The 138,217-nt window shown below is 32.6% G+C and overlaps 7 protein-coding genes and 1 non-coding gene across 8 annotated transcripts; 4 read left to right on the plus strand and 4 right to left on the minus strand.

Moving 5' to 3' along the window:
* The first annotated feature begins 5,476 nt into the window (after positions 1 to 5,476).
* Positions 5,477 to 21,289, plus strand: LOC132730778 (uncharacterized). Its single transcript, XM_060716782.1, is given in 7 exon segments — positions 5,477 to 5,739; positions 7,368 to 12,597; positions 12,600 to 15,719; positions 16,078 to 16,125; positions 17,689 to 17,797; positions 18,314 to 19,345; positions 19,706 to 21,289. Coding segments are annotated over 6 exon segments (8,907 nt in total). The 5' UTR covers positions 5,477 to 5,645; the 3' UTR covers positions 18,620 to 19,345; positions 19,706 to 21,289.
* Positions 21,290 to 22,619: 1,330 nt separating this feature from the next.
* LOC132730782 (probable tubulin polyglutamylase ttll-15) lies at positions 22,620 to 55,847 on the minus strand. The gene is made up of 16 exons (XM_060716788.1): positions 55,600 to 55,847; positions 48,344 to 48,392; positions 45,006 to 45,248; positions 44,131 to 44,286; positions 42,694 to 42,813; positions 41,249 to 41,324; positions 40,723 to 40,792; positions 40,187 to 40,270; positions 38,402 to 38,486; positions 37,904 to 37,982; positions 37,173 to 37,281; positions 36,733 to 36,799; positions 36,141 to 36,268; positions 35,566 to 35,665; positions 31,662 to 31,775; positions 22,620 to 30,427 (listed from the first exon to the last, which is right to left on the minus strand). Exons 2-16 carry the CDS (start codon positions 48,371 to 48,373, stop codon positions 30,296 to 30,298), a joined length of 1,593 nt encoding a protein of 530 aa, XP_060572771.1. The 5' UTR covers positions 48,374 to 48,392; positions 55,600 to 55,847; the 3' UTR covers positions 22,620 to 30,295.
* A 4,408-nt stretch (positions 55,848 to 60,255) lies between these two features.
* On the plus strand, positions 60,256 to 65,760 carry LOC132730780 (trans-L-3-hydroxyproline dehydratase-like). The gene is made up of 4 exons (XM_060716785.1): positions 60,256 to 60,925; positions 62,340 to 62,492; positions 64,256 to 64,389; positions 65,155 to 65,760. The coding sequence occupies exons 1-4, from the start codon at positions 60,475 to 60,477 to the stop codon at positions 65,413 to 65,415; spliced, it is 999 nt and encodes a 332-aa protein (XP_060572768.1). The 5' UTR covers positions 60,256 to 60,474; the 3' UTR covers positions 65,416 to 65,760.
* Positions 65,761 to 66,270: 510 nt separating this feature from the next.
* Positions 66,271 to 69,365, minus strand: LOC132730779 (uncharacterized). Its single transcript, XM_060716784.1, has 3 exons — positions 69,215 to 69,365; positions 67,936 to 68,616; positions 66,271 to 67,381 (listed from the first exon to the last, which is right to left on the minus strand). The coding sequence occupies exons 2-3, from the start codon at positions 68,612 to 68,614 to the stop codon at positions 66,918 to 66,920; spliced, it is 1,143 nt and encodes a 380-aa protein (XP_060572767.1). The 5' UTR covers positions 68,615 to 68,616; positions 69,215 to 69,365; the 3' UTR covers positions 66,271 to 66,917.
* Positions 69,366 to 75,708: 6,343 nt separating this feature from the next.
* Positions 75,709 to 88,271, plus strand: LOC132730781 (serine-arginine protein 55-like). The gene is made up of 8 exons (XM_060716786.1): positions 75,709 to 75,844; positions 79,054 to 79,183; positions 79,669 to 79,739; positions 79,869 to 79,949; positions 80,525 to 80,606; positions 83,592 to 83,668; positions 85,910 to 86,050; positions 86,684 to 88,271. The coding sequence occupies exons 2-8, from the start codon at positions 79,055 to 79,057 to the stop codon at positions 86,811 to 86,813; spliced, it is 711 nt and encodes a 236-aa protein (XP_060572769.1). The 5' UTR covers positions 75,709 to 75,844; position 79,054; the 3' UTR covers positions 86,814 to 88,271.
* Positions 88,272 to 91,556: 3,285 nt separating this feature from the next.
* On the minus strand, positions 91,557 to 98,223 carry LOC132730777 (serine/arginine-rich splicing factor 6-like). The gene is made up of 7 exons (XM_060716781.1): positions 98,095 to 98,223; positions 97,545 to 97,615; positions 97,101 to 97,229; positions 96,449 to 96,518; positions 94,674 to 94,747; positions 93,279 to 93,395; positions 91,557 to 92,619 (listed from the first exon to the last, which is right to left on the minus strand). The coding sequence occupies exons 1-7, from the start codon at positions 98,119 to 98,121 to the stop codon at positions 92,325 to 92,327; spliced, it is 783 nt and encodes a 260-aa protein (XP_060572764.1). The 5' UTR covers positions 98,122 to 98,223; the 3' UTR covers positions 91,557 to 92,324.
* Positions 93,486 to 93,548, minus strand: LOC132730783 (small nucleolar RNA SNORD2). Its single transcript, XR_009625797.1, has one exon. It is a non-coding gene; the product is annotated as a small nucleolar RNA SNORD2 (small nucleolar RNA).
* A 3,372-nt stretch (positions 98,224 to 101,595) lies between the features above and the next one.
* On the plus strand, positions 101,596 to 130,524 carry LOC132730776 (chromatin-remodeling ATPase INO80-like; the record flags this gene model as incomplete). The annotated part of the gene is given in 24 exon segments (XM_060716780.1): positions 101,596 to 101,924; positions 106,698 to 106,957; positions 108,027 to 108,166; positions 108,770 to 108,902; positions 109,325 to 109,380; positions 111,832 to 111,993; positions 112,648 to 112,701; positions 113,239 to 113,442; positions 113,617 to 113,803; positions 114,310 to 114,377; positions 114,636 to 114,660; positions 115,218 to 115,309; positions 115,872 to 116,081; positions 117,925 to 118,127; positions 118,500 to 118,584; positions 118,854 to 118,971; positions 119,693 to 119,778; positions 121,592 to 121,601; positions 122,120 to 122,230; positions 122,715 to 122,808; positions 124,940 to 125,020; positions 125,532 to 125,793; positions 129,975 to 130,094; positions 130,296 to 130,524. Coding segments are annotated over 23 exon segments (2,956 nt in total), but the record flags the coding sequence as incomplete, so codon positions are not given.
* Positions 130,525 to 138,217: the final 7,693 nt, after the last annotated feature.

Below are 138,217 nucleotides of genomic sequence, written 5' to 3' on the forward strand. Positions count from 1 at the left end.
AAAATAAATGCATTTAGGTACTTTTTGCATGGTCTTTAGACATAAAATTTAAGGCTGATTTTGATCATTGTTCTGAATAATATCATGTCAGACTTTGTTAACATTTACCCTGCTGGAACGGAAAGGGATAATCATGTGCAACCAGTATATACCAAGGTCAGCATAATCATACCTCTATCTGAAGTTCATGTATTTGGTTCAATATCTACCTTTATTTACAAAAGAAATGTCCTTCTAAATTAGTATATCAGAGATTGCAATCAATCAATGAGGCGGCAATTTCAGTTAATTTCAACTTATGTGTACTGAACAATTTGATGGAAGAGAAAGTATTTTTCCTGGATTTCAATGGTCAAAGATTGAGAAGATTTATGGGGGAAAGGTTTTTGCAAACTTCAAACAGAAAATTACTGGTTTTAAGTACAATACTGATTACATAGAGATAAGTCAATACCATTCCTAGTACAATAAAATATGTTTGAAAGGAGAACTGGCACTGAACCCAAACAAACAAGTTTATAGCAGATAAAACTTTCGAACATTCCAAATGTACAAATCTATTTTTGGATATTTGATTTCAGGCATTGTAATGAAATCAATATTTTAAGGTTTTGGTTATAGCTCCCTAACCCTTATAACTGGCTGAATTTGTGAAATGGATTTGCCCAGCTTTGAATTCAGAACAGTCCATTCATTTAATCTTAGACATTTTATGTTTAATTACAATTTTTACCAGCTAAGGATGTTGGATATAGCACCTTGATAAATGACATTAAAAATCATAAAAATTCAATTGCCTATGCATCTAGGCAGTATACAGCCAGTTTGAACAGTCTTTTCATAATTATTGAGTGTTTAATTTTTAGCTCTCTAGGACCAAATTCAAAACAGGGCAAGGCCATTACACAAATTTGATAGGCATGTTTAAAGTTGAACATCATAAATACCTGGTCTAGCCATATTCAATGTTTTGATCAGTCTGGCATAGATGAAAGTACTTTATACATTACTACAAAACAATCTGTAAAAGGAACATGTTCCCAATTGTTTGATATTCATATTTTTGCAAAAATTATGTCTGAACTACTAAAAAATTCTCAATTTGGCAGTTAACTATTTTTTTTCAATTTAAAAATTTTATATTGGTATAAACATGGACTGATATACACTTTAATTAATAAAGTATCATTTTAAAGTTTGACTTGAGACCTGCCAATTTTTCCAAACAAATTGAAAAATAATTCTGCCAGTCTGTATTCAGCATTGAAGTTATGCACTGTATTGAACTTACATGACATTTCATTGATAACATGATGTCATACAGTTTATATTGGGAATTGACTTGGGATATGAATTACATTGTAATGTATTGGAAATTTAAAAATTAGTTTGAATATTGTATAATTATTTCTAATCATTGGCTTGTGTTTTTTTAATTGTTTCACTAAATTAACTTAAGATAACATTATATGAGAATCATGTGGAATTGTTTTTCTCTCGCGCTTTTCTGTAATACTAGTGCTTTTAGTGTTTGTATGGAGTCTATATTGAAAATTATCAAATTGTTTCGAAACAGAAATTTAAAGAGGAGAGAATATTTAATGATTGAAAATTTTTGAATTTTGTTATTATTGAAATATTGAATGATTAGGGGCATACTTAATTGATTGAAATCCTGATTTTTTAATGTTGAATAAGGGGCATACTTGGCCATGTGGTTGTTAAATGCAGATCACTTGCCATTCACAACTATCTCTATAAATTCTCATAGGGACTAACTTTTCATGTGAAGAATCTATTAGTTTAGCTTTTGGGAGATGGGTGTTTGTTTCTAGCATGTCCAAAGATCAACACCATTAATAATGCTACAAAGACACTTGATGATGCATGGTTTTATTAATAAATCATTTGTTTAATTGATAACACAAACTATTTTTATGCTAATCAAATTTCACGCAAAAAAACCATACTAATGTAAAGGTTCTTTTAAAACCTGATTTCTTATGTTGGAAAGGCAACAAAAGTTGAAGAAGATTCAAAGTTAATTACAGCAGATGATTTTTAGCAAAAGATAAATTTTCATTTATATTTCTGTCTCAGTTTTGAAGGGGAAACAATCTTTCTACTTTTAAATTTTTTACATCCACATAAGATGTATTATCTCCCTTACACATTTATCATCACTATCAGAGATGAACTTTAACCCCTTTGAATAGTTGTTAAAATATTATTGACTTGTTTGTGCCACCCATTTTGTCCCTGCAGGCCAATATGCACATTCATGCAGTCTTGGTAGGGCCAATAATGTTGGCTTCTTGGATCTAAGTATACAGTCCAGCCTTGAATATTCTAATTGCCTGGGACTGAAAATTTACTACGAATAATTGATGGGTTCGAATAAACAGTGATAGACTAATAATATCTCGGCAAGCCTCGTTACCGCCCAATGGGCGGGTCCCCTCGGGACGGATATTCCGGTCCGAACCGCAAACATATGTCAGATATTTTTTCTTGCATATTATGTCATATTATTTCATATTTAAAATGGTTAACCTCAATATGATATATGTTCATGGAAATTAAAGTCATTTCATCCCTAACTATTTTCTTAAAATAGCGTATGAACTTACAACTTTAATAACAACGGCGAAATGACGTCATCCTAAGCACATATTTCCCTTCTAAAACGACATCATTTTACCGCGGTTCATTCATAAACTGCGCTAAAATGACGATGTTGTTTGGCACGCGACTCATCTGGCACCCCCCATGCCAGATGAAATTTCCGGCATGGGTAAAACTCACGGAAACGCCTGTCTGCTATGCAAGAAAACAATTTCTCACATTTGATCTACTTCAGATAATGCCAGGTATTCAAATTAAGGGTTGTCCAATAACCAGGGTTGGAGGTTTATTTCAACCTCCCTCACTTTAACAGTCTATTCCAAATTCAAAACAGGATAAATTCATTATAAACATTGGATAGGACATAGGTTAAGAAAGCTAAGAGGTACCAACTTAAACCAAACAGCAAACAAAATGCTTATGATTTAAATTTATATTGCATCACGTCAGTGTTAAGTTGTTGTTATTGAATACTGTATAGCAAGAAGCCGATACTGTAGTCTTGATCTCAGATCTTTTTTAAACGTCATTTTAATCTCTAAAATATACAACATATACAATGAAAAATGGCTCCAAATTTCACCTCAAAAGAATCAAGTATTTTTATAAGACCATAATGGGACTTGTTGGCAATTTTACATTGTTTATTTTCTTTTTTCCATTCTTTAAGATCTGTCCTTGGTAAATGGACATAAATCATACAGACAAAGTATTAATAAAGTTTAGGCCAGGGCTATTTTTATCTGTGCTTAGTGTTGAAATATTTTATCAGCTTTAGTGCATATGTATAAATAATGTATTAAATACATAATCAGAAAAATGCTGTCAGTAAACTCCATGTGAAACAAAGACCCACAAGATCAATAAATAAATAAATGACCAATTAGATCTAAATATGTCTTCTTTAATATAAACGTACAACATGTATTCACTTCGAGACTATTTATCTTGTACAATATTCCGACTTAAAGAATAACATGATTTGATTGGAAATTCATATTTATCTTAAGGTATACCTTATCTTTTAATTTCTATAAATTAATAAAAATGATACTAAGATTTCTTTTATTTTAATTGTTTCATAATAATATATACATGTATTTGTATCTATAGTAAGTATCTAACTTTTATGAAACTAGTCACAAGTGGAGGTGTGCATTTCATTTGCATATTTTGTTTCATAATATTTCCGTTTTTTGTTTGAAACAATAACATTGAATAATATTGTATCAATTTTCCAAGGCAAAAGGGGAATTCAATAAATTTTGGAGGGGGAAAAGTTGGTGAATAGTGGCTGAAAAGCTATATTAAATGTAAGGTCTATTTTTATTTTGGTTATGCTAATTAAGAAAAATGCCATGCTCCTGTGAAACAAAGGTAAAGAAACTTGGCCTTAAACAAATATTAGCATGATAACTCCCATGAAGAATGTCACCTTTATAAATTTTTCGTTTTCGGGTGTTAGTGAAGGAGGGGAATTTAAAGTGTTTAAACTTAATGAAATATTTTATTTGGTAGTAAAGTGGGTTGTTTTTACTGATGCCAAACTTGGAATATGAAAGGAAAGATTGTGCTCACAGGGTGATGTCATTTCATAAAGATCTTGGAAAAAATGATGTTGTTCAATTTAGATAATGGGATGTATTGAAAATGCAAAGGAAAGTTGTTTATAAATGGTGTATATGTTTATGCAACAGAGAAATTGATTGATAAAGGATAGGGAAAGTTTATGAATATTGTGCAATAGGATATTGATTGATTGATAAATGATAGAAGTTCATGAATACTGCAGAGACTTGTGAAAGGAAATCGAGATGTTTTGTATAACATCAACAAGCCTAGTTATATTAAATTGCATTTGCTAGATAAGAAATCTCGAAACCATTGATTAGTTTAAAAGCATTTCTGAATCATTATAGTTTTTCGTGTGTGTGACACTCCTACATATATCACTGAAAGCTTGACTGAACTTTCTGTTTATCTGAAGGACGATTAAAAATACTGTGAATAATATATGAAATATGGAATTTTACATAGATTACTAGTGTTTATAAAGTGCATATTGTTAGTAACAGCTGATTCAACAGAAAAGGAAATTCAATAAACTTTGCTTGCATGAAAAGATTTAAATCTCAATGTTCAATTGAAACATATACTCTCATATAGATAATAGCAAACATTTTTTCCAGTTTTGTTTATTTTGTAAATTTTTTGATAAGAATAAACAAATTTAGACTTTTACATGCTTCGGTACAATCAATTGTTAAAATCACACTATCTTATGCAATCAATTATACAGTTGATTAACAAGCCAGAATTAAGTTACTGTTTTTGATTGACATGATTTTAGTGAGGTTAAATCTGGCACTGTAATTAAGTGATTAGATTAATTGACAATACAGGATTTGATTAGGGCTAAATAAATAAATTAATCAAAAGTTTATTCTATATTAAGGGAATACAAGCTGTGTACAGTTATTTTCGTTATTTTCGTCAATGTCGTTTTAGCATAAAGAATAGGATAACAAGCGTTTTTTTTCTCTCTTTATAAATACAGAAAGGTTTCAAATAACTCTCTGCATAGGAAAAGTTAATACCAATATGGACAATTAAATGGCTGTGACAGTACCCATTGTTGATAGGGATTCTAGAATTTATTGAGACATTTTAATGTGGTGCATATAGTAACTGAAAAATTTCTATAGTTATTATTACTATCATTTTATTGGATGACTTAAAAAGGAAATGAATTATCGTGTTTTGATAATTATGTGGTAAAAAGTTGCTATAGTTCATATATGTCCAGAGGTGTTCAGAGTGGAGAATTGAAAATAAAACATCTATCACAAGACATTAATATTATAGACATGTGTCGCAAAATGATACACAAAATATCTGTCATTACAAAAATGCTTACGAACAATCTAGACATTAATGCAAAATATGCACGAATATTGCATATTGTGCGTATAAATAGAAATAATAGTTTCTTACAAGGGGGATAGGATTATTTGACAGAAATGAAGCAACAACACTTGTTTTTATTGGGCATCACTGCAGTAGGTGTCTGTGCTGTCTTGTTATACTACCATCACAGACGTATGAAATGTAAAGGTAAAGATGTCCGAAATTTAAAATAATTCATGTCTAAAAATGGAAATAAAAAAAAAACAATATATTTAAACAGAGATATACCGATAGATACTATGCTTGGTAGAAAGTACAAAACACTTTATATCTGAAATAAAAAAAAAGATATGTTTTTTGTATAAAGTACAAAATTATTTATGACAAAAGACGTGCATGCTTGTATATATGCATGCAAATGTAAATTCCTTATATAAGTTTAAATTGAGATCAATGTGATACTTGGAAATATCTGTGCCATTGATATTTATTGTGTCGCCTTGAAAAGGTGACATATAGGGGTTACTTTTGTCGGCGGTGTCGGCGGCGTCTGTGTCGGCGTCGTTGTCGGCGTCCGCTAAAGCTTGTCCGGAGCATAACTCAGTCACTATAAGTCTGATTGACCTCAAACTTGGTATGCATGCTTCTTTCAATAACCCGAAGTGCAGTGCACAAGGACCGGTACTCTGCAGTTCTTATTTTTTGAGTTATTGCCCTTTGTTAATTTTCATACTTTAATTTTGTCCGGGCCATTTCTCTTCAACTAAAAAAGCTATAGACTTGAAACTTCATAGGATGATAGATCTCATTAAGAAGAAATGCAGTGCACAAGAACCAGTACTCTGCACTTCCTAATTTTTGAGTTATTGCCCTTTGTTTATTTTAATACTTTATTTTTGTCCGGGCTATTTCTCCTAATGTATAAAAGCCATGGACTTGAAACTTCATAGGATGATAGGTCTCATTAAGAAGAAGTGCAGTGCACAAGAACTGGTACTCTGCATTTCTTATTTTTTGAGTTATTGCCCTTTTTTAATTTTCATACTTTATTTTTGTCCGGGCCATTTCTCCTAATGTATAAAAGCCATGGACTTGAAACTTCATAGGATGATAGGTCTCATTAAGAAGAAGTGCAGTGCACAAGAACTGGTACTCTGCATTTCTTATTTTTTGAGTTATTGCCCTTTGTTTATTTTCATTTTTTAATTTTGTCCGGGCCATTTCTCCTTAAGTATAAAAGCTATGGACTTGAAACTTCATAGGATGATAGATCTCATTATTAAGAAGTGCAGTGCACAAGAATCGGTACTTTGTATTTCTTAATTTTTGAGTTATGGCCCTTTGTTAATTTTCATACTTAATTTTTGTCCAGGCCATTTCTCCGAAAGTATAAAAGTTATGGACTTGAAACTTCATAGGATGATAGATCTCATTAAAAAGAAGTGCAGTGCATAAGAACTGATACTCTGCATTTCTTATTTTTGAGTAATTGCCCTTTGTTGATTTTCTTACTTTATTTTTGTCCTGGTCATTTCTCCTCAAGTATGAAAGCTATGGACTTGAAACATTATAGAATGATAGATCTTATTGATAAGAAGTGCAGTATACAGAAATGCTGCTCTGCACATATTATTTTTTTAGTTATTGCCCTTTGTTATTTTTCATATTTCATTTTTGTCCTGGCCATTTACCCTAAACTACATTGTTCACAAGGCGACACATCCGACTCGCGGAGTTCTAGTTGTACATAAGTTATAACTCATAATTCTATATTTGTCTTTCTTTCAGATACAGCTGTTTGGAAATTAAATTTTGTTTTAACTATATATTTTCAGGAACACAAACAAAAAATTCCAATCGCCCAAGTTCTGGATCTCGTAGACGAAAACGTCCATCAAATAAATCTGTAGACAAGACAAGCAAGCACTTTAAGGACCAGTCATCAGATGATTATGATAGTTCAGAAAATGATAGTTTATATTCTGAGGATTCAGTGGATGCTTTTAAACCAGTGAACAATCAAAACGGAGATGCTCATGATGAAAGTGATCTAACCTATGATTCTAATGATGGCCTAGATTTTGCAGGAAGAAGTGATAGAGCAAACATGCCTACAGGATCAAAACACAAACGTAGACGCCATCTTTCACCTGGCCCTTCACATCAACAGCCAGATTATACAGAGATTATAGATGGTCCAGATGGGAGAAGGACCATTGGAATTCAGACCCATGTCCCTTGTCAGAGGAACAGGTCCTCTAGTAGCACTAGAACTGACTACTCTGATTATGATGGTAGTTTTACAAGTGAAGGAAGAGGTATGGTAATGTCTCCTCTAAGTCTCTGGAATTCTAATGAGCGGTCAGATAGAGAATCTCATAGTGATTGCCATTCAATATCATCAGCTGGTTATGTTAAAAATCTAAATGATTGTGAAAGGGATATGACACCTAGATTAAGCACAAATGCTAGTTTGTCTTCAGAAAGAAGTAATCTTACACAAGGACTTACTGAGGTATGGTCATCAAGTTCTTCAGAGTTACGACCCCTAGCAAGTTTTCGAGATGATCTTTCATATACATTTGAAACAGAAGCAATGCATCCTGGAACTTTACCATTAGATTATGCAGATGATTCCAAAAGTCATCATTCCTCAGTATATATAAGATCACCTAGAGAAGGTGGACGGCTGATTCCAAGACCAGACTGTAGTACACCAACCAACTCTGGAAGGGTAGTAAATATTTCTTTCCCAGAATCTCAGCTGCAGCAAGCAGCTAATCTTGACACTGAAACACCTGTAAAGTTTGAAGTGACTGTTCATGAAAATACTACCAATATTGAGTATAATGTTGAAAAGACTGAGTATAAAACATATACACTAAGAAATCAAAATGAGCCAAATATTATTCCAGATAGGATACTTATAAATATGACTGAAAATGTAAATTCTCAAACTGAAGAAAATCAAACCATTCAACATAGAGAAGAAATTACAATGCATCAGCCAGATAATATACAACCACAAGAAGATAGTTTAGTTTTAGGTAAATCTTACCGCACATCCACTTCTTCAGAGAAAGAAACTGAAATAGAGGATGGTGCAGTGAAAAGAGAGGAATCAAAAGAAATTAAAAAAGAAACAACTGAAAACTCATATTATCGCTTGCCTTCAAAAGTTGTGGCTAGTAAGAAAAAGATGAAACTTCAAAATTCAGAAATAGAAAACACGAATTATCCAAGTACTTCTCTAGGGGAAGATATTGTGAGTGCCCCAGAATATTCAAAAGAAGGAACCAGTTTGAATGAATCTGATTATACATCAGACTATGGAACTATAACTTCAGTAGATGGCAGGTATGGATATTTAACTTCAACATCTGATTCAGAGGGTAGTGATTCTGCTCCTGTTTCACCAAGGCCTTCAGAGACAAAGTCAGCTTCTTATAGTCAGGGCAAACCTCAGCATTTATCTCTACAAAATGAGGTGACAGAAACAGATCCGAGTGCTATGATTATTCCAGATATGAGCCAGAATTTGTGTACATCCTCTGTTCAAAGTCCTACATTAAATATTGCTGGAACACAGGTTGTTCAATGTGGTTCTGCTGAAAATCAGCCAGAAGATGGAGATGCTATTGACAATAAATTAGATAACTCTGACTTTTTACATGAAGATGGACCAGTTACTGATCTAGGTTATGAAAGTATGAGACCAGAAAGTTCAGATGAACACAAAGAAGATCAAAACGAAGATTATACCATGGAAACCGATAGTGGTAGTATGGAAACGGTGAGGCCAGCAAGAGCTTGTGAAAATGACAATTTAACTTCTCAAGAAACATTAGCAAATCTCACAGGCAGCAATGAAAATGTTGAAAAAGATAACTCAGAAAGATCTGAACGTCTTGATGCTGAAGTTCCAAAACTAAATTTATCACAGTCCTCAGTGAGTTCTCCACAAAGGCAACATAGGCTATCTATTAGTTCAGCAGATGAACCATTTCTATCTCTAGAACAATCCGAAAGCAATACTTCTACTTGTTCCTCGGATTACAAAACTCCTATGCAATCTCCAAGAGAAAACGTTGGAATAGAATTAAATAGTGAAATAGTACCTGCAGAAGTTGATGATGTAATAATTCCAGACTATTATGATGAAAAGCAATCTACTCCAAGGCAAAGCCCACATGACTTTTCTCTGGATCAAGCTCCAATTTTAACATCGTCTCCAAAACAATCAAATGATGTAAGGACTGCTTCTGTAAACACAGAATCAGTGCCAACTGCATTACAATCTACTTCTCCTGCAATCTCAACAATAAGACTTCTTGCAGACTCAAAGGATCCTGTTCATACAGAAGCTTTGAGAAAAAATATAGAACAGAAAATTGCTAAATTGACACGTCATGTTAGAAGCTTAAGTGACTCTGCCATAAGTTCAGATTTCACTGATGGGGATTCTTCCTCAATGTCCCCACGTGGTAGTCGTGTGTATGATGACAAATCATTCCTGGGAGAGAAAAAGCTTCTACAAGCACTCCGACTTACACAGTCGCCTATAAGAGTTAGAGGAACTCTGAATTTTGAGGGATCACATCCAACAAAGGTACCATTTAAGGACTCAGGGAATGTGTTTGATGATGACAGCCCTGCTCAAGTTGAGAGACCTAAAAACCACAGAGCATTTGATACCAGTCCTTCTCGGGAACATTTTCTCCCTTTGGCTACACCTGTTGGTACATTTCCCGAAAGGCTAATTCATTCTTTGCTTGCCATAAGACCTCAGCATTTACATAGATCTCATTCTCTGGACAGCTTGTCATCAATTATTAATCTTAAACCACATTTAGCAAGAGCTGTTCGGCAAGTTCAATCCATTGAAAATATCCCTGGAGCAATATCACCATCTGACAACACTGTCAGTGATAGTAATTGGAAAGGTAATAATGCTTTGATGTCCACAGATGGTGCTAGATCACTGTCACCTGGCGAAATTGATATTGATCAGGATATGTTGGATGATATTAACGACATTGAAAATATGATTCAAGTTGATGCTAGTCAGAATAGAAAAATATGTGAGAAGTCTACTTCTATGTCAATTTTAGAAGATAATGCTCCACAAAGAGAATATCATCGATCTCTTTCAGAAGGGAATATAGATGACTTTGAGGATGAAATGGATAATTCTAATACATCAAATGATAGTATTACATTTGTTTTTATCAAAGATGACCGTGCCAAGCCAGGTGATTCTGAAAAAGGTAAAAGCGAACAGACAGAGAATACCAGTGTGTCCGATCCTTTTGGAAGTCGTGAACTCTGTGATTCAGAAAATGAGCTTTTTGATAGTATACAGTTGTCAAATCATGGTGAACATTCTAATGAATTAGCAAATATTAGTGGTAGAGGGCCTATAGATTCAAAAAGTGAGGATAGAATATCTGATGTACTCAGTATTAGTGGGTCTGAAGATTCTGTAATTGAGTATAATCAGAGCATGGGAGATGCTGAAGAAGACAGGATATCAACCCATTCTGCCAGTGAAGAAATAGAAGAAATAATAGACAGTGTTGAAAACCAAGAACAGATGCATGGAAGAAGAGAAATGGACATTGTTTTTCAGAATGATTCCCCACCTACATATACTGATACATCTGAAAGTTTTGTTCAAAGCAGAGGAAAGTATTATGAAGAAGATTCAGAGCCGCTGAGGCATAAATTTGGCATTGATGAATCTGTGTTACCTATTCCAGAACGGTCAATGTCTGCTGACAATATTCCAAAACATTTAAAGCCACAGAATGATTTAATGAGGTCAAGATCAACAGGAATGCTTGATGTTGGCGTAATTGATGAACCGGAATCAGAAAGTGGAATTTTCCCACCTGCATTAAGAACTGATACTGATCAAACAGAACCTTCTATTTCGCTTCATACCATGTCAGAAGGGGGACTTGATCACACTTCCCAAAGAACTTTTTCAGATATAGATGCTTCACTTTCAAATAGGACATCAGGTGATGTGGACTCTGAGAATTGTAATAGTGGTGAGAATTCTTCAGCAATAGTAAGATCAATTTGTAGTAAATCCTCCTCGGTATCAAGTTTGGAAGAAGAATTTATCATAGACTATAAAACTAACTGGGGTAAGCATAAACATAAGCATGGGCAAGAAACAAATCACTCTGGTGATTCTGAAGATGATGATAGGGTTATTGATGAAGAGCAACAAATAAGAAGGGTATTAGAAACTGTTCAAAGACTTATTTGTCCTAAGCCACGTTCAGTTGATAGAGGCATGACTACTGAAAATGAGAAAGATCTAAACAGTGTTTCCATTGGTGTTCAGACCAATAATTCAGAAACAAGCCCTGAGGCTACTAGTAATTTGCCAACTTTAGTTAATGCTGACCAGATAATACTGCCTGCTCTTGCAGCTCCATTTAGAGCACAATCAATGGACAGTTTTGGATTAGGTGCTACTGGCCAAGGACTTGAATTATCTGAAGAGTCAAGAAATTGGTGTACTCTTGGTGAACTTATGGTTGAAACAACACATTTACTGAGAAGAATAAATGACAGATTACCAGAACAAACTAGAAAAGGATCTATCAGCTCTTCAGAAGATAGTCAAGTCAGTCAAGTTATTTTAAAGAAATGGCAAGAAATCAGCATCCAGACTGGTCGCTCATTGGAAGATCTAACCACTGTAGGCTCACAAACTGATGGAGATTATATGTTAGTTGAAAAGGAAGGTAAGACTAATCGAACAGATTCTACTCGTGATAAACAAAGTCTGAAACATTTAGACATGGCAGATACAATAACACATGATATATTACAAGTACCTTCTGAGTCATGCCTTTGTGAGATGTCTGTTCAAACTGATGAGAGTTTTGATGAGTTTTCAGTCATTGAAACAAGGGTCAGTACTGATCTTACAGATGCCATTCATAATGCCAATATGCCATCACAACACGATATAGACACATCTTTTGATGAAATATTTACCAATGAGACTAACAGTAATACAGAGCAAATATGTGCCCAGGCTGCGCTCCTGTTTCGTTTTCACCGAAGGAGCAACAGCAGAATAATGAATCATTTGAAAAGAAAGATGCTAAGCAGTTGCATAAAGCTAAATATATCCCACAGTTAAAAGCTGAACTGGGGCTTGATCAAGTAAAGAGTGATGAAGAATCTCCAGTGATGAAAACTGAATCTCCTAGAAGACAAGAAGTTGTTAAGTCACCAAACAAAATGTTACCAGGATTTACTTTACCTGATACACCTGAAATAGTTGAATTGCGAAAGGAACATGCTAAACTAATGGAAAATTTAAGGAAGGCATCAGATGAAAGAAGAAATAGAAAAGAAAAACTTCAAGCACGAAAAATGCCATTAGATGCAGATGAAATTTCAAAACAAATCTCTTCATCAGAGGCTAAAGACAAAAACAAAGCAGATTCAAGGAACAGTTCTCAAATTAAAAGTGACTCTAAAATCTTTAAATTTAACAAGAATGACCCTGAAACAGAAACTTCATCTTCTAATTCTAGTATGGTTGAAAACAACGTTATATCTGATGATGAAGATAGGGAAAACAAATACGAGGAAAATGAAGTGAAAGATGTTGTAAGATCAGATGGGGAAGACAAAGTTACTTCTAAAGAATTTATAGAGGATATAGTAAGATCTGATGGTGATGATCAAGAATGTGTAGATAATGTGAGATCAGATATTGATGATAAAGAGTCTTTGGAAAATGTTAGATCAGATGATGAAGATGCAAAACAAATAAGTGAAATTGATGCAAGTTTGGAATCACTGAGTCCAATGAGCACTCAGGAATTTGTACAGATAAATATCCAGGTAGATCCAAGTTCAGGGGTGACTGTAAAGAACAAAACAGTCAGGGAACCCAGTCCAAAAAGGAAGGCTTTGACTCATGAGACAGATAAAAAGGGAAACATTAAAGAAGAACATAAGTGGGAAATTGCTGGAGATGAGTTTAGAACAGTTTGGGAAAGAAGAACTGAATCAAGATCTAGATCAGAAAGTAATGCATCGGAGGATACTGTAGGTAATACTTTCATTATTGAAGAATTTCCAGCTGATCCTGCAGTTGTTGAAGCTATGAAATTAGATGAGCTCTATCCTATGAACAAGAGTGATGAAAACTTAAGTCGTGAAATAATTGAGGATGTCCTTGAAAATAATCCTACCTCAAGTAAAAAGGACATGACAAGTGATATGATTCCAGGCACAAAAGAATTAAATAAAGAGGTTTCAGATAGTGATGGTAGAGATTCACCAGCATCTATTATTGAAGATATTGTTCAGCCAGAGTCTTGCAAGAGAGAGCAGCATGTACCAAATTTTATTGAACAAATGACACAAAACAAGAAAAATGATGGAAATTTAGAGACACAACACACAGCATCTCAAGAACCAAGTCTGTTGGAAGAAACAATTATTCCACAGGTGTACAAACGAGACCACAGTCTTCCACCATCATTTAGATCTAGATTTGGTGAATCTTCACCAAAATTAGTACAGGAGTCTGAGCCTGAAGAAGATTCAAGAAAACATGGTAAAAAGGTTCCACAGCAGATATTTAAAAGTGAGACAAGTCCAAAGTACAGAGCTCAGATCCTCAGAGATCAGCAAAGACAGGGAACTAGCCCTGACTTTATGGAGTCTACTACAATACTTCCAGAAAGTATGTTTCCACATCAGCATTCTACTAATACACTACCTCAAGAGACTAAGGGACCAAAGGAAAATGAAATTCCTTTGGTGAATAATGTTAACAAAGCTGTATCAAAACCACCTAGGTTTGCTGATGATTCCACTCAAATGAGTCTTGCATTTTCTGATGACTGTACACAAACAGACCCAGATATACTGCCTGAAAACACTCAATCTCTAGATTATGTTGATCAAATAAGTCCTAAATATGAAAATGCTACCCATACCCAAACAAGAGTTAAAGGTCAAAAACCAGGTAATGTTAAAGCAAAAACTCAGGAAGCAAAGACATCTGAAGAATTCAGGGAAGAATTGGAAAGTTTACAGCATGAGAGACAACATATAATGGATCTCCTTGGTTTATCCTACTTACCAAACAGTCTAACAGTAGAGCTTCTTGAAGCTAAATTGAACTATTGTATTGGACAGACAGATCTTCTCTTAGATAGTCTTGAAGACACTACTGAAGCTGAACATTTTACACCAAAAGTTTTGACAGACCAAAGGCATACAAAAGATTTTATATCAAAATACAGAGCAGATTTGAAAAAGTCAAAAAATGATATCAAGGAATGCAGAGAACAGCTAAATAAAGGAAGAGGCAGAGGAAGACCAGCTGTTAGGGGCAGACCACGCTTTAGAAGGGGTGATATCATAAATCAACAGAGACAAGCAGAAATAGATGCATTTAAGTTAGAAAGATTGAGAGAGCAACAGGATTATTCAAGGGCATCCAGACATGGCACACCATTGAAAGGTAACACCCCACTTAGAGGGAATACTCCTCTCCATGGAAACAGTCCTGTGGTAACACCAAGATCTGAACATTCCAGAAGTGCTAGTCCAAGCTATTCTCCAGGTTACATGAATCCACGTGAACACAAAGCTCATTTGGTGGATTTGAGGCGACAGCTGATAAAGGATGTAGTTGAGGAGGAGATACGGCACAGTCGGTCTTGTTCTCCCTCATTTCATACCAGTCCACCACCACTTCACTTTCATACCAGCCCACCACCATTACATAAACAAAGGAATGCAAGCGAACATTCTCTTGGTTTTTCTCCAAAGGTGTCAGTATCTTTATCAGATATTCCAGGTAGCCCATTATCATCACCTCCATCATCAGGTGGTAGTAAAACATACATAGTGGCTCCAGGATCAACTTCGCTCAGCCCGGTAAGAAAGCAACCTTCATATGAATCTGTAAACCCATATGGAAGCTACCAGAGTTCTCCTGACAGGGCTTATCAGAGGAGACGTACCTCACCTTTGTCCTTAGATCTAGAGACGACTGCTGAAAGCATCTTTTCTCCTCAAGAATCAGAGCAGATACTCAAGGAGATTGAAGAGCTGAAAAAACGTGCCCAAATATCTGCACCAATTGAAGAGATGCTTAGAAGATCTTCATATTCTTCCTCAAGTAGTCAGAGGTAAGCAATATTTATATAATTCCCTTGATAGACAAAAGTAGTCAAACTTTAAATATAACTTCATAATGTAAAAATTGTGTATTTGTTAAAAACTATTTTCCAAGAAGCAAGTAAGAATGTTCAGAAATAAGCATTTTTTTAGATGCTTAATGGATTTTACTAACAAGATGTTATTTGTGGCTGTAGAATTTTATCTTCTGAAATATGTACATTTAAAAATAATAAGATGCATGACAATTTGAATATGAAAAATGATATTGTAATGTTAACATGGAATATAGGACGGCTAGATAGAATATTTCAGTTTGAGAATTATGTAGTGAGGAATTAAAGTTTATTTTGCATGACATTATTTCAGGACTTTGTTGCGATATATGACATTATTCAGTTCAACTTTTAGAAAGAGGTATCAATATACACAAAATGAATGTTGCTTTAAACTCTATCATATGCAGTATCATATATACAATATGTATCATGGCTTTTTTGCAGCAGCAAACATACACTGCCTTCCAAAAATATTGTTGGTAGTTGACAAGCTTTTACCATATCATTTTTAGTGGATTATAGTAATTGCTTAAATTTGAAATTCAACTCTTAAATTAGATTCTAGCATTTAAAATGTACACACTGAGTTGAATTTAGTTGGTTTAAGAGCTATAGATTGCTGGAATTAGAATTTGGAAATTATAATAACCTATAGCTATACAAAAAATAATTAGATTTTATTATAAACTTAAATGTTTTCTGGTGAAAATACAGTTTTTTAGACTGAAGAAATAAAAAAATCTGTTTTCAATTTTTTGTATTCATCAACTAGCCTGTGTCAAACATACATATTTCTGAGAATACAACTTTACATAATCAACTTAAGTGATACTTTTTTGGTTACTAATTTTTCGACATTTTTGAGTGATTCAGGAAAATTCAAACATTTGTTATGAAGGAGAGATATGTAATGGACAACTTGACCTCTGTTTACAAGATTTTAGAATTTTATTACTTGTCAGTGAGCACACCAATAGATTTAGCTCATTATCTATAAGGTACTAATAAATAAAAATTTACTCATTCACATTACATTTCACTACCTTAGTCTGTATAGAAAATCACAATTTAAGACTTAAATGTAGGCCACAATGCAATATTTTGGAATGCAGTGTTGTAGTTAATGTTATTTATTTATCTTAAGCAATGTTTTCTTGTTACATTTGCTTTTAATGACTTGATGAATCATAGAAGAAAACAAGACCATAACAGAAATATGTAATCTTGAAAAAAAGGTCATTTTACACCCATATATTCTAGTTTTGTGCTAAATTTATCGTAGAATTACAAAATTTTCTCATTCTGTAAAAATGTGTAGTAATACATGTACATGTATGTACTAGAATTTTAGATGAAATTAGACATGTATTCACTTTTATTTTCCTCCATTTTAAAATATATTGCTTATTTTGATAGTTGTACCGATATATTATTTATATAGTAATGTTGTCCGAAATTTTTTTGAACATTAATGGAAGTACTCCCCTGCCACTGAATCCGGAAAGTTGCCTTATAAAGACAATATAAAGACTAAATACAGTGTTTACATGACTAAAAACCCATAAAAATTCAGTTCCTTATTACACATATGAGAATTATATATCACAGCACATCATTCTGTGACAGGGCATTAGTAATGTGTTTGAATCAAGACTTTTTTGTAGTTAAAGAATTTCTTTTGTTTGATGTTTGTTCTGTCAGCTGAAGGGGTTTTGGACCACTAAAATCTTTATTACTCTTTGTGTTTATTTTTGCATGAATACAATTTAAAGTGTTGTTGTGTGTATGTGTTTGATTTTTGTTGGTTGCACGAAATAAATGAACTGTTAATCAGACTATAGGATAGATATTTAATTTAGTCTTTTATTTAATGAAAGCAATAAATTTTTTGTAACCTGCAATACTGATTGATGTTTTATAGGAGCAGTTCATCCAGACCAGATGTTCCAGGGATATCTCCAAGGTCACATTCTGACCCTAGGTTACCACGGAGAACCAGTCCTTCACCTGTTTCTAGGCAATTTGACAATGTAAGTACGGGCATATATATGCTGATTTTAATGAGGTTACAAAAATGACAGAAAAAATGGTTTAAGGCAATGTAACAGCAAAATTCATTCGAAGAAGATGTAATTTTTTTTTAAGTTGAAATTAATTTTTTGATTTTATATTTTGTTTGAGTTCTGCAATGGCTGATACTGGTAAATAAATACATTTGTAAATGATTGATTTTATGCAAATAAATGAAATACATGAATGACCTGATCGGTTAAGTACATGCTGTATTCATATTACTCAAAAGTAATAGATTTTTATAAGAATTGCTTAAAACAGAATTATGTAGTTGTGATTTAAAAGTTACTGTCAACTGGTTGAACCCAAACTGCATGGTTATGAAACCAATGGATCAAGCTGAAAATCAAATCTGCATTTACATGTGACTGTTTGTTCCTAATAAAAACATAAACTTATGACTACAAGAATATGTTTAAATGAACATCATATTGGGAATGTTTTATATAAATTGATTTTTCACAATATTTCAGCCTCTATCTTTAAACCTGGACTGTCTGCAGGATGATGAGACTGGACCGTACAGTCCGTACTCCGCGTATGCCCGTGAACATATAATTCCTAATCAACGATCGCCACCAGGGGGCTTATTACGAGGAACCTATGAACTGTATCATGATAGGTCAGACACGTCTTCTGTGTTGTCATATGACTCAGACACTTTCGTTGATCATGGTCATACGCCGAGACATAATACACTAGACGAGGATACGATTAAAAGACTTCGGCCGATACGGGCAGAAGATATCAAAGCAAGGATTAATCGTCATAAACGATGACAGAGTTTAAAAGTGCTTAATGGGATCATAACTTAATATTGTGTTCATTATATATACAAAAAAGGTTCATATATGGCTGCTGTGTGGTGTTTTATTGACGTCTGGGTGATTATGTCAGTTTTGAATTTACTGATAAAGATGTTGATAAACAAATATGTTTACATAGACAACAAGGCTGAAAGTTTCAGCATGACCAAAATGACAGAGAAAAAATCACCAAAAAGAAAAGAAAAAATAATGACAGTAAATATCCATGATTTACCCATAAAAAAAATCATGTAAACCGACAGATTATGTACATGTACATGAAGGATTCCAATTGTCATAAATCATGTAAAGTTACATTAGTTGTATTATGACACAAATAGACTTGACAAAAGGTGTTATCCATGCACCTTAAGTAGATTAACTATAGGTAATAGATGACCTGGAAACTAATTATTTCGTCCTGAGATCGTGATGACTAATCTGAATTATTCAGCAGAGGTAAACTATTGTCGTCTGCAAATAATGACTGTGATAATTGTTGGTGCCAAATTATATAAAACATTGTGATATTAGATATAGATTTTAGTTTTTAGATGATATATTGCACTAGATGACCTTGGGTTTTGCCAGTGGATGACCTTATTTCGTTATTTAAGGAGACTCAAGTACGTGATGACCTAATTCATCAGACGCTCGGCCTCGTTCTGCAGAGTGGAGAGATGGCTGCAGAAATCTCATGTAACTACATTATTGAAGTTAAACTGGTTGAAATAATTTAATTTATTAAGATTCAACAGTTTTGTTAATATGTTATTGGTTGATTTAAAACGTCTTAACAAATGTACTTAAAAGCTTAATGCTTTGCTAATAAATTTAGCGATATAGATAATCCTGTAATGTAAAAGTCTTATTTTCATAAAAGGAAAAATAATCCAGCGTAAAGTATTAAGGATGGTTTAAATCAACATAATTTAAAGTCAATTTTCATAATTTACAACAAAGTTATTTATTTTGTATACATTGTATTACATTGTACTTTTAACAAAACTGTGTTCAGCAAAACATTGTATCAACTAGAATGATGTTTGTACATTTCAGGTCTCGACAAGGTTCTACAACATTCTGCCATTGACATCTGTGATATGATTGGTTATTCCTGATGACATCATTTGAAAAAGGACCAATAGCAGACTTTCTTTCTTAGTCCAAGTCTATAACACTTAATGTGATTTAAATTGTAATGTATTTTGAAATTGACCAATAGAGGTTTTTCCTTCGGGTCGTCACAAATTTTTTTAGTCTATCGAAAGGGACTTCCCTGTAATTTTCAATTTTTTTTTATCCGCAAGTTAAAAATCATGTATTAATCAGATTCCTTTATGTACTTTATTTGCAACTTTACTAAACATAAACAGAATGAGTTTTGTTCAGGAATTATTGTGAGTAAATTAATATAACATTCAGTATTCAATAACAAAATATGCAATATTATACTTCATGAAATTGCTGCACAATTCTTTGTGAAGTGTTAAAAAAAATAGTAGTTTATGCAGGGGTTGTATTTTTGCAAATATTTAAACAGTATTTAAGTTATTGTTGTTACATTTAGAAGACTTTGTGTTGATTATCTTATCTGACACAATATTTAGTTGTCTTATTACTACTGTTAGCTGGTTTTCTATACTTCTTTGTTTTTGTTTTTTTGTTAAAGACACTACCAAGTCCCATTTTGTTTGTTTGTGTCATGGCTTATATTTTATTTTATTTATTGCATGCATTGAAGTCATATATGCTCACAGGAGTAATCTCCCTTCATAGTTCAAAAAATGTATAGGGATCTTTTTTTTAAGATTTGTTTATTTTGTTATTCCGTCCATTATTCACTAAATTATGTTGACTTTCTGCAAAATGGTTTCATCTCTTTTCTTGTATTATTTGAGTTACAACCATTTTGTACCAAGTCATAAGGATGATACAAGCTTCAGGTGCAGTTATTCCTAATTTTCAGGAGTTTTATTATTATTATTTTACCATAAATCCAGTCATTGACATGCATTTTTTGTGTTTATAATTCTATTTTCCAGTGAATTCCATAGTATAATAAAATATTCTGTATGATATATTTATGTAATGAAATCTGAATAAATTAGTACAAAATTAGTACATAAAGAATATTAGGCATTATGACTGTGTATAATCAAATACTGAATAAATTTTGTGTGTAATAAATTATACATATATATGTGTATATAATGTTCCTCACAGAATTATTATATAAAACCTATCAAGTGTTAGTTATTTTGAGTTTTGTTTGCTCATCCATTTTTAATGTGAGTGTAATACAAAAATAGCTGTTATACTTTTAAAGTCCAAGTACATGTACCATGATTCTTGGGCAGCCATTTTATATTTATTTATTTATTTTTGTTAACACTGCTTTGACAATTTATATAACGCATGTAAATTAATTTGTAAATATTATTTGGGATGTATTTTTGATGAATTGCTAATATTGTTTTTGAATTTGTTAAGGAAGCTTAACTTGATATTTTGTTGCACGATTTCATTTTCTTACGATTTTTTTTAGCATGCTAATTAAGTTCTGTTATGTGTTTTATTTAAAATTGATGATATTTTATATAATTTATGTATTAATTTTATAATAAAATCTTAAAAGATGTTTGTATACCTTCCTTTATATTTATTTCACTACAATTACGGGTTTGAATCTTGCTCAAGAATTTGGAGACTTTGCCCCCTTAGCTCAATTAGGGAGAGCAAAGGATTTGTAATTCCAGGAGGCACTGGTTAGATGCTCGGGCAACGTTAAGTTTCTCCATGACAATTTATGTTTGACATTGAGAATAATGGTCATTTGTCTCTAACTGCTTATTCATAAATCATGTTTAACATGGATAAGTAGTTCATCACTTGTAGAGAGATAGGTAATTACTGGTTAAGTTATCCAGGAAAGTTAATCAGGTGGACTGACTGCCGAGATATGACCAGAGATTGTGTAAAAATTGGCGTTAAAACTAACAAACAATCCAGTATTTGCTATATCTCCACCTAGTTTGGATAAATTCAGAGTTTGTATGTTTGAGTCTGAATTGATGCATGCAGGGGTCTTCATTACGGCTGTTTTTATAAAAGTGAGTGTTGTGCTAGTATTCCACACTAGTCAGAAATCAGCAAGTGTTTAGGTGTAATAACTAAAATTTGCTTTCATGCAATACTGTTTATTGAAATCATTCATTACAAGTCTCTGGTAGAGAAGTTGAAAGTTTCATGTGTAGATGAAGTTAGTATTGATTCAAATTTACCAATCACTTTACTTGTAATACATCAAGTAAAATTAAATGTACATCAATGATGGTTGATGTGAACTTAAGAGAGAAACCAAACAGAAATCTAAATTGACTGGGTTCAAGCTGACTGGAGTTAACCTTGATGCAAATGTGTAATGTACAAAGTACTTGACCTGTTTTTGAATTGTTTTGAAAGTGTCCATTGTGACCTTAAGAAATTTTGGTATCAAAATATGAAAACTTTTTAATATAGGGATTGGTAATGTTAAGCTCATCAGATACTGTACAAGTGGCATGAACGGTTGCACTCTATAGGATTCAGAAGTTTCATACTTCTTAAAGGAACTCCACTGATGTCCAAAGGCTTTAAATCTTAGAAATATTAAGTAAAACACTTCAAATGGAAAAATCTGCAAAGGATAGCAAAGAATTATACTCCGAGTTAAACTAAAAATCAATTTTTTATCCTACTCTTGGCTGGATTTGATGCAACGCTTTTAATTTTTGGGTCATTTTGTACAGTAAAAAAGGTGCAAACACTGTAAAACAAGGTGAGGGAATGACCTGAACATTTGCACAGAAGTTACTGGTTCAGACCTAGATCAATTGGTTTTCAATTCTCAGGACAAATTTCCAGTGCCGTCGCTTAAAAAATTACCTCGGTGGTGTCCTTTTAAGAGGTTACAAAAATAATAGAAAAATACTGAGTATTTAACTTTTTCCTTTATTCTGTGATTCTATGACATATAATGGACATGCTAAAAACTTTTTGAATGTCTGCCATTCTTAACAATGTGATTAACATTAACAATTATAACAATCAAAATTATTGAAATATAAATACTATAAATTAAATTATTGCCGAGGTGAATAAAAGACAAATAGTCATATAAATATAAGGAGTATATAAATTTAATAATTATAGCAAGTAAAAATTTCAGCAGAACTTAAAATTGAGATAATATAAATTATAATGATAAAAAGCGTTCAGATCTGGAAAACATTTCTGTATTGTGACATTGGCCTAAAAATATTCCATTATTAAAGAAAAATCCTCATATCTAACACTTCAAAGCCATCTCAATTGATGAAAATAGCAAAACACATTTCTTGAATAATATGAGACTGTACTGGTGTGCGAGCAGTTCCCGTACAGAAGCTGTATCCATATTTTTCCGATTAAACGCTTGGTTATTACTTGCATTCATCAAAAATTGATATCAAATCAAGCAGATGTATTAACAAGACAAAATCTAAGTGTCAGTTCCCCAGTACATATAAAAGGTTTTCATTTTAAATCACTTTCACCTGTTCTTTGTCAAAAAGTTACCTTGTAAATGTTGGGGGATTCCATCCTTGCGCAAAAATACTTACATATGAGGCCTGTTAAAGAGTTTTCCACTAATACCACCTGTGTACAGATAAGTGGGTAATGTGATGAAAACCTGTTTAATTATAAGAATTTTTACCTATATTACTATATTTAGTAAGAGAGCGTAATAAAAAATAATTTTTAAGTAACTACGATTTTTGTACAGGAACTGCTCGCATGCCAGTATACATTGAACATTACCACTTACCAATTAAAAGCAAGCATCAAATTGGATGTAAAATTACGCATCTCAAATTTCACATTCCTCTACCATCTAACAATTAATAAGCAACCCTTTCCACATTATATCAGTAACTTTTCTTCTCAATGGATGTTGATGAAGTACAATACAAAACATGAGAGGAAAAAATCATATGCTCTTTAAAAATAGAAGCATTAGAAAACAGTAAACTTTTGATTAACAATCTCTAGGTAACAAAGAATAAAAAATTTGGAAAAATTGCAATTAATCTTAGTAGACACAACAAAAACAGACATTGAAAATAACATTATTCTCAGACAAGAATTTTAAGAAACCATTTAAATACAAAAAGCTGTTTAAAGCACCAAAACTGGTCTTTACCCCATCCTGATTTTTAATTAACGTGGGATTTAAATTTTGAACTATCCATTAATTAATTAATTTCAAAAAATTTAAACATCAAAATTCTACTATTCACTACTTATGACATAGTGAGATCATTGTAGCTGTCATTTACCAGAATATAGAAAATCAGATTCTAATATGCTTCACACTATTCCCCTATCAAACATAAAGGACAATCTAGTGCATTAAAAAGGAATGCTTACACGTCCTGTGACATCAGATATGACATCAATAAACCAAATGACATCTGGGAAAATTACTTCTACGCTCCATGTAGTTCAGCATATTTTTTGTCAATTCTCTTTTTTATTAGAATGTTAGAATGGAAATAGATATTTATTTTTCTTGCATTATAGTGTAATAATGCATGGTTTATCTTTCAAATGCTTTGTAATTAATCACTCAAACTCATTTGAACTCAAACCGTGCATTATTCTACAACAATGCACTCAAAATTAATATAAAATACAAGAAAATTTGTATGATGTGTGTTGTTGTTTTTTTTTATACATAATATTCACATATTATTGGAAATAAAAGCAAAACAATGCAGCTTAATTTATGATCTAATGATCAAATTCAAAATAAGGAAATAACAATAAACAGATAGTAAATATAACATTATAACATTTTACAATGATCAAATAAGATACATGTAGATAGAGGTATGTAATGAAACAATAATAGGCATCATACATTTTGTAATTTATAGATAATAACAATTATATATTATATCTTATATTTAATCATCTTATTACATGCATTACACAAACATAGCTTTTTGTCTATGATAGAATTATATTGAATCAACTTTACTACATACATTATATAAACATAGTTAGTGAAGACAATAAAAGCATAATTTTAAAATGGAAGTTAACATAAAGGCAAGAAGAGGTATAAAAATTATGTAAATGCACTGTATATTTTAACTATTTTGATAAAAACAGGTAAACAGGAACATGTTCTACAAACATTAAAGCAATAGTTAGCATGGACTTTGCTGTTTGCATAAATTCATGTAGATGAAACAAAATAGGAATGTAAGAAAAAAGTACAACAAAGCAGGGTATAAGCAGTGCTGGTGTAAACAGTTATATTTTACAGTATTTTAATTTTAAATACATTTTCAAAATGTTCATGAAAATTAGCATGAATCTGAAGGCATGCTGCTTTAAAATGTTTTAAAAGGGGACATTGATTTATCAACACCACTTAAACAACCCATGATATGGATATTGACCCATGACCTACTGAATTTCTTTCATGGATTTCCTCGAAATTTGGAACAGTCTATTTGAAGTTTAGGTGTTATCAATATCAAAAGCTACTGCCAGTACAGAACCTGGTTAGACTGCAAGGATATGTGACAAACTGGCCTATGTGCTGGTGGTAAAAGGCTAATCACTTTCTGTCCCAGCAGGGTCAGGGGTTAAAGCCTCACACTTCTTAATTATTCTTAACTGCCTTGTTGTTATGTAACAATTTATTACATACATGATTTTGAACATTGAAATTTAGATATTTTAACAAATTTCCAACACAATTCTCTAGTCTGAACATTGAAATTTAGATAATTTACAAACTTCCAACACAAATTTCTAGTCTGAACATTGAAATTTAGATATTTTACAAACTTCCAACACAATTTTCTAGTCTGAACATTGAAATTTAGATATTTTACAAACTTCCAACACAATTTTCTAGTCTGAACATTGAAATTTAGATATTTTACAAACTTCCAACACAATTCTCTAGTCTGAACATTGAAATTTAGATATTTTACAAACTTCCAACACAATTCTCTAGTCTGAACATTGAAATTTAGATATTTTACAAACTTCCAACACAATTCTCTAGTTTGAACATTGAAATTTAGATATTTTACAAACTTCCAACACAATTCTCTAGTTTGAACATTGAAATTTAGATAATTCTATAATAATATGTATAGAAAAAACCCTGAATGAAATAAGACATGAAATTTAAAGCAATAAAATCATAAACAAAGTTTGAGATAGAAGCATATAGCATATGATATGTGATACACATGAGGTATGATAAGGTATATATTATATAAGGTTATATATGATGATATATAAAACATTAAGATATATCAGGACATGATATATCAGGTTTAATATTATAATTGATGAAAGCATATATGAATTATCATGGTATAAATTATGATATATCAGGGAAAATATATTGACAAAATCATCACCTTAGTACAGAAACAGAAACAACTCCTATTAAATTGAATAGGTTGTTATACCTTGTTAACCTGTTACTGTACTCAGTTGATAAAATCAGGATATACTGCAATATATAAGGCAATATACCGCAATAAATCAGGGGATATATCACAATATATCAGTGGATATATCACAATATAGTGCAATATATCAGTGGATATATTACAATATATCAGTGGATATATCATGATATACTGCATTATATCACTGGATATATCATGATATACTGTAATATATCAGTGGATATATAGAGGATATTTGTTTGTTTGTGTGTAAGATGAAATTTTATTTCATCGAGTGGGCTTTAAAAACAGTATTCTCACAAGCGGCGTAGCCACGAGTGAGAATACTGTTCTTAAAGTTCACAAGATGAAATAAAATTACATCTTACACAACAAACAAACAAATTTTCTTTTTATTTTATGCTAAAAAACAAGTAAAAACGAAATTTCCATAATATTAACGTAAATATTAAAATCTGTTTTCCCCATTGAGAGCCCCATTTAGTCGGAATTTCTCATTAAAAACAAGAAGTCTTGAGCTGAAAAATAAGTCCGACAATCAACGTTAAATGACAGTGATATTATTTATTTTGTTCAAAAAATATGAATGATTGCTTGTTTTAATAATAAAAATAAACAATTCTTGTAGGAGAAAATTCCAGCCATCCATCCATATTTCTGTTACTTACTGCGAATTTATATTAGACCTGGCTTTGTTAAATGTAAGCGGCAGCCATTTTTTTAAAGTTGTGTATTTCACGGGAGGAAAATAATTGTGTTTGATTCAGAGGGGTATCATTTGGATTTATTAGTCATACACCTTTTAAAAAGAAAGAAAACATATTTGAGGATTGAAACAGACATAAAATAAGTGTTGACAGATGTGAAAACATGAAAAAAGCAGCTATGAAAATGGAAAACTTGGAACTTGCTTGGAACGCTGGGCGGTTTACTTGTTCTACGAGCTGATAGCTGTCTATGCTTTTCAATTTTTCATGAAGCATACGGCAGTTATTGCTCGTAGGATACTTTAATATGCCCAAATGTCATCAAGAGCAGTTTGCATGTGGAAGGAATGTATTTTTCAGACTGTAAAAATGAAACAAAAAATTAGAGACGAAATTTGGTTAATAGAAGTAAGTTTTCTTCTTTTTATTACTTTTGACATTTAAGTTATTTATCAATTTCAGCTTTGCATTTCCTTTAAACAGCCTGACATTGTCAGAATTGTTAGCAAAAATAAAATTGAGGTACCACATGGGAAAAATCTTAAAAAAGTAGTTTCGTCATTGAAAAGTGTGAAATTATATTTTGATAATTTTCACAGTGAAATTATCAAATATAATTTTCACGGATAAATCAGTAATCCACTGAAAAGCATAAAATAAATCATGATATACTGTAATATATCAGTGGATATATCATGATATACTACATTAATCAGTGGATATATACCATGATATTCTGCATTATATCAGTGGATATATACCATGATATTCTGCATTATATCAGTGGATATATACCATGATATACTGCAATATATCAGCAAATATATCAGGATATAGAGTAATATATCAGTGGATATATATCATGATATATCATAAACATAATATCATCACTAGCATCATGAGATTCATTTAAGTATAGAAGAGACAAGAGTGAAATGGGAGCTTTGGTGTAATTTGTATTAATAAATAAGAATAACAAATATTTACTGTAGTTAGATGGGACATACTATTATGCATGGTTTAAAAATTTTAAAATATGTTTATGATTAAAAATTTGATTCTTGGGTAAAAACCAATTTGATTCTTATGTAAAAGCTATTTGAACAGATTTCCTTTAGCTCTTACCATAATAAATATTATAAAGGGACTTGTTCATCTTTCAATCTGGACAAAAACCATTCATTATTTTAAGGGAATACTTCAAAATATGTACTGACTAAATACCGTATAGTGCAGACCATGATCAGAAGGCAAGGCTGGTTGATCCCGGTCCGCACTGGTTGCATGAGTAGAACATGCTGCCACCAGCAGGCTTAGAGTTAATAAGCTGATATAGATACATTTTAACTGAACATGGTTCTATGTACGTTTAACAATGTAATAATAAATTCATAATAAGTTATAAGTTACATACAAAATTGAATTACATATTAATAGAAATCAAACTGAATAAAAAAGGTTGGCATATATCTTACAAAATGGCATAAAAAATGTAAAATAATAATTTAGATAAAAAAAAAATACTTTAAGTAAAAAAGAAAATAAATTGTAGTTTAATACAAATTTATGACCTTGAAAATATCAAGTCATGTAGGGGCCAAGGCCATATTTTATTATCTTTAAATAGAGCTCACATTTAGATGTATGTTATGTCCAAGTATTAAAAATTTTGTAAATATAGTTAAAATGTTACAGCCTCTGATAATATTGTCAGCAAAGAAACAGACTGAGTGACATGACATAAAAAACAATTTAACCGCTACATATATTTATGTGGTAGGCATAAAAACTTACAGGTTAAAAATTCTAAACTATAAAATTATAAAATACAATTATATAAAACGTTACAAAATAATGCTTCAAAAAATGGTAAAGAAAGCTCTTTCAAAGAGAAAAAATAATAATAATACATGTAAAATATTAAAAAAATCTTGTTACTACATCTAAAAGTATATAAATGATTCCATGCCCCTTGGAAGGGCATTTCCTTTGATGAATAAAAAATTAAATGAAAACAACTAAAGCTTAATCAATAATTCTTTAAAACAAGATATAAAAACAGGGTAAACAATATAAAAGCACTTTGTGTTCTAAATATCTATGACCAAATGTCTAAACATAAAAGGTTAACAAAGACAAGTCTAACTTCTTGTGTCAATTAATCTATTGCAAACAAACTCTCACACTAAAAATACACGAATTTAAATTAATATTTAAACCCCCTTCCACCCCTATTCCCAAGCAATTCAATATTATTTATCTTTTTATCTACATACATGTATTAAGAATAAGGACCATAAAGACACTTGTGACATGGAATGTATAGGTAAAGATAAAAGTAAGAAATCTTTGTTAAGACCATACAACTATTCCAACTATTGTGTTTATCAGGCTATGATAAGTAATACAAAGGAAAGATCTTATTTAAAAAATTATACAATTTAAGTCCAAAATCAAGAAAAATATAGATCAACCTACCATTAGCACTCAACAATGATATCTATGTATTTTAGTTGCTCTTTCAACCCTTGACCTTTCAGAAGAATAAATATTCTGTGTCAATGTCATAGTGGGTTAACCTTAACCTATTTAAAACATATAAATGTTTGTCTTTTCACTGACTGTATGGTCCACTTTAAGAAGTAAAATGGTAAACAATAAAGTAATTGTCTACTGTCAGCACCATGACCATTACATGTTAACAATAGGACCTTTATGAAAAAGATTTGATTTACTGAAACGAGGACCTATGAGGTATAATGACTTATGATTTAAAGTTCAAAAGGTCAAACCATTCTAGGTTAAAGACCAAACCTATGTTCCTTCCAATGATAAAATGTTTTAAAGTATTTGTTTTCTGTTTTGTTACCATACATACAGGCCTATATATATTACCCAGTCAGAAGTCTAAGTATCCACCAACTGACTAGAATAAAATCAAATTTCCATCAAAAGAAATGACACTTATGAGTTTTAACATGCAACTCAAAGATCGTTCAAGAAGAATATATCCAATATAAGACTTTGGTGAATTTAGGAAATCAATTTTCATAATATCAGAATCAAGGCTTACAGCTTTAACACTTGAATTTATAAAAACCTCTTTAAAAACTTAAATGAATGCTCTGACTAGGGGCATTTAATATTTAACAATCAAAATGCAGTCATAACTCTACATTCAACCTGGTCAATATTAACAGATAACTACAGTATAAGAGCTGGAGCAAATCAGAGTTACACCCATTTTACATCAAGCCTTCAATATCAGACAAGGCTAATATCTCAAGTATTTATATGGATGAAATTGCGCTGTTTTCTCTTGAGTATATATTGACAATAAATGCCGTCGTTTGAGACTGGTTTCCAAGGAAGTCTTGTTTGTCCAAGCTAGTGGTTTCCCTAGATACCTCACGCCCCTAGGTGCAGAATAATGGATCCTTCCGGCACATTCCAATATACCAGGTAAACATAGTTCTCGTTTTATCATTATATTCGTTTAGTTTAAATTTATCTGTTTTTGGCGTCCATTTTAATGCATCTTCTCTTTTCTGAAAATCAATATAAAATTATTAATAAAGATAAGATTTATGTTTACCGTGAATAATATTTACACAATGCACTTGCTTCAAGTTCAATCAGACCAGACTAAAAATTGATTTTTTGTTTATTTTGCAGAAACTTTTTGCTTACTTTCAAAGAATATTAAATTCTTATTTACCAGTACTGTATGAAAATATGATCCTATGCTTACTACAATTATATTTGTTTGTTTGTCTTTTTCATGTCAATTTAAACTTATTTTTGTTCATATTTCAGCAGTTAGTCCACTAAACCGGTCATCCTGGTTAACTAACCCGTAATTACCATTTAATCTGCAAGTTACAGACTACTAATCCCAATGATTTCTGAATCAGCCATAAGAGACAAATCACCATATGATTCAACATGTGAGATTAATAGCTACTTAGAAATTTCGCCTCTAATAAGGATCAACCTAGCATCCCTAGGATTACAAATCTGATACTCTCCCTATTGTGCTATTTGGGTGGACATACAATTATGCAGTTTTAATTGTTGTCTTATCATAGCGCAAAATTTTTTTCAGTGAAACACAGAAATTACTTATTAGCTATCCCTATTGTACACAATCTCACCCAAGTAGAATCATCAACCTTCCAAGAAAAACATACTCTATGCTGAAAATCAAACTTGAAGTTGTGAAATGGAAATGATTTAAAGTCTGTTAAATAAATCAACCGAAGGCACTCCCTGTGATTTACAGGATTTTCCTTATTAACAGATTAAGGATCAATATCAATGGTTAAAATGCTGAACAATTTTTTTTGTTTTTTAAGTCTGAAGATCAGAATATCCCCCTTGATCTCTAGGCTAAATAAGTTGTTTTAGTTAGCACATCTGTTGCCTCAGATTAAAATGAAAACCCTTGATTACAGATGCTAGATTTTTAGGTTTATTCATTGGATATCAAATCTTTGGTGGAGAAAACATTTTTTTTCAATATAAGAAACAAATATGAGTCAGGGGCAAGTCATTATTGTCTTGAGCAAGTAACTTTACACTCATTGCTCAATACTGGCGTTGGTCCCATGAAACAGATTTCCAAAACTGTTGTCTAAAGCTTAAGCTAGCACAGAGCTTTCTCACCCTCCTCCTTTTCTTCCTATCACCCAATCAAACTAAAACAAATTCTGTATAAACCAAAAATGAGGAACAATGTTTAATTAAAGTCAGCTAGGAATAGATAAGAGCAGGACAACATACTATCTCTGGAGGGAACATTCGTCTACAACCACCTCTGTTTATATGCTCCAGGTAGGCACTTTTAAAATCATTCCTCTGTGCTGATGATAAACAATGATTGCATAAAGAACATTTCTGTAATAAACAGAAAAGAAAAATGCTGAAAAGTATAAAATTCTTAATACAAATACCTTTCCAATATATATAAACATGATAACCATGTTAAATCAATAATAAACAAGATTGCATTTGAGGAAAATGCTATGCCACCGCATTAATACAACAATAAATAGTAGTGTAGGAACATATTTTTTTGTTTCTATACAATAAAGATTGTCATAATGCATAGATCCCTGACCTATCTAATTCTTATTATCAGATTAGTGGTTAAATCTATTGTTAATCAAATAAAAGATCAGAGTAGAAATATATCAATGCACTTGAGTCTAGTGAATTTGGTGGTTAAGATCATATTTCACACAGCCTAAATTTCATGACTACATCAAAGGACAACACAGTAAGACACTTTGTCAAAATCTAGGTCAGCTGATTCAAAGTTCACTAAATACATCTTAATCGGTGCACATGTTCAAATTTTCATAGCTGTAGATCAAAGCACAAGAAAGTAGGTCACATCATCAAAATCTAGGTCACCTGATATCAAAGTTCAATTTTACAACTAAAACTGTGCACATGGTCAAAAAATTTCATTGCTGTACATCAAGGACAAGAAAGTAGGTCACTATCCCCTTGGACAAGGCAAAATTTTTGACCCAAGGGTTTAATTCAAAACAATCTTGATACAGGTCCACCAAACAACATTTCAAGTCAAATATCTAAGCTGAAGCTTCTCCCATTCAGAAAACATTTTTTTATTTTCTGTTTTTTACTATGTGTAAATAATGAGAATCATGCACCACGGGCAGGGCCAGTTTTGACACCAGGGGAAAAATTTGAAATAACTTTGGTAGAGGACCTATAGTATGATATTACATGTATATTGCAAACATCAAAGCTCTATGCCTTGTACCTTCAGACAAAAATATTTTTTTATTTTTTTACTAGATGTACATAATGAAAATCAATGACCCCGGGGCGAACTAATTTTGACCCCAGGGCTATATAATTTGAACAATCTTGGTAGAGGTTCACTTTGCAAAGTCTCATGCCATATATTTAAACTCTAGCCTTTGTCAATTCAGAGAAGAAGATTTTTCAATTTTTTTACTTTATACATATAAGGAAAACTAGTGCCTCTGGGGGTAGGGCAATTTCAACACTAGGGCATAATTAAAACAACTTTAGTAGAGGACCCATAGATGATATTATATACCAAATATCAAAGCTCTAAGCCTTGTACCTTCAGACAAGAAGATTTTTTAATTTTATTACTATATGTTCATAGTGAAAATCAATGACCCCTAGGGGTGGGGGCCAATTTTGACCCCAGGACTATAGATTTTGTACAATCTTGCTAGAGGTTCACTACACAATGTTTTCATGCAAAATAATCTTAAATCTAGCCTTTGTCAATTTAGAGAAGATGTTTTTTTAAGTTTTTATTATATACATATAAGGAAAACCTATGGCCCCCGGGGTGGGGCTAATTTTGACACTAAGAGCAAAATTTGAACAACTTTTGGTAGAGAGTACCTATAGATGATTATCAATTTAATACACAATATTTAAAGCTCTAACCTTGTAGGTACCTTCAGACAATAAAGATTTTTTTTGATTTTTTACTATATGTAATATTTGAAAATCAATGACCAACAAAGCGGGGGCAATTTTGGGACCCCAGGGCTATAAATCTGAACAATCTTGCTAGAGGTTCACTACACAATGTTTCAAGCAAAATATCTTACCTCTAGCATTTGTCAATTACTAGAAGATTTTTTTTTAAAGTTTTTACTGTAAGTTTTTACTATATACATATAAGGAAAACCAATGACCCCCGGGGCGGGTCGATTTTGACCCCAGGGCTATAATTTAACAATTTGGTAGAGGTCTACCAGACAATGCCTTATGGCAAAATATCTAAGCTCTAGCCTTTTGGGTCTTTACAAGAGTATTTTAAGTTTTTTACTATATGTACATATAGTGAAATCAATGACCCCGGTGCGGGGCTGATTTTGACCCAGGGCTATAATTTGAACAACCTTTTGGTAAGGTCTACAAGACAATGCCTTGTGCAAAATATCTAAGCTCTAAGCCTTTTGGGTCTTTACAAGAAGATATTTTTAGTTTTTACTATATGTACATATAAGCGAAAATCAATGACCCCCGGGGGGCCGATTTTTGACCCCAGGGCTATAATTTGAAAATCTTGGTAGAACTGTCTTCCAGAATGCCTTATGCAAAATATCTAAGCTCTAGGCCTTTTTGGCGTCTTTTACAAGAAGATATTTTTAGTTTTTACTATTTTGAAACATATAGTGAAAATCAATGACCCCCGGGCGGGGCTGATTTTGACCCCAGGGCTATAATTTGAACAATCTTGGTAGAGGTCTCTACCAGACAATGCCCCTTATGCAAAATATCTAAGCTCTAGGCCTTTTGGGTCTTTACAAGAAGATTTTTTAATTTTATTCTTATAATTCCTTTTGGGTTGCCATGGCAACCAGATTTCTGCATGGAATGAAATTCTTTGAACAACGTTTGGAAGCCCTTCACCCAAGGATCAATCCTGCCAAGTTTTGGTTGAAATTGGACTAGTGGTTTTTCACAGAGAAGATTTTTTAAGTTCACTATATAATCTATATAACACACACACACACAAACAAACAAACAAACGCACACACACACACACACACACACAGGTGAATCGCTATATGCCACCGCATCGCAGATGCTGCGGTGGCATAAAAACCTTTAAATACAAAAATAAATACAAAAAGTTAATATAGACTTTGGAATTTCAAGATAACTTTGTTGTTTAATTTGGAAATTACAATATTACAATATAAGAATTTGATTACGAAACAGTCTATAATAACCTTATTATGTACTTATAAAACCTTATTCTGAAATTATAGACATACTCTATCATAATATTATTAACAAGGGCTGTCAGTGAGACAGCGTGCTCGGCAATTCTCAGTACAGTCTACTTGATAATAAAACAATGGCCTTGATAATGCTGACTTTTCCAAGTTCAAAAAGGACCTTAACTCTGTCAAGAGTTATATGCTTTGGATAGTGATCTCCTATAATGGTTTAAGGTGTGTGAAGTTTCAACCTATACCCTTCAGTCATTTTGGAGAAAACAACTTGCATGCAAAAACTTACGGTAACCAAAGTGTGATGCCTTCTCCTGGCTGAGTACAATAGCTCTCCCTATTCTTTGAATAGTCGGGCAAAAATGTATTCTAGGTTTTACAATGATATTTTTACCTTGGATTAATATATAAAACATATCAAATACAGATATAATTTTCTTAAGAAATAGCTCAAAATTCAGTTCAAAATAACTGAAAGATATCTTAACAATGAATACTTACCTAAGTATTAACTTCAAAAAATATTTTTGTATAAAATTTTAACAAATTAAACTGCTTAATTAAAAGTTGATATACCGCCTAATGGGCGGGTCCCCCCCCCCGGACAGATATTTCAATTTGAACCTCAAACATATGTCAGATATTTTTCTTGCATATTCTACCATATTCCATCATATTTTAAATGCTTTACCTAAATAAAAACAATTTTCCATGGAATTTTATTTCATTACACCCATAACTATTTCCTTTCAACACCATTTGAAGTTACAACTTCATTCATAACGGCGAAATTACTTTATCCTAAGCGTGCCGTTGTTTACTCCCCATGCTAGATGAAATTTCAGGCATGGGTAAAACTTACAGAAACACCAGTCTGATATGCAAGAATATATTTCATAAGAAAGTGCTAGTACATGACTATATACCTGATTATCACAGTGACCTATACATTCTTGCTGGGTACACCAGTCTGAAAACACCGCTATATCCCTGTCTGATACCAACATTTCATCTAGATGTTTATCACTAAAAATATAAACATACATTTATTACTGCTAGCTTTTTATATTTAACTATCATAGATTTTTATATGAAATCCATTTCAATATTGTTGATTCTTGTTTATAATATAGAAATATAGACTTATTTTGTTCAATTTATTTCTGGTATGTGAAATTCCTGACACATTTCATTTAAATTACCATGTAAAACATATGTAAAAACACTTTATATATAGCTTAATTCTCAAACTGAAAAAGGTTTGTTTGCTGGGTCTTTAGTATGGTGGATTCAAAATATCAAGGACACAGAAATCTGTAATTCATCTTTCCATAACCACTATATTATTTTTTATGTCATCTGCCACATTTCAATTTTACCTTTATCAAAGTCAGTTTTTCATTTTTATGTAAAAATAACAGAAAATCAATGAATACAAAATACATATTGACAATAAGTACATGTAAACAAGGATCAAAGGTAGAAAGAAGAAGCTACCTACCTAGTATGAAACTGGTTCTCTATCATAGAAGCTACACCCGACACCCTCAGTACATTATATATAACATGTTCATACAGTCTTCTGTTACCAATGAAATGTCCTGTTGCTAGGTTAGGTGACATGTTCACCTGAAAAATAATTCATTCTATTATGTACATACCATAATCAGTAATGATATATGAAAGGGTTACACATTCTTACTAAGTAGGAAAACTAACACTCTAAAAATCACCCAGGGAAATTCCCACAGATGATACTGCTTCTAAATTATCACATCTTAGTTATTGCAAGCAAAAAGATTTGAAAAACCAATTTGGACCAAAACATATTGCATAAAATAAAATTGAGCCGCGCCATGACAAAACCAACATAATGCGCATCTGTGCAGTCTGATCAGGATCCATGCTGTTCACTTACAAACCCTATAACAAGTAGAGAAACTGACAGCAAACAGCATGGATCCTGATCAGACTACTAGCGCAGGCTGGTCTGGATTCATGCTGGTCGCAAATGCACTATCTTGGTTTTGTCATGGCTCGGCTCATTAATATTCATTGATGACTTCATCACCAGTATTTTCAAAAGTTCTTACCTCCATTAAGTATACTTTCAGTTTTTCATCCAACACAAAATCAAACCTCACTAGCTCGAAGAAATTCCTGCAATTAGATGAAATTTCCAGTTTACATACAGAAATATACTATATGTAGTTAAAGCGGGAATGTCAAAACTTAACACAGAGTATGGATGCATAGCTTGTTTGCAAATGTTTATCAATTACTAAATAATTGTATTCTATCCACAACACACTGCCTTAAATTATGAAAACATAATTAAATATATTTAAAATTAAAATATGATCATTCACGATTCACTAAGTTTCCATTTTGATAATAAAAAAAACAAAAAACAAAAAAACAATGCAAATTGCATCAAGCAAAACCAGAAAACATTTTTTTTTTAATAATTACATTCAAAGAACAATTCCTCACCTCTTTATACAATGATTTTGATAATAATAGATTGACATACCTAGTAGTTTTATATTTAGCTCCTGCTGACATTAAAGTACTTTGTTTCTGTAAGTATACTGCTCTAATTGTTTCATGTATATCCCTCCAAACCTTTGTTATATTCTTCCCTGAAACAAAATTGTAGTATTCATAATCAGTTTCTGTTGTTTCCACACAAACCAGTTCTCAACAATTGGTCATTTTTATAGAGCTACCAATGAATTATGTAACCATTCTTTAAATAAACTTTCAGAGTTTATTAAAAGTCATTAACATTTTAACAAAAATGAGTTTCTGAGAATTAAGGACAGGCCACTTAGCAGTACCAAACATCAGTGCCTTAAGTGCTTTGATTTGAAAATTCAAATACAAACGTAATAAAGTTAATCTTAAACTGACATGTCCATCTTTTAATCTGGACTAAGACATTTGAAGGAAAAATTTCAAAATAAGTACTGACATAAAAAATGAACAGTGCACACAGTTTAAACAGCAAGAGTTTACAGGCTGATCTTGATGGTTGCTGCCATCTGGCAAAGAGTTAACATGTCAAAGCAAATAAGGATTGAAAATAAAATGAAATCAGTGTGTGACCTGCCATATTTAAAATGGCTTCATGCACTGATTTTACACTCCAATGATGACTTCCTCAAATTAAATATGACAGGTGTGTAATATGGAGAAATTAGAATGGTTATATTACATTTAAAACAATCAACATCATGGGATACATGTATATGTATATCTTACCTTTGCTTATCATATGTCTGTTAAAAGATTCCATAAAAGTATATTTCTGGTTTGTATACAGATCTTTTAGTGATGGCATCTGAAATCACAAATTTACAGAAGTTATGTTTTAACTTGTATAAAAAATAAATTACTGCATTATATCAGAAAGATCAGTGACAGAAAATTCCCTTTTTTGCAACAATATTGGGGGGGGGGGGAAATTTGTTGATATGGCAATCATAAATTACTAAATGCACAATTTTCACATTGCAACATAAGAACAAATTTGGAGGAACAACTTTTATCTCACAAGTATAACTTTTCACTACTAATAATAGACTCGCATTGCTTTTAAATAGTGTCTGTCAATTGTTAATATGAGAACTTTGATATCAAAATGTTGAAATTAGGCAGTCAATAGTATAGACCCAGATAGGAATGCACAGATATCCAGTTGGGGCTAGCTCTTTACTAATGATTGATGTAGTCATTGTGGTGTCCAAGATTTAATATTACCTCCCACATTGGTGTGTAAGCATCATGTACAACATATTTGTCGACATCAGCGGCATCAAATGGGTAGTAACTCTTTGAACAAAACCTTAAATAACATAATACATAAAATATATTACATTAGCACATAAATATTCTTACATTATACAGTGAAATTTGAGAAAACCGGACGCTGAGAAAATCGGAACTCTCTAAATACCGGACGAATAATTCAGTCCCAAATTTTCCCTTCTTTAAACTATTGTATTAAACATTGACAATACCGGAATCTGTAAAAACCAAATATCGGACGGTTGATTGGGGACTACAAAGTCAATTATATAGACAATTACCCTGACAATACCGGACGCCGAATGTGTGAATAACCTTGTGTACTATCAGTTGGTTGTGTCTAATACGCTAACTGGTCGGTAACGGAACAATTATTGTCTTATTGGTTGATAATGTCTCTTTTCACAGTTTGATTTATTGTAAGGTATAGATATTACCATTTTATATAAATGCCAAAATGCACGAGGAATTGATCAGTTAAAATCAGTATGAATAAAAAATTGAGTATTTTTCTACTGTGTTGCTTTTTGTATATTCATTTCCTAAAATGACAACGCAACGGAAATTATCGGCGCTAAGTTCTATTCCATGACCGAAAGGAATTCGACGAGAGCTGTCTACAAGTGACAAAGTTAAATAAATTAAAGACAGTGAAACTTTGCCGAGACCTACATTAAAAATCTGACCAATATGTTATTATTATCAACAAACAAAGTAAACTATGTTCGTTAAATCATTATCCATTACCCAAATGTAAACATATGTGAATGTACTCGGACTTGATCGTTATGAGGTAATTGCTGTTCATTTAAATCCAAACCTTTATTGTATTTATATGCAATAATGGGACAAAAACAATTAAAACCTATTTTCTTGTATTTTAATCATTTCTTTATTTAGCAATATATGTACACATGATCATGAAAATGCAAATATACAGCATCCTTTGTAAGTCATTGCTCGGTTATAATATAAGATCCTGAACAGCTGAAGGGCACATTGAGAATACCGGACATCTGAGAAAACCGGACAAAACCCTCAGTCCGAAAGCCGTCCGGTTTTCTCAACTTTCACTGTATTCATTTATGAATGATAAAAAAAAAAAAACAAGTGAATATTCAGGTATTTTAGAATTTAAGACTGACAATACATCATGCATTAGAATACAAACATGGTTACATTTTAATGGCAGGCAAACTACTGTAACTGATTTGTATAATGATACATTGAAATATTTTTCTTCAAATCAAGCAATACTAAGACACAAATAGCCTTCTTATAATCAGAATAAAACATATTTTCTTTGCTGATACTTTAAATTAAAAGAACTGCACCGCTTTGGGTACAAATTCAGGCAGAGACTTTCAATTCTTTCATGTCTGAAAGCTAGCTTATGGAAGGTTGGTGGTTCTACACAGGTGCCAACTGGTGCCGGAAATAATGCACAACAGGGCACCTGAGGTTTGTCTCCCCCAGTAAAGCTTGAAAGTAACCATATATCCTTTACTTTGTGAGTGTGACATAAAGCCTTTAAACTTTTATTTCTAAAGCTGGTCCTACCTGGAATTTGAAACTTATTCATTTCAAGGAATGTTTTTTCTAGTATATTACCGGTATTAAATGTAAAGACAACAATATACAGTCTGGTCCGACTGTGTGGTATTGCAGATTGATCTAAAATGTAGCTTTGACACAACATTAGTATTGCAAAAACGTCATTGAACTAATCAAACTAACCTGATAAGAGCTTCATCGTTGATAATATACACTCTTAGAGGGTTCAATGATGCTAAAATGGCATATACTCCAATATCAAATTTCCTGAAAGAAAAATATAAAGGAGAAGTTTTGTTTATTTGAATGTAAATGTAATATAGTTTAATAACATGCTGTTCATGTACAAGTAAATTTGTTTAAATAAATGTGAGCTATAATATGTAAGTTATGTGTATCACAAAACCAATTGCTTGTTCAGTAGAATGTCAAGGGAGGTAACTAGAGTCAAAATTTATCACATATGCAATGAACTCAATTGTAGAAAATGCAATAAAATTAAAAGAATTCTAATTTTGCCTCAAATTTCAATCTCAAATCAACATTCAAATCTAATATCTTCCACATCCTTTGGCAGAGATACATTTAAAGATTTTATATTCATCTGCAGCATTGAGCAAACAAAAAAAACAAAAACAATATCAATATTTTCACAGGTTTTCCTTCAATAAATGTACAGAAACATTATGAACAAAACAAAATATTCTATAGTAACCTACCTGTCATCAATTAGGAATGGTTTGTCGACAAACTGTTGTACAAATGACCCATTTGAATCAAAGTCAATCTCTGGAAATATAAACACACATTATGATAATTTCATCTTAAAGACACATATCCAAACAGGCAACAATTATACTACTAAGTCGTTAGATACACTAATTGTTGTCTATCTAAATTTACCTGGTACATATGAGCTAATTCTTAAGCATATTTGACAGGATTATCTACTGTTTACAATGGTGCTTAAAAAAACCTGTCTTACACTTGGCAGAGCCTCTTTATCCCCTTTAACAGTTACCTTGAGCTAGATATTCCAGTCTGTACCGACAACCAGTGTAACATCTCTATACTCTGGTTTTCAGCATTCAAAATAGGGGATATAAACATTATTATGGTAATGCAGAATAATTATACTTCTTATTATATCTTTTATGGTACTATAACTTAAATGCCTTATATGAAGATCTAAGCTTGATATGGAAGGCTTATTCATTCAATACTGGAGCATGTCAAATATCTTACCTCCAATTTGTTTGATTTTTATTCCTCTATGGTTATTATTCTTTTGTACCCACATTGTCTGTGGATTTTCTTTAGCCTGTAAGCATTACAAATATTGAAATTTTATCAAAATCTAGTTTTGTACATAAGAAAATGTTCTTGGGATAAGTCTTAAATTGAAATAATGTACTTCAATATTTAATTGGCCAAGTAATTATGTCCTTTCAATTTACAGGTACAAAATATATACATGTAATAAAATTGTTTTGATGTCTTGCATAGAACAGCTGCTGTTCTGTAGAAAATTATGTTGAAAAGAGAATATGAAATGAAATAGTAGTGGCACACTTGAATATTGATTGAAGTTCTGAACATGTCTATAAAATATGGATGTATGTCTCTTTATAAGAACTGTATGAATCAGGTAAGATTTGTGGCAGGAAATAGTGACTGGTTTAACTCATACAGACTTTGTTTAAGTCATACATGTATATTAATTGTACAGCTACATTGTATTATAGGATAAATTCTTTGTTTCCTGAGGTTTTCGAAAAAATATTTACATATACATTCAACTAAGTTAATTCAAACATAGCAAACATATTACTATAAGCAAAAAACACAATTCATTATTTACAAGAGCTGTCGGTAGGACAGCAACGCTCGACAATTCTTAGTGCTTGATAGTAAAAAAAATGATTGATACAGTTACCTCCTCCTGTTTACAGATTGGGGTCATGATGGTGAACAAGTGTGCAAAGTTTCAAAGCCATATGCCAATGGACTTTGAAAATATTTGAACTATTACAAAAACTTTAACGTAAATTCTAAGTCGAAAAAGGGGCATAATTCTGTCAAAATGCTTGATAGAGTTACCTCCTCCTGTTTACAGGTTGGGGTCATGATGTTGAACAAGTGTGCAAAGTTTCAAAGCCATATGTCAATGGACTTTGAAAATATTTGAACTATTACAAAAACTTTAACGTAAATTCTAAGTCGAAAAAGGGGCATAATTCTGTCAAAATGCTTGATAGAGTTTCCTCCTCCTGTTTACAGGTTGGGGTCATGATGTTGAACAAGTGTGCAAAGTTTCAAAGCCATATGTCTATGGACTTTGAAAATATTTGAACTATTACAAAAACTTTAACGTAAATTCTAAGTCGAAAAAGGGGCATAATTCTGTCAAAATGCTTGATAGAGTTACCTCCTCCTGTCTACAGGTTGGGGTCATGATGGTGAACAAGTGTGCAAAGTTTCAAAGCCATATGTCAATGGACTTTGAAAATATTTGAACTATTACAAAAACTTTAACATAAGTGGTTACGCCGACGCCGACGCTCGGGTGACTGCAATAGCTCTACTTATTCTTATCGAATAGTCGAGCTAAAAATCAATAATATGTCTTAAGAAAGTATATAACTTTTATACAGCTGGAGAATAAATATCAAATACTTTTGAAATCTTACATATCTAAGAAGCTTCTCCTTGTCCTTTGGTACTCTGAAAGCTCTAGGAAAGGCATCTAGTTGTAATGTTGCTAAACTGCCCTTGTTGGTGATGTAACCTGAACCTGGGAAATGATTCACCTAAAATAACAACAAACACCTATATACAGTAAAAACTTCCAAAAAGTCAATAAAAAAATCTAAATTTATTCATCACACATGAAGAGTACATTACAAACTTCATGGTCATACAGTTAACCTAGCTTTAACAACCAATCATAATAAATTGGAGAAAAATATCTTTAATTGGAAAATAATGTTCTCTGAAATCATGTAATTTTTAGGTAAAGTTTAGACTAGAAAAATAAAAATGCTTGTCTTAAGTGTTAGGTATTCTTATAAACTAAGGAGGTCTTTAGAACAGGTTTAACTGTTACTGATAACAAAACACTGACGTAATTTGAAGTGGTTTACTTATACATGTTCTGTCAATAAGGAAAACTTACCATATTTATATATGTACATCTACTTTGGTTACAAAACAACACGTTATGATTATAAATAATGCAGAAACTTCTTCCCTGAATAATTATCATGTTTTCAAGGAAGCATATAAATGTCAGGAACTTCAATAAGGGATAATTATTATATATCTAATTGAATGCAATTTAGAAAAGCTATTATATAAGCTGATGATATTTGGTGCATTTTTTCCCACATACACAACAACTATATAATTGAACCATGTCATGACAAAACCAACGTAATGGGTTTGAGACCAGCATGGATCCAGACCAGCCTGCGCATCCACGCAGTCTAATCAGGATCCATGCTGTTCACTTTCAGTTTCTCTACTTGTTATAGGGTTTGTAAACGAACAGCATGGATCCTGATCAGACTGCGCGGATGCGCAGGCTGGTCTGGATCCATGCTGGTCTCAAACCCATTATGTTGGTTTTGTCATGGCGCGGCTCATATAATGCCTATTAAAAATTTAACACTTGGTATTCTAGCAACTAGAAATATTTAACATTCACCTTGACCCAAATAAAGAACAGGAAGTCTAAGAAATGTTCCTTAAGCTTCGACTAGCCTTATAGTTCAGGAGATTTTCTTAATTTCTGTATTTGTCTTATCTTGAATCTAGAAATAATCCATGTTAATTTGAGAGATTACAATATATAAATGCTAAAAGTCAATTTAATCTAGTCATACAGCACACAAATACTGATTGACATAGCTCTTTACTGGTGACATAGGTAATTAGTTAATCAAATCTTTGTAAAAAAGACGATGTACATATGTATAAGTCTGTAAATAAAATTCTGTTCTGTTCATTAATGTAAAATTGAAATGAATTGTCACAGCTTGAGAAAGATGTTATTATTATATACAAATGCCAAAGGCACTTAAGGCTTACAACTCATAAATAACCTAATGATAAAAATTTATACATACCCTCTGGTAAGGCTTCAGTTTTGTCATATGTTTTGCCATGTTGATAAAAGGGTAATCATGTACCCATAAAACATCCCAGTCATCTTCGCCATTGGTCACAAAAAATCCTAGCCTCTCAAACACGGCCTTCACATGATCTAAATAGCCTGTCTCCAACTGTAAATAATTATAGAAATATTTCCTTTCAATGATTCACATATCATGTTCATTTTGTAAGATTTCACAAGAAGTTGATTTATTTCACACAAGCTTTATAATCAATATAAAACAAATCCTATATGAACGTTTAATGTCCTTAGATAAATATATAATATGATTGGTATATTTTTTGTTGTGTTTTTAACTGGGCACCAACACAGTATAGGTCATATGGCGACTTTTCAGCTTTACTGGTGGAGAAAGACCTCAGGTGCCCTTTGGTGCATTGTCTAAAGGATTGGTACATGTACCTCAACAAAACAAGAGCCACCATATTTTTTTGTTGGGTTTTTACCTTGCACCAACACAGTATAGGTCATATGGCGACTTTCAGCTTTACTGGTGGAGAAAGACCTCAGGTGCCCATCCGTGCATTATATAAAGGATCGGTATAGGTACCTCAACTTAACAAACACATGGTTAAAGATAAATAAATAAAGTCTTTAATTACAAAACTGTGGCCTTGTGGTTGAGGTGACTGACGCTAAACCAAAGGATCACAGGTTCGAGTTGTACTGGTTAATTAAAAGAACTTGTTTCACATAGCTACACTGTAGCATAAACCATTTGTCAAAAAGGCTCAATTTAACTAGTCCTGCAACAATTTCAATTAAGGCTGTATTTAACAACCTTGAAGGCCTACACATTTTACGCTTTTAAGCAATTAACCCTCTTACATGTTTTCCAGAGATCCACACTACAGGTGATGTTTTGGTAGCCTTTCCAGCACTGCCCTCAGCCATAGAACTAATGTGCCCCCTGGTATGATAGGAATGTTCCTCCTTTAACTGATGAAGCTGGTATATATTCAACACTGTAATCAGTAATCCTACCCCTATCACAGTTCCAACCAGAATATTCATCTTGGTTGCACGGACACCTTTCGTTTTAGGCTTGAACATCATATCCCCAGGATAGTTCTTAAAAAATAAAAATTATGACATTATACATAAAGGATAGTCATGAATAATAAAATTGATATTATATCTAAAGGATGGTTCTTCAAAATGAAATAAATATCATAGCTCCAGGATTGTTCTCAAAAAAATAAAAGAGATGAGCATTTAACCAAATAAAGCATGACTATCACTAAAGCAGTTCAAAAGTTAGAAAGGAAAAGAAATTACAGACTTGAACCTTTCACCTGTAACTGTGACCTTGACCTAAAAGCTGGGTGCCTGAAATGTGGATATTTTTTGTCATTTCTATTAGAAAAAAGCCATTTTAAAAGTAATATACACATCCTTCAGGCATTTAAAAATACATGTATATGAAGTGGACAGTCAAACCTATCACCTTGAACAATTACCTTGACCTTGGAGTAAGGCACCTGACATATGTCAGCTGCACACTGTCTCTATTGGAAAAACATTTGACCTAAGTATCATGAATTTGTTTCAAGAGATTAACAAGAAAAGCATTGATGCAAAGCATCAAAGGGCGTCCAAGCAAGACATGCAGAAAGTGAAGATGAACTAGTAGACATATGATGTCAAGATATTCTTATAAACTTTTCAATGATTAGTTGGTTTTTACCAGAATGAACGGACGGAAGACATTGTTCATTATGAACTTTGATTGGCATGCTAGAGATTAGAATATTACTTGTTATTTCTTTATGATCGTGATTATTAATAGCAACGGATATACATGTATACAATCATTTATAATCCATATGTGTAACGCATGATCAACACCACACTTGTGGAATTGTCCCTTATTATGTAATCGATATTAGCGAAGACACCCTCTTAAGGTATCTGTTCACACTTAGTAAAAATATGACACTGGTTATATTACCATGTCATGTTGAGCATTATTGTTTATTATACAATAATTGTAATATCTATTTTAATAATACAATAATACAAAAATACAGATTTTATGAATATTGTTTTCCTCTCTTTTTTGTGTTTTTATGTGCTATTTTAATACTGAGTTTTTTACGTTTACTACTATTTTTTTCATTAAAATTGTAAAATAAATTTTAAGAATTCAATTGTCATATTGACCGACTATTATAAGTCAAAACTTATAACTGGAAATAGTCAGTAAATTATGGTTAATCTTTCAATATATAATATTGTTTATTCTTAAACCCTATACATGTACATTTGTATTTTTCTTTATCATTTTCTAAATTATCAATCAATTAGATAATTAATAAAATCTAATTTGTAACTTTGAATAAATCCTCGGCATCTTTACTAAACACATATAACAAATTAAATAAAATGTTTCAAAGTTGATAGTGTCATATTAAAACCATAAAAATGCACCTTTTTTCCCTATTATTGTACATATTTATTGTTTTTTTATCTCATATAGATAAAATGAAACATGCTATTGTTGTTGTTGTTTTTTTTTTCGAATTGTATGTTTATGTATAATAATAATCAATAAATTTGAGAGTTGATCTATGTTTATTAATTATTGTAACCAAACTAAGTGACAAACATTCATTTTGGAAAAAGGCTTATTTATCTGTAAAATATTTGTTCTGTTCTGTAACGATATCAAACATCTACTCCAAAACCGGGAGAGACCGGACAATAAACGTGTGGTCACTAGTATCCCGGTCAAAATAGACCGGGAGAGACCGGAATTACCGATAGGAGTACATCCCTCTATAAATAGATTTTCGGAATATTTAGGTCATCAACTCATCATTCTATTTTAACATACCATGATAACCCACTGTGTACTACAAAATGATAAATAAAAAAACCGAAGAGACGGAAAAGGTTATTGCATTTGAAAATGTTTGCATTGCGAAATCCTCCAGTTCGCTATTCATTGTACATATCGCGACATTTCATTTTTAATTAATAATAATCAAGCACCCTCATACCGATCGGAATGACCGGCTTTTATTATGACCGACTAAAAGGCTCGAGAAGTTGCTGTCGCCCTTTCACAAAATCTGATTTCATTCCATAAAGGGGCGCCGCGCTTCGGCGCGGACGCCAAATACACATAGAGCATTCAATATTGCTGAACTGAACCTCTGACCTTCAAGTGTGACCTTGACCTTACAGTATGGCATATAAAATGTGGATTCTGCATGTCAAAAGTATATATTATAATATAAAGGATAGATCCTATCAATATAATATATACTATATCAGATCACAAGGATAGTTCATCAACATGAAAAAAAATATACGTCATTTCAATTATTTTGTCACACAGCCACTGAGTATGTTTAAGATAGATTTAAAATCAGATCAAAAACACATTTTCCTTCCCATTTGATTTTTCTTGCTGCATACAACTTTACTTGGCTTGGCTAATACAGAGGGTAACCTCTGTTACCTAGAATTTGTGACTTTAAATCTTACACAATTGTTTTTCTTTACTTTTTTTAAGGTAAAAACATCTCAAGGCCTGTTTCAGACGATTAACAAGGTAAATATTTGTGAAGAACATGTCAATAAAATACTGTACAAATGTAACAGTAACAAAATCAAAGAGCACTGATTTTGTTATTTGCTTCAATACATGACCAAAATGATGTCACATATTGTCATTAAATTAATCAAACAGATTTTACATCGCTCAAATCTTTGTCAATTTGTGACAACACGCTTGATGTTTATTAATGAAGGTTACTGAATAAAATTAAGCTTGATGAATTACTTTAATGATAATGTACAGGATTTATGTCAATATTAAGACAATATCATGAATAAACTGTGTAGATAGGTACTGCTTCATAACTGATTTGGCCCATTTTATTCATACATAACACTCAATGTATTCAGTTCAGAAATACCAATTCACTCCAATTTACAAATAACCTTTAAAACATAACTCGGCTAATGACATATTAATGTAGCACGACACATATTTTATATAAATATAATGCCTTAAAACTGTAAGAATGTAAATGATAGTCTAACCAGGCATTACATTAAGCAGGAAGTTAAAAAAATGCATATCGGTGATTGGATCATTATAATGTATTTAAATCATGAATATTTCATGACAATATAACAGGTTTAAGAGTACTTACAACAAATTTGGAGTAAGGTGCGGTATTCATACTTCAACCAGTTTCAACACTGTAAAACAAAATAGAATACCATTACAAAAAGACAAGCAGTAGAGCAACTCAATCCCATATACATATATAATAAGATTAAGATAAGTTTCTGATTAAATTTGCTATTTTCCTATGTCTATTTATTTTCTTGTGTCAGGTACAATGCATTTTCCTATGTCTTGCGAATTTTCCTATGTCAGCATATTTTCCTATGTCTACATACTATGTAATTTCCTATGGCTATCTATTTTCCTATGTCTAGGTATTTTTCTTTGTCTGCCTATATTCCTATGTCTAGATATTTTTCTATGTCTAGGTACAATATATTTTCCTATGTCTATCCATATTCCTATGTCTAGCTATTTTCCTATGTCTAGAATAAACTAAATGACTTAAGAGGACATAATTTTTTTTTCTCTTTCTCTTCATTGGGAAGAGGCCTTTGCCTCTTGATTTTGGGAAGATATATTGCTAAAATTCCTAATTTAGGAAAGAAAAATTTTAATGATTTTTGGTAAAACACTAAAACTGCATTTTTAAAGAAAGTTTCAGTTGGGCTAATGCCTCTTATTGTAAGGGCCGTGTTATATAATGTAAACTAGAACTATCACTAAATGTGATTAATACCCCCACAAGTCTGCTTAGGAAATGAGGATGTTACTAGTAACAGAATACCTTGTAATAGAATTGAAACATAGAGTTATGGTTGTGGGCAATTAAAGATAATTGTGGTTCATGTATGTTGCATTTCCTTTCAATGTGGTTGGCCATTGATGAAGTTTAATTGAATTACTCTGTAATAAGTCCAGAAAGACAAAAAAAGAACAAAGGGCAATAACTCTATAAATACTGAAGATAGAGTTATAGTTCTTGTGCACTGCACTTCCTCTTATTGTGCTTGACCATTGTATGAAGTTGTTTTGAATTCCAACCAGTACGTTTTAAGTTATGCTCCGGACAAGGAAAAGTATCAAAGGGCAGTAACTCTGTATTTTGTCAAAATGGAGTTATGGCTCTTGTGCACTGCACTTCCTTTTAATGTCCTTGACAACTGTATGAAGTTGTTCTGAATTCCAAACAGTAGTTTTCAAGTTATGCTCTGGACAAGGAAAAGTAAGAAAGGGCAATAACTCTGTAATTAGTCAAGATGGAGTTATAGTTCTTGTGCACTGCACTTCCCCTTCTTGTGCTTGACCATTGTATGAAGTTGTTTTGAATTCCAACCAGTAGTTTTCAAGTCATGCTCTGGACAAGGAAAAGTAACAAAGGGCAGTAACTCTGTAATTAGTCAATATGGAGTTATGGTTCTTATGCACTGCACTTCCTCTCAATGTACTGGACCATTGTATAAAGTTATAATGAATTCCAATAATAAGTCTTCAAGTTATGGTCCAGACAAAAGAAAGCAATGGAAAAGTAACAAAGGGCAATAACTCTGTAATTAGTCAAGATGGAGTTATGGTTCTTGTGCACTGCACTTCCCCTTATTGTGCTTGGCCATTGTATGAAGTTGTTTTGAATTCCAACCAGTAGTTTTAAAGTCATGCTCTGGACAAGGAAAAGAAACAAAGGGCAGTAACTCTGTAATAAGTCAAAATGGAGTTATGGTTCCTGTGCACTGCACTTCCTCTCAATGTGCTGGACCATTGTATGAAGTTATAATGAATTGCAACAATTAGTCTTCAAGTTGTGGTCCGGACAAAAGAAAGCAATGGAAAAGTAATAAAGGGCAATAACTCTGTAATTACTTTAGATAGAGTTATGGTTCTTATGCACTGCACTTCCTCTCAATGTGCTTGACCATTGTAGGTAGTTATATTGAATTCCAACCATTAGTCTTCAAGTTATGGTCTGGACAAAAAAAGAAGGCAATGGAAAAGCAACAAAGGGCAATAACTCTGTAATTACTTTAGACAGAGTTATGGTTCTTGTGCAATGCACTTCCCCTTATTGTGTTTGACAATTGTATGAAGTTGTTTTGAATTCCAACCAGTAGTTTTCAAGTTATGCCCCGGACAAGGAAAAGTAACAAAGGGCAATAACTCTGTAATTAGTCAAGATAGAGTTATGTTTCTTACGCACTGCACTTCCTCTCAATGTGCTTGACCATTGTATGTAGTTATATTGAATTCCAACCATTAGTCTTCAAGTTATGCTCCGGACAAGGAAAATGCAACGGACAAAAAAAAAAGCAATGGAAAAGCAACAAAGGGCAATAACTCTGTAATTACTTTAGATAGAGTTATGGTTCTTGTGCACTGCACTTCCCCTTATTGTGTTTGACAATTGTATGAAGTTGTTTTGAATTCCAACCAGTAGTTTTCAAGTTATGCCCCAGACAAGGAAAAGTAACAAAGGGCAATAACTCTGTAATTAGTCAAGATAGAGTTATGATTCTTGTGCACTGCACTTCCTCTCAATGTGCTTGACCATTGTATGTAGTTATATTGAATTCCAACCATTAGTTTTCAAGTTATGCTCCGGACAAGGAAAATGCAACGGACGTCTGGACCGACCGACCGACCGACCGCCCGACCGACCAACCGACCGACCGACCACCGGGTGACTCCTATATACCCCCCCAAACTTCGTTTTTGGGGGTATAAAAAAAAGTTCCATAAAGAAGATGATCTTGGATGAATTCACACAGTTTGACCATACCCTGGTCATATGAAGTGAAAATAAACATGAACATGAAATTCCTAAAGTAAAAGTTTTACTCAAATAACAAAAAATCTATTTATTTTAGGCTTACAATGCCCTTAATAAAAACAATGAAGGTAAAAAAAATCCCCTTAACACTTACACATTTATACATTCTATTGCTTGGGTTTTATCAGTATGAAAACCAATTACATATTCATGAAATGAAATATAAAAAGGTTAAAATAAGTCATTTGCATAATTTTATTCTGAGATAACAACTCAAGGGATGTATGAATCAACTTATCTAGTTGTACGAGTATCAATTGATTTTATCTTGTCAGTCGTGCTGAAAATACAACTGTACTAAACAATTTCAGTAGCTCATTAGCAATTTTTACACTTTCATGAAAACTAAATAACAAGAATGCTGCATAGGTAGAGCGACATACATGTACATGTTACAATGTACAGTCAAATACATGTGTATCATGAAAATCAGTCAACCTGATAAAAAGTTTGAGAGAGGACAAGAAATTACAGGCTCAAACCTTTGACCTTTAACTGTGACACTGACCCACTAACCTTTAAACAGGGTGCATGAAATGTGGATACAATGTAGTACTTTTAATTATATTATCTCAATGACATATATATTTTCATACCTTGAAGGTGGTTTTAGATAAACATATGGAAAGTACTTTTTATGCAACATGCCTCCAGATTTATGCTTATTTTCATGAAAACTTTGAACATGTATTTAAATGTAAAATATTGTGAAGTGAACAAAGAAGGTAATTTAAACATTGCAAAAGGCACTTACAATCTATGTAAAGTACCAACAAGAGGACTATGATGGCCTTAAATCGCTCACCCAAGTCAGAATACTTGGTAGACACTTACTAGAAGATGTTTTATGCTTAATATCTAACCTCTAGCTATTTGAGTTTTTTTTAAAAGAAGATTTTTTGAGTTTTACTAATTTATACACATAAGGAAAATCAAATACCCCCTGGGACAGGGCCAATTTTGACCTCAGGGCTTTTATTTGAATATAATTGGTATACACTCACTGGAACAAAGATGTGTCATGCTCTAGCTCTTTTACATGGAGCTAAATATACATTGAGAAGAAACTGTGACGTCACACAGTTAAATTCAGTATCGGCGGAATTGTATATGAAGCAATAGTTATTTATCATAAAATGTACAATACACACTTTTCAATACAAATATTTCTCCTATGAGGATCCATGTTGGTTATGTAAACAATAATTCACAGATATCGCAAAAGTTTAACAAGAGCGTGAAAATCAGAGACTAGCGGAAAAACCTGATTATCACCGAAGCGCGCAAAGGATTGTGGGTCTGAATCTGACTATTGTCTATTTTCAGAGCTTCCTATCCATTGTATATATATCTGTGATGTTTCTCTAAACATTTACTGTAAATGAAGTTATTCAGTAAAAAAAATCAAACAGCAAACGCCATTTCAATCGTAATACTGTCCACTGAAAACTGGAAACTGACCTTATGTAATACTGTCGACCAAAAACCGGAAATTGACCTATGTACTAATCTATAATTGACTAATTATAAAACTTTACCAAATGGGTGTGATGAAATAATTCCGTAAAGACAGCAATGTTTTATACATTCGCATTCAGTAATGTTTTGTACTTAGCCATGAGGTCGATATTTTAGCCGAGTGTGTTAAAATTTGAATGGAATAAGTATTCAGGCTATGTTGAAGAATACATGTATATAATAAAAGAATAAAAGTATTATAAACATTATTGAAGAATATGTAATTGAATAAAGCCAATTATACCGATATAGACCGGTAATAAGTAAATTTGAGTTTTGTCTTTGATTTTTACAAATTTTGTATCACATCAAAATGCAGGGCCACTGCATTTTATGAAGGGTGAGTAAAAAAAATGATTGTTGAGGCCTGTTGGGGGAATAATCACTACATTATCTGGAAAAGAGTCAACTCGGCCCTATACCAACTCGGCACGGGTCAACTTGGCCCACTTTACAAAAAATATATATAATGTATTAATTTTGCTTTGCATGTTGTTAAGGTAAATGAATAATAAGAAATACCTTATTTTTATATAATTATCTGATTATACATTGTACTTCTTCTGAAATAAAGTATATTTAGAAAAAAATGTTATTTATCTGTCTTGCAGATTCGATAAAATTAATAAAGATCTAGATTCTAATAAAATGTGTTTGTAAAGTAATATTAAAAAAAAATATGAAACAAAAACGTGTTTTCTTAATATCATATAAGCTTCTAATTAAATCTTCCGTATAAGCGCATTGATTGCTGCTGAAATTCATTTGCACGTGTCATACGTTTTTTTGTCTTCTATCAAATAGAAAGACCTTGTCTGTGCATTATCTAGTTAAAGTAATAAAGAACAGAACAGAAGTTAAATATGTAGAAATACAGTGAGATACGCAATCGTTTATCTTTACTCGCAATTCTGCTGACAAGAAAAGCTTGTCTACTGCTAGTTCGAAACTGTCAATCCGTGTATTATAAATACAGGGCTCTCAGTAGGGTCAGAATTTCACGAGTCAAAGACTCTTTGGCCAAAATTTTCATGAGTCAAATCATTTTTTCTAGTGTCATTTGACTACATGAATCATTTTTATGTTACAAAAATGACTGTATTGAAGGTCATTTTTGGAGATTCCAAAGTCTAAATTGACAGAAAAAATGCCTACTTATGAATGTCTATACCCCCCCCCCCCTCCACCTAAAAAAATTAAAACCAAAAAAACACAAATAAAAGAAAAAATGAATTGCTGTGAAAGAATAAAATAAGCAGCAGCTTTTCTGATTAACTGTACTGTATCAAATATAGAAAAATATCTTTACTGGTATGCTATATCATATTAATTTTAAATACCAAAATGTACCAGGAATATTTAATGGAAAAAGAAATAACAAATACACAGGTACTCCAAGTAAATTAAAGACATATTATAAACCTTTAAAAGCAATCAATAATTGACACCTCAAGTAATTCTTATCAGTTGTGTATAGTCCTAATTATAAGACCTATACGTAACCTTTTTCATATTTATCATTCATTGATCTGATATTTTACATTTTTCATTTTCCATGTTACGTTAGGTCTTAACAGATCTTTGCAAAATCGTGTAGCAAAAAAATTGACATTAGACATCGATTTAGATCTAATGCATTTTAACAATTAAAACAGCGTGTATTTACATAAATTTTGAACTATTTATGAACAAAACTAAAAATTAAATACCTTTCAACAAAATAATTGAACTGTCACACCCGAAAAGTCATGATTTAATCCTCTCATTTAATTAAATTCCATGTACAGCAGATATACAAATGGCCGCCATACAGTGCGCGAAATCTGATTGGCTAATTCAAATGCAAGCGTTTAAATGACTCCAGAAGTTTCTAACGGAATATTTTTTCAACGAAATAATTGCCCATGCACCGTCAGTGTGTTCGAAAATATTTTTCCGTTCAAAAAATGGAATCAATCTGTAAAACGCTTTACTTAACCAGTATGGCTGATGAGCGAAATAGATTGATATTTATATTTTATTTTTAATTAATAAGTACATTGTTTGAAACTTTTTGTTAATGATAGACCATGCAATTGAAAGAACAGAAGATAAGCTTTTGAATAAAGCTTGAAAGGCAAGTCAACAGACATTTTTTTAATTTTTCAAAATGCTACGCGTTTTTGACCAATAACTATTAGACGTCAGGCTTGACCAAAATAAAACTATAACAAGCCTGTAACGTCTAATCTATTGGACTAAGTTGTGTAGAGCTATTTTTAGCGCTGTCAAATTGCAGTCACTGAATCGTCGCGCTTCAGTGCACAGGCTATAAACAATTGCTGTGTGTAAAGCATTTTATACACGGCTTATACTGCCTGTTGACATTTTTAATGAGTGTGATTTGAACATATGTAGGATTTGATAGGTAATTAGGGGTGGATTTAAGGTAATTAGTATTGCATAGCTGAAAATCCCGTGTGGCAAATTGACTCTTGAGCAGATTTTATCACGTGTCAAATTTCCCGATTTTCACGAGTCAAAACCCGGATCCCCGTGTCAATCGAGAGCCCTGTAAATAATTACAATAATTACAATAAATAGTGTTAACACAAACCTTAATATTAATAATTGAAAAGTGGGCCGAGTTGACCCGTGCCGAGTTGGAATAGGGCCGAGTCCGTTTTAGGGCCGAGCTGACCCGGATTCCATTATCTAGTTTAAACATATTTATTTTAACTCAATCACTAAAAAAGTTCTTGCAACTCATTTCATTTATCAAGTCTGTCTCCTGGAACTAGCCAGTACTGGTGCCATATATGAGGAAACATGGTTGAGACCCCTCTCAGGCTAAAACCCATATGTATTATGATCCCAGCCTGGGACCCAGGGTTAAAAGTTAGACACATAAGCCACTAGGCCAGCGCTGCCCTTTATCTGTTTACATTTTATACCTAAAACCAATAAACAAAATTAAATAGTAAACAATTATTTATCAAACTTCTCTAGTAACTTACTAGATTGGAAGTTCATTGAAGTTATCTAAAATATATCCGAAATCAATCTGTCAATTATCCGCTTATTATCGTTTAAAGCAGTGCTTCAAAGGCAATAAAGTTGTCAGATCGTTTGTCAGGACCAATCCCAAAATAACTTTGAACATTTACTATTAAAATATCCGTTTCCGTTTAAAATCGTACTTAATTTTGACATTGAAACTGCGAAGATATTTTTCCGTGTAGAGTTGTTGTTGTTGTGTTGTTGTTGTTGTTGTAAGTGAACTTTTCAGGTTAAACACCTCTAAATAACTTCAAATAAGCATAGGCGGAGTTGTCGTTCGTACATAATAGCATTAGTGCAAGTTTTACACGTTATAGATGTTTCAGTTATAATGATAAGTCATTCTTATATATATATAATAATATTAATATATATTAACCAAATGGCGATTAGGAAAAAGAATGAAAACAATGCGTGTTTTTTCTTTTCCTTTTATGATATTAGATCTAGTAGGACCTAACCAGACCAGATGTTTCCTCAGTTATCGTATTACCTTTGTTGTTGAAAGTAAATTTTAAGCAAAAATAGACCTTAAATTTCTGTTTGAAATACCCAAATTCAAACAATTCACTGATATGAATAGCCTAAAGTTTATGAATAATTTACGTTTTCCTTTACCTACTGCAATGGTGGGATACTACGTCATCGCGCACCTGCTAAATGCTCCCACTTGGACCATTTTTTCGTCGACTCAAAGGTAAAATACAATTTTATTATAAGAAAACGTAAGAGTATTAAAAAATCATGTAGCGCACCAAAGAATGGCTATAGTACTTGAGATAATTGTAAAAAAAAGTTTATAGATTTATTGTCTGGTTTAGGCCTGAAAACGGGATAAGTGTTTTTCTCTGAATGCTCCCACTCGGACTTCTCCCGAAACATATATGAAATAAGGTTGAAAACCTTCTTTAAAATTATTTTTAACGTACCGGAACATAAACCGAGTCATGTATACCCATTATTCTATATTAGTTTCAAATATTTCTATTCAAAAGTCAGTTTTTCTTAATTCTTTTTATAAAAATGGAAAATGCTCCCACTCGGACTCAACTTCAGAGATGCTCCCACTCGGACCTAAATATATACAAATTTTGAAAGCACATTGCTGTCTTAAGATATTATTATTTTTTTCAAAATATCTTTATATTAACGTTCATATATTCATATAATCAGTAAGAATTCAATGAAACAGCATTTTTAAAATACGATACTAATATCTAAATTACTAAACAGTCTCGTAAATATGTCTTCTTAGAGGATTAGTATAAGGGAAAAAAGTTGTGTTGAAACAATTCCTCGTTTAAAAGAGTCGCTTAAATAAGAAACAAATTGTTTATACATTTTAAAAATATAATAACTGGAGCAAATATTTTAGATACCAACTGTGGATATATCTCATTGAGGAGGAATACTCTAGAAAACACAAGAATAATAGTTCTTTGAAGTAATTGTCTTTTGTTCAGTTTTTTTGCGTTAATTTTTGGACAATGTGTCATAAAGGATCAATTCATCTGAAATTTCACTGGAGGATAGATTTCAATAAAGTAAAATACCGCAAACAAGAATGACAACATTCCAGTTTTGGAGTTATTGCTCTTTGTATTCACTATCATTAGTTTGCAAGGACCATACCTCTAAAGGTATTTGAGATATAAACTTAAAACTTTATATTTCATGTTTAATAGAAGTGAATAGCAGAGCATAAGGACCAGAAGTGTTGCTTCTTTGTTGTTTTTCTTTGTTTTTTTCATGGGAGTGTTATTTTTGTCATGATTTATTATGTCTAGGCTATTACTTTTCATTAATTTTCACGAGTATCATTACTTGGAATTTTTACACGTATGTAAGGGTTACTTCCGCTCTGAAATGTACTTCCTCCTTATGGCGGGGGATTTTGCTGTCTGTGATTCCTTGTTGTATTATTGTTATTATTTTAACGTCATTCAAATATCCTGAAATCATTTTTCTATGATTTTATTCATAAATATAATGCTCAAATGAAGATTTATCAATATTGTATGTTCCGAAAAGCATTATTTGTAAAGATAATACCGAATTTACATTTCATAAAGGGAGGTAATTAGAAATATATTTTCTATTAATTGTAAGTTGAATCTTTCAAAAAGAAATGAATGCATTATGCATACATGTATATTTTAATGATTACATATAATGTGGACAAGCATTTGCAGTACAGTATTTTACATATTCCTTTATGATTGAAAATTGTTTTAGTACCATAAATATTAATACATTTTATTTATAGACAATTTCAATTGGTAACAGCCTGAAATATAACTTACATGATCTTTAATTACCAAAATATGGTAAAGACTGTGATAAAGAAATAACTATGATCTTTGTTTTCTTATTTTTTTATATTTTTTATTTAGGTAAAAATACGTACACATGATAACTTTCATACTTAAAATTGTCAAAGTTGTTAATAATTGTGACGCCGTAGTATGGCAGTACATTGACTTTTAACCAGTTCATGACAAAAATGATTTACATGTTGTTCTTTAATAAACTATTCAAATCAACCGATAGATATTGACTTCTTTATGATTATGCTGTTTTAAAACCTAAATCACAAGTTTAACAAACACGGAAACCATTGGGTTTTAAATTATTAACAAGATATTAAAGTCAGCAATTATTGAATAAATGATGGCCTCTAATATATGCACGAGTCCAACAGAATCTTAATCCGGTATGGTACTAAACAATGTATAATGACTTCTTTGTAAAACACCACAATTTTTTAACATCTAAACAAAACTTTATTCTTGAGATCCAAACTGCCCATTTAAGGTCTTATAGTCCTAGCTTGTTGTTGGCAATAATTTTGAATTATCCTTTCGGATGCAACACAAGCCAAGTGCACCTTTTTGTATAGTGATCCTGTCAGTTGAAACTTTGCCATGGCACCTTGTTCCTGCCCAACGACGTCATTCTACAGAATCAAAGAAGTGATCTCTGTAAAAAGAATGAAAAGTTAATGTTGCCAAACACAGTAGTTATTGACAAAATGGTGTTAAAATTGTGAGAATAATCCATAAAAGCTAACACAGCAATGTGCTTTCAAAATGTGTAAATTTGGGTCCGAGTGGGAGCATCTCTGAAATCGAGTCCGAGTGGGGGCATTTTCCATTTTCATAAAAAAACCTTTAAAAGACTGACTTTTGAATAGAAATATTTGAAACTAATAAAGAATAATGGGTATACATGACTCGGTTTATGTTCCGATACGTTAAAAATAATTTTAAAGAAGGTTTTCAACCTTATTTCATATATGTTTCGGGAGAAGTCCGAGTGGGAGCATTCAAAGAAAAACACTTATCCCGTTTTCAGGCCTAAACCAGGCAATAAATCTATAAACTTTTTCTACAATTATCTCAAGTACTATAGCCATTCTTTGGTGCGCTACATGATTTTTTAATACTCTTACGTTTTCTTATAATAAAATTGTATTTTACCTTTGAGTCGACGAAAAAATGGTCCAAGTGGGAGCATTTAGCAGGTGCGCGATGACGTAGTATCCTACCATTGTACTGTATCTGTGATAAAAACTATATGTGGAAGATTTGTCACCAGTCACCATATAGAAAAACACTGTTTTAAGTATGAATCACCTGGGACAGATAGAATCACCAACAATCAAAATTTTAAACAATTTGAAATCAATTTAATATCAAAAATGGATAGGTAAACTTTTGTTCTATACTCGATCAGCGAAATTCTAGATCTCACAGATCTATCTATAGATCACGCCGTCTCTATGTATTTACAACCTTTGATGTACAATGAATTATATGATTCATTGCTTTTTCATATATATTCATAGCTCCCGTTAATGGGGCGTGAAGGGGAAAGAGTAAGGTTTTTGATATCTGTAGATTATTGTTGTTTTGCACAATTCCAAACCACAACTGTAAATTGAACTTCTCACGCTAGTTTTGTGTTGCAGCTGCGAAAACAATATTGTGTGTGTGTTGTTTTGTTTTGTTTCTTGTACACGTACTTTACTAAGAAGTTTCTGAAAGTAAGTAGCTTCGCCATGATAGGATGTTGAGATCGTATGCAATATTTAATAATTAAGAATAACAGTACGTTATAATAATTACAGTATTTAAAAAGTAATTAAAAAAATCTTTATTAGATATGTTCAGCTACCCTTCTTATAAGAATTATACGCCTTGTCGTGTAGACATTAAAAAGAGTGAAAACAATGTCTTACTTCCAACGATAAAATTCAGTCTATAACATGATGGCCTTGTCCACTAGCGTCAAATCAAAATTAGTCTAGTTTGAAAGGGGGACAAGTTTGGTGATGTATATCACTGAAACTTCAATTATCTTTATGTCCCAGTATAGATGTTATCTGTTTTTTTCCTTTTTAAATATATGATAATATATGAATAATGTAAGGAGTTAGCATCGACGTGTTGCTAAACACATGCAGTCATTGATAAAAAGATCCAATGTGTTCTCTAAATAACTTTGTCATACATGAGCAGCTAAAATTAATAGCACGACATGCACTAATTATTTAGGGAATTATATAGTGACAATATAGAGACGGGAGACATTTAATAGCATTTAACTATAAACAATTAATAAACTTTGAAATATACAAGTAGAAAGTGTTTAAGTATTAAAACTGAAACTACCATTCAGTAAAGGCGTTGCAGACGTTGGTGAACTATAGTAAGCTCTATATATCAAATTAATATTCGGTTTTATATTCAGTCACGCTAGCTAATAGAAATAAGTTCTTTCATTCATATGTGTGCAAACCTTTGAAAAGATAACGTGCAAATTAAAACAAAATGGAGAAAATACAAATTGAAACAATCGAAATGCATACAGGAGGGGGGCCTTTGAGAATAGTGAAGACTGGGCTACCCTCTATTCAGGGTAAGACTATTTTGGATAAAATTAAATATTTAAGGAACAATTTGGAATACGTGAGAAAATTAATTATCCACGAACCACGTGGACACTATGACATGTTTGGCGTGTATCTAGTGGACATAGAAGGTGCAGATATAGGATGTATATTTATCCACAATGAGGGATACAGTACTATGTGTGGCCACGCTATTATTGCCCTCGGGAGATACGTTATTGACCATGGTATTGTACAGAAGCCAGTATCTGCAGAGACCGGGATCATAATGCAGTGCCCGTGTGGTCCTGTTGAAGTTTTTGTACAAAATGATAACGGGAAAACTGGAGATGTTCGATTTAACAGTGTGCCTTCATTTTTGTTCAAGAAAGGTGAGCGCCACATGCTTTTAAAGGCTACTTTTATTTTGCAAAAGAAAAATGCCGCATGTAATTTCTGTCTTAATTAAGTGTTACACAGCCTTATGTAAATGTGTCTGGTTAAGACACAATGAAATACAACAAACGGTATTTGAGATCCAATGTTTTTGAAGTTATGAAAACGAGTAATTCAGTATTTATTTGCTAAAACTTCCTTTGTGTGCCAGGTTGAATCTTTGACTATGGAGAGATTTAAGGCTGAATGGATTCGTTCGATTAATTGTTCAGTGGGCCCGTCAGGTAGGGGTCTAAATAAACTTGAGAACCTATAGAACTTTTAAGCAGGAACATTTTTCAGAAGAGTACTGTAAAATGATCATACCCCCTAGGCATAGGTGAGCGTTTTGTAAATTTAGGTGTGGGGTAGCCCCTATTCGTATCGAAACGGGTAGGTACGAGAATCTGAGATTAGATGAACGCCACTGTCCCTTTTGTAATGTACTTGAAGATGAACAGCATGTTATATTAGACTGCCCAGTATATGATGATTTTAGATCAGAATTTCTCTCTAAAAATTGCACGAACCTTCTTTTATGAATTTTAGCAAAGACAACCAACTTGCATTTTTGTTCTCTAGTCAACCATTAGTCAGAAAATGTGCCAAAACCTGTTTTATTTAATATTCTTCAACGTCGTCAATCTTACTTATGTAAATAATATATTTTATATAGAACACGCTACTGTATATATTTTTTTTTATATTTTTAATCTTAGATGCTATTTCTTTTTTAATCTTAGATGCTAATTTAAGGGAAATCAGGTTGTTTTTCTAATTGTCCTTTATTTGTATAGTATTGTTTGGTTTTCATTTTTTTATGTTTTGATGTATGTTTTTCTTTTTTTATTTGAAATTTGAAAGTCAATTTAATAAAAAATAGCAACTGTTTTTTTAATCATTTAAATAGATAAATGTATATTTCTTTCCAAAATAGTATCTGTACTGTGTAGTTAGCTATTATTCATAATTGGATATAATTTATGATTAGTATGATATTTTATCGTGTTATTTTAAATGTTTTACTAGTCTCTTATAATTCAATGATTGAATGGTCATGTACTAGCTATTCTGGGTTTTATGTTTGCTTATGAATTTTATTTGTGTATGTACATGAATGAGACTTAAATAAATAAATAAATAAATAAATAATATTTACAGAATTATAAAAATGCACAATTTTAATTGATATAGCCTAAGTTTGAATTTTACGTTAAATAATTAAGGTATTATATAGATGTATGATCAAATTATTTGATAGTCAATTCTATTTGAAGAAAGTGTAAAGTTGCAGATTGTTTCCTGATTATAGAAATTGAAAAATTGAAAACCACTCAAATAAAATATTCGCCTATGTTTTTTTTCTTATAGATTTTGATGTTGAGGTACCAGGTTATGGTAAAGTAACTGTAGATATAAGTTACGGTGGCGCTTTCTTTGCTTATATGCCGGTAAAGCAGTTAGGGCTTGACTTATCAACTACCCCAACAGACAGACTACGTAATGCGGCCAGTCTTGTTACAGGTAAATACAAAAATATCCGGCCCCGCAAATAGCAAAACCTTTTTAAATTTTCTTTATTCATTTTGAGCACAATCTATAGATTAATTCGTCAATACACTTTATATAGCACCCGCTTTGCTTGTTCATTAATGTTAAAATCTTTACCTTGTAAAAATCATTGGTGCATGTATAAATGGTCTTATATATATATATATATATATATATATATATATATATATATATGTGCGTCAATGTTGGTCCGATTATGCTGATTTTTTTTTAAAAAAAGAAGAAGGAAAAATACAGACAAGAGACATTATATGATATTCCATTTATTTAATTTCAATTACGAACACAAATTTAATACAGATGCCAAAATAAATGTGATGCCATCATGGTGCATTTTAAAGTCAATGTCGGGAAATGATAACCGGTACGTACTCGTACTTATGATATTCTATTTTTTTCAATAATATTATAGGCCCACCCTGAGTGTTGATCAAAACCTGGCAACCTGACGTAATTATCCTTGTTCAAAATTTTTAGGGTAAATTTACAAACCCTTGAACAATAGTAGCATGTCCGTGGGTCGATGGTCTTTGGCATTTCACCCTTCTTTTGAGGCGATTCAATTCAACAAGTATAGCTTTTATCAGACGTTGTAGGTATTCAAATATGATGATGACGTTTATCAATGGTAATGAAATCTTTAGCTGAAAGCTCATCGTACTGGTTAGGACTGATGCTCATGCAGATTACCATTAATGAACAAATTGTTAGCAACAATGATCTTTCTAAATTTCTGGTGCACTGTAACAGACCATTGCAAAGTTACGCGCAAGATTGCAAGTTCAGGCAAATCTACCCTAAAATTACATGGAAAAAAAACAAATACAAAAACAAAAAACGTTAAATCTGTTGCACCAAGACTGTCAAGGTTGATATACAATTATACATTGCATACGAGAAGATATCACAGATATCATCATTTTGAGACATTAACTTTTTTACGCACCATCACATTTTACTTTGCATTAGTGTTAAATTTGAGTTTGTTATGAAATGAAATGAAATAAAATTAAAGGAATATCAATTTTATGTCTTTAAACTGTTTCAAATGAAAAAAAAACAGCATTGAATATACACATGTTAGACAATTTATACGTGCACATGTACGGTTTGTAAAGTGTATTATTCAATTGGAAAAAGCATCTATGCAGAACCATATCGGATCGACGCTAGATTGCATTTACCACTGTCGTCTTTTAACTGGCTTAAACAAAGAGACATCTATTAATTAACTAGCTTAACCAAACCGGCAACACAGCATCATGATCTTGCCATATTTTTAACCATTAAGGTTTCCAATTTGAATGTTTTAAGTTAATGTGTAATGTCAGAAAGCTTTCTGTTGAACGTTTATATTTTTCAATAATTGGTGCGTTCAGAGTAAATCCATCGGTAACCATTGTTACGTTTACTTATCACTGCCATTCCAATGATACCAATGTTTACGACAAAAATTACTTGCCATTGGTAGATTAATTTGTAGACAGAGAGTGCGTGCACAGTACTCCCATTAAAATCTTTTCAGAGTAAATTGTCAACCAATGTTACCAATTGTAATGAATTAATGTTACAAATAGTATTTTAGTTTTGGTACCACTGGGAAAACACTGAACGCATCCATTGATTAATGGCTTGTTATATACTCACAGAACATATATAATTCAAGTAAGGTAAATACTGGGTTATTACATTTATTTAATCTACGTGTAATTCAGAAACATTGAAGGGTGTGTTAGAGTTAAGTCATCCTCAGTCACAAGACTTAGCTTTCTTATACGGAACAATTCTGACAGATGGTAAAGACGAATCTGAGGAATCCTCCCATATGTGTGTGTTTGCAGATAAAGAGGTATTTATTAATTTACCATATCTATAGTTTAATGTTACCATGAAACATCCAAAAATATTTTGTTATGTGAAGTTGGTCCATCAGAAGATACGTGTCGTGTTTATTTGTTTGATGTTTGAAATACATTTTAGGGAACTATGTCATTAACGACCGTTTTAACATAAAGTTTACAGGATACACTCAAAATACATTCAAGCAACATGCCTCAAGATTCATGCTAATCTTCAGGAAGATTTTTATGTATTAAAAAGTAAAATATTGCTTAGTTTGTCATGCAGTAAAAATATGTTGACAGAACTGCAAAATCAGTCATTAATATCAAATATTAGTAACATGTATTGTGAATATTTTTACATTTCTTAAAATGTTAGAACATTTTTCTCAAGGTTGATTTTTTAAAATTAGCTTGAGTCATCAGGAGGCATGAAGATTTAAGTTATAATTTAAAATTTTCTCTCCTTCTTTTTGCCGACGACTTCGAACCACTTTTCAATTACCTTGATATGTTTCATTTTAGAAGAGATATTTATTACTTAGCAATGCTGGAAATGGCGGTGATGGCCTTGTGGTAATGGTGTCTGCCTTTCAACCCAGGGACCGTGGGCTCTACCTCAAATATGGTCACATCCATTATTCTTTATATATACCATACCAGTATTTGTCGGGAAGCGGACTTAATAATGTTTCAGATAAAATTCAAATATTAATGGCAATAAAATATATAAACTAAAATATATCTTATAATAGTCTTTGTTGTAACTTCAGGTTGATAGATCACCATGTGGATCGGGAACTACTGGACGTATCGCACAATTATTTGGTCGTGGTATTATTAAACTCGGCCAGAAACGTGCGTTCCGAGGTCCAGCCGGGGCAAAATTTATTGCTAAGGCTGTCAAAGAAGTAAAATTCGGCTGCCATAACGCAGTGGTGGTTGAAGTGTCCGGAAAAGGAAATTACACGGGATCTAGTGTCTTCACTCTTGAAGCAGACGATGAAATTGGAAAAGGATTTTTGTTGAAATAAAATAACTTACACCATATATTTACTTGGATTCTTAAAATTATTATATTTTTCTATTTAGTTAGCAGTTATATTATTTGCTACCGGAAACCTGTATCATATTATCTTCAACATATGCGTGCTGTGTCTAAGAACGATCAGTTCATTTAGTTAAATAACAAATGCTCTTTAACTAAAGTCAGAAACATGTATGATAAATGACTATAAAGCCTACTTATTGATAGAATCTCTTTTGTGTTCTTATGTTCTTTTTCACCTTCATTATATAAACAGATGAACCTTTTTTCTGTTATACCCTGATCTTGACCAAATTAAAAACATGTGCCATGCGATAATTTTGACCGTACTTTTAATTACAGGCACGAGTATCGGACCTGGGAAGAAAAAATATGACCAGATTGATAAAAAAAAAACCTGTGTTCATCTTAAAAGTGTCAAAAAAAACAAAAAAAAAAAAATGTAAATAATGACCCCCTTTTTTAAAGGGGGTCATTATTTACATTTTTTGTTGGTTTTTTTGACACTTTTAAGATGAACACAGGTTTTTTTATCAATCTGGTCATATTTTTTCTTCCCAGGTCCGATACTCGTGCCTGTGCTTTTAATGAGGTACATGCAGGTGCTGTTGTTGTTATTAATCTTGATTACTACGTGTACCAAATAAGCTTTTTTGGTGTAACTAAAAAAAATTAGTTTGTATAATAAAGATTATATATTATGATAATAATTCTTCCATTTTGTTGTGTTTTTTTTTATCCAAAATTGGGTTTTCGTTAAAAAAAACAACAGGAACACTTTGTAGTTTTATTAAAAATTGGGTTAAAAACTAGCTGTTTACATACATGTATAATGATGACATGAAAAAACTAGTTGTTCATATACTTACTTTATAGAAATTATGACACGAGAAACATTTATAAGAGGAGCAACTGCATATATAGATGATTGTTTTGGTAATGCATGTTTCTTTTCCAAGAACGCGTAATCATAAAATGGGTTTAGTATTTAACTTAATTACATAAAGTATATTTTAATTCAACTATTTGACGACACAACACATTGAGATAAAGCACTTTTTATTTTTCTTGACCTCTTTATATGTACTAAAAACTTGAAATGGAATCTACATTATTTTTCAATACAACAGTAACTTTGCAATGCAAAATGTCGCCTGGCTCGTTATTTGTCCCTACTGAAGAACGGCAGTCATGGTAAATGTTTGGTAAAGTCCATGCATCCTACCATTAGCAAAGCAGAATTCAACATGTAATGGAATAATTTTTGAAATATGTATAAATGTATTTATTAGGAAACACCTGAAGCTTACATTCTAACAAATTAAAATAGATAACAATTATCCAGTATATAATAAAAAGGTTTGTCATGAAATAACAACATAATTTAATGATGTCTTGCACGTTGTATACGGACATCACTTCCTAAGTAAATTTTGGAGTTTTTCACTGCTTTCTTGCAAAATATTTTGATATTCTCTTTCATCCTCCTTAAGTCCTGTTCTGACAATATTCTATAGCAAACTCACTCCTTGTGACGGTGACCATTGCAGCAAACATGTCACGTGCCAATGTGTCTTGGTCACCCAAAAACGATGTAGAAATATGATCTCTGTTAGCATTGAGCATGACCACCTCTATGACATCACACGGTTGGTCAAACTCGGTATGCTTTTCCTCATACATGTCTAAAACCAGCATAAATGGTCCTCTTAGTAGGACCTCCTTTTCGCTGGGGTGTCTTGAAAGTTTGTGTATGTCGACGGCGCAAATTGTTGTGAGGACTGTCGACGGAAAGCGTTTGGTATAATGCTGTATGTATTCGGGTTTCAAACCAATAACATGGACTTTGATAATGAGTGGTTTCACAACAGCGTCCCGTGTCTTCGCCTGCTTCAACTGGTGCTTAATGAATTTCTTCGAGACCTTGATACTTGAACTGGATGAGAAAAGACCTATAAAATATAAAAAGAGCTAAACTAAATACATGAAATTATGTAGTAGAACCATGAGAACAGATATCAAATTTTGAGGATTTGACATAAGTGAGTGTAAGTATTAAAATTTTATGAAATATTGAAGATGGATATCCATTTTTTAATTTACTTGCACAATTATTAGACATTAACAGTGGAATTCTGATATTAGGAGATATCTTGAAAGCAATGACAACAGTACTGATAAATGAATAACGCATAACAAGAATAATCCTTAGGAACTATGAGAAAACCAACATCTCTTTGTCACCCACATCTACTAAAGAAGTATTTAATTATAAACAATAAAAATAATGAAATAATGAAACCAGTGATCTTGAAGGACAAGAAAAACGTACAACAGAGAAAAGTAGCCACCCTAATAATCAAAAGACAAATGCCGTAAAAGGAAAAACAAGGAAAATTGGAATAGTACATGCATGTACATGAGTAGTCTTACATGTATTATGTAGTGCATAATTACAAACACATATTGAAAAAGGTTTTAACTTTACGGGTAGTGTAGATAATACCTAGAGGAACAGCTATGTTCCGCCTACTAATGGGCTCCTCTCGCAGCGCTTTAAAAGCCGATAGGTCTTCATCAGAAACACAAATGCCCCGGTAAACAATGCCCTCGAAATTTGTACGCTCCGGACACTTCAAGCAGTAGTTAAACAGATCAATGTTGATAAGCTCGACCAGGAAAACAACACTCCTAATCATTTCAACCGAAACAACCGAATCTTCATGCCGAAAAATGTTGTTACTCATGTCGTATATTCTAGAGTGGCCTTCTTTCGACGTGTACAATTTGACTGCTTCGAATGAAACGTCTGTCATTTGAATAGTTTCAGCAGTCATCCAGTCCCGCTTGGATGATAAAACCCTTTCGGCATGCGCTCTTGTAGTTTCGTCTTTGAAGTCTATTGTGCCATTTTCAAGTAAAAGTTGTCTCAGTGACGCCATAAATGTTTCGTATTCGTCCCAATGAAGCCGGATATGATAAATCGACTTCCTGATTTCCGCCATTCGGTTATCTAATATCGAACCATTATAAAAAGGCTTTTTATTATTCAGAGATTTGCTTTTAAAAAGTTCAGGATTTTTTTCAGTTTCGACAAAACGTTCAGATCGGTCAAGATCGTCTCCTCGATCATCAGTGTCGGAGTCACGGTCGTCCAATTCATTATTATGCTTGCCTTCTGCCATGTCTACAAATCAAATTCTTATTTTATTTTATTTGTGACATAACTTATTATTTTGGAAATTGTTAAACAAACAAAAGAACGTGCATGGATGGGTCCGCATTTCAAAACTTGTAGGCATTTGTAGTTGGAAAAGGAATTTCCAATAATTGTCAACATTGAATCAAACACATGTAGGTAGGCCAAACTATTTTTCCTGTATCACAGCCTAGACTATATATCTTAGTATCTAAATTAAGGTTTCAAACATCATCCAAATTGAGGTGGCAATTTTAAGCTCTTCACACATCAATTAAGGTATTACCACCCTAATGGGCACTATAAGGAACTAAAAATTGACATCATAGGTCAGGTATTTACCTTAATAATGCATTTTAAGCAAGAAATATATATTTCTGTTGCAAATATCACATCGAAATTCACCACGTTAGCCTGGTTTCCGGCGTGTAAGTACTCTTAAGTTACCAGGAAATAACCAACCCTCCTAACAAATTAAAGCAGTTTTATAACGAATATTCTTTAACACGATAATAGGTGTTATAGATGTTATAGATTACTGTTTCAAAACATACATCTATGAAAGAATTTAAATTGATTAACTTACCGATATTTCTATATGATATAGCAGATGTACGCCTTTTTATAAAAACTTAAAACCATCCCAAAACAGAAAGTAGATTGCACGGTTGATAAACTTCCCTCGTCGTGTATTTATTTGCTGTACCGTGAAATATTGGGAGGGTCGTTAAACAAGTTTGTAGTATAGCCAAAACATATTTGTATTTTAGCTGATGTCTATATTATCTACAAATAATGAAGCTGATCTTTATAATCATGCATGTATTTTCACATTAAACAGTCGAAATGTACAAAATATATGAAGTAATGAAATTTCACATGAATTATTATCGTAAATTAACGAACGATTTAAATTATAAAACGTATGTGATATTAATGCTTATATTTACAAATATCTCATTTCCCTTTTCTTATAAAACTGAAAAATATTTTGGTGATGTGATATCCAAGTAACTTCAAGACAATGAACTGTAAAAGCTTGTTCAAAACAATAAAAATACGAAAGGATAGAAATAATTACCCACTACATCTACAGTAATATAATCATTATAATTGTCGAATCAGAATTGCTTTAAAAATCATTCTGTCAGAACTGTGACATTTTGAAATTTCAATCTAAATTTGCAAATTAAGATATAAATCAGTGGACAATCAAATTTGAGAACAATATGCTATAATACTTAGCCATTTCCCACTTCGTTTTCCAAATTCAAGTTTATCATTTACTGAAGATGAATTTCATTGGATTTGGCAATATATATATATACTTTGCTAACTGAAAGATAAAAACTGTTTATAAGTCATACACAGTTTGCTATTGTATTCAAGACTTTTAGTACCAGAAATAATTTAATGCTTACTGAAGATGCATTTCATTGGATTTGGCAATATATATATATACTTTGCTAACTGAAAGATAAAAACTGTTTATAAGTCATACACAGTTTGCTATTGTATTCAAGACTTTTAGTACCAGAAATAATTTAATGCTTACTGAAGATGCATTTCATTCTTAAATGTTAATGGAAGATAGAGGACTTATTATTGCCTTTACACTAATGCTCACCATAAATTTTGTATATATATGGGATGTGTATTAAGATTTTTTTCATCCTTTGTTGCTATAAACATTTGTACAATGTTTAATGCTAATAAAATCTATTGTCATTGTCATTTACGTATATGAAATAAATCACACAACTCCTTAACTCATTCTTAGAGGCAGATATGTGTAAAGAATGAGGCTTTTCCAGTTTACCAATTATTTTGCTAGCCCCCAAAACTGTAAATACTGTTGTGCAGCCGAAAAAAACAGCGTAATTCTAACGAAAAAAAAGGGTATAAATATGCATGCTATTTAATTCTAAACATGTTTATTATTGTTATTATTATTATTATTATTATTATTATTATTATTATTATTATTATTATTATTATTATTAATGACCATATTTTCCAAAGAATGTGTGAAATATCAAATATATTAAAGTTGTAAAATATTTAATGTCTTAATAACAGCTAGTTGTCAAATTTTAATATTGTACTGATAAGGGAGGTCACTGTGTAGGAAATTGGCACTTTTTGATTATCTGTCATATTTTCAGTTATTTTCATTGCTCCCGATAGTGGGGCGGGAAATAAGGTCTCTGCTGTCAAAATAGTGCAAATTGTGATACAAGCATGAAACTTTCAGGAAATTATCTTTAGACCATGTATATTTCAAAAGTGAAGTGGGCCCAAAAATATCTCTGCTCATTCAAGATGGCCGCCATTTTCAAGATGGCCGCCATATAAATTTGATGTACATACTAGCTCATTCATTCCATTTTTTTGTACAGACCTGAAACTTACACAAAAGCATGGATATAGTTTCCCCTTTTCAAAAATTTAAATCTTCAAGCAATTTCTCTTGCATATTTCTTCAGAATCCAAGATGGCGTCCAATATGGCTGCCAATTTTAATGAAAACTGATATATCTCTTTTGTAGTATAACTTTTTGCACACGGTATGCGTATTTCTATGTAAAATTGTGAAATATATTAGAAAAAAAATCAAATTTTAGGTTAACCACATTGTTAGTCATGTTTTTAGTTTTTTGTACAAAAAAATCTTTAAAAAAATAAGAGAAAAAGTGCCATTTTTTGCATTTTTTCTCTAGCATGGTTTTCTAGGTCTATGTACAAAAATCCAAAAGTTACATAGTTTCTTAAAGTGTATTTGATATTCAATAAACACTATGTTGTATTGTATAATAGTAACAAAAACAAACAAAAATTTGAAGGTTTTATACTTATTAAAAGTGGGTGGGGTAAATTTATCAGACAATTGCAGTACAAAATAACGTTTTTAAAGAATTCGTATGCAAATATTCACTGTAAAAGTATTTTATTGTATTAAGGTATTTTTGTTTTCCTTCAGGTCTAGAGGGTGTACTAAAATATCAATAAATGCAGATACAATCATATGTACATTCAGTTATTAAATGTGTTTGCATGATATTAGTTGTTTCAATATTCTTAATACAATTTGATAATTGTACAGAAAGAAGACTGAATATTCATCAACGAACCATATGTTAGATTAAATCATGCCTGGACCTGAGTGAAATGTTGTCTTTTATGAATACAATTATTTCCTGCACAATTAAGTCTTGCTAAAAGCTTGTAACAGAATGGTTCAAAGTTATATTTACTTGCACATTATTGTAACCAAGTATAATTGAATTAGTACCGTCCATTTCTAATAACTTATGTAGACATGATATTTTCAAAAGAAACAAAAATTTAGGCGACTGATACATAATGTTATCTAATAACTAGGTGTGCTAAAAAGGGTATCAATAAAACCGCTTGACCCACATAACAAACATAGCTTATACTTTGGAATATAAACTAAATGTATTCCTACTTTATTTTTCCCATTAAACAAGAGAGAATTGTTGACCCTAGATCACGCGCCTAAGACCCACTGCTGGAAAAGGTCTATAATTCTATTATACTAAAGAATGCTAAAATCATATAAGGAGTATCTTTTTTTCACCAGTCATGATTTATAAACTATTTGAAAAGAATCATGTCCAATAACTAGGCTCTCAGAACTACAAGAAGACTCATATAACTATATTCCAGTAAGAGTCCATGTAAACTAAGTGATTTTGACCCTATGCCAATAGTTCATTATCTTTATATAGCATCACAATGTTATGATATACGATATTTTCTCTTCTCTGTGCACATAGTTTCGGAGAAGAATTTTAATATGTAAGTCAATGTAAACTAAGTGACAGGGAAAGTCATTTTGGACTGCAGGAACATGATTTAAAGGCCCTCACAAGGAACACAGTTTTTAAAGACTTGTGTAGGGAATTGCATTGAAGTTGTTTTGTTGTTGTTAATTGTTATTAAAAAAAAACAACAAACAAACAAACTGTAATGCCTAGAGCTTAGATAGTCAAAATAAAACCTTGCCAAGTAAAGAATACCTCTTTAAAAGTTACATAAAACACTTTTTGATCATTAAATGTACATGCAATATAAAAAAATCTTCTAAAAAATCAAAATGCATAGAGCACAGGTACTAAGCGGGCATGTAGCACCACCTTGGGTCTTTATTAACACATTTAATGAATCATGCTCATAGAGCCATCTGGGTTCACAGACTTGTATAGGAAAACACATTAAAAACATCTAGTGTTAAACTTCATTGACTTGAACTAAGATATTTGGGATGTAGACTAATATAACATGCATAAATTTGTATGATGCTACTGCAGTCTAAAATGGTTTTGCAATGGTATCACTTAATTTACAAAGACTATTGTAATAAATCTGTTTTCTCTTAACCTACAGTATCCGACGCATATACATTAATCATGTATCATCATAATTATGTTATAATGATGATATATCATGGACAACATGGTCCAAATTTCCCAAACACTAAAAGTCACTAAGTTTATATGGACTCGTCTATAAATATGGTCATTAAAGTCCTCTTGTGTGAATAAAAACTGAAAGCAGATATTGAGCATGTTTCTTTAAAAGCAACCGGATTCAATTATGACACAAATCATGCGTGTTATGACATAATTGACACTCCCAAAATGATCTTGTTACCTTTTTTCCAACAATGATCTTAGGTGAGTGATCCAGGGTCATCATTTCTTATTGAAAGAAAAAAATAAGATATGATTACTTTAGGAAATACACTTAGTTTGTTTCTTAACTTTTCAAAAAGTTGCATGCAGGCCAGGCCATATCATTGATATATATGTTTCACATCACATACATTTTGTTGGCTTTTAAGCCATGTTTATGTTATAAATATAAAATTGTGGAGGAGTCAAAAATATGCGTTTATGGACTACCTAAATTATACCTTACATTCATGTACATGATTGCTATTTTAAGCAGGTTTAGTTGATTTATTGTCTTCTTATATGTCGTTACAATTAACAATTAATATATGATATCAAATATATTGAAACAAAAATTATCATGCATCTAAATTTAATAACTGAATGTATACACATGTTTGTATGTGCATTTCTTGCTCACCCACCAAATGGCCCGAAGGAAAACAAAAATACTTTCATCCAATAAAAAGTACTTTTTAAGTTGGAACATTTGCATAAGAATTCATAGAAAAGTAAAAAGGCAAAGAAATAGAATGAACTTAGCTATGTAGATTTTCTGTTGTTTTTCTTTTACAATTATCATAAAAAATTACCCCACCCACTTTCACAAAATATAAAACCTACAGATTTAATGCTTTTCTTACATTCTTTACAATAAACACATGATATTAATGGAATGTCAAATACAGTTTAAGATATAAAGTAACATTTTTAACTTTGTACATTACTTTAGAAAATCAAATTTGAAAAATATGAAAAAAATTGGAATTTTTTTCTTGATCTTTTTTAAAGATATTTTTAGACAAAAACTTTAAAAATGTTTACTTTTATTGAGATTGACATGTAATTTGATTATCTCTTATATGTTTAAACACTTTTTTATCATAATAAACATAATTTGTGCAACAAATTATACTATAAAAATGATATAACAGTTTTGCACAAAATCGACGGCCATATTGGACGCCATCTTGGATTTGGAAGAAGTATGAAAGAGAAATTTTGTGAGATTTAAATTTTTGAAAAGGAGAAACTATATGCATGCTTTTGGTGTTAGTTAAAGGTCTGTACAAAAAATTGGAATGAATGAGCTAGAATGTACGTCAAATTTATATGGCGGCCATTTTGAAAATGGCGGCCATCTTGAATTAGCAGAGATATTTTTGGGCCCACTTCACTTTTGAAATCTACATGGTCTAAAGATGATTTCCTGAAAGTTTCATGCTTGTATCACAATTTGCACTATTTTCTCAATTTCCCGCCCCACTACGAGGGATTTCCTCTTTACCAGAATTTAAGTAGATCTACGTACGGGATTCTGTTCAAAAACTTTAAAGTTTTCTTGTAGCCCAACCCATTTGCGCTATACTTATACGTATACGTTTGTTTTTGTGTTATTCGATCATATCTTACATGTATGATATATAGTTGCAACAAAATACTATTAAGCTAAATTATTTAAAGTTTAAGTAGGTTGTCTATATTTTTTGGCTTTCTTACAGGAAGAAAATGTTTATAAACATGTTTACGTACCAGTAATTTGATAATGAACTCGATTGTCTAATGAAATTGTGGGGTTTTGTATGAATGGGAGGGCCTAGCAATTATGAGAATCCATAGCCCATGGCATATAACAAGACATGAAATTGGTTTTAGCTGCTTGATTTGTTATGCAAAAGACGTTGTTAATTAAATGGATATAAAGAGTTATTCGAATGATATTCGCTAAACATTCAAATTGTTTATTATATACTTATAAATGAAATATTGATAAAATAAAATTCTTCCCGGACTACTTTATTCTAAATTCAGCCAATACACACACTTTTTTGGGGAAGTCTCTCAAATTGTAATGTCAAAAATGTATATGTATTACTGTATAATAAATAGAAAATTCTTTTTTTTTCTAAAAATATAGGATTTATTTTCATCTTGTGGTATGAAAATTATCGTCTTTCAAACATGGACTTTTAACCCCACAACAGTAGTCTAGATAAAGTCAACACTTAATTATAAAATATATAGCTGGAAAATCGGCATCGATAATTATTTTTTACATTTGATATGTTTTATCTATTATTTAAAAACATATTATTCAAAAATCTTTCTTGAGTCAATGGTCGGTGGGTCATAACAATTCTAACTACATTGTACCTTATTTGATAGATTTGTGTTCATCCAATATTCATTCATTAACTTAAAATCAGCTCTATTAAATTTTGTGTTTCGGCATTGAGTTATTTAAACGAGAGGAACCTAAAATTATTAAAGCGTTTTCAATAAAGCGGTTTAAGTCTCATTTCATACAACTCTATTAGTCTATGTTTAATGTACTCATAGTTTATAATTTTGAAAGGTGTCTGACAAGTCGGATCCGCCTCAAACATTGCTGATTGTACGGTAAAGTAACGGTTATCAAATCCTAGCCTCGACATGAAATCCATCACGTGACACAAGCCTGAACACGTAAGAAAGAAGGAAGGAAAACAATATCTCGAAAACAAAACCACAAAACCCAGGTAATTTATTGCGAAGTTTAATCTAGTATTAAAGAAAAAGGTCAATATACTATCAATTTATATTATTGCATTATTTTGGTAAAGATTGCTATTTTCTCGATCGTAAATTAATCGGATGAAAACGTCGGCGACATCGCCCACAGGAAGGAAAAATTATGTTCTATCATCCATATCCAAAATAGTTTCTATCCTTCAAATCAGTATGCTCAGATCTTTTGGTAATTTATGAGTGCATTTTTTATTAGAAATGCTAACGTTTCTTAAATTATTAAGACTGAATAGCTTACTGACCGGGAATCGAACTCGTATCCACATTCCACGACACGGGGAACAAGACACTTCACACCTCGTCAATTCACTTCCCAAAATCAGTAAGACACTTGCCCCCTCAATCCTTATTATTTCTGGAGTAAATATTTCAATAACAATTATAATTTTTTTATTTCTTGATTTTTATTAAATTTTGATAAAATCTATCTCTCCATAGGTGTCCATGATTTGTTACACTAGAGCTTGTTTACTACACTATACAGGGTTCTCACTAGGACTTTAAAACATGGAGTCCATGGACTCCCAACCCTGAAAAAGTTGGGAGTCCAAAAGCGCTTCGCAATTAATATGTTTACAGATTAGTTATTTAATGCACACAATAGCATTGCTGATATTTTGAAACTTCAAGAGACTTTCAAAGTTTATAGTTATTCACAACAAACTCTGAACTAAACATAGTAAAATTATTGTTTTGTTGTTAATATTTATTTTGAAATTATTTCATTATAATGCATCAACACATGGAAATCGTTTTTTATTTTTCACTTTTAAACTAAAATCAAATTTTATTCTGGTAAAATAAGTCCACTCTAAAGACAAAAAGTTTATATTTGTAAAAAAAACAACGTAAATGTATACTGTATAGGCAGCGTTTAGCGGAATGAATAGGAAAATCGTGTACAGCTTCACACAGTGTGTAAGAGATTCATCCGATCGACAATTATTTTAGCAAATATCTTCAAAAGGGGGCAAATTGAAGATCGATATTTAAAGATTTAATGTTGATTGAATAATAAAGGAACAATTCATTCACATGTTTGGCTTGGAAACAGAGAATTTTTGCGAAATTTTAGGGTTTCTGGCAAAGTTCGGGATCAGTTTTCTGATAAAATCTAAATATCAAAGAAAAGCGTATGTGTATTTTGGTTTGTTGTCCTGGAATTTCGGCACAATATCTCAAATTCTTTATACTCTTATAGAACGTTTTTGCAGAAGTGAAACGAAAGCAAAATTTTTGCCTAGAAAATGCCAAAATATTCGACAATAATTCAAAATTACACCCATTTGTAATTTGGGAAAACAGTCTTTAAACTTGCGGCGTAAATAGTCAATATTTTTATACTTTTGTCGGTAAAATTTGCTAATTTCCAATTAACTGTTGATCAAATATATAAAATTATCATCTTGTGTTATATCTGGTAATTACACCTACAGTGCATGTACATACATTAGTCTGATCTCTATTGCGTGATAATGATCGAAAGCGTTATCGCCGATTGGCTAATCGCTTCACGGGTCGATGTGCATAGGACCGCCTACCTATAGACTGACACGCGCTGACGTATTTGTGTATTAGTGGTTGTAAACAATCGCCTTATCGGTAATGTTTATGCGTCCCCAGGCAAAATCAAGCGTATGTGGCATCCTTGCTCTGAAATATTTGCGTCCAGCTGTAATAAACATGCGTACCGGGACGCCGAAATAAGCGTCCCCGAGAACCCTGACTATATAATAATTTTTTGTAATGATCCCAAGCAGGCAATGTTTAAAGTTTTGGCAGTCACATTAAATTTACTTTGATGCTAAATCGTTTAGTGTGAAACTAAGTACAATTGTGTGTTTCTTCCAAAACTAGCAATTTTTACAACATTTCTTCCCAAAATCAAGCGGCTAAACACTTTCCAAATACATATGAAGAAGGAAGACAAAGGTTCTCATGAATTAAAGTTTGCTAAACTGGTAGAAACTACTCTTATCTAAGTTTCCCAAAGAAGAGGTTTAATGTGAATTGGTAAACAAAATAAAATACCCATTTTTTTCAAAGGAATCAAAAGTTCAAGTTCAGCTGCTTATTTGTCAGACAAGAACAGATAGTACATGTACACTGTTGTAGTTTTTCAAAGAATATAGTAATGTTGCGCACTTTTAATTACAAACCGTTTCTCCAATTATATTTTCACTATTGTCCATAAAATTGAATTGATTGTTGGATCATGCCATGTATATATATAGGAGTAGTTTCAAAAGATTACTATTCACGAATTCGAAAACCTAGCTAAACGCCGTTTTCCGGTACTTTCTGTACATAGGTCTGGGGAATTCACCTAATGGAGTGTAATAGCGAACTCAAAGTTTTCGGCCTTTTTTTAAATCAAACTGAAATAAAACACTTATTTCTTTATAAGAAAATTATTAAATATCATTGTATGAATAATTCCATACAAAAAATAAAGTAAATACACAAGTTTACGCAGAAAATAACCTTATTTATTATGTAAGATTGCTTACAATACGTCGGTTTGAATTTTATTGGTTTTCATTATAAACAATTTATTTTTTTGAATAATTTGCAATAGATATTAAACGTATATTAATAATTTTCAAAAACATCAATTTTTTCACCTTAAACGGTTAAATAATGATAGAAAAATAGACATATCTCGTAACTGTTATGTACTTCATTTGGTGTAATTCCCCAGAGCTAAAACGGTAACGTACCGGAAAACGGTGTTTAGCTAGGTTTTCGAAAAGGTCAATATGCACTAAATAGATGAATTCCTAAACTTCTTGCTCTAAATGCAGATTATTGAAATCAAATGAAATGCTGTTTTGCAAGCAAATATAATATACAAATGTACCTGGGCTAGCAGCAAGTGGCTAACATTCATCTAGAATTTTTTGTTAATAGAAGGCACATAGGCTTTTGACCGTATTTTTTTACAAACCTGTGTCTATGTGATACTGACATCGGTGTATGGCCACTTCATGAGATAATGATCACTATAAAAGAAATATAAAACTGCTAAAGATTTTTGCATACAATGAAAACTGCTTGGATAGAAATTTAAAGTTTTGTGTGATATGATTATCATTATGAAGCTTAAAAATGTTACCTGCTGTATTACAAAGTCTAGCAAAGGGACATTTTTCAATTTCAGGATGTCCTCTGGAACTAGAGTTTATGTTGGTAGACTAGCTAGTGATACAAGGGAGAAAGATATAGAAAGATTTTTCAAAGGATATGGACGATTGCGGGAAGTCCTCATGAAAAATGGCTACAGTTTTGTAGTAAGACCAATTTTTGAAATGTTTTGTTTCTTCATGTATATCAGTGAAACTGTTTCATTTGGTAATTTATCAGATAAGATATTTTTAATAAGGGCTACTTTTCAGGATTCTTTCATCAAAACATATGGTTAAACAATTTTTTTGGTCAATAAATGTTTTTTGATGAGCTGTCAGAAATTCCAATTTAAATTTTTAAACTATTTTAATATATATTTTTAAAAAAAAATTTATATATATAAGTGAAGGGTTTAATTTGATAAAATTCTTTGAAAAAATTTTAGGACAGTATTTTTTTTTCCCCAGTTTTTTTTCAAAATTTAGGGTTTTTTTGAATTTGGGAAAAGGGAAATTTCTAAAAAATAAAAAATTGGGGTTCTTTTAAAATTGGGAAAAAAGATAAAGTCTGTATAAAATTGAAACAACAAAATATACCTCAATATAAACGATATAAATATAAACGAACACATTCTATTGTTATTTTCAAGGAATTTGATGACCCAAGAGATGCTGATGATGCTGTCTATGAATTGAATGGAAAAGAACTGCTGGGAGAAAGGTAATATGAATGACAGATGCAATTCATGCAAAGATATACATTAAAAATTAAGTTTATATGGTACTTTGTTGAAATCAAATTAGGTGACTTTTTTGAAGTTTGTTAATTAACTTCTGTTTCTTTTTTCAGACTGATAATTGAACATGCGCGTGCCTCCAGAGGTCGTGGTGGTGGACGAGGTGGCGGTGGTGGAGGAAGATACGGAGATCGTGGTGGTTATGGTGGGGGTGGCGGCAGATTTGGTGGAGGTGGTGGTAGAGATAGGTATGGTGGTGGTGGCGGCGGTGGAGGAAGATATGGAGATCAGAGACGCAGTGGAGGAGGATTGGTGGGGGGGGGGAAAAAGGGAAAGGTTTTTACAATGTCTTTCAAAAGTTTTCCCAAGGTTTCTTTGATTCAAACCATTTTCCCCCTCCTCCCTTTTGGGTTCGAACCCCGACGGGGACTTTGGTTTCTTTCTTTTTATGAAGCTACCAGCTACCCTAACGGAACTTGGGGGGTTCTACTCGGGTTTCCCCTTTCGTGTTTAAAATAATTCACAGAAGGGCACCTAAAGGTTTTCCCTTTCTCCAGTAAACCCTTGGGAACATCCCCCAATGACCTGTGTGGGTTTGTAAAGGGTTAAAACCCAACCCAAACAAACTATAGTTTTTAAAACTTTTAAAATAGTTTAAAAGGGTTTATATTTCAGTATAAGGGAAATTTTTAGCATCCTTAAGATACATGTGTCCATGTTCCATTATTAGAGGATATTTATATGAATAGAAATTAATTATCTGCTTTTTCTCTCCTGAAAGGTTTGGTCCACCACAGAGAACAGACTACAGAGTGAGAGTGGAAAACCTATCGTCAAGAGCCAGCTGGCAGGTAAATATATATTGTCATAAGCTTTTACTTACTCTACTAATCTGTAAACTATATACTTCTCTATTTAGGGTTATGACTGTACCTAACCAATTGATTATTCATAAATGTATCTATATAAAAATAAACATTTTTTTCTAGAGACTTTATTTCAGGCTTTAAAACAAATCTGTGGTAGATTTTTTTACGCCAAAAGAAAATATTCAGAAAAGCATTACAATAATGCATTAGAAAAAAATTGTAACATCTGTGGTGCATGAGGAAAATGGTTTACAGGTGTCCTTTTCTGGCTTTATTTGTTGTTAAGAGTCATCTTTGATTCATTTTATGCTGATGTCAGCAAAAATTGCTGACAATATATATATATTCAGGGTATCAAGATTTGTTTTGTCATAATGTATGCAGCATGTTCATCCCAATCAGAATCATTGCTTTATGTCTTTTAAAAGATTTTTCTCCTTATGCATCTCTCAATCATCTTCCATTGTATTTTATTGTTATGATATAAATGTTATTACTGGTGTATGAGGGTTTTTCAACAACTTCCAATCTTGCAGGCTCTCAGTGTTACTAATCCTAACCATTTGAGCCGCGTCACGACATAACCAACATAATGGGTTTGCGACCAGCATGGATCCAGACCAGCCTGCGCAGTCTGATCAGGATCCACGCTGTTCGCTTACCAACCCTTTTACAAGTTGAGAAACTGATTGCGACCAGCATGGATCCTGATCAGACTGTGCGAATGCGCAGGCTGGTCTGGATCCATGCTGGTCGCAAACCCACTATGTTGGTTTTGTCGTGACACGGCTCATTTGTTTGCTTTTGATTAATAATCTTATTAAAATAACTAGTGAGTAAAGCTTTAGTTTGCCTTCTTAGCATAATAGAGAATAGATCAGTAATCCAGGCAGTGGTCACTGGCTCAAACATCTGGTGAGGTGAAATTTCTCTGTAACATTTGACCTCTGGAATTGAGTCTAATGGTCATTTGTCTTTCACAGATGATGCTGGAATTATTTGGGATATAGTAGTGGTTAATTGTCCAGGAAAGCCAATAAGATGGATCAACCACTGAGATACAACCAAAAACATGTATTAAAATTAACGCAAGAACTGAAAAACATGTAGTTTTAAGCTGTAAGGCAGTTTTATACAAAAAAGACTGCAAGATTGGAAGTAAGTGGTGGAATATTATCAATGCTCCTCGAGGGAATATGTATAAATTTTATTGTAACTCCATATAAATAACTTGAGTAGATTTATGTAAAAAAAAATTAAAAAGTTAAATTGCTGTTACAGTTTATGATGAGTTGATTTGCCATCGGGGAGCATATATTGGGTTTTTTCATGGTGTGTCTCTGTTCTGTCAATAGCAAAAAGCACTCCTTTGAGCTTTTTCGGATTGTTAAATAATACTGTCCGTTATAGTTAAAAAAAATTAAGTGCTGAAAAAAAATCGTATTGGGAATTATGTAAGCAAGTCCTGTTACAATTATTGTGTACATTGAAGGCTATGCTTGTGAAGGCCTTTTGAGATATAGATTGCTTAGTAGATGGGGAAAGTTAAGGAATCCTTAAAATCATTTATCTGTGATGTTTTATTCCTCACAAATACCTCAGATAAATGAGTCTACATTTAAGATCTAATTATTTTATTAACATTATCATTGTTTTTAACTTGGAGGGGAAATGTGTTTTTGGAAATTGGGGGAAATTTATTCTGTTTGGATAGGGAAATTGACATTTTGCAGTAAAATGGCACTGGTAATTTTAGAAGTGTTATGCATTGTTTAGGCAATCAACTGCAATATTACTCATGTGAGCAAATAAGTCATTATCGCGCATCTAATTTCCATTTATTTACCTATTTTAAGGTAACATACTTCACTTGTTTAGGTAATGGAGTATTTTGTAAGGCTATGGTGATGGCCCCAGTTCTGCACTTTTTCAAAGGTGTTGATTAGTGTTTTCAGAACCTTGCAGATCCTTTGTGCTAGTAAAATATCCCCAACTTAAATGTTGAGAAAAAACAAAACGATTATTTAAAATGTTTTGTATATTTTACCAATGAAATGTTGAAAAAAAATGATCAAAAAGATAATAGGAAATGTTTTGCTTATTTTACAATTTCTTACAAAGTGCTAAATAATGTTGTATTTAAAAAACATTAAACAAAAGACAACATTATTTACTGTTTCTTTTACTTTTCAGAGAATAAGTTTCGTTATAAGAGAATCACTTAAGGTTTGGGCCCCCTAAAAATAGCACGCAGGGTTTTGAGATTTGAGGTGCGAGTGAGTCTTTCAGCGCAAGGCCAGATAAGGTCCATGTATTGGGCAGATAGGATCTCAGGCCGCACTTGGTAGCCATCTTGGTCTCACCCCTTGAAGGTGCTCTTACGCAAATGACAGCCATAGTGAGCCGTTATCAGGACCAGGTCGTTCGTAATAAAATCGCTTTCGGGCATGCACCTTTAGTTGGGTCTTGATCTCGGTCGAATAAGCCGTAAAAGGTCAACGGGTTAGGAGAAAGGCCGCAAGGCATTAAGGCAGGTCTAGAACGATTATGAAGAGTGAGGTAATTACATTCACAGGATTTTCATGCCCAGATTCTTTGCTTTTTCTTATCCTCATACATTTTTTTTGTATTTTATTCATTGTGTTACAAAGCATGTAAAACCCATTATGTGAATTTTTTTCTTACTTTAATACTTGTTTCATGCTTACAATTTATGAAAGGCAATACATGTATAAGGTAAACAGATGAGCAGAATTTGCTGATTAAGTTTTTTTTTTTGGTTTGTTGTTAGGTATTCTAGGTTATACATGTATATCTCTCCTGCTTCATATATACATGTGGCTTATAGATAGTAGGAACACAGCCGGCAGAGACCAGTCACCATGGAGACAAGGAAGAACCTGTAATCGTAAGTTGTTACAGCGATGCTTCATATTGGCTTATTTGGAAACTTTTTATAATTTCTAGGATCTCAAGGACCACATGAGATCTGCTGGTGTTGAAGTCTCATTTGCTGATGCTCATAAACAGAGGACTGGAGAAGGGTATGTTACACTGAAAAATAGAACTGAAGGACATTTACATATCTATTAAATAGTATTTATAAAACATCAAATACAGCCTCGGTGCAACATTAAAAATGTCTGGTGTTTTCACAAGAGAAAGAAATATATAAATTGGTTTTTAGCTCGACTATTCGAAGAATATGAGAGCTATTCTAGTCGCCCCGGCGTCGGCGTCCGCGTCCGCGTCGGCGTCTGCGTTGGTTAAAGTTTTTTGTAAATTCAAATATCTCAATTATTGCTTGAGATAATCAATTGAAACTTACAATACTTATTTATAGTAACAATATACATCAGATTGACAAGTTGGATAACTCTGCCTACAATATTGACAGAATTATGCCCCTTTTTAACTTAGAAATTTTGGTTAAAGTTTTTTGTAAACTCAAATATCTCAATTATTGCTTGAGATATTCAATTGAAACTTACAATACTTATTTATAGTAACAATATACATCAGATTGACAAGTTGGATAACTCTGCCTACAATATTGACAGAATTATGCCCCTTTTTAACTTAGAAATTTTGGTTAAAGTTTTTTGTAAATTCAAATATCTCAATTATTGCTTGAGATATTCAATTGAAACTTACAATACTTATTTATAGTAACAATATACATCAGATTGACAAGTTTGATAACTCTGCCTACAATATTGACAGAATTATGCCCCTTTTTAACTTAGAAATTTTGGTTAAAATTTTTTTTAATTCAAATATCTCAATTATTGCTTGAGATATTCAATTGAAACTTACAATACTTATTTATAGTAACAATATACATCAATTGACAAGTTGGATATCTCTGCCTACAATATTGACAGAATTATGCCCCTTTTTAACTTAGAAATTTTGGTTTAAGTTTTTGTAAATTCAAATATCTCAATTATTGCTTGAGATATTCAATTGAATCTTACAATACTTATTTATAGTTACAATGTTCATCATATTGACAAGTTGAATAACTTTGCCTATAATATTTACAGAATTATGCCCCTTTATAACTTAGAAATTTTGGTTAAAGGTTAAAGTTCTTCAAAGATATTTACTTGAAACTTTACACACATGCTTAGGGTCATAATTGGAGAGTCATAATTGTATGTCACTGACCAAGTTCCATAACTCTACTCGCATTTAGGCTGATTCATCTCCCCTTTTCTACTTAGTCTATTGGTTAATGTTTACATGCAAGTATTACATATCTCAATAACTATTAAAGATATTTATTTAAAACTTCACATATGCATTTAGAATCACAATTGTAGGTCACTGACCAAGATCCATAATTCTATCTTGCATTTAGGCTGATTTTTCTCCCCTTTTTCAACTTAAAAATTCATAGTAAAATTTTGCTTGTAAGATGTTATCTCCATAACTACTGAAGAGTTTGTGCCTTTTTGGGGACATTTTTATGCATTCATAATAATAAAGCAGTGATTTACTTGATAAAACATCTTTATAACAAGCCTGTGTACCTTTTCAGTCAATTTTATGTATTCATAGGTAACTAGCATTATTATACTCAATAAATCACCCTTGTGACAACATTTTGAATAGTCGAGCCAATACTGTCCTCCGACAGTTCTTGTTTGTTGTGTATTTATTCTGTGCTGATTTTGGTGTTTGTGTGTGGTTAATATTATTTTGTGATGATTGTTTATTTTAATTACTTTTTTTTCGACACTTCTTCATTATAAAGGCAGTTGTAAAAAACCAGTTTGTCCATGCCATGTGGTAAATGACATCGTTTTTAAGGCATCAACTAGAATTTTTTTTCTTTGATCTCGAGAATACACTTGCAGAAATTGCAATTTGATTTGTTTTTACAATGGAGAAAGCAAAGCAATATTTATAGCAGATTTCTCCTTTGAATTAAGGCAGTATCTTCTGCTAGTAATATCTTAACCTTAAGTTAACTGGCAGCATCTGAATAATCCGTGTGAGCAGTGCAGACCAAAGTCATTCTACACATCCTTGCCATTGGAAAATTTCCAAAAAAATGATTTACAGTTGTCCAGATTGAAAGATCTCGAGTTGCTTTAAAATTTTTAATGTGGTAAGAGTTGAAATTGATGTCATATACAACGTGGTATGGCCATGCTGGTTAAGAACAAATTTGATGGTAACTGAAAAGTTGCTCTAGTGTGTATGATCTTTTGAAGACTCCTAATTTTTATGCTATATACAACATCTTATAAAACAAATCAACCATAATCTTATTTTAGAGTTGTTGAGTTTACAAGCGAGTCCGATATGAATCGTGCAGTTGAGAAACTAGATGGTACAGATATAAATGGAAAGAAAATCCGTATGGTTGAGGAAAGACGAGGTGGAGGCGGAGGTGGTGGTGGACGAGGCAGAAGAAGGTTGTTTTGATTTTCTTTGAGATAAATTATTTATTACTGTCAAGAAAAGTTGTTTAATACTTTTTGTGCATGAGCAAATTACAAGGTCTGATGCATTGAAGTTAACAGAGTATTCTTGTCAGTATTTATAATAGGGATTAGTTGTGTGTGTCAGTCAGTAACTTTTTAATCCAGACAAGTTTTCTTCATTCTCCTAAGAATTTCACGGAAATTGTGAAGCCCATTTAACTTTTTCTAGATTTAGCAAGCCAAAGGTCAAAAGTATTCTCGATAGATTACTTGAAGAAAAAAAGCATATAACTAAGGTTAAACTGACTTATAAAATAGTTTAACTAGATGATGCATCAGTGTGTTGACCTTAAGTTGGCAGGGAAATGTGCAATTTCATCAATTTCTGGCTGTCTATTGAATCAAGCATTTTTAAAAGATTATTACTTTTTCAATTTCAATTTCATAAACATTTGTCACATGTTACGGTTATTCATAGTTCTTATTCAACAGTCACAAAGCTGATGAAAATACCTCAAGTTTCCTGTAGCACAGAAAACAATCAATAGAGGGACATCGGTGGTGAAATCATTATGTCCTTCAACCCCATTATCATGCCATGTTGTTCTACCATCTTATCTTCAGTTTTTCACGCAGCAGATCCAGATCAGAAAGCCGAAGCCGATCAAGATCCAGCCGGAGCCGTTCTCGATCAAGCTCGCCACCAAAGAAGAGGTCCCGTACAAAATCCGGTGATGATGCGGAAGACGATTGAATCATTTCATGCAGCAAAGTCTTTATTCATAATTCTGAAGAGATTCAGCGTGGGGAAACTTTAGACAGCTGATATGGATGGAGGCTTATCTCTCAACCATTGCTTGTCTTTCGTGAGTGTATGTAAAGAGTAAATGTCATAAGTGTTAGTGAATGTAGTATTCTAGTTATATGACTATAGATATAATTGTATGAAGAAATTTGGCCATTATTTTCATGTGTATAATTTAATCTTGTCTATTTGATACGGTAAAATGAGAAATGCTCATAAACACTTAAATTTGAAAAAAAAATAATGTATACTTGATATGTTAATAATCATAGGCATGTAATACAAAAGTTTGGTGTCAAATTATTGTGTTGAAGTGTCTTAAAATTAATAATGAATTTATTTAAGGTGTTGTAGTTAAAACTTTCGGGACTGTAATTGGTTCCTCTTGATAAATATTTAATATTACTCCTCAATAATTTTGTACTTTCCAATTGGCCAATGGGTTTTATTCAAGTGTACCATGTGACTAAAAATTTTGTATTCTAAAACTCTGAAAAATTAAGACATATAGAAACTGTGTCCCAATGGTGTTTTTGTTCTAGGGATTGAATAAATAACACATAGGTTTATGAGTAACAGCAAAAATATCATCTCTCGTAAAAATACTGTACCTCAGCAAGCAATATTTTCCTCAGGATGATATTTTGACTGTTACTTGTTACTAATGAGTTATTTATTTACTGGTATAATTCAACTCTTTATTGTTATGGTTACATAGATGAAATGTATTTATTATAAATTTGTTTTTCCACAGTTTTGCAACACAAGGCATAAAAGATCTTTGAATTGCTGTTAAGCACTTGAATTTATCCAAAGTTCAGTGTATAATAATATATTATGAATACAAAAAGTCTTAATCTTCAGTATAGATATATATTTGAAGATTAAAGGGCATACCTTATCTGACCTCGTTTAAAATCCTACAATATGTTTTAAGGATCTTAATAAACTGATGATTAAATCTTTCATCTTATGAGGAAGCTCTTGATAAGATAATGATAGTTCTGTGGTCCTCTTGTGCCCACATGTTCCTGAAACAATGCAACGAGGGAACACTGAAAGTTTTTCTACATTATTAATTCTGGGAAGTCACCATTTATGACATTTACAGAGTCTGTACGACTTAAAACCCCAAAAAAATAAGAGAAAAAAGAAAATTTCTTGATCAAGTTTTCTTTGTTTTTTTTTATTTGTCAAGCCATCTTTCATATATTCATGTTACTGATATTTAAAACTCATTTCACTAAATTTCAATTATGATTTTGTTTTATTTTCTTCAACCATTGTCATTACAGAAACATTATTTGTGCATGTTATTTTTGTTTCTTCTCATTTTTAAAATTTGTCCATATTGTGTACTGTGATGGATAAATATTGTGAAATAAAGATTTTATTATAAAACTTTTACAGTGCTGTTGATTGTTAATTAAACTGTAAAGAAACAAGTGTGTCCAATAAGTATTTAAAGGTGTAAAATAAAGTAGACCACTTTACACTAAGTTATCTGTGTAACAGTGACTCAACCTAGATATCCTGTCCTACTGGCTACATGGGAATTTGGAATGGAAATTTAGATTTGTAGTAGATAAATTTATTTTGATACAAAAGTGCATTGTGGTCAGCCTTTATGCTGAAGGTATAGGATTGTAGTTTTGCCATTGAGCACAGAGATCTACAGTGTCGATAGCTTTACGATTCTTGTAAATTGCTTAATGAACAATATACAAAGATTTTATACATTTCCGAGATCGTTTCTATACCAATTTATTTGACTAGACTTTTGAATGGAGAAACTATGCAAGGACAACTAAATATACAGGTATTTTCTTCACATTGACAAATATCAAGGGAAATCCATATTTAAACTAGAAATGTGTCCATAGGACACGGGTGCCCCCCACACTCCACCAATTTGTCAATCTTGTGTCGCTAGGTCAAATTTTTTTTTTTTCGGCTACATGTGCCCAAGTTGAAAACTAAAAATCTTTTATTAAGTAAAGGGCAAATACTACAAATACTGAATTAATCCACAAGAAAACCCCAAGGTGCATAAGTACACATGCTGACCAACATTCTTGTTAACTTTCAGGCCTACAGGTCAAATACTTTCTGAGTTACATGCATCACAAGTTATATATTGTAAATTTTTACTACTAGTATATCAAGGGCAATAACTCTAAAAATACTAAATATATCCACATGAAAATACCTAGGTACACAACTTCACATGCTAATCAACATTCCTGTCGGGTTTCATGACTAGGTCAATTACTTTTTGAGCTACATGCGACACAAAAAGAGAACGGATGGACGGACAAGGGTAAATCTAAATGCCCCCCCCCCTAATAGTGGGGGCACAAAAATTGTGCACATTGGTTGACCGTTGTCTTACTATTATAGTTTCATCTCTATTTATGAATAAAACAGTTTACTTATTGCCAAGTTACTCACTGGTATGTTAATATCATAGTTATTTGCTTCAAGATATTGCGGGTCGTCTGGGTTAGTTGTCTCTACTTGCTCTTATTAATGAACACAGAAGTGGTTGAGGTCTGATGACTGAAGTGTCATCCTAAACACCATTGCACACACTTCCTTCCACTGTGAGTCTATATTAATCTTGCGACACAATTTACCATTACCCTGGTACCATTTCTTGTTGTAGTCCAATCCTAAAATTGTCAATGCAAACCATTCCATGCCGTCTGCCACATATTTCTTGCTGTACACTTAATGTTCTGTACATTACTACATCAACACATCAAATTGCCATCATGGAACTTGACTGTTGGCGCTTGACTGTTGATACCACATAATCTGACTAGTCTCCATGCCACCTTCTGGGACTTAAACTGGACAATCTCTTTAAAAATGCTTTTAAAACTTGCTTTTGTTGACTAGTTATAGTGTTGCACTCTATCACATGATTCAGAAACAGTGGCAGTAAATGCGATGGGCACTTCAGAAACATATGGTACGCCAATAAAGGAAAGTAGTTAAAGCACACCAAAGCAGTCTGCATGGTCTTAAAATGTACATTTGTGGCTCTTGGAATAAATTATTAGTGTTACACAAGGTCAGAGGCAAAACATGAACATGCGCAAGAAAATCATTTCTCGTGCATTATTTTTAACTACATTGTAATTTCAATTATCTTTGAAAGATGTAAAAATTGATGTTATTTGTATTATTTTCATTAAATTTCTTCTTTTTTTTAAAATTAAAGTAACAATCATTAATGTTTAAATGACACAAAAAATATTTCTGAAATGGATGAATTCTCTGGAGCAACCAAAATTATTAAAGTATTTTTCAATTGGTGTACAAATATTAATGGCTGGCACTGTATTTGGGATATTCTTGTAATCCACAGTTATTGTACTACTATGCAAATTATGCATAGTACCAACGTTGGAAGAAAACTTCTTTAAATTTACTCAAAGTAAAAATTCTCTAAACAACATTTAATTAAATTAGGTATCGACTTTATTATTGGTTAATTATTACTGTTCATGTAGACTCAGTATTTTGGAGAACGGTTCTAAAATTTATTTTGAAAGTTTGCCTTCCAAATACAGTATAAATTTTACAGATTTAACAATGCTGGTACTGTGTAAATCCTAGCAGACGTGGTCCAGAAAATCAAGTGACGCCTGCACAACTTTACTGATATTTTTTTTATGTTCTGTTATGTATTATAAATCAAATTTGTTGTTTTAACACAGAACAACCTCTGCAGTAAATTTTTTAGCTAGGAAAATACATTTTTAATCTTTTAGACCAAAGATATTTGGCATCACCTATATTAACTTGTACAGAAGTGATAATCATCATTAGACCAAAGATATTTGGCATCACCTATATTAACTTGTACAGAAGTGATAATCATCAAGTGGATCTTACATACGTCCCTGGGATCAAAGATGGCACCTTCCCAAGGGTCACTAAAGACTTTTTCAAGCTGCACAACTTGTCCCTGGGGATTAAAACTAGCCCCACCCCAGAGGTTCATCTGGACTTGCATTCACCTCCATGTAGAAAACAATGCCAATCAGTAAACATTGTGTACATCAATGACCCTCGACATGCAATGTACAGTAGTAAAACTCCTTATTTGAGGGAGTTTTACTTTTCCTGTCCTGTCCCCTTCAAGGTTGGGAAATAATAAACTTGTGCAAAGAAAATCCATTATATCCTAGTGTTTTTTTTTTAAACATAGGCATGTATCTATATATAATATAGCTATCCATTGTCTCGAAATAAGTGTGTACCCGACAAGCTTTTATCAGGCAATGAGTAATCATGTGCAGTTGAATCGACTAGGCTGATCGGACTATCAGATTGGACATTTCACTAGCACGATTCATTTGTTCAAAACTGTTTATATTGCCTCTGAAAATACAGTAGCCTGGTCGGGCTTGTTACTGTGAAAAGGTGGTAGCCCGAGGAGAAATTTAGTAGTCGGGGGCTATCGGATTACTGCTAATTTCGAACACAGTGTGAAAGTTGGAAATTTTAAAAATCCTGAATTTAGCAGTTTTTCTATAGTTTTACATATAATAGGAAATAGGCTTTCAGGAGACTGAAAATCCTGAACTTCAGGAATAATCCAGAAAACTTTCACCCAGGTAAATTAAAACTTGCCTTTCAACCATTGTGATTATATAATGGTTCACAAAAGAACAAAAAATATAGATTTTTATTATTTATTTTGCTGTTTGAAATTCACAATATTTTCTCCATGTGATATTTACAATATATACAATAGTGAAATTGAATATTATATACAAATGACTGAAATGAATGCATACATATACATGAAGACAAATTCTTATTATATTTTAATTATGACTAATGTCAACATGTTTTCAAGTCATCAAGAAATATCCTCTTTTTCTACTTAATTTATTACTGAAAATAAATGCTAAATATTTTATAAGATAGAACAACTTAGACCAGTACAAAAGAACTACAATTTATCAATATTAAAATCATATTCACAAATATACACACACATCAGAAGACTAGCTTTTGATACAAAAATACACCTTTTTATCACAACTTCTATTTCATATCGTGCAACTTTATAATGTGTCAAATTCACCAAGCACATAGCTTCATTTCTCTGTCAAAGAGAAAAATTACTTTCAATCTTGCAGCAAGTCCTTCAATACCTTTGTCAAAAACAGAAAAGCCCTCCAATATCAATTTTAACAGCTAGATAAAAGTACCTGATACAGTATTATATACACATCATTACCTGATAATGTTTGGATCTATCAGTTTTTATGACCCCCCCTCCCCATACTGTGTTTGATAATCATTGTATTAATTTTTGTTTTGCAGGTTTAAAACGAACAGAATATAATTAATTCATACCATAAATCAGTATCTCGTACAACAAAAACTTTTTATTATGACTATGATACACGATGTATGCACTGTAAGTTTGATAATAAGTTATTCATCGTTCTTATCATCTTCTTGTCCTGGAGATTTTGACCGAGATCTTGATCTAGACCTTGACCTAGATTTCGCTGGTTCCCTGTCTGCACTCTTAGACCTTGACCTAGATCTTGAACGAGATTTAGATTTGCTTTTTGACCTGCTCTTTGATCTACTCTTACTTCTGCTTTTGCTGTGAGATCTGGACTTTGACCTTGACCTAGATTTAGAGCGAGACCTGGACCTAGTTCTCCTGCGTCTGGATCGTGACCTGCTGCGACTTCTGCTGTCAGAACGTGACCTTGTTGACCTGAAAATATATATGGACATACTGATTTAAATATTTGGAGTTCTGAAGATTATTTAAAATAAACTTATGTTTACAGTTTAGATTTTTATAAAAAGTTAGCTCAGAGGTTCAGGTAACATCATTATCAGACCCGTCTTGAACGTGAACATCATAGCCAACATCTAAACAATCACAATGCATGTAGCAAGATCATTACAAAAAATTTGAAAATAATAAGAAATTGTAAGTTTACACATCAACATTGCCAGTTCTACATTATTTTTGACAGTGTAAGAATTTTTGATGTAGTTTGAATGTTCTTTTATTTACTATAAAACTTCTTTAAAATGATGGCTGTTTCCAGCTATTTTCGAAAAGCCCTGCTTGCAGAAGCAATGCAAAAATGTTGTAACAAAACAGCTCCGATATTCAAACTTAAAATTGTTTAACTGAAGCTGAAAATTATTACATAATTTACTTTACTTATTTGAAAATGACAAGTGTCAAACTAGATGCAGGGTTTGGTATCCCCATCCGATACTAATAAAGAAATTTGAAATTAGTTCAGGAGTTCATTAGTCATCATGATCAGACCCGTCTTGAACATGAACATCATCACCAATTTCAGTAATATCAAAATTTCACAGACAATCTTGTATGATAAAATAATCAAAACAAACCTCCTGCGTTTTTTGGGTTTATCTTCTATCAGTTTGATTTTTCTTCCATTAATCTCTGTGCCATCCAGTTTATCAATAGCCCTCTTCATGTCACTGTAAGACTGGAACTCAACAACTCTGAAATACAGAACAAGTATCGTATTTAACATGCGAGTCTTCTAATAATGTCAAGCTTGATTAGTAATTAAATCAAGTAGTAATAGGCAATGGTGTTCAGTGAGATTTGTCAACATGAAAATTCTGACCCGAAAGATGGACATCATTACACCACTACATTAAAACAGTCAATTAAAATCAATGTTAAAATCTTAATATCAACCTGCTTTTCTACTACTTACAGTACCAAGTTTTATTTTTATGGTTTTTACTAGAATGAATCACACTCTGTGCTACAACCACTACAATCTTCTTAAAATCCACTTGAGTCAAATACAAGTTCAATATCAAGATACTCCTACAATTATACTTCAAATGTTGCTTAATCTTGCAAATAGGTCCTGTGTGGAGTTCTTAAAATTTTAGTCGGTCTAAATCCTACGACACCATAATTACAGTCCTAGTGGTCATTTTTCATGCAAAAATTCTAATTATAAAGAGCACAAAATATAAAATATAATTTATTGTATTTTAAACTGTCATGACATGAACAGTATCAATTCTTGTTGTTCAGTGAGGTTTGTCAACATAAGAATTCTGACCCGAAAGATGGACATCATTACAACAAGAACTGTATCTCTTATAAACCATTTTTTCACATTTTGTGAGGAACTAAATTTCCATCCATTGAAAAATACATTTGCATGGGTAAAATAATACTTTAATTTATGTTGAAAGGTGTGTTATTACTAAATGATAATATCTAAGAGGATCTTACTACCTTTTAGTATAGAATAGATGCATATTAAAATTGTGTCTTAATAATACAAAGGAAACTAGTCTTTATACTGTTAAATAACAAAAAGTTCATGGTTTTTCTCAGAATTTTCTTGAAATTAATCATCTTTATAAATTATTTCTCAGATTAAATTTCAGTTTTATACATAAGCATATTTTGCTCTTGCAAACAAGGTGTTCAGAGAGTTTTGTCAACATTCACATGTCTGACCCGAAAGATGGACATCATGACACCTTTGAGCAATTCATCATTCCAAGATTCCCTATGGAAGATGTCTCATAGTTCCTTTTTCCTAACAAAAGAGGGACTTTTCGGCCTTTAATGGCACGGAAACAAATACAACATGAACAATTTGAATGGTAGAATGTTGCAATCATGGTGTTCAGTGAGTTTTGTCAACATTCACATGTCTGACCCGAAAGATGGACATCATGACACCTTAAGCAAGTCATTTCCAGTTTCCCTACAGAAGATCAAATATTAACTCTATTGTCACTTACCCTTCATTTTTTCTGTCCCTGTGAGCATCAGCATATGTCACCTCACCTGCCTGCCTCATATAGTCTTTAAGATCCTGAATAGAGAAGAGCAAAGTGTACAACAACTGTCAAATAAGCATACAGTGACTGATAATAGAAAATGGGTTGAAGGATGACAATGAATTAACATGATGTAAACTTGTACCCACAATGATATCCATTCCCTAACAAAGCATGCGCATTTTTTTTCAATCTACTCTTATACATTAACTACAAATCTATTAGAAATTGATCCACCAAATAACAGCCAAATACATATATAACAGCCATATTTTCAAACTTTGAAAAATACAGTATTTACAATGTATACAAAAGTTGTATTTTCCTATCATAAACATGAGAGAAAACTACAATCATTTAACTTAAACATAAAAATTTGTAAAGTCTTAAACATTAAGATCTGATTAAGAATTTCGAAACAAACAGAGCTAATTAACATGAATGATCATTGGCTGTAAGTTTTTTTCAGTCTTAGGTATATTGGTGAAGCAAAAACTATGTCAAAGGCTTGAAAAATCTTAATATCAACTGAAGTTTTACCTCATTTTATAAACCATTAATGACAACTTGAAAAGCTTTTTCCTCACACTACCATTACTAAACTGATACGTAAGATTTTTCAAACCTTCTTTCTTATCAATTTATCTTAAGTCATCATCTGAAATATGCCCCAGTTCACAATGAATTTACCTCAACATCAAATGTTCACATGTTCTGAAACACTGGGTTGTGGGGATGTACACCTGGCAATAGTGTAAATAGATGCTTATTGGTCCAAATGCCTAAATGTATCAGCCAGAAAATGCCTCGCCTCTCTGACACCTTAGACCAGCCAGAAAAACCATGGTTCACCAAAGCAAGGATATGTCAATCGTCAGTCCTTGCACCGAAATGCAAACATGTCATACGTCAGTCCAAGAACATGTGTTCTTAAAATTGATGCCAAATGCCAAAGTTTCAACTTTTCAATTGAAAATAAGATCAAATTTTTTTTAATCAAAAAACCCTATAGAGCTAGACTTGAAAAATCAAATCACACTCTATGACAGGGTATAAATATTTTCTTCTTGAGGAAGCATCTGGTCTTCTGACAATGAACCCTGCGGGAATGTTGGCATGGAAAGATGTGGGTGGTGTGAACTGCTAGGCTAGCCCCTTGTGCCTTGAGGATTGATAGGTTTGAGCCTTGAGCCTACTGAGTGATGTGGCACGTCTATTTTATTGCCTCTATTGGCTGACTGACATTGATTCTGGCTTGCTCCGATTGATCATTGTGTCCTTATACGATAAGAGAGCAAGACTCAACATTAAAACAAAAGTACATCTTAAACTGTTCATTAACTATTCAAGTTATAATTTTTTGTTTTATCAACTAGCATAAATACCTACGAAAAAAGATCCTTTGTGGCTCTACATTGCTCATAAGAAATTTTTGGTATTAAAAAACAAGAACCCTTTCCGAAAATTTAATTTCACAATCGTTCATTCTTTAATTCTTTCTATGTCCCACTGATTAAGTTTTAAACAGACTGTATATTATTTTAAGTAATTTATGTTCTCTCCAAACTTATATTATTTGAAGTAATTTTATGTCCTCCCCAAACTTCAAACTTAACACATTTCCCCTATACTGAAAACTGCAATAATCCCCCAAGAGAGACAGCCGCTTGCTTATTGTTATAAAGATACTATTAATAGTTTACTTCAATAAATACGCAGTTATAAGAAAGACCTACCTGCCAGCTAACCCTAGATGACAAATTTTCAACAATCAATCTGTTATCAGTACGAGTTGGTGGACCATACCTGAAATTCCAATGTTAACTTTCTTATTTACACTCTTTTAACAGTTTATTATTACACATACAGATCAGTTTATTACACCTATAGCATCTAATGTACAAAAGAACTGACAATAGATTTGATATTCTTTTTCACATCAACACTTATCAAGGGCTTTTCTGATAGATCTCTGGAGCCTCTATGGGCATTATTTCAAGCACAAGCTGGTTACAAAGTAGAATCAATGATATTTCGTAAGGTACTAAGCTAGATTGCTTTTAACATTAGAAATCCATGGTTGGTCAAGTGTGAAAAGTTGTTTGAAGTTGGTGACCATAGCTACACTATCTTCCATTAACTTTCAAAGCAATTACAAACACAGATTTTATGGATTTAAGTGAAAGAAAAAGAAAAAGTAATGAGGCAAATATATTGAAACATTATGCTTCACTTTAAACACCTTTAACAACCAAAAACAATAAATTAACTAGTTTGCTTCCACCACTTAAAAGTAATGTTTCAAGCAGGCTTATTATTATCCACAGGTGTAAGGGGCAAAATTTTTGCAGCATTTGATTTATCAGGTAATTTTTAAAAATTACTTACTTGTCCCTGGCACTACTTCTCCTGGGACCACCTCCCCCACCTCCACGACGAGGAGGAAATCTGTCAAAACTACTATCATAATATCTGTCTGACCCTCTTGGAGTTCCTCTTGCATGCTCAACACTAACCCTATAAATATAAATCAAATTCATTAAAAGAACCCATCATAACTCATTTATTTAAGAAAAGGCTGAAACATGACCCCTGAATGTAAAATTGGATAAAAAAGTAGAGCAAAATAAGAGATTTTCAATTATCAATGTGGGGTCAGTAGGACTGTATCTTACCTAAATAAGTAAAATAAAATAAAATTGAAATTACTTATTTCACACTTAAAGTACATTTATATATCATCTGTAAACTTAACACCTCTCATCTTAACCTTTTCTTTGCAGGGGACACAATTCAAAACTTAAATTACTGTAGAATACAAGTGATATTTACCTCTCTCCACACATATCTTTTCCATTCAATTCATATACTGCATCATCAGCATCTCTGTAGTCATCAAACTCCTAAATAAACAAAAAGACAGGTAGATTTCAAAAATAAGAGCAAATTAATTGCATGCATGGTATAAGATCCCTCAAATCAGGCGAATGTCACAGAGATTCAAGGATATTATTTATGTCCATATAAAATAGAAAACTTCAATAATCTCGTACAAGTACTATAACATTTTTGTTCCATCTTATCAAGTTAATATAACTAAATCGTATTCTTGACCGCTTACAACGGAACAATTGTCCCCATATAATAAAGCAATACACAGGAATTGGACTATTGGTGACACTCATCCTTTGTATGGTAAATCTTTTGCCCAATTTCAATTAATAATTATGATTATCCAAAACATATTTTATCAATTAAATCTGAATACCATTCCCCAGCTCGACTCAGCAGCTAACCCTTCTAGTTAACAGTTCTATTCAATGACAAATGATCATCAGGATTACTGTTTGCTCAAAATGCAGTAGTCAAAATACAAAATTACCACAAATCCATATCCATTCTTCAACATAATGTCTCTCAGTTTTCCATATCCTTTGAAAAATCTTTCAACATCCTTCTCTCTGACATGGTAGGGTAAACGTCCAAGATAAAATCTGGTTCCCTTTTTGGGAAAAAAAAAAATATTTTTTTAAAAATAAGGTGTCCCGAATGATTTTTTATCCAATTTTGCTTGTGGTAAAAATTTTTAAAAAATTTAACTTCTAAAATTGCCTATATTTTTACTTTTTATTCAAATGTTTTTTTAAAGCGAATAGGCAAAAAAAGCAGGCAGAAAAATTTTTTTTAAAAAGGGCAAAAACCCTCCGGGCCAAAAAGACAGGGGGGCAAAAGCCCTCCCATAACAAAAATATATCTGTATGTTACTTACCTTGTTTTTTTTCCAATGCACTCAATATATTGAAATTGGAACATATATATTTGTTGTTGATTTCAATTGATCTAACTATTTTTATGAGCTAGAACCATCTTTCATTCAGAATATACCTTTCTGAAATGTTTAACGAGGTAACTTTTTACACGAATGTCGTTTAAAACAAAAGTCACTTTAAAAAAAAATTGGCACATTACAAGGCATATAATGAATGTCTGGGACTTTTAATTTTAGTTAATTTAAACTTCTTTTCATCATTTATTCCTCTATTAATCTAAACTTCACATTTAACGTGAATAAATATGCATTTACAGATTTTAGCACTTAATATTCAGATGCCTGTCAGGAATGTGCTCAAGCTCATACAAACGCGCTTATGCCAATGGAAAACAAACATCTTCATGATTTATTTACAATTTTAATATGTTGAGTGCATTGAAACGAAAATACAAACTATTCAATGTACATACTGGTTAGGGACCACCAAAACCGGACAACCACCAAACCCGGACGGCCCTGAAAATGCTTAATTTATTAACTTCTTTGTCCAGTGGTTGTCAGTCACTTTTATATAAACAGTAAATGCAGGTTTCTTCTAAAATTAAGTAAATAAATTTATTTCAACCTCCTTAAATTGTAATATTCTAATTTCTATTAAAAGAATGTTGACGTTGAGATTTTGGGGTCAAGAAAGCAATACCTAACCTCATATACCAGCTATAATCATTTGCAGAGTAAACAATAGAATATCCAAAACTTCATCATTTGTTGCTGAAATATCATATATCATGTTAAAAATAAACTATAGGGCCCCGGAGCGGAGCCAGTTTAAACCCCAGGGCTTTTATTTGAACAAACTTGGTAGACATTCATTAGAACATGTTTCATGCTAAATATCTATATCTTAGCTCTAGCTCTTAGTTCTTTAAAAGAAGATTTTTTAAGTTTTTACTATATATGCATATAGGGAAAATCAATGACCCCCTGGGGCGGGGCCAATTTTGACCCCAGGGCTTTTATTTGAACAAACTTGGTAGACACTCACTAGAAGATGTTTCATACCAAATATCTAAGCTCTAGCTCTTAGGATTTTTTAAAAGAAAATATTTAAAGTTTTTCCTTTAGGTTGCCATGGCAACTAGTCCTTCATTGAAAGACATCGCATTTTCTTTTTTTTACATTTTTACGTTTATCGGAAAATGCGAAGTCTTTCCATAACTGGCTAATTTCCCATAGCACAAATCGACATGCTTCTCGAGTCGATTTGAATTTACCGGTAAATCACAACTTAAATGTTTTTTATCACAAAAAGCAATTGATTGCATAAAAGACGGAAGCATATTTTCCCAAAAACTGTAAAAAAATGCAATAATTACTCACGATAAGTAGTTTATTTATCCATATATTTAAGAAGACACATGAAAGACAGTTTGCGGTGACCCCATATTGGAAATTCCCAGTCATGCTGTGACGTCACTCAAAAAACAATAGTACTAACTTAGTCTGAACGAAAAAATTTTCTGTTGTGATTTAAGACGCTGACAGGTGCGCGCAATAAAAATTTCGTCTAAAAACTATGGTTCCAGTAATCACCGCATTGCGTAGTACACACAATATGGAGGCTGTTTACACAATTTTAACATGGGATTTGTTTTAAATTGTTTAAAATTTGAATAAGTTGATTTTGATAAGGAAAATACACATTTGTGGTAGGATTACGATTATTTGTAACGTTTTACATCGGAAGTTTGAACGATTGTGCATGTTTATTGTTTTTCATTTTGCTACGGATTTTTAAATAGATATCTTTAGACGTTAAAGCGGATTTGACCCATGTAAAAAATAGCTTCAAATCCGCGGTTACGTCTCAATATTTGGACTACCATGGCAACCAGAGTTCTGCATGGAATGGAATTCTTTGAACAACTTTGTTAAGGCTTCACACAAGGAACATCCCTGTGAAGTTTCATTATGATCTGCCTTATGGTTTCAGAGGAGATGTCGTTTTAAAAGTGTGAACGGACAACGGACGAAGAGTGATCCTAATAGCTCACCCTGAGCATATGCTCAGATGAGCTAAAAATAAACACACAAGCTTTCATCTGAATTAAGTCATGTCATGTACATATCTGTCCGGACACATGGTACTGTAGTGTAGACAATTTAGTTAATTTTGATACCCTCCTTGAGAAGTGTCCGGTTGATGGTCCCTGACCAGTATTTTATTTGCTGCGGGAGGGCTTTTGTCCGCCGTGGTTTTCACGGGAAGGCTTTTGTCCGCCCAGTTATATATACGGGAGGGTTTTTGTCTGCCCTGTCAATTTCACGGGAAGGCTTTTGTTCGCCTGGTCATTTTTGGACGGGAGGGCTTTTGTCCTACACTCGAAATTAATCTAATTAAATCCTGGCTTCAACTTCACTATTTAATAAAATTTACGCCGTCTTTTAAAAATCAAATTGGCACGTTCTCAACTGAGACTATCAGGACATTACATATATATAATTATATAAATTTAAATGTAAAGAGAAGTACGCTACTCGTTAGAACTTGTAGGCCAACTTTTTAAGTTTTTGTCCAGTTGCAATGCATAACCACTAACAGCGGTCATAACGCATGTAATGTTAAATTATCCGACAATAAAATTGAGTAAATAAATTCACCTTATAATTCAGTTAAAGAAGAAAGTAAAAACTATTAACAAACCGCAATATTTGATCGTACATACCTTAAGCAAAAATTTCTCGACTTGGCCTTACGTTCGCACCACGCTGGAGTATCCGTCCAAAATGCAAGCCGATGATTGGCTCGTTTCCAGAGCGGCTGTTCAATAAACGCTTGCTTATGCGCAATTTTCATCAAACAATCGTTTGCAAGATGTGCGGGGGCTACAGACACCTTTGCAAAAATAATAATTTTAAAGCTTTAATTTTATTTTTCAATAAAAAAAATTCTTATTATTAAAGAGTATCGATGTATTTTTCCTTATTTTTTTCGGTTTAATTGATGTTCAGTAAAAATAAAAACATAATCGTGACGTCATTTACAAATTTCCATATCTATAAATAGAAAAATCTTGCAAATTTTAACCTCTAATAAAGAATTCTGCACGAATTAATTTTGCTTTTTTGTTAAATTTTTGCTTTTTCTTTAGAATTCTTGTTATATAAAGACCAAATTAATAATCATAAAATTAATTAAAATATGCTGAAAGACCTAGTAGGCGCTAAATTGCAAATCACTTTGCATGCGAGATACAATGTGTATAATGGCGGGGGACCCCCAGCATAGTAAGAGGAAAGTCATGACTGGGGTTATGTTTTCCGCGAGCAACTGCCATATCCAGCGACCGCATTACTTTATCCGCCATTTTGTAAGCAATCACGATATTGCATATAGATCTAAAATTCGTCGTTTTCTTTCATCAAAACATATGTTGGAGGTAATACAAACATTTTAAGTGTGTAGCTTGAGTTTTGTTGCATTTATCGAGTTTGTCCTAATTTCGTAAAATAAATAATGCATTCGGTAGGTTGCCAACTTCTTTAAACGTAACAAGCAGCAGATTTAATGCACTTCAAATGCCCTTGGCAAAACATTTGCTCCCATTTACTTTCACACATTATGAAGTATGCCTCCAATATTGAATAACATGCCCTTTTTACAGTTATTTCTACTTTCGCTTTACATTCCTTTACAATTAATTTAATAGAATCTACATTCAGTAAATTAATACGTTTCAATTTTTACGGGAATTGGCGTTGACTCTTGGTATTAAGATTAATGAAAGGATTGTATGATTTGATAAGCAATATATTAATTTATATATATTATTTTTTCAATAATCATCAATGAGATAGAGCCATAATGAAGTGTCATGTAGGCAAGATATCATATTCTGTAATTCAAAAACTTAGCTAAACACAGTCAGGGCTCGAATTTAACACTCGCAAACTCGCAAAATGCTAGTTGAAAAATGATTTTGCGAGTTAGATTTATGACTACTCGCAATTTTTTGCGAGTTGAAGAAAAAACGGAATACGCTCGTCAGGAAAATCCGAAATATAAATGGGGCGTAATATTCGCAGGTAGCCGAGTTATAAACTATGCGCGCACTTGCTGTCTGGTTTACATTTTCTATACCTTAACCTCGCTTAAAAAAGTACACAAATTTAAACCAGTCCAAATGTCATTTTGTCCGTGTAAATCAAGCGTGATCGGAATAAAATGTCTAAACGAAAAATAACGAACTTCTTCCCACTTACTGAAGCAAATGTGTCTTCCGATAACAATACTCTGAGTACAGAAGATGATTCACAGTCTATCAAAAGAATGAGAATCGGACCTTCAGTTAAAAATTGGGAGAAAGAACTGCATGTCAGTCTTACGTACTAACTCGATGACGATGGAAATGTTGCCAAAATATTTTGCGCCGATAGTTGTGCGCATAATCCAGACCAGACACCGTCGGTATGGCGACAATATTGCATTATTTTTTTACATGTAGATTGACATTTGATAAGAATCCCTGTCCCCTAAATCAAGTTTTTGAGTAGAAAGTTACGTCGCTGATTCGTACCCTGGGCAGTTCGAACTCGTCCAAATAAATTACAATTTTAAACAATTTTGGAATTAAAAAATCATTGTGGTAAAAAGTGCTACTTGAATTCAGTTTTTGCTAGTTAAAAATTTGTCCACTAGCAAAAAATTGCTAGTGGCCAAAAAAGTTAAATTCGAGCCCTGACAGTTTTTCATGCTTTCTGTACATTCCAGAGGTTAGCTCTGGGTAATTCAGCTAAATGGCATGTAATTATACCAAGAAATAAGTATGTTGTTTTTTATTAGAATTAAATTAAACAAATATTTAAAAAATGGTTAAATATGTTTCAAATAATTCTACACAAAAATATATGTAAATACTGTATTATACAAGTTTCATGCTGAAAATATCTTTTTGATATAGCAGGTGCCACTACAACTGTTTTAAACTTATAGATTTTCAGAATAAATAATTTAATTTTTGTAAAAGTTAAGATATAAATGGTATTAGTAAAGGAAAACTGATAATTTTCTAATACATCAAGTTTTTGCACCATAAAAGGTCATTTTGAATTTATGTGATGAAGTTTTTAACTCATTATCTTATTATGCCCCCACTTCGAAGAAGAGGGGGTATATTGCTTTGCACTTGTCGGTCCGTCCCGTCCGTCGGTCCGTAGAGCAAATGGTTTCCGAGTGATAACTAAAGAACCCTTAGGCCTAGGAACTTCAAATTTGGTATGGTGATTGGTCATGACCAGTAGATGACCCCTATTGATTTTTGGGTCAAGGGGTCAAAGGTCAAGGTCACATTGACCTTGTCTGTTAAAACGGTTTCCGATCAATAACTAAAGAACGCTTAGGCCTAGGATCTTCAAACTTGATATGGTGATTGGTCATGACCAGCAGATGACCCCTATTGATTTTGGGGTCAAGGGGTCAAAGGTCAAGGTCACATTGACCTTGAAGGTAAAAACGGTTTCCGATCAATAACTAAAGAACCCTTAGACCTAGGAACTTCAAACTTGGTATGATGATTGGTCATGACCAGTAGATGACCCCTATTGATTTTGGGGTCAAGGGGTCAATGTCATAGTGACCTTGTACTTAATGACCGTTTCTGACCAATAACTCAACAACTCAAGTTGCCTTGGTTGATATTTTTATGTGCTTTTGGTATACACATTTGAAGGTCTTATGTAATATAACATCTTGGCTGTCATTAATGAGGCCTATGTGATTCATAAAATTTATGTATATATTATTTGGTAAGATTTTTAATAACTTTAATTGCTGCACACAACCTATGGGGTCACAATAATTATTACCTTGTGACTAGTCATGACCAGTAGATACTAGATAACCCTTATTAATTGCTTGTTCACTGGGTCAGAAGTCATGCATAATAACCTGATCACATGACAAATTGGCTGCAGATAGGGGGCATACATGTTTTACAAACATATCTTGTTAAATATGAAGATGATAATTATCCAAGTATCTTAAGTTTTGTATCATATATATGGTTGCACATGTACTTACTTCTTTAATTGTCATATGTGGTTAATTGTTCTGAACAGAATTGACATATTGTGTTACTGTAAGACACTTTTAAAGAATCCTTGACTATGGTTTAAACACAGGTATATGAAGGTAATGATTATAACATGTGTTTATACAGAACACTATTGCTGATATGTCTTAACATATCCCAAAATGTTTGATTTGAAGAATAATTTTAGCTCACCTGGGTAAAAATACTGATTGATTGCTGTCTTTCATAATTATCAAAAGACCTCTTCTAAAACCAACTGCCAAATATGATGAAACTTGCCTGTGATGTTCCTTACATGAAGTTCTATGAAAGTTGTTGCAATTGCCCTGGTCCAATGAATAATTTATTCTTATGGTGGTGCTTTTTTATGCCCCCGCCATGTAATGGCCGGGGCATATAGTGTTACCCTGTTCTGTCATTCTGTCATTCCGTCATCATCAGTTTCCGTTCATTATCTTAGTAACGGTTGCACACATTCAACTCAAATTTGACATATGGATATGTCATGATAAAATACAGGTCAAGTTCGAATTTGGTCATGGTTCGATGATTTTTGGCAGAGTTATGCCCCTTTTACTTTAAAATAATATGAAATTTTCAGTTTCCGTTCATTATCTCCCCAACGGTACAACACATTCAACTCAAATTTGACATATGGATATGTCATGATAAAATAAAGGTCAAGTTCAAATTTGGTCATGGTTCAATGATTTTTGGCAGAGTTATGCACCTTTCACTTTGAAAATAATATGAAATTTTCAGTTTCTGTTTATTATCTCCCCACCGGTAACTCAAATTTGACATATGGATATGTTTTTGGAATGCCCAGGCCAAGTTCGAATTTGGTCATGGTTCAATGATTTTTGGCAGAGTAAAGCCCCTTTCACTTTGAAAATAATATGAAATTTACAGTTTCTGTTCATTATCTACCCAACAGTGTTACATATTCAACTCAAATTTGACATATGGATATGTCAAAGAAATGTGTAGGTCAAGTTGGAATTTGGTCATGGTTCGATGATTTTTTTGGCAGAGTTATGTCCCTTTCACTTTGAAAAAAATATAGATACATCTTAGGAATAAGCAGTTTAAGTTTGAATTTGGTCGTTGTTCAATGATTTTGGACAAACTTATCTTTCTTGAATGTCGGAAAAATTTTAAACTTTCAGTTTCAGCACTCATAATTTTGTGGAAATGTATGTAGCCATTATTTTGGCTACAAATATGAAATATGCTATTTTCAAAAGGTTAAGACTGAATAATTTCAGTGCCTTGAACATTGTATGGAAATGGTTTGTGTTAACTATGAAAAGTTTTAAGGGCTTTGAACTTAAAATGAAAAAAATAATTTGTGCAAACAAATTTGGAACTAAATATTATAACATCTGAAATTTTGGCTGCATGCGGGGGCATCCGTGGCATGATGACACATTTCTAGTTATGGTTAACTTCCGGGTCACACTGTGAATTCACTAGAGCACAGTTCAGCCACTGCATAAATTGTATTGTATTTCAAACAAACTCTTTAGGAGAATGGTTCAGTTTACATTTTAACTAAGGTTTGATCTGCAAGGATTTCACTATCACCCAGAAGCCAGGAAACATCCCCTGCCAAATGTGATGGGCTGCATCCCTACTTTTGGAAGTTTAACTTTTAATAATGGCATAAATAATGACCATAAAAATTGAATTAAAATTCCTTGTCATGATTATTTTGTTTTAGTTAATTGATGTCAACATATTTGGCACTGCTTTTCTGATGGGAAAAGTTAATCATGATGAGTTTTTTAAACTATATTGCCATCTTGATTTGAAAATATTTTAACTCTTTCTTTATGTCATATGAGATATAGACATATGGCACCAAGCCCTCAATATGTTTTATAGACAAATTGTTTTTTATTAACTGTATGCTTAAGTTGTTTGTCAATTCTTTCTAAAGTTTGTGCATGATATTATTGAAATTTTTGAAAATTTCATTTTTTGAGAAATTTGAGAATTACAAATTTAGATTTATTTGAACTAAGCCAATTGAAGTATTCTTTCTTTGTACATTCTGTCAAAATTTTGAACTTTTTCGTATATATACATGTATATATATTATATATAATATATTTCTAGAAAAATGTGGTAGCTAAAACAGTAGCTGCTGGCAATGGACTTCCACTTTGACCATGATTATGGGCAACAGCTAGCCAACCCACCACACATACAGAAGGTTGAACATGCCTTGAAACTCGAACCATTCTTATCTTATGTGGAGGATTTGATTAAACCGACTGAAGAAGATTTTAGCATCGAAAAGGAGATCTTGAAACCATGTGTGAAGAAAGATGCAGAGGGAAATAAGTTATTGAATGGTATAACAATAACCAAAGCAGGTGAGGAAAAGTAGTTTTGTTTAGAGAAATCCAGATGTATGCAGTCAATAAATTTAAGATTTTGAATTTACTAGCTGAATTCCAGTTTTGAATTTATTCCACTATATATGTAACTAAATTTTCTTAAAATTTTCACTGGCCCGATTTAATTTTCACTGGCTAGCCTAAGTTGGATGACTGTCAGTATGTAATAAAGTGCTATTTTAACAATTATAATTTTTATGAAAGTAGATCATCATTTTACATCAAACATATTAAAAACATGCAAGAAATTAGATATACATTTAGTTACTGATTTTTTTTATAATACAGTTACTGAAGACATATAGTTTAGTTAATAAATCAAATTCAAAGCAGGGCAAATCCATTACAAAAATTCTGCTGGTTCAGACATAATAATAACATGAATGTAGCAGCAGCTCTTGACTATATCTTTATGACATCATATGTTTGCTAAATTATTCTGTACAATTATCAATATAAAGTAGATGTCTCCTTTATACTCAACATTTCAGCAGAGGAAATTGATAAATTTATACTAGATTTATAACAACTTACATTATAGTTTAGTTAAATAATCAGAATTTCAAAGAGGCAAATCCATCATTCGCTGTTCAGACATATATAAATGAATGTACATGCAGCTTTTTGAAATATCTTATGATAATCTGCATGATTATACTGTACTATCACTTACTTTTTGATTGCTCCTTTATACTACTTCAGAGAGAAAGCTGAAACAAACAACTTTACATTTGCTAAGTGAGAAACAGAAATGGTAAAGTATTATATCTTTCTTACATATTTTTGTTGACACAAGAATGACAATACATTGCATACCTTGTAGAAAGTTGCACTAAAAACTCTGATAATGTGACATGGCTAGCCTATTCAAGAGTTTATATGGTAAATTGTAAATTTAACAGTAAAATCTAGGAGTTTTGATGGTAAAAGCTATTATGAAAATATTATTATTTCCAGTATTTTGCAATACATGAGTATCATCAAAACTTAATATGCTTACTACTGACTATGTCTATTAAATGAGTATTTAAGTGGGTAGTTAATTGATTTCAGGCAATTTTACTGAGCGATAGTTCATCAGACGAGGAAGATGAAGGGACTGTTACGGAGGCGGAGTTACAAAACATGCTTAAACTGCATAAATACCAACGTAAACATCAGATGCAGTTTTATCAAGATCCAGAGGTATGCTATCACTATAATGTTAATGCTAAACAGAATAAAAATACGAATTGGTGAAGGGGAGATAATTAAGTATGGAAAGGATGCCTGAAATAATGCTAGCTTCTATGTTCTCTCTCATTTAAAGCTTGACAGTTTCAACTGGCCTCTATTCTTGCATAAAAGCTTGCACCCAGGTATACATTAACAAAGAAGAAAACATGCATTAACAGATCAAGTCGCTCAAGCCTCAATGATACTGCATGATTCAAAAACACACTACTTGAGTGAGCAAATTTCCATGATGTAAGGAACTTGTAAAATTGTTTTCTTAGTTAAACTTATGACATACTGAGTATAGATAAGAACAATTAGGATTAAGGTGTTGAAAATTGCAGACTTTTTGTGCGAAAAATATTCAGGGTGGCAATTTGAAAGTTAATAAAACTTAACCCAAGTTCTGAAACGATGCATCGATTGTAAACAAAGGTCTTTCTCAGATAGTAATGTTAAATGGTAAGTAAATAACTTTAATTGTGAAATTTGGAACTGAATTCTGCAAATGATAATGAATTTAGAATATACAATTATATTGATTTTACATTTAAAGAAATGTTTGTTTTACAGCTGCACCAATATCAGTACTATTCAACAGGCTTACTGTCTAACTATGACCACTTCCCAGAACAACAAAAAGCCATTCTCGGTCCAAAAAAGAAAATCTCTAAAGATCAGAAGAAGATGGAAAGAAAAATCAAAGGTAATTTTAACATGTAGATGAATTGATAGATCTAAATCTTTTAACTCTATGAATAATGATTTGTGTTTTAGTTTAAACATGCTTTTATTCATTTTAGCTTGTTTGTGAAGAAAGCTTAAGCTTGTCTGAAGCTTGTTTGAAGTATGTCTTTAATCAGTCAAGGTTTAAGAGATTGAACTCCTGAGCCCTGAGTTGAGAGGCAGACACATTTACCACAAGGCCCCCTCTGTTAGTAAATTCTGTAAAGGCACTTACTTTATTTTACTATGATATCAAGCATAAAGTGATTCTTAATACATTTTACAGTATAAAATCATCTATATCAAGTTGATAAGAAAGCACCAATATATTTATAATGATATTTACCTTATTTGATGGCTTGATTATACAAATTAATTATGTTGAACCTTTTTTTTTTGAAGCAAAGCTGAAGAAATTGAAAAAAGAGAAAATCATAGAGAATGGAGACGAAGATGAGGTAAACTAGATCTTTGACTAGTAATTTAGTTGTTTTTTAGCTCACCTGTCACAAAGTGACAGGGTGAGCTTTTGTGGTCGCTTTTCGTCCGGCGTCCGGCCGGCGTCCGTAAACTTTTACTTTAAATGACATCTCCTCATAAACCACTAGGCCAATTTCATCCAAACTTCACAGGAATGTTCCTTTGGTGGTCACCTTTAAAAATTGTTCAAAGAATTTAATTCCATGCAGAACTCTGGTTGCCATGGCAACCGAAAGAAAAAACTTTAAATATCTTCTTTTAAAAAACCCTAAGAGCTAGAGCTTAGATATTTGGCATGAAACATCTTCTAGTGAGTGTCTACCAAGTTTGTTCAAATAAAAGCCCTTGGGTCACAATTGGCCCCGCCCCAGGGGGTCATTGATTTTCCCTATATGCATATAGTAAAAACTTAAAAAATCTTCTTTTAAAGAACCCAAAGAGCTAGAGCTAAGATATTTAGCATGAAACATGTTCTAATGAGTGTCTACCAAGTTTGTTCAAATAAAAGCCCTGGGGTCAAAATTGGCCCCGCCCCAGGGGGTCATTGATTTTCCCTATATGCATATAGTAAAAACTTAAAAAATCTTCTTTTAAAGAACCCAAAAAGCTAGAGCTAAGATATTTAGCATGAAACATCTTCTAATCGGTGTCTACCAAGTTTGTTCAAATAAAAGCCCTGGGGTCAAAATTGGCCCCGCCCCAGGGGTCATTGATTTTCCCTATATGCATATAGTAAAAACTTAAAAAAATCTTCTTTTAAAAGCCCAATGAGCTAGAGCTTAGATAATTAGCATGAAACATCTTCTTATGGGTGTCTACCAAGTTTGTTCAAATAAAAGCCCTGGGGTCAAAATTAGCCCAGCCCCAGGGGGTCATTGATTTTCCCTATATGCATATAGTTAAAACTTAAAAAATCTTCTTTTAAAGAACTCAAAGAGCTAGAGCTAAGAAATTTAGCATCAAACATGTTCTAATAGGTGTCTTCCAAGTTTGTTCAAATAAAAGCCCTGGGGTCAAAATTGGCCCTGCCCCGGGGGTCATTGATTTTTCTTATATGTGTATAGCAAAAACTTAAAAAATCTTCTTTGAAAAAACCCAAATAGCTAGAGTTTAGATATTAAGCATGAAACATCTTCTAGTGAGTGTCTACAAAGTTTGTTCAAATAAAAGCGCTGGGGTCAAAATTGGACCCGCCCAGGGGGTCATTGATTTTCCTTATATGTGTATAGCAAAAACTTAAAATCTTCTTTGAAAAAACCCAAATAGCTAGAGTTTAGATATTAAGCATGAAACATCTTCTAGTAAGTGTCTACAAAGTTTGTTCAAATAAAAGCCCTGGGGTCAAAACTGGCCCCGCCCCAGGGGTGTCATTGTTTTTAACTCTATGTGTATAGTAAAAACTTAAAAAAATCTTCTTTTAAAAAGCCCAATGAGCTAGAGCTTAGATGTTTAGCATGAAACATCTTATGGGTGTGGGGGGGCTATATACAGGTGAGCGACCTCAGGGCCATCATGGCCCTCTTGTTCTTTGAGTCACAGTTTGTCATAGCACCTTCATTTATTTACTGAAAAAATGTCTGGACGTCCATGGCCAAGTGGTTATGGTTGTTGACTTCAAATCACTTGCCCCTGACCTCTGTGGGTTCCAATACAGACATGTGAGGAAGCTTTCCAGCTTGCTTACATCAGTGGTTCTACTGCCTGTTCATGCCTAAAATAATGCTTGGAAGGGGCACCTGAGGCCTTCCTACATCAGCAAAGCTGGAATGTCGCCATATGACCTATATACTGTGTCGGTGTGATGTGAAACTCAAACAAACCAAACAAACTGAAAAAATATTTAGATATTTGATGTGTTGGTACCTTTATTCAACCTACCTTTGATCGGGTTTTGAGGTCTACATTGGAAAAAGGTCAAGGTCTCTGTGGCTAAAAATAATCCTTCCATCTCACCTGTATTTGTTTGTTGACTGATATCTTAGTTTTGTGATGTGTTAAACCTTCATTGACCATCTAAACTGTTTGTTTAGGCTTTAGGTTGGTTTGGTAATAGTCAAGGTCTTATAAGCTAAAAATAGATTTTCCATTTAAAGACTTTAAAGAGGCTTGTATGTTTTAGAGAATTTTATTGTGAGACGGATAAAGAAATCTCTTCAAATAATATAATATATAATAGATTTCTTGTTTTTCTGCAAGATTAGGGTATTTTGGTCTTCTTCAGTTGAAAAAGGTTGAAAGAGTTCTTACAACAGTGGCAACTTTATTAAAGATTAATTAGCTAAAAACAGTCATATTTAATTCTCATAAAATTGTTAATTGACTATTTTGCATAAAAAGTCTAAAATATTATTAGGTTTAGAGTTGTTTCAAGGAAGAAATTAATGTTGATAGGCTGTATTACTTACTGATTATATATCTTATTTTTCCAGCTTGGTGAGGATATGGACCCTGTTCTACTACAAGCGATATTGGCTCATAAGCAGCTGAAGAAGGAGAAAGGGGCTGGAAAGGAGAAGAAATTGACTCCTGAACAGGCTGAGAACAAAAGAAGAAGGATCTGGGTCAATATTGCCAAGAAAGAAATTCCAAAGGTAATTTAATTCATATGTGTCATGATTTATTAATGTTCAGTTGTTTTTAGCAAAGGTTTTCACATTTTCAATATTTAAAGTGTATTAAACTATACAATTATCTACTTCAAAAAGTACTGTTTTAATTTTTCAAAAGAATACTTCCAAAATGCTTGTATGAAATAGATAAGGTAGTTAGTTGCCTTATAAGTGAATGACACATGCACAAATTCATTGCTAAATGGATAAAACCATACTTAAAATAGCAAAATGTTATTCTGTTCCAGTTAATTTGATCTGTTTATGTACATTATTCATGCGTGTAGACATTCAGTGTTACAACTTTCTCGGGAATCTACCATATGAATATGTAACCAATATAATTTTGCTGTTGATAAATTTTATAAAAATATTTCGTAACATATAGGTATATACCTTTTAATGTCCTCCTTCCTGAAGGACTTGGAAGAGGCATCTGAAAGCTACTGGCGATAATGATTATCTTGTTCTATTTCTACACAAGCAGTTGAGCCTGCGCCAGTTTGATATATGAATCCCTTACATCAACAATGGGGGGTTATAATGTCCTATTAGGACAAGATTATTGTACATGAACAAATTGAGCATGATAGGGGTTTACCAAAGTAGTTATTTTGTCCTTTCTTTTTATTTCAGGCACAGAAACAGAAAGTTTCAGCTAGAAAAGAAATGCTCCAAACTCTTAAAAAGGTGCGGGTTAAAACTGATCAGATTTCATAATTTGCTTAATACTACAAGAACTCAAAAAGTAATCGTATATATACATGAAGAATACAAAAAAAATCATATAACAATATTGATATTTTTGTAGGTTAGGTCTTGAGATTTTATACATAAAGTTCCAACAATCTTCAGATTATTCCCTATTCATATAAATATATGCATGGCATAAAAAGGAATGCTTAAATAATATATTAATAAATCAAAAGGACGTCAGGAAAATCACTTATATCCTCGATGTAGTTCAACATATTTTATCAATTCTCTTTTAAAGGGAATAATCATTCATTTTTCTTGCGTTGTAGTACAATAATGCATGGTTTATTGTTCAAATGCTTTGTTATTAATTACTCAGGCCTATCGAATTATATTCACTATTCTACAAAAACCTATTCAAAATTGATATTAATTTCCTGATTAAATATGTTATATATCCTAATATTTTGAAACCTGGTGCATATTTGAGATTAAAACTTAATTAGAAATCTGTCTTTATTTCTTATTCAGATATCTATGCAGTCTATGCGAGAAGTTCGGCGAGCTGCGATTCAGTCGCAAAAGCAGACAAAAGACTCACAATCGAAGGCAAGGAGACTTGCTCGTGAGATGATGGTTTACTGGAAGAGGTTTGAAAAGGTCGAGAAAGATCATCGTAAACGTGTAGAGAAAGAGGCGCTGGAAAAACGTAAAATGGATCTGGAGATGAGTGAGGTAAACTAAAACCTTTTTTTGGTCATTACTTAACATTTAGTTAAATGCAGTTATATAATATTTCATCAAATAGATTTATTGCCTCTCCAAAAAAATGTAAAAAAGAATAAATTCAGAGCTCTTTGTAGTAATGTAGGTGTGAAATATAATGATGTGTGAATGTTTGATATTTAGGCAAGAAGGCAGCAGAGGAAGCTTAACTTCTTGATCACCCAGACTGAACTGTATGCCCATTTCATGGCCAGGAAGATCACCGGGGAATCGGAGTCAGCAAAAGACAAGATACTTAGAAAGTTAGATGAGGGCAAGACGGACAAACAAAAATCTGAATACCTCATTGATACAGTTAATGATGACTATGGTAAGATTTTTACTTAAATTTGGATTGTTTTATGTTTCAGGCAAGTTTGTTATATAAGTTGTTTGATGTCAGCTGTCCTATAAGTATATTTATATATATAATATACCAGCAGTGGTTATTCTATGGTAAGGATTTCACATGTTTTCAAAGATCTGGCATGGATTACAGATCATGTATGTGGAAATCATGCATAATACATGACAAAAGTACTGCAAAAGAAAGAAAATCACAAATATAATCTTTGTGCCAACAATTCCCAATGCTGATATTTATTGATTTTTCTATGTGAACTGGGTGGAATAACTTCCCAAATTTTACTTCTGTGTTGTTTTTCTTCTGTTAGTAAATTATTTTTGATAATGATTACATTTACTGTCTTATTTTGACCAATCATTAATGGTAAAAATATGATGTATATGAACTGGTTCCATACTGGTGACAATGGCAGTAAAATTTCACTTTCATTATTCTCTGAGTTGATATTTAATCAATGCTTTGTTATATAGATCCAGAGAAGGCCAAACAAGAAGCGATAAGGAATGCAAGTAGTGCGTATGAGGCCCATCAAGCCAAGGTACATTATTGTACAGTTGTAATCACGATAGGGATGCACATGTAACTGTTTTAACTTTAAGATGTTAATGATTTTTACCATAGATCTTATCACTATCTCGACAAACTAAACACTGTCCTACTCTATCCTATGTTGTTAAGTAATTGAATATAAGCAAATAGAGACAATACAACACAGAAACTAATCCTAAAATTTAAGTTTAAAAAAAAACGTTTTTCTTACTGATTTTGAATTATTCCATATTTCTTTTCTTTTCAGAAAAATCAATTTGATGATAGTACCTGTAAGTAAATATGTAAATTGTAGTTTTCTTCAATTTTAAGATATTATTTGTTTGATATTAAAGATTTCTGCTTTTTTACTGAAAATATTGGTACATTGTAATAACTTGTAGTTTGAGTTGAGTTTCACATTAGATTTAAACAATTGAGAGCTGGCTAAACATTTGACATGTGAATGTTTGGTGCTTTACACTTTAGCTTCTAGTCAATATCAAAATATGCTATACATTGTTCTTAATGAAAATAAAGCAAAATGACCAAACATAGAACACATGTTAATTTGCATTAGACAACAGGGAACTTGAGAACATAACTTGTTCAGTGGAAGTAGTTCTGAAGTTTCCAAAATTTTGAAAATTACGAATAAAAAATAAGTATGAGTAATGAAATATGCAGGACAAGTAGAGTGAAGCAGTCACTGGATGAAAAAAAATGTTTGATTGCCTGACTTTGCCTGTATAGAATTGGTTCTGTTTGGCCAAGCTAACTATGGACTTTTTGCTCATTTTAAGTCATATGCAAATGTTTTTAATGATATTAACAAGTAAATTTTTTGCAGATTTGAATTCATTAGCTAATCCACATACTGTAGGAGATGAAAGACCTCAACCCAGTATGTTTGAAGGCAAACTTAAAGGTTACCAGCTGAAGGTAAGTTTATATTAGGAAAGAAAACTGTAATTACTAATGACTGAAAATGTGTTCAAATTTCCTTAAAAATCTCTTAACACAGACTACAGACTAGTGTTCTGGGAAGCATTTTGAGAAATGCATTGGGTCAAAGAACAACTTTAATTCATTTCATTGAATTTTTCTTTCCTATCCTTAAATAAAACATGATGATAGTATCACAGAGTGAGAAAAATGTGCAGCCTGACCAGGATTTGAACTTGGAACCCTCAGAATACCATTTTGTGGCTCTACCGACTGAGCTATCTGGCCGCTTATCTTCTCCCCTAAATAGTGAACAGTTTTCGAAATGTGACAATAGTTTTATTTTTCACCACAAAAGTAAACTACCCGGTTGGCTAATTGAAAGTTGGTATTCTTTTTATTTGTGTGCTAGTGCATGGAATGATTATCATAAAATTGTCACAAGAAAAGCTTCAAAGTCATATTATCAATGACCTTTACTGTGTTAGTGAAATGAAAACACACCCTTTCAATAATAAAATGCGAAAAGGTTATTAACAATGTATTATTCACATTTCAGGGTATGAATTGGTTAGCCAGCTTGTATGACCAGGGTATCAATGGTATACTGGCAGATGAGATGGGTCTAGGAAAGACGGTGCAGAGTCTGGCATGTCTAGCTCACCTGGCTGAGGCTAATGGTATATGGGGACCATTTCTGGTAGTGGCTCCGGCCTCGACACTTCACAACTGGCAGCAAGAATGCTCAAGATTTATACCCAAATTTAAGGTATGTTCACCTTTATATTACAACTAAAGGAGACGATAATAAAAAGGATGAGATCCAGATGTCTTTTTAGCTCACCTGAGCTTGCTCAGGGTGAGCTTTTAGGATCGGTGAATGTCCGTCGTCCGTCGTCCGTCCGGCCGTCCACAATTGCTTGTGAACACTCTAGCGGTAGCATTTTTGCCTCAATCATCATCAAACTTGGTCAGGATGCTTATCTAGTTGAAAGCTCGGATGAGTTCGAACATGGGTCATCTCGGATGAAAAACTAGGTCACAAGAGCTAAAAATAGAAAAACCTTGTGAACACTCTAGAGGTCACATTTTTGACCCAATCATCATCAAACTTGGTCAGGATGTTTGTCTAGGTGATAGCTTGGATGAGTTCGAACATGGGTCATCTCGGATGAAAAAGTAGGTCACAGGAGCTATAAATAGAAAAACCTTGTGAACACTCTAGTGGTCACATTTTTGAACCAATCATCAACAAACTTGGTCAGAATGCTTGTCTAGTCAATTGCTTGGATGAGTTCGAACATGGGTCATCTCTGATGAAAAACTAGGTCACAGGAGCTAAAAATAGAAAAACCTTGTGAACACTCTAGTGGTCACATTTTTGACCCAATCATCATCAAACTTTGTCAGGATGCTTGTTTAGATAATAGCTCGGATGAGTTCAATTATGGGTCATCTCGGATGAAAAACTAGGTCACCGGAGCTATAAATAGAAAAACCTTGTGAACACTCTAGTGGTCACATTTTTGCATCAATCATCATCAAACTTGGTCAGGATGCTTATCTAGTTGATAGCTTGGATGAGTTCGAACATGGGTCATCTCGGATGAAAAAGTAGGTCACCGGAGCTAAAAATAGAAAAACCTTGTTAACACTCTAGCGGTCACATTTTTGCATCAATCATCATCAAACTTGATCAAGATGCTTGTCTAGGTGATAGCTCGGATTAGTTCGAACATGGGTCATCTCGGATGAAAAACTAGGTCACAGGAGCTAAAAATAGAAAAACCTTGTTAACACTCTAGTGGTCACAATTTTGACTCAATTGTCATCAAACTTGGTCAGGAAACTTGTCTAGGTCATTGCTGGGAATAAATCGAACATGGGACATCTCGGATGAAAAACTAGGTCACAGGAGCTAAAAATAGAAAAATCTTGTAAACACTCTAGTGGCTACTGTTGTGATCCAAATATTCTGTTAATTGGTCTGAAAGTTTGTTTTGATGATTTCTAAGTTAAGATCGAACATGGGTCATCTTGGATGAAAAACTAGGTCACACCGCCCAAATATGGAAAAACCTTGTTAACATTCTAGTGGTCACATTTTCGACTCAATTATCATCAAACTTGGTCAGGATGCTTGTCTAGGTAATTGCTTGGATGAGTTCGAAATCACATGTGAAACTAGGTCACCGGAGCTAAAAATAGAAAAATCTTGTTAACACTCTAGTTGCTACTGTTTTGATCCAAGTATCCTGGAAATTGGTCTGAAAGTTTGTTTTGATGATTTCTAGGTCAAGTTTGAATATGTATCACCTTGGTAAAAAACTAGGTCGCACTGCTCAAATATGGATAATCCTTGTTAACACTGTAGTGGTCACATTTTTGACTCACTTGTCATGAGACTTGGTCAGAATGCTTGTCTAGGTAATTGTTTGGATGAGTTTGATAATTCAGGTGAGCGATCTAGGGCCATCATGGCCCTCTTGTTTAAAATGTTGCATATTCTATTATGTGCTCATTCTTGTATCCAACCTTGAAATATTGCAAAAAGTTAATAAGTGTTGCCAAAAAAACAACAACAAATGCCTGAAAATAAAACTGTATTTCAGGTGGTACCATATTGGGGTAACACACAAGATAGAAGAGTGTTACGTAAATTCTGGGATCAGAAGTGTTTACATACTGAGGAGGCCTCGTTCCATGTGGTAATCACCAGTTACCAGTTAGTTATACAAGATGTGAAATACTTCCAAAGAATTAAATGGCAGTATATGGTTCTAGATGAGGCCCAGGCCTTGAAAAGTAGTGCCAGGTAAATAAATTTTGATGTCAAATAGCAAGGCCCGAGTCTAGAATAGAGCATATAATGCCAAAGAGCAAGGCCAGAATAAGCCATAAGGTTTTACTTAAATGTTGAAGTGTTTATTTGAATAAGCAACATATGTCTTGTTAATTTTACATTCACTTTGATGAAAAGAATAAATTTACCATTTTGGTACAATGTACAAGAAAAATTTACATTTTCTAATCATTTCTATTGTCACATAATGTGAGAATTGATTTTATTTTCTCTCTGAGTCATTTACTCTAAATATGGACATATCTTCATCTATGCAATGAAATCTGTTTTAAAATTTGAAAAAGTTATAGTAATTATAATACTATTAACATTGTATATTTTCAGTGTACGTTGGAAAATTCTGCTGGGATTTAACTGTAGAAATAGACTGTTATTGACAGGAACTCCCATACAAAACAGCATGGCTGAGGTATTTATTCTACCTTGATCCCGGCTTATTTATCAGTTAAAAAGTCATTTCTTGTAAAACAAAAATAAAATAATATCCAAACAATGCCATGACAAATCAGCATTCAGGGATTTTTGTTTTTCATAAACTGTCGTCAATAAAGGGTTTAATTAGATTAAAGAGAGAAATCCAGTAGGGTTCGAGACCTTTTGGGGAAGGTTATGTTTTTCATGGAAAGATTCCATCTAACAGAATATTTGAGAAAATTATTGCTTTCTAATTGTTTTCAGCTATGGGCTTTACTGCATTTTATCATGCCTACAATGTTCGATTCTCACGAGGAATTTAATGAATGGTTCTCTAAAGATATAGAAAGTCATGCTGAGAAGCAGTCTGGCATCGATGAAAGTAAGTAATGATATACTATAGTTACCAATTACTGTAGAAGGGTCTTTTTCAAGGAAATGCTTCCATTTGCTACATACAATTGTCCAAACTTGTGTCTATAGTTACTAAAAAAATCACAAGTTTGGTTCTTCAAAGCAACAATTGAACCAGTTTCATAGTCCTAGCATTTACCAATTGGTTTAGGCCTGGGTCTGTTCCTGAAAAGGACAGAAAAAAATATTAAAATACATAATGCATTTAGTTAAAATAGATTGAGCAGCCAGTGGGACATAGCTATACCAGCCTGTTCATCCAGTGGAGCTTAGGCAGTCTATTGTATAAAGCCTGGTCAGACTGGCTTGACTGTATACTGGTGCCATAGATATAAATTACTATTATAACTATCATTCTTAAAGTAACCGTCCGGTTAGCTTAATAGGTAGAGCCTTGGATTGTGAATCAGGCGACCCAGGTTTGATTCCCAGGTGGTGCAGGTAATTTTCATTGCGATTGTCCTAGTGATCAGGAAATCTTTTCTAAGGTCATTCGCACTGTACCTTTGCTCTGGCATGTTCAGTTCCTTGCGAAACGAAGGCAACTAGTACTGGTTAACTGCTTGACAGCTTTCCCGGGATGATGCAGTGGCTGAACTATGCTCTGGTAAATTCTAACTTCTCTGATCCGGAATGAAAACTACGAACACCACCATCATTCTAAAAGTTAAAATCTGTATGTATTTCAGATCAGTTATCAAGACTTCATATGATATTGAAGCCTTTCATGTTGAGAAGAGTGAAGAAAGATGTTGAAAATGAACTCAGTGATAAGGTATGTACTTACATGTAATTTTATATTTAAAACAATGTGTATGTGTAAATAAGATGGAAATTCATACTCTTTTTAGAGAAGAGTTACTTTAGAAGTAATGCTAATGTACCAATGAAATTTTTAGCATATATTTTACCACTCCTGTTTTTATAAACATTCAGTTAGAGTAGAATAAAAATAAATGCATGTTCTTCAGTACAAATATTTCGTTTCTTAGATCATAATAAAAAAAGTTGTAAAGTTAGCGACACAAAAATATTTATTGGCAAAAATGGCTAAAATTTCCTTTAGCATAATTATTAACCAACCTGTCATTAAATTCTACCTGTTCACTATTTGCTAATATTTCTTCATGCAAAATGTCTGGAATTTTAAGTTCGCTAACTTTTCAACACATGGAAATATCCACTTATACAGTATTCAGTGTATATAATATTGTTACTTATTATCCCCCGCCGATGGAATCGGGAGGGGGATATAGTTTTGGCGTTGTCCGTCCGTCCGTGAATTTCGTTTCCGGAGTAGTTCTCTGCAACTACTGGCTGGAATATAACGAAACTTTATGGGAATCATCAATATCAAGAGGAGATGCGCATATCGTCAGCTTGTTCCGGTCATACCCTTTAACTCAGAGTTATGGCCCTTGATTAGTTATGTAGTATGCATATAGAGTAAAATTTCGTTTCCGGAGTAGTTCTTTGCAACTACTGGCTGGAATTCAACGAAACTTTATGGGAATCATCAATATCAAGAGGAGATGCGCATATCCTCAGCTTGTTCCGGTCAGACCCTTTGACTCAGAGTAATGGCCCTTGATTAGTTATGTAGTATGCATATAGAGTAAAAATCGTTTCCGCACTACTTCTCTGCACTTACTGGCTGGAATTCAACGAAACTTTATGGGAACCTTCAATACCAAGAGGAGATGCGCATATCGTCAGCTTGTTCGGGTCAGACACTTAAACTCAGAGTTATGTCCCTTGATTAGTTATGCAATATGCATATGGAGTAAAAATCGTTTCCGCGCTAGTTCTCTGCAACTACTGGCTGGAATTCAACGAAACTTTATGGGAATCTTCAATACCAAGAGGAGATGCGCATATTGTTGCCTTGTTCCGGTCAGACACTTTAACTCAGAGTCATGGCCCTTGATTAGTTATGCAGTATGCATTATAGAGAAAAAATTGTTTCCGCGCTACTTCTCTGCAACTACTGGCTGGAATTCAACGAAACTTTATGGGATACTAAGAGGAGATGTGCATATAGTCGCCTTGTTCCGGTCAGATACTTATAACTCAGATTTATGGCCCTTGATTAGTTATGTAGTATGCATACATCTCATTGGCATTTCCAGATATTACTATTTAACACAAAGTTATGGCTCGTTTTTGCCTAAATATATATAAAAAGTTAAAAAAATTTTACTTTTTAATGCATTTTTATAAAAAATAAAGCCTAGTTTTCAGTTTTTGTGTTAAAAAAAACCAAAATGGGGGGATAAATTTTCAACAAATTTTTTGCTTGTTATTTTTATTTTTTCACAAAAAGAAAAGTTTTTTTTAATGTTTTTAAGTGATTTTTTATTTCAGATTGAAGTTTTGTGTTTGTCCCCTCAGAAAGAAGAAAATTTTATACCAGGGGAAAAGAACAAAACTCAATCGGGGTTTTAAATAGCATTAAACTACAGGGAAGAAAGCTAATTTCATGAATTTGTAAGCAGTTCCCTAAAGTTTTAATCATCCCGGGAATGTTCGGGGACAGGAAATTAAATAGGGGTTTTTCATAAAAGCAGGGTATTCATACCTAAATGATCTACAGGGATGGTTAGTTATCTTATATAAAATTCTAATTCTTGAATGATGTCAATAATTTTACTTAAGTATTCTTTTGTATATTAACTTTCACAAATTACATATAGATGTGAATTGTTTTTGATTAAACTAAATAGTTTTATTTGCAAGTTGTATGTCCAATAGTATAGTATACTGCCAGGATTATACACATGTTCAGGTGCCAACTCGTATCTGAAATAATACACGGAGGCGCACTTAAGGTCTCTATTCACAAGGAAAGCTGGAAAGTTGACCTTAAGTGTTTTGGTATGACTTACAATCTAAACAAAATAATAAAGATATATACAATGTACATGTCATTTGGAACCCATCTGAGGAATTCAAGAATTGGCAATTTATATAACATATTAACATCATTGAATACACAGTAATGTATTCTTTGTCTTTAATATCAAACTTTGTTCTATTTTCTATTTTGCTATACTTAAAAGAAATAGATTATTTTATATGTGAATATTTTAAATTCGTATATAAATATGTGTTTACAGGTATCGTGGACCAGTGCTTGCCAAGTCGTCAGAAGATTCTCTATAATTTACTATGTATATACAATACTCATCATGTACATTCTTCCATATTTCATCACGACAATGAACAAAGTGAGTAACCTTTCGAAAAATTGTATAACGTCTTTCATACTTACATTACAGTTTTATTATTAAAAAAGAAAAATCAAATTACTTTTTGTTTGAATTCATTTGATTGAATGGCAAGAAAAGTATAGACTGTTTTTTTGAGTTGCCATTAATTTTGAGTATCCAACTGTATTGATGTCCAAGTGGTATGTCATTGACCATTCTTTAAGATCATCTATTTTATAATGATGTATGAAGTTTGGACTTGCTTGTTGACACACTGAGTTAGAATACATGTTCGGACTTGCCAAATGATTCATAATGTAAACCCAAGGAGAAGCAGTTTTTATAAGCTTAAAAATTAATATCTTAAAAGCCAAAGGCTTTAATTGGATAACTGTTGACAGAAATAAGGCACTCTTCAACATGGAGCTTGAATTTATGACTTACTTTTAGAATTTTTTTTTTTTTTTTTCCAAAATTAATGGATATATTTTTTTTGTTTCAGGTTCATCTGTAAATAGTTGTTTCTCATTTCTTCGTTTCATCAATATGTCACCAAGTGAGCTTCATTCTCATATGTTAGGTGGACTGCTAGTCAGGTAAGTATAAAACTCTTACCACATGTAATATCTTAAATGAACTTGTCCATCTTTTTAGCTAGACTAAACCATTCATTATTTCAAGGGAAAAATCCACAAGTACTGACTGGATAGTGAAAACAGTGCAGACCTTGATCAGGTTTATCTTTGTTTGTACTGGTGGCACGCATGGATAGAAACAATTGCCACAAGCAAGATAAAGTTTAAATTCAATGTCTGGGTTGGTGATTGCTAATAGTTATTATAACAGAACATATTATTCTACCAGAACAGAACAGAACTTTATTTTCTGCGAGGCACAAGTTTACAACATGAGGAATTAAATAATGTTATCACTGAGATACAGAAGGTTATGACAAATGTATAAAAATTATTTAGCAATGCTGACCACAAAATTACCACTTGTATGGAGAGTTCAAAATGTCTATTTGACTGGATATTAATAATTTTGTCTAAGCTTGTTTACAATGCTGTCAGTCTTGTATAGTTGAAAGGAAAAACATAAAGTAACAACACGTAAAGAGGGGAAGGCAGCATGTTAAGTAATTGACTGTCTGGAAAATTTAAATTTTCACCTGTAACTTTTACTTACAATTCATGTTAAGCTTTTGTGTTATTTTTAGCTCACCTGTCACAAAGTGACAGGGTGAGCTTTTGTGATCGCTTTTCGTCCGGCGTCCGTCTGTCCGTCCGTAAACTTTTACTTTAAATGACATCTCCTCATAAACCACTAAGCCAATTTCATCCAAACTTCACAGGAATGTTCCTTTGGTGGTCACCTTTAAAAATTGTTCAAAGAATTTAATTCCATGCAAAACTCTGGTTGCCATGGCAACCGAAAGAAAAAACTTTAAATATCTTCTTTTAAAAAACCATAAGAGCTAGAGCTTAAATATTTGGCATGAAACATCTTCTAGTGAGTGTCTACCAAGTTTGTTCAAATAAAAGCCCTGGGGTCAAAATTGGCCCCGCCCCGGGGGGTCATTGATTTTCCCTATATGCATATAGTAAAAACTTAAAAAAATTTCTTTTAAAGAACCCAAAGAGCTAGAGCTAAGATATTTAGCATGAAACATGTTCTAATGGGTGTCTACCAAGTTTGTTCAAATAAAAGCCCTGGGGTGAAAATTGGCCCCGCCCCGGGGGTCATTGATTTTCCCTATATGCATATAGTAAAAACTTAAAAATCTTCTTTTAAAGAACTCAAAGAGCTAGAGCTTAGATATTTGGCATGAAACATCTTCTAGGTGTGTCTACCAAGTTTCTTCAAATAAAAGCCCTGGGGTCAAAATTGGCCCCGCCCCGGGGGGTCATTGATTTTCCCTATATGCATATAGTAAAAACTTAAAAAATCTTCTTTTAAAGAACCCAAAGAGCTAGAGCTAAGATATTTAGCATGAAACATGTTCTAATGGGTGTCTACCAAGTTTGTTCAAATAAAAGCCCTGGGGTGAAAATTGGCCCCGCCCGGGGGGTCATTGATTTTCCCTATATGCATATAGTAAAAACTTAAAAAAAACTTCTTTTAAAGAACTCAAAGAGCTATGGCTAAGATATTGAGCATCAAACATGTTCTAATAGGTGTCTACCAAGTTTGTTCAAATACAAGCCCAGGGGTCAAAATTGGCCCCGCCCCGGGGGTCATTGATTTTCTTTATATGTGTTTAGCAAAAACTTTAAATCTTCTTTGAAAAAACCCAAATAGCTAGAGTTTAGATATTAAGCATGAAACATCTTCTAGTAAGTGTCTACAAAGTTTGTTCAAATAAAAGCCCTGGGGTCAAAACTGGCCCGGCCCCAGGGGTGTCATTGTTTTTAACTATATGTGTATAGTAAAAACTTTAAAAAAATCTTCTTTTAAAAAGCCCAATGAGGTAGAGCTTAAATGTTTAGCATGAAACATCTCCTTATGGGTGTCTACCAAGTTTGTGCAAATAAAAGCCCTTGGGTTAAATTGGCTCTGCAACGTTGGGGGGGGGGGGGGCCTATATACAGGTGAGCGACCTCAGGGCCATCATGGCCCTCTTGTTAAATTATAGTGAGCTTTTTTTTAAGCAGGCTGTCTATTTATAAAAATGAAGTTACCAAAAGTTTTATGTGATAATGTTACAAAAAATGTGTTTGTTTACAGATGGCTGGCAGTATTTCTGTGGTACCAAGCAGCTTATTCAATATCTCACAGAGCTTTCTGGCATAAAACAGAGATAAAAAAGTAAGTATAGTTTATGAATATTAGAATTTTAATATGGTTATCACATTTTTGTTTTGTATGCGTAAAGACTTGATGTCTAAATACAATATACAGGAAGTAAATTAGTTATTGTTCAAAATAAATCTATTGACTCTTGCAACACTAAATAATTAAACTGCAGTTGCCAATTTTTCAATTTTTGACAAAAGTTGTGAAAATTGTATAGTCTATATAATGTGAAATGCTTGAACTGAGACTTGAGAGCCTTTCCCACCAGTGTATAGTCAGACCAACCTTCAGAAAATGGTGAAGTTGGCCTTGATAATATAAATTCTTATTGCCTGGAAGAACCTTTTTATGATGTTACATTTTTCATGCTTCAAGTTTCCTAAATGTTAACTGGTTCCTATTTTGTGAGATAGTTTTTGTTTGCTGTACAGAATACAATCTATATGACAAAATGTATTGACATTTTATCTTTATCCAAACAAATGTGTCACTTCTGAGTGTATTTTTATTGATATTTTTGTAGAATTCAACATTTACATCGTGATAGCTTCTTGTTGGAACCTGTTCAAACAACATACTTTACCAACGTCAAGTCTAGCCATTTATTGTCTCCCCTTGTGTTCACCGGCTCCAATAGTTCAGTATACACACACACGGAGCATGTGATACATTCTGTAAGAGAAACAGAGTGGCATCTACATATACGACGTAAAAATAAATTACATAAACATATGCTACATGGAAAGAAGCATGGAACTCGAACTCCACCTCATTCACCAACTAAGGTAAGTATTTAAAAGTATGTAAAACTAATTTATGCAAGTGTTAAAAGCAACATTATGTAACAATTTAGCCTATTTCTGTATAGGCAATCAGTAAATTATCCAAGCTTTTTGATGTATTACTTGTTAGTAAGGAATTTCCAAGAAATTTATAATTAACTTACCTTTCTACATACAATTGACTTCTGAAAATTTGAATATGAAACAGTAAGATTTAAATGCTGTAAAAATACTTCAATTAAGCATCCAGTGTAGTGCAGAGCTCCAGATAATTTTTTTGGCCAAGGGGTTTTTACCCCTCAAAATTTAGAGTGAGGGGTAAAATGCGAATTCTGAAAAACTAAAGGGGTAAAATCTGTCAAAAAAGCATTTTGCATATTTTATAAACAAATTAAACTTATTGTTTTGTTTGTTTGTTTATTTTCTTTTTAGCTCACCTGTCACAAAGTGACAGGGTGAGCTTTTGTGATCGCTTTTCGTCCGTCGTCCGTCCGTCCGTAAACTTTTACTTTAAATGACATCTCCTCATAAACCACTAAGCCAATTTCATCCAAACTTCACAGGAATGTTCCTTTGGTGGTCACCTTTAAAAATTGTTCAAAGAATTTAATTCCATGCAGAACTCTGGTTGCCATGGCAACCGAAAGAAAAAACTTTAAATATCTTCTTTTAAAAAACCATAAGAGCTAGAGCTTAGATATTTGGCATGAATCATCTTCTAGTGAGTGTCTACCAAGTTTGTTAAAAAAAAAGCCCTGGGGTCAAAATTGGCCCCGCCCCAGGGGGTCATTGATTTTCCCTATATGCATATAGTAAAAACTTAAAAAATTTTCTTTTAAAGAACCAAAAGAGCTAGAGCTAAGATATTTAGCATGAAACATGTTCTAATGGGTGTTTACCAAGTTTGTTCAAATAAAAGCCCTGGGGTCAAAATTGGCCCCGCCCCGGGGGGTCATTGATTTTCCCTAAATGCATATAGTAAAAACTTAAAAAAATTTCTTTTAAAGAACTCAAAGAACTATGGCTAAGATATTTCGCATCAAACATGGTTTAAAAGGTGTCTACCAAGTTTGTTCAAATAAAAGCCCTGGGGTCAAAATTGGCCCCGCCCCAGGGGGGTCATTGATTTTCCCTATATGCATATATAGTAAAAACTTAAGAAATCTTCTTTTAAAGAACCAAAGGAGTTAAAGCTAAGATATTTAGCATGAAACATGTTCTAATAAGTGTCTACCAAGTTTGTTAAAATAAAAGCCCTGGGGTCAAAATTGGCCCCGCCCCAGGGGTCATTGATTTTCCCTATATGCATATACAGGGCTCCAGATAAGATGCGTATACGCGTAAATTACGCATGGAAATAACACGTTTACGCATTCAAAACAAAATTTAAGCGTATGAAAACGCACACAAAATTCAGGTTACGCATTGAGCAACATTTCTTTCGCGTAAACGTAACCGAAAGTAAACTCGGTGATTATCTTATTTTTAATTTCGTCTGAACGCTTTGCAAGCGTCTACCGGTAACTTCCTGTAGTTCCGACCATCATCGGTTGTTATCGTATGTATAGTATGGTGGTGGAATTAACTTCGTATGAATGCTTTGCAAGGTCTAACGGAAACTTCCTGTAGTTCCGACTATCATCGGATGGTATCGTATGTATAGTAAGTTGGTGGAATTAACACAATTTCATTAACATCCGGTACAATGTCGCTGTCAAAAGTTAAAGCGATTGACTCGTATTTTATGCCGAAAAAAGGTTATAATTAATGAAATAATTAGCGCTGCCACGTATGAGCAACAGAAACATGCCTCAGGTTCAGATAAAACGTATGCCGTTTGGAAATGCAAGATTGTAAACCAAGGAAGTCCAAAAAGCAAAAAAAATGACTTTGACATATCTTGTATTACAAGTATGATAAAACAATAAACATGGAAGCATAATAAATGTTTTACTCTTTTACATACATTTTAAGGAGTAAAAATACTCCTGCCAAATTTCAGATTTCAAGTTTTACTCATTCACAACAAAATCAATGAGTAAATACTCATTGCCCTAAAAAATTATCTGGAGCCCTGCATATAGTAAAAACTTAAAACATCTTCTTTTAAAGAACCAAAAGAGTTAGAGCTAAGATTTTTAGCATGAAACATGTTCTAAGAAGTGTCTACCAAGTTTGTTCAAATAAAAGCCCTGGGGTCAAAATTGGCCCCGCCCCGGGGGGTCATTGATTTTCCCTATATGCATATAGTAAAAACTTAAAAAATCTTCTTTTAAAGAACCAAAAGAGCTAGAGCTAAGATATTTAGCATGAAACATGTTCTAATGGGTGTCTACCAAGTTTGTTCAAATAAAAGCCCTGGGGTCTAAATTGGCCCCGCCCCGGGGGGTCATTGATTTTCCCTATATGCATATAGTAAAAACTTAAGAAATTTTCTTTTAAAGAACTCAAAGAGCTATGGCTAAGATATTGAGCATCAAACATGTTCTAATAGGTGTCTACCAAGTTTGTTCAAATAAAAGCCCTCGGGTCAAAATTGGCCCCACCCCAGGGGGTCATTGATTTTCCCTATATGCATATAGTAAAAACTTAAAAAATCTTCTTTTAAAGAACCAAAAGACTTAAAGCTAAGATATTTAGCATGAAACATGTTCTAATAAGTGTCTACCAAGTTTGTTCAAATAAAAGCCCTGGGGTCAAAATTGGTTCCGCCCCGGGGGATCATTGATTTTCCCTATATGCATATAGTAAAAACTTAAAAAATTTTCTTTTAAAGAACTCAAAGAGCTATGGCTAAGATATTTAGCATCAAACATGTTCTAATAGGTGTCTACCAAGTTTGTTCAAATAAAAGCCCTGGGGTCAAAATTGGCACCGCCCCGGGGGTCATTGATTTTCCTTATATGTGTATAGCAAAAACTTAAAAAATCTTCTTTGAAAAAACCCAAATAGCTAGAGTTAAGATATTAAGCATGAAACATCTTTTAGTGAGTGTCTACAAAGTTTGTTCAAATAAAAGCCCTCGGGTCAAAATTGGCCCCGCCCTGGGGGTCATTGATTTTCTTTATATGTGTATAGCAAAAACTTAAAAATCTTCTTTGAAAAACCCAAATAGCTAGAATTTAGATATTAAGCATGAAACATCTTCTAGTAAGTGTCTACAAAGTTTGTTCAAATAAAAGCCCTGGGGTCAAAACTGGCCCGGCCCCAGGGGTGTCATTGTTTTTAACTATATGTGTATAGTAAAAACTTTAAAAAAATCTTCTTTCAATAAAGCCCAATGAGCAAGAGCTTAGATGTTTAGCATGAAACATCTTCTTATGGGTGTCTACCGAGTTTGTGCAAATAAAAGCCCTTGGGTTAAATTGGCCCTGCAACGTTGGGGGGGGGTGCGGGTTGGGGGGCCTATATACAGGTGAGCGACCTCAGGGCCATCATGGCCCTCTTGTTTTAGAAAAACCTATTTAAATTAAATACTGATTTAATGTGAAACAATACAAAACATGCCATGTAAAGTCAGACTTCCAGAGTATACTGGAACTCAAGTTTAGGATACACAGCAAAATTATCAGGGCTTCCATTTTCAAATGCAATAAACTGCAAATATATTGTATTTTTATGCTCAAAACATTTTCTTTTTACATATCAAATGCTTACACTTCTATTCTTTCACGCATAAATTTTGACATACAAGCATATTTTCATTTTGTTGTGCGTAACTCTGACGCATGAATTTTGAAAGTGATGCGTATTTTACATTTTCTATGCGTATTTTACGCTTATACGCACGCTATCTGGAGCTCTGGTAGTGTTAAGGCTAGGATATGTTTATGACCTTTTATGGGCAAGAGCACATAATGTCAGGAATTTTTACAAGGTTATACGTTTTTCATATCACCTAACTTTTCATTTCACTTTTTCAGATATTTATTTTAAAATTGAAATACTTATTTTTTACCTTCAAGACTGTCATGGATTTTGCGTGTTTTTTTTGTTTTTTTTAGATATAATATATTTTCAAAGATCTGCTTTTATTTCACCAACATGCACAATGCTGAAGAGGACAGCTCTTATTTCTAACATATTTCCTTACATGTAGGTCTGTCACATTCTAGGCAAATTGGGCAATGTAACTTAAGAGGATTTTTGATTAAATCTGAACTTGATTTATTGTTTGATTTCAGACACCTAAATCTCCAGAGTTGCCAGAATTACCACCATTGTGCCATAAGGACCGCCCCTCTCAAATACTAGAGTGTCAGCCCACACAATATCCTACATTCCTATACCATACTGTACCTAAGGTTTGTATATTACCTAAGAATGTGGAACAAAAATTTTATATTGTGATATGGGAAAATTTTCTTTCCCTTTAATTTTTATCAAGATCACAACAGTTCAAAGTTAGAAATAGCAAATCTTGAGTTTTTCACTCTCCCAACATTGCATTATTTGCAAAGATATACAATGTCAGCTGATACTGAATTTTCTTTTATCTCATTCAGGTGCTCGTTAAACAACGCATATCATACTGTGCCGATCGTAGTTCACAGTGGGACAATATAGCAGCAGAACGGTGCGGTACACAGAAAGCCTTGCACTCACTGATGTACGGATCTCCAGATATCTACGATGAGGTACGGTGGTGGACAAGATGGCGTTTCTTTCCCAATCAACCACAGGGACTGCTGGGAATACAACCTAAATACGGTTACTCTGGAGTATATATCCCTGGTAAGCATCTTTTTTCTTCATCATTGTGGTAATCAATATCAGCATTACCAATCTTCATGTTTATATGTGAAATATATGATCATACCTTGAGTAGTGAAGATTCTTTGCTTTAAGATAATATCCTTGTCTTGGCAGTCAGTCGTGCCTTTTAAAGGCTTTCTAAATGCTTTTTTTTCTGTGACTCAACAAAATCAAAAACCTTTTAAAAAAAAAGAAGGAAGATAAGTACATATTTTAAGTTTTAAAACATTTCAAGGAAAGATAACTGTTATTACTTTCCTTTTTTGGGAAATATAAATGTTACAGTTGTTTCCCTTTGATTATATGAGGAATTGAGCGTAATATTTATTGTAAACTTGTATTTGAAAAACAAATAATTTTACAAGTGGTTTATTACGTGTGTTTGCGTAGAGCGTAGAGAATGTAGTAGTTTCCGCTAATGATACCAGTATACATGTACAAGTTTTAATTACCCGTAATGAATTTCTTTTACTCAAAGATTGACATGTCATCCTCGTGGGACTAATTGACTCAGCAAAACCAAATTGATTTTGTCTGTACAGCTCTGGAGTTCTTTTAATTAACTTTTTTTTACTCTGAATGTTTAATTTGGAAAACCAATCAGGACTGGAAATAATCATGGCAATTAAATAGATTTAATGGCATTTTATTAGAACTAATGATCTAAATGAGCCTGGGAATCGCCTTCATAATTTATAACTTTTCTCCCGTTGAGTTTTCTGTCAATTTTACTACGCGAAATCTTGAAAAAAAATTTTTTACCTCATCTGCGAAGGTGAGCTATTAAAGGAAATGTTTTTTTCATTTTTAATACAGAGGGTACTGTTTCATTTGTTGGAAACGTCTTCAGGGAATAATAAAGCATCATTTTCTTTAATTACGGGAAAAAGCTTCTCCTGTTGTTTTCCCCCTCGCAAATGATTCTGATGGATTAAAAATTATTATGGTCAATTTACAATGTTGCAGTTTTCAACAGGAGACTATGCCATATTAAAGACAGCTATGGCAAGAGAATTTGAGACAAAACGTTTCTTAACATGACACAACATTGTATGGTGGTTCTACTAAGATGCGCTTGTGCATAAATAATGCACAGAGGGGCACTTTAAAGGTGTCTGTTTGACTTAAAATCCAACGAATCATACAATTGAATCATACAATCGTTCTGGCTCAAAAGGAAAAAAAAAGCAGCCCTTTGTCATTATTGATACCACTTTTGTATTTCTGTCAATAAACATTGAAACAAAAGTATTATTTCTTCAATGTTTTTCTCATTTCTATTTTCAAGGAGATCTCCCTGGGCAGCATTAATAAACATGTCATGTTTGCTTTTTTCGTTATCAGTTCATTTTATTGCATTTATAATGATTTTTGTCCTGTGTTTGAAATAAATCTCCAGTTTCACAAATTTGATGCTTGTCTGTTAACCTGTAGAAACTATTTGTTGATAAGGATTGATTTTCTTTCATTGTGATATCACAGGTTAACCCTGACCCTTCTTACTTTGTATAATGGATTTGTCCTGCTTTGAATATGAAACTTTCCATTGTAAATTTGAGAGGTTTGAATCTGGAACTCTCCATTATAAATTTTGATGTCAAAATGCGGTAACAAAACTGGCGTACAGTGTTAATGGGTATTGTAAGACTGCACAATAGTGCAGGTTGGCGTGACTTTACTGCTTGCATAGGTGAATAATTGTCCTTGCTTATGTGCATATGGTTAAAAAGAGTTATTTTTTAATGTTTTAATCCTAGCCACCCTGAATATCTGAAATGGTCTTGCCCATCTTTTAACCAGGACAAAAACATTCATCATTTTTAGGAAATATTTCGAAGAACAGACTGAATAGGGAATATTTCAAGCCTTGAACAGACGGCACTTTTGACACAGTCATTTCAGCTTAATGACAACCTTGTACAGGACATATGTAGTCATTTTGACCTAATGACAACCTTGTACAGGACACATGTGTAGGTACTAGGTAGTCATTTGACCTAAAGACAACCTTGTACAGGACACGTGACGTTACAGACGTAGTCATTTGGCCTAAAGACAACCTTGTACAGGACATGTGACGTTACAGACATAGTCATTTTGGCCTAATGACAACCTTGTACAGGACACGTGACATTACAGACGTAGTCATTTTGGCCTAATGACAACCTTGTACAGGACACATAACATTACAGACATAGTCATTTTGGCCTAATGACAACCTTGTACAGGACACGTGACGTTACAGACGTAGTCATTTTGTCCTAATGACAACCTTGTACAGGACACATGACATTACAGACGTAGTCATTTTGGCCTAATGACAACCTTGTACAGGACACGTGACGTTACAGACGTAGTCATTTTGGCCTAATGACAACCTTGTACAGGACACATGACATTACAGACATAGTCATTTTGGCCTAATGACAACCTTGTACAGGACACATGTGTAGGTACTAGGTTATCATTTGGCCTAAAGACAACCTTGTACAGGACACGTGACGTTACAGACATAGTCATTTGGCCTAAAGACAACCTTGTACAGGACATGTGACGTTACAGACATAGTCATTTTGGCCTAATGACAACCTTGTACAGGACACGTGACGTTACAGACGTAGTCATTTTGTCCTAATGACAACCTTGTACAGGACACGTGACATTACAGACATAGTCATTTTGGCCTAATGACAACCTTGTTGTAACGGGACACATGACATTACAGACATAGTCATTTTGGCCTAATGACAACCTTGTACAGGACACGTGACGTTACAGACATAGTCATTTTGGCCTAATGACAACCTTGTTGTAACGGGACACATGACATTACAGACATAGTCATTTTGGCCTAATGACAACCTTGTACAGGACATGTGACGTTACAGACGTAGTCATTTTGGCCTAATGACAACCTTGTACAGGACACGTCACGTTACAGACGTAGTCATTTTGTCTTAAGGTTGTCATTTTGTCTTAATGACAACCTTGTACAGGACAAATGTAATGTATAATAAGAATAATAGTTAACTAAAATGTTATTTAGAGACGATAATGTGTTTTAGAAATAGTTCCAATATTTGAGTATTGCCACAGTTTCTTATGACTCTGTTTGTAAACAAATAAAATAACTTGAGTACAACTATAGTTTCTGTAATGACTGCAATGAAATGAAATAACACAGATTCTTGGATGTTGTATAATGATGTAGTGTTGTTAAAAAAGTTGTTATATTGTTTGGAAATCATTAGACAGCTGCCATAATGAGAGCTTCTCTCGGTAGGAGGGGGTTTGTACAGTAGTAAAACAATACCGGACAAGTTCGCCATAAGCTTAAACAAATACTATTTACGATAAAATATTTTATTGTGTTAGGATAACACATGTGCCGTTGTCACCGACTCTCGTGTAATAACTTACAATATGATCACTGTAGCTGTAAGGGTAAATAAAAAAAGCCAGAAATATAAACTGGGAAAAAAGTAAGACAACAGGTACAATATTTCTTGTATCATTGGTCGAATAGACCTTATAAATGTAGCCTCTTAAGTTAACAATGAGCATTAGAATAGTGCATGTTATCTAGAACATTGACTTTCAAAGTGAGTACAAATAGGTCATTATTGAAACCGTAAGATTTGATTCAAATTCTGCAAATTTCGCAATAGAATTGAAACAAAAGACCACCTGCATTTTCAATGTGCTAATTACATATCATAAATTATTGAAATGATGTTCTAGAAATATAAACAAACCACCTGTTTCCATTATTCATTTGTAATTTCAAATATAGATACAATTATCATAACAGCATATTGTTTTACTACATTTGATTTATATTTGTATTTTATATTTACACTTCAGTAATTAAAAGTTTTTAGGCCAGGAAAAATTCATTGCTTGATTCCATTTTTCAATCTTACCCAGTTTCTTTATCATTGACCGACAAGCAGGGCATTTTTTTACAGGTTGGGGAAGCAGCCCTGCCCTTAATTTTGGGGAAAATTACTCGGTATAGTTGCAAAAGGGGACGAAAAAACAGTTATTGGGGAAAACTGCATGATTTTAAAGGATTTTTCTTTGGGGAAGCAGCCCTATAACGGCCCCTGCTATAGAAGGAAAAAAAGCCCTGGACAAGTATTATAATATGGTAAAAGCAGATGCAATGCCATTGTTTGTACTATTTGTCTTTATGCTACATTTGGTGTTGTTTTATATGGAAAAGATATAAAGAGTAGGTTTTACCTATCTGCATACTTTTTTTTTTCAAAACAAGTTGTTCGACATTGTTGCTCCTTTGCCTGATTTATTTTCTTTTGTGTCATTACATTTGTCCCCTGTGTCTCATGATTTATCCACATGTATGAGTTTATCGCATTGATGCTAGTTCCAGGTATTTTTTATGACACTTTTGATGTAGATGATAAAGACATTTTTTTGCCATTTTAAGTATGTTTTGGTTTTTTTTATATGTAAATTATGGCCAATTTTTTTATGAAAATAAAGTATACAGCCACTGTAACATCATCATGGGAAATATAAAATTGAAATTTTAAAAAAGTGATAAGTTTTGATGATTTGATATATAGGGGGAAAAAAACTTTATGATTTGATGTTGAAGGTTTTTTTTAGTGTTTTACTTCTTTAGAGTTATTGCCTCTTTATATTGCTACAAACAAGTTAAGATGCTTTTTGTCAGTTTTATGAAAAAGAAAAGTACAATGCTTACAGTTTTGTTGGAGGGTTTGTCTTTTCGTTTTGTCCTTAAAAGGAGGCATATAGTAATTGAACTTTTAGAAAACGTAAGTTTTGTAAGGGTTTTATGCTATACCTTTGTGTATAGCAATAGATTGTCTTACTTCTTTATTGGCAAATTCCTGATTATTAATTTTCTCTTTATTTGTTATTTCACCCTAGTTTTCTATTGCGTTATAAAAGGAAAGATTTTTTTTTCATTATGTCAATTTGGTTATATTTTCCTCCTTATTTGGAGGGTGGTATAATTATAACCAGGTAAATGATCAGAAATTGATGACAATCAGACAAGAGCAACGGTCTTTACCCAGAATCCTCCTGGGGAAAATTATACAGTGATAAATGGATTGTTATCAATCTATTATCTCTCGGTTACGGAACAGAGTGACCAGTCCAGTCATGATGACCAGTTTGCTAAAACAGCTGACCTACGAGATTGTTGATGAATTATGTAGCGACAATGATGTACTATAATTGTCACAATATTGACTTAATTAATTGGAATTGATTACGAGATTTGTCCTTGAGGTCTGAAGGACGCTGAACTCGAAACAGATTGATTGTTACTGACTCGGTGACTAAGTTTTAGCAAATAGAATCGAAGCGGTGCTCAAATCTCTTGTGGATGATTTTTATTGTTTGATTAATTTTTTATCCATTTGATTGTGGTAATGTAGAACTGTTTGTAAATAATCCGAGATAAGGGTCGTGAATTTTGATCACAAATGATAAATGACCTAATCGTTCAGATTCATCATTGATTTAAAAAAAAACGGGGGAAAAAAAGCAAAGGTCATATTGAAGGTGAAATATTGATGAAAAATTAAAAATTTAATCTTAACCCTGCTGTATGTATATACAATGTATATGATAGGCCTGTTTTCTTTTGAATTAATGTTTCAAATAGACCTGTCGTTGTTTCGAATTTAGAATTGTCAATTCTTTGGGATTTTAACATGTGGGCCCTAAATTTTAGCAAGCCGTAGTTGTACAGTTTAATCATATTGCAGGAATCGGCAGGCAAGTATGGCTCTGTATAAGTGGACTAACATACATGTGAACTCTCACTTTTAGCGGGAGACTCCCACTTTCTGCAGCCATATTTTCAAAGATTTTTCTTAAAATAAGGGGTATTTTCACAAATTAAAGAAATTTCCCTCTTTTTGATGTCAGAACTTTTTTCTTGCAAATTCTAAAATTTGTTTATAACAACATAGAATTATGTTTAAAAAAATAAAAATGAAAAAAAAACATCATTCCTTTTAGTAAAATTTATGGTAATTGAAAGTAGTTGAGAAGTTGATCTTAATTTAACCGTTTTGAATGCAAGTGGATATAAAGTTAACCCTAAATGTCACTCATGAAAAGACAGGATCATCTATTTAATATTGTGCAGTGTGACCAATTTTATATTGTCGTCTGCTCAATTTTCGTATTTTGATTTTGATATCCCTGTAATTAATAGTAAACCAGTCCAAATTCAAAGCAGGGCAAGTCCATTAACAAAAACAAGTTACTATAGGGTGTGGGGCTGGGAGTTTGGTGGGAGGGGGAGAGAAGATTTAAAGGGACCGTGATAATACCTGCGAGAGACACACTTCCTGTCAGACTGGTTATTATCAGGTTGTTTATTGATACACACGCAGACTGGTCAATTACTGATGTTTATCAAGCCCTACAGATGACCACTTAGACCAATAGTCACTGACCATTTGCCATATGTCACCTCAAATCTGGCGGTTTATGAATACAATAAATTACAGTTACTTCCCTTTGATCATTGAAAAAAAAAATCAACTTTAACAATATAAAGAGTTATTAAAAAAAACTTTTAATAATTTTTTTTTTGAAGATGGAATTTGATTTTTCATGATTTTTAATGGTCTTGGGTATTTACTCTTATCTATAGATAGTGATTCTTTTGAAATGGAATTTTTTTCTTTAATTGTTGTATCACTAAATAATTTCAGTAAAAAAGTCATAAATAATTAGCAGATACCCTTTTATTAGGTTTGATGACTCAATGAAGTTATGAACTTTGATTTGTAAAAACAAAGTTGTCCTTTATTTGACCTTGGACCTTGTCCTGTTTGTGATCCTGGTTTAAAAAGTTATGGATACTAGAGAAGGGATTTATAAACAAATAAAGCTAATGGTTTTTTATGCATCTTTAAAATTCATGCTCACTTTCTTAAATATGGTCAATATTGTAGAATAACACGGTGTTCAACAACTGTAGGAACTAAACTGTTCAATAACTGAAAGAACACAGTGTAGATTACGTGGGAGGCTGAGAGAGAACACGTTAATACGGGTGTTCACTTCAACTGTTCACCAAATTACAAAGACACTACGACACAGTCGTAATGGGCAGCTTCACTAAGTTTGGGCAACAAAAAGATGCAATTCACGCGCTATATTTTCCACTTTTATTCCAGAAACAACACGTAGTCTAAGGAGTATATAGTGTATCTAACGTATATAGCGTATATAGCGTATATAACGTATACAGCGTATATAGCGTAGATAGCGTATATAGCGTAGATAGCGGTTATCTGAAAGTTAAACAGTTATACTTTCATTAATAACAAATAAAACAACATACAAAGAATTCATACATAATTACAATAAACAAGTCGCATATAAAATTCATCCTTAACAAATACTGTGGGAATCCTGCTGCTAGTAATGTTAACAAATTTATTAATTGATAGAATTACAGATTATTTACTTTTACATCAACACTTTAACTAGGATACAGTTTTATCTATCTTAACATAAAATTGTTAATGTATTTACCTTAAAAATAATAAATGTAATTATTTTTAGAAGCAAAACTTATTTAAACAATAATTTTCCCGAAACGAAAGGCAAATAAAAAAAACAAAAATAAACTTACTGAACAATGGGTATCTGT

This window comes from Ruditapes philippinarum, unplaced genomic scaffold, assembly GCF_026571515.1.
Source record: "Ruditapes philippinarum isolate M1 unplaced genomic scaffold, ASM2657151v2 ctg1196_1_1_1_1, whole genome shotgun sequence".
In the NCBI taxonomy this organism is placed as follows: domain Eukaryota; kingdom Metazoa; phylum Mollusca; class Bivalvia; order Venerida; family Veneridae; genus Ruditapes; species Ruditapes philippinarum.

What these genes read in the sequence shown, in the direction of transcription:
- LOC132730780 (XM_060716785.1), top strand. Translation starts at nt 60,475, where the DNA reads ATGGAGAAAATACAAATTGAAACAATCGAAATGCATACAGGAGGGGGG. An exon ending in TTCATTTTTGTTCAAGAAAG is followed by an intron (nt 60,926 to 62,339) that starts GTGAGCGCCACA and finishes TTTTTCTTATAG; the next exon opens with ATTTTGATGTTGAGGTACCA. An exon ending in TGCGGCCAGTCTTGTTACAG is followed by an intron (nt 62,493 to 64,255) that starts GTAAATACAAAA and finishes CGTGTAATTCAG; the next exon opens with AAACATTGAAGGGTGTGTTA.
- LOC132730781 (XM_060716786.1), top strand. Translation starts at nt 79,055, where the DNA reads ATGTCCTCTGGAACTAGAGTTTATGTTGGTAGACTAGCTAGTGATACA. An exon ending in GGAGGAAGATACGGAGATCG is followed by an intron (nt 79,950 to 80,524) that starts TGGTGGTTATGG and finishes TATCTGCTTTTT; the next exon opens with CTCTCCTGAAAGGTTTGGTC. An exon ending in AAACAGAGGACTGGAGAAGG is followed by an intron (nt 83,669 to 85,909) that starts GTATGTTACACT and finishes ATCTTATTTTAG; the next exon opens with AGTTGTTGAGTTTACAAGCG.
- LOC132730779 (XM_060716784.1), bottom strand. Translation starts at nt 68,614, where the DNA reads ATGGCAGAAGGCAAGCATAATAATGAATTGGACGACCGTGACTCCGAC. An exon ending in GAACATAGCTGTTCCTCTAG is followed by an intron (nt 67,382 to 67,935) that starts GTATTATCTACA and finishes TATATTTTATAG; the next exon opens with GTCTTTTCTCATCCAGTTCA.
- LOC132730782 (XM_060716788.1), bottom strand. Translation starts at nt 48,373, where the DNA reads ATGAATACCGCACCTTACTCCAAATTTGTT. An exon ending in CACCTTACTCCAAATTTGTT is followed by an intron (nt 45,249 to 48,343) that starts GTAAGTACTCTT and finishes TTATTTTTTAAG; the next exon opens with AACTATCCTGGGGATATGAT. An exon ending in GCTAAATATAAAACTACTAG is followed by an intron (nt 36,800 to 37,172) that starts GTATGTCAATCT and finishes ATCTAATTGCAG; the next exon opens with GAATTTCTTCGAGCTAGTGA.
- LOC132730777 (XM_060716781.1), bottom strand. Translation starts at nt 98,121, where the DNA reads ATGTTGAAGAATGGATATGGATTTGTG. An exon ending in AGAAGTAGTGCCAGGGACAA is followed by an intron (nt 96,519 to 97,100) that starts GTAAGTAATTTT and finishes TTGGAATTTCAG; the next exon opens with GTATGGTCCACCAACTCGTA. An exon ending in AAACCCAAAAAACGCAGGAG is followed by an intron (nt 92,620 to 93,278) that starts GTTTGTTTTGAT and finishes ATATATTTTCAG; the next exon opens with GTCAACAAGGTCACGTTCTG.